We start from the raw sequence: 143,364 nt of genomic DNA on the forward strand, positions 1-143,364 counted from the left end.
AGTCCTAAAATATGAACAGTGGTTATCCTGGAGTCATGGGGTACAGACATTTTCATTCTAATTTGTCTGTATGTTCTCAATTTTCCACAATGGACATCTATAACTTTTGTGATTAAAAAAATGTATTTTCTTAAAAGGAAAGATTTGGCCCAAGGCTTTGCCTGCATTAAGTGTCTAAGTCACGGCAGCCTGCATTTTTAGCCTTTTTCTTGCCTCTACTTTCTCCTCCTTCTCTGTGTGCCTGTTTTCTCACCCACTTTTAATTGGTGCCATCTTGCTGTCCTTCCTGCGTCCTTGAAAGAGGTCTGAAGTCCTTGTTAAACCGAGGCTAGGGGGCTTCCCTGGTGGCGCAGTGGTTGGGAGTCCGCCTGCCAATGCAGGGGACACAGGTTCGAGCCCTGGGCCAGGAAGATTCCATATGCCGCAGAGCAACTGGGCCAGTGCACCACAACTGCTGAGCCTGCACTCTAGAACCATGAGCCACAACTACGGAAGCCCGCGTGCCTGGAGCTCGTGCTCTGCAACGGGGGAGGCCACCGCAATGAAAAGCCCGCACACCACCATGAAGAGTGGCCCCCACTCGCTGCAACTGGAGAAAGCCCGCGAGCAGCAACAAGGACCCTGGGCAGCCAAAAGTAAATAAATAAATAAATAAATAAATAAATAAATTTATTTAAAACAAAACAAAACCGAGGCTAGGCAGAAGCCAGGGCTCAGGTCCAGCCGATGGTTTCCCATCCAGTGGTCCCCCAACACCCCATGCCGCCTCCAGGAGTATTGTTCTAATTAGAGTGGGGATGCAAAGCAGACCCAAAGGCGGAACTATAAACACCAGAACTATAAACATCTGGGTAACTGACTGCAGCTGTGTAGATGGCCCTGGCCCTCGTGCACACTGGGAGCTGGATGGGGGCTGGGCTGACCATTGAGGACTTGCCTTGGCCTCACCTCCTTAGACCACAAGCTGCTATGAGCTGGGCAGTTAGAGAACTAGGTGCATCAATCGTGGGTGAGCTTACATCCAAGTGAGCTGGGGGTGTGGGGGCCAAGCATCCTCAAAGTCATTTGAATTCTATTATCTATGCCCCTTGGCCTCAATTTCCCCTTCTGTAAAATGGGGGAGAGAGGAACTAAGAGACTAGACGGGCCTTCTCAGCCCTACCACATCATGCTTGACTCATAAATCTAGGCACTGGGACTAAATGCCTGTAATTATCTGTCTGTAATATAATAAAAATATATACCATGTGATACTATAAACATGGTATAATAAATTATCTCTAGTATAACCCATACATTATATTATATATTACCATATCATACTCTTTAATATTATATTTCTATATTTTTAAAGTGTGAGTATCTGTGATCAGAGTATGTAGAGGCAAGTGAGGAAGCCTTCCTGTAGGAAGAGAGATTTAAGGGCTATAAATTTGACAGCAGAGGAAAGGAGAGCAGAAAGGGAAGAAAGAGACTTGAAAGAGAGATTTATGGGTATTTTTGCGGGTGGGGGGGTGGTCATCTGGGACAGGAATCCATGTCTATACTCCACCCCAGAAACACACAGCCTGGTATAGTGGAGGGCAGGAAGAAAGCACACTGGATTAAAATGATCAAGACTTGCCAGCCCCAGCAGCTCCCAAACCTGGCTGCATAACAGAAACCCTGGTGAACTTGGTAAAACACAGATTCCTGGGCCCTTCGCAGAGTTCCTGAATTAGAATCTGGAGCAGCAGCGCCAGGTATTTGAATTTTGGAAATTGCCCAATTGATTCTGAGGCCAGAAGTGTCTGTGTCTGGCACAGGTGGGTGTTTGGGAACCTTGGCCCAGAGTTCCCAGTGTCTGTGGATAGAACGTGGGGTGGGGAGTCACTCACAGTTCTCACATCCTCCTCTGTTCCTGGCTATCCACATGCAAAAGAATGAAACTGGACCGCAACCCTACACGATATATAAAAATCAACTCAAAATGGATCAGAGACATAAATGACCTATCTGTTAAGGGTCCAGTATCCAGAATATATAAAGAACTCTTACAATTCAAGAAAAAAGACAACCCAATTCAAAAACGGGCAAAGGGGGACTTCCCTGGTGGCGCAGTGGTTAAGAATCTGCCTGCCAATGCAGGAGACACGGGCTCGAGCCCTGGTCCAGGAAGATCCCACATGCTGCGGAGCATCTAAGCCCGTGCGCCACAACTACTGAAGCCCGCGTGCCTAGAGCCCGTTCTCCACAAGAGAAGCCACCGCAATGAGAAGCCCGTGCACCACAACAAAGAGTAGCCCCCGCTTACCACAGCTAGAGAAAGCCTGCGCGCAGCAACAAAGACCCCATGCAGCCAAAAATAAATATTAAAAAAATAAATGAATTTACATAAAAAAAAGAATGAATTAGAAAAACGGGAAAAGCTCTTGAATAGACCTTTCTCCAAAGACATACAAATGGCCAACGAACACATGAAAAGATGCTCAACACCATTAGTTATCAGGGAAATGCAAATCAAAAACCACTTTGCACCCACTAGGATAGATACAGTTTTTAAAAATGGAAAATAAGTTTGGGCAAGGATATGGAAAAACTGGAACACTTGTACATCGCTGGCAGGAATGCAAACTGGCTTGGCCACTGTGGAAAACAGTTTGAAGTACTGATTCATTCTACGACGTGGATGAACTTTGAAAACATTATGTTTTAGTGAAAGAAACCAGACACAAAAGGCCATAAATTGTAGGATTCCATTTATGTGAAATGTTCAGAATAAGCGACCCATAGAAACAAAGTAACTGAATGTTTGCCAGAGGCTGGGAAGAAGGAAGAATGGGGAATGGCTGCTAATGGATATGAGCTTTTTTTTTGAGGTGATTAAATGTTCTGGAATTCGATAGTGGTGATGGCCGCACATCTCTGTGAATACTAAAACCCACTGGTTGTACTCGTTCAAGGATTATTTTATGGCACGTGAATTTTATCTCAATTTTTAAAAATCAGAGCTGCCTTTAATGCTGTGTGTATCTTTATTGTGCTAAAAACTACATATCATAAAATTTCCCATTTTAACCACCTTTAAGCATTAATTACATTCCCAATGTTGTATAACCATCACTTTCTATTTCTAACATTTTCCATCACCCCAAGCAAGAACGCTGGATCCATTAAGCAACAATTCCCCATTCCCTCTCCCCTCAACCTCTGCTAACCTGTAATTTACTTTCTGTCCCTATGAATTTTCCCATTCTAGATATTTCATATAGGAGGAATCATACAATATTTGTCCTTTTGCGTGTCTGCCTGTAGGGTCAGGCCACTCAAGATGGCTGTTCTCTTGCTTTCTCTACATCCCCTGCTTGACCAGTCTCTGCTTCTCCTGCACCTACTCACGTGAACGTGCTTGCCCCCTGCTCTAGCTAGTGATTGTTCTAATCCTCAGGCCAGAGTGGCTCCACCTGCTAGTTTATTAAAGGGAAACGTCTGCCCTGGTGATGGTCATTAACCTGAGGGCTGTGAGGGAGTGCCCCAGCCGCTGGTTTCCTTGGTAACTGATGAGCCAACGTGACGTCACTTCCCCTATAAATGGCAGCCTCCATCTCCCCATAGCAGTGCAGATAGCTTGCAACGTCCTGCCTGCCGGCCGTCGTTCGCAGTGGGGGTGTTGCTCCAGGCCCCTTTGTTTTGGATGCGTAAGAGCCCCCGTCCAATAAACCATTGATGTCTCTGTTTCCAGGCCCTTTCTTCCGTCTCGAGGCTGAGCAACTACAACACTTGCTGGGGTGCAGCCCAACCATTGGCGAGCCAGACAAGGAAACTCCTGGGAGCATTGAGATGTCCGGAAATAAGCACGGGGAACGGAAGGTTGTGAGAGTGATCCCCGGGCTGGCCGTCCACTTGCATGTGGAGCCCTGTGGCAGCTGACTACCATGAGAAACGTCTTTCTCTTCCCTTACGTTGATGCTATCCTGTTAAACCTTCCCAGTTTCAAAGTAGCAGCCCTGTGCTCATGGCACTTCTGACTACATGAGGTTGGCTGGTGAATACAGACAAAACGTAAGGACCTGGATGATCTTGGATGTTAACTGGTTGGGTAAAACAAGCATACCCCCGACCTACCATCCCTAAACAATTGCAGACACAGACTTCAGGGATATTAACTCAGGGACAAGCGTGTGAATTGGACATGGCCAGTTAGCTGGGAGGATTTGGTTGCAGCCTGCGGCAGTGGCAAAATAATATGAGTACCCTTGGGCTTCTGGTCCCAGCTATGGAAGGGGGCAGAGCAGTGGTATCGTGTGATGGAACACTATATGCGGTCTACAGTGTGTTACAACAGGTGAAAGACATGACAAAAGTCAAACAGTGCAAAAAGCCACTATTTTGGATCTAGAACAGCTGTGCGTGACATACAGGACCTCCACGGACATTGACAGCGACCGAGGAACCCACTTTACCCGCCGTGAAGTTCAGGAATGGGCCGATGAAAACGACACACTGGCACGTCCACCTGCCTTACAAGCCCACTGCTGCCGGGCTATGAATGGACTGGAACAACTATAGAGATGGGAAACCCACTCTGTCAACACACGGACACATCGCAGGAGCAATCCTCCCAGTGCTCATGCCATGTGAACCCAGAGGCAACCAGTCAACACAATCAGAGTTCAACTGTTGACCACAAAAGGACCGTTGCCAACTATTCATCAGGACAACAACTAGCTTTTGCCCTTTGCCACAGCATCTGCCCCCAGAGGAACACGTTATAAAATGGCCCTGGAACTGGCAGGTAAGTGTCTGGTGGTTTGAGTTTGCTGCCTCGTGGGGAATAGGATTAGAAAGGGATTTACAGATTTCACCTGTGTTCTACCTGGCCCCACCTAAGACTACTAAGGTAATTAATCTGGGCCCCTCACCAGAGAAAGGCACCATTATATTAACCCTGTGGTCTGTTGTTAAACTACCTCCCCGGTATTCCGCACTGGCTGTGGGTACTGAGGGTGGATAGAGGGTATGGTAAGGCAGGCCGGGACAGAAACCACAGGCAGGACTGCTATTATCTCAGAATCCTCTTACTGCTTGTATTTTGCTTGATGGTCATGGTCGTCCCTGTGTTGTACCTGTTAAACAGCTTACATTTTGTCCTGTTACCAAACCAAACTTGGGTCCCCTCGCCCACCCTGCAGAAAAGCCAATCTACTGACACCAGGTTGTGATGAAGGAAAGTGCAGTGTTGATTGCAGGGCACCAAGCAAGGAGTCCAGCAGCTATGCTCAAAGGGCCCGAATTCCCCCAGGGCTTTCAGGGAAAGGTTTATTAAAGACAGGGTGAGGGAGAGGGTTACTGGGTATGCACATTCTTCTGACTGGTTGGTGGAGAGGTAATTGGGAGTCAACACCATCACCCTTCTGGTTCCACTGGGTCTGGGGTCTACATGCTTGTGGTCAGCATACAGTTAACTTTTCCACCTGGTTGGGATTTCAGTATCTGCAAAACAGCTTAAAGGACTTGGCTCGGAGTATTATCTATAGCCCTTGAGGAGGGGCTAAAGGTCCTTGACTTTGTTTAATAGCTAAATTATTATTTTGTCTTGCTTGACTGTTTTCCTTTTGTTTCTGCATTTTCTTACTTCTCTGAGTAAATTTATGCTATGGAACTTGGGGAAGGCCTAGGAGGCTCAAGTTTTTCTACAAAGAGGTAGGCGGAGGACGCGGAGGGGACTCTCTCCCAGGAAGGCCCCATTGGGTCCTGCTCACTTACAGTCCATAGTCTGAGGGGAGGGAATCTGTTGGCCAGCTGGGGGGCAACGGTGACCTCACTGCGAAAATACTCTGTTTGCTGGGTCTACAGTGAGATGCTGTTGTCGTCCTCCCCGAATTCCATGAAAAATTGACTCGATATGCCCCTGGCTCCAAAGTTTGCCCACCTCTTAGACTCTAGACACTCTCTAGCTGCTGGTGTCTGTATTGCATTTGTGGTATTTGGTTTCAGTGCACCTCTGCACACCTGACCTCATGGATAGAGTGGAAGACGGGCAGACTGAGACGGTAAGGGTCGTGCAGGGCATACAGGGGTGGAGTGTAGGGTCAGGCCACTCAAGATGGCTGTTCTCTTGCTCTCTGTACATCCCCTGCTCGACCAGTGCCCGCTTCTCCTGCACCTACTCACGTGAATGTGCTTGCCCCCTGCCCCAGCTGGTGATTGTTCTAATCCCCAGGCCAGAGACGCTCCACCTGCTAGTTTGTTAAAGGGAAACATCTGCCCTCGTGATGGTCATTAACCTGAGGGGCTATGAGGGAGGTGCCCAGGCTGCTGGTTTCCCTGGTAACTAGTGAGCCAACCTAGTGTCAATTCTCCCTGTAAATAGTGGCCTCCGCCCCCGAGTAGCAGATTGCTGCCATGGCCTGCCTGCCATCTGCCGTACTTGGTGGGCTATCCATCTAGGACCCTTAGTTTAGGAGGTGGAAGATCCCCTATCCACAAAATCTTTATCTCTGTCACCGTCTCAGGGCTCTTTCTTCTGTCTCGAGGCTAGGCAAATACAAGGCTTGCTGGCTGGTAGGGTACAGACCCACACTGCTACATTTCACTTAGTATAATGTTCTTAAGGTTAATTCACACTGTTAACATGTACCAGAAGGTCATTCCTTTTTTTTGACAGAAACGTTTCACTGTATGTATATACCACATTTTGACAGAAATGTTTCACTGTAAGTATATACCACATTTTGTTTATCTGTTCATCTATTGATGGATGCTTAGCTTGTTCCCATCTTAGGCTATTGTGAATAATGTTTAACTCTTTGAGGAACTGTTTGCCATAGCAGCTGTACCATTTTAGAGACACACCAGCAACGTTTGAGGGTTCAAATTTGTCAACATCCTCAGCAAAACTTTTCATTTAAAAAAAATTATAGTGATTCTAGCAAGTGTGAAGTGGTTTTAATTTGAATTCCCTTATGACTAATAATAAATTTCCTTGATATCTATGCTAATGCAGTACCACATTTTTTGCAAGATTATTTTGGCTCTTTGGCCTCCCTTGGAACTCCATATGAATATTAGCATCGTTTATCCCATTAAAAAAAAAACTCTGAGATTTAATAGGGATTGAATTGAATCTGTATATTGTTCTGGGTAGTTATTATTATTTGAACAATATTAAGCATTCTAATCTTTAAACATGGGTTATTTTCCATTTATTTAGGTCCTCTGTAAATTAAGCAATGTGTTGTAGTTTTAAGGGTACAAATCTTTCACCTCTTTGATTAAATTATGTAATATATTTTAAAAAATTTTTATTGGAGTATAGTTGATTTACAATGTTGTGTTAGTTTTAGGTGTACAGCAGAGTGATTCAGTTATACATATACATATATTCACTCATTTTTAGATTCTTTCCCCATATAGGTTATTCAAAAATATTGAGTAGGGCTTCCCTGGTGGCGCAGTGGTTGAGAGTCCGCCTGCCGATGCAGGGGACGCGGGTTCGTGCCCTGGTTGGGGAGGGTGCCGCATGCTGCGGAGCAGCTGGGCCCGTGGGCCATGGCTGCTGGGCCTGCGCGTCCGGAGCCTGTGCTCCGCAGCAGGAGAGGCCACAGCAGTGAGAGGCCCATGTACTGCAAAGGGAAAAAAAAAAAAAAAAATATATATATATATATATATATATATATATATATATAGCGTAGAGTTCCCTGTGCCACACAGTAGGTCCTTATTAGTTATCTATTACATATATATATATATATATATATATATATATATATATATATATATATAGTAGTGTGTATATGTTGATACCAGTCTCCTAACTGATCCCCCCCCGCCCCCTTCGGTAACAATAAGTTTGTTTTCTACATCTGTGACTCTATTTCTGTGTTGTAAATAAGTTCATTTGTACCATTTTTTTAAGATTCTGCATATAAGCGATAACATGTGACATTTGTCTCACTTAGTATGAGAATCTCTAGGTCAATCCATGTTGCTGCAAATGGCATTATTTTGTTCCTTTTTATGGCTGAGTAATATTCCATTGTATATATGTGCCACTTCTTTACCCATTGTCTGTTGATGGACACTTAGGTTGCTTCCATGTCTTGGCTATTGTCAGTAGTGCTGCAGTGAACACTGGGGTGCGTGTGTCTTTTTGAATTATAGTTTTCTCCAGATGTACGCCCAGGAGTAGGATTGCTGGATCATATTGTAGTTCTATATTTAGTTTTTTAAGGAACCTCCATACTGTTCTCCATAATGGGTATACCAATTCACATTCCCACCAACAGTGTAGGAGGGTTCCCTTTTTTCCACACCCCCTCCAGCATTTATTGTTTGTAGATTTTTTGGTGATGGCCATTCTGACTGGTGTGAGGTATCCTCAGTGTAGGCTTGATTGGCATTTCTCTAATAACAGCAATGGTGAGCATGATTTCAAGTGTTGTTGGCCATGTGTTTGTCTTCTTTGGAGAAATGTCTGTTCAGGTTTTTGGCCAATTTTTGAACTGAGTTGTTGGCATTCTTTACATATACTGGATATTAAACCCTTAGCAGACCTATCGTTTGCACACATTTTCTGTCATTCTGTAGGATGTCTTTTTGCTCTGTTGATAATGTCCTGTGATGCACGGAAGTTTTTAATTTTTATGAAGACCAATGTATCTATTTTTCATTGTTTTCTGTGCCTCTGGTGTCATATTTAAGAAACCATGGCCAAATCTAAGGTCATGGAGATGTGCACCTATGTTTTCTTCAATAGTTCTATAGCTTAGCTTTAAAATTTAGGCCTTTGGTTGATCTTGAGTTAAGTTTTATATATGGTATGAGGTAGGGTCCAACCTCAAGGTTCTGCATGTGAGATCCAGGTTTTTCAGTACCATTTGTTGAGTCTGTTCTTTGCCTAGTGAGCAGTCTTTGCACTCCTATCAAAAATCAAGTGAAAATCGATGTGAGGGTTAGTTTCTGGGGTCTCAAGTGTATTCCATGGTCTATACGTCTATGCTAATGCAGTACCACAATTCTGTAAGATTATTTTGGCTCTTCAGTCTCCCTTGGAACTCTATATGAATATTAGCATTGTTTTTCTCATTTCTTAAAAAAAAAAGAAAAAAGAAAACAACAACTCTGCGATTTAATAGAGACTGAATTGAATTTGTATATTGTTCTGGGTCGTAGTATTATTTGAACAATATTAAGCATTCTAATCTTTAAACATGGGTTGTTTCCATTTATTTAGGTCCTCTTTAAATTAAGCAATGTGTTGTAGTTTTCAGGGTACAAGTCTTTCACCTCTTTGGTTAAATTCTGTAATATTTTTATTTTATTTTTTAATTTTTATTGGAGTATAGTTGATTTACAATGTTGTGTTTCAGGTGTATAGCAGAGTGATTCAGTTATACATATACATATATTCACTCATTTTTAGATTCTTTCCCCATATAGGTTATTAAAAAGTATTGAGTAGAGTACCCTTTGCTACACAATAGGTCCTTATTAGTTATGTATTATGTATATAATAGTGTTTATATGTTGAACCCAATCTCCTAATTGACCCCTCCCCCCTTCCCTTTTGGTAACCATAAGTTTGTTTTCTACATCTGTGACTGTATTTCTTTTTTGTAAATAAGTTCATTTGTGCCATTTTTTTGATTCTGCATATAAGTGATATCATATAATGTTTGTCTTTCTCTGTCTGACCTACTTCACTTAGTATGAGAATCTCTAGATCCATCCATGTTGCTGCAAATGGCATTATTTCCTTCACTTTTATGGATGAGTAATATTCCACTGTATATAAGTACCACTTATTCTTCACCTGTTCGTCTGTTGATGGACATTTAGGTTGTTTCCATGTCTTGGCTATTGTAAATAGTGCTGCAATGAACATTGGGGTGCATGTATCTTTTCAAATTATGATTTTCTCCAGATGTATGCCCTGGAGTGAGATTGCTGGATCATATTGTAGTTCTATATTTAGTTTTTAAGGAACCTCCATACTGTTCTCCATAATGGGTGTACCAATTTACATTCCCACCAACACTGTAGGAGGGTTCCCTTTTCTCCACACTCTCTCCAGCATTTATCCTTTATAGATTTTTTGATGATGGCCATTCTGAGTGGTGTGAGGTTATATCTCATTGTAGTTTGGACTTGCATTTCTCTAATAATTAGCAATGTTGAGCATATTTTCATGTACTTTTTGGCCATCTGTATGTTCTTTGGAGAAATGTTTAGATCTTCTGCTCATTATGACTGGGTTGTTTTTGTTTTGTTTTTTTTTTTGATGTTGAGCTGCATGAGCTGTTTGTATATTTTGGAGATTAATCCCTTGTTGGTCACTTCATTTGCAAATATTTTCTCCCATTCTGTGGGTTGTCTTTTCATTTTGTTTATGGTTTCCTTTGCTGTGCAAAAGCTTTTAATTAGGTCCCATTTGTTTATTTCTGTTTTGATTTTCATTACCCTAGCAGGTGCATCAAAGCAGATATTTCTGCGATTTATGTCAGAGAGTGTTCTGCCTTTGTTTTCCTCTAAGAGTTTTATAGTATCTGGCCTTACATTTAGGTCTTCAATCCCTTTTGAGTTTATTTTTGTGTATGGTGTTAGATAGTGTTCTAATTTCATTCTTTACATGTAGCTGTCCAGTTTCCCAGCACCACTTATTGAACAGACTGTCATTCCTCCATTGTATATTCTTGCCTCCTTTTTCATAGGTTAGTTGACCATTGGTGTGTATGTTTATCTCTGGACATTCTATCCTGTTCCATTGATCTCTATTTCTGGTTTTGTACCAGTAGCATACTGTTTTGATGACTGTAGCTTTGTACTATAGTCTGAAGTCAGGGAGCCTGATTCCTCCAGCCTTGTTTTTCTTTCTCAAGTTTGCTTTAGCTATTCGGGGTGTTTTTTGTTTCCATACAAATTGTAAAAATTTTTGTTCTAATTCTGTGAAATGCATTGATAATTTGATAGGGATTGCATTGCACCTGTATTTTGCTTTGGGTAGTAGAGTCATTTTGACAATATTGATTCTTACAGTCCAAAATCATGGTATATCCTTCCATCTGTTTGTGTCATCTTTGATTACTTTCATCAGGAACTTATAGTTTTCTCAGTACAGGTCTTCTGCCTTCTTAGGTAGGTTTATTCCTAGGTATTCTTTTTGATGTGATGGTAAATGGGATTGTTTCCTTAATTTCTCCTTCTGATCCTTCATTGTTAGTGTATAGGAATGTAAGAGATTTCTGTGTATTAATTTTGTATCCTGCAACTTTACCAAATTCATTGAGCTCTAGTAGTTTTCTGGTAGCATATTTATGATTTTTTAATGTATAGTATCATGTCATCTGCAAACCTTGACAGTTTTACTTCTTTTCCAGTTTGGATTCCTTTTATTTCTTTTTTTTTCTCTGACTGCCGAGGCTAGGACTTCCAAAACTATGCTGAATAAAAGTGGCAAGAGTGGATGTCCTTTTCTTGTTCCTGAACTTAGAGAAAATACTTTCAGCTTTTCACCATTGAGAATGATGTTAGCTGTGGATTTGTCATATATGGCCATTATCATGTTGAGGTATGTTCCCTCTGTGCCCACTTTCTGGAGAGTTTTTATCATAAATGGGTGTTTCATTCTGTCAAGAGCTTTTTCTACATCTGTTGAGATGATCATTTGGTTTTAATGCAATTTGTTGATGTGATTATCACATTGATTGATGTGGTATATTGAAGAATCCTTGCATCCCTGGGATAATTCCCACTTGACCATGGTGTATGATCCTTTTAATGTACTGTTGGATTTGGTTTGCTAGTATTTTGTTGAGGATTCTTGTGGCTGTGTTCATCAGTGATATTGCTCTGTAATTTTCTGTTTTGTGGTATCTTTGTCTGGTTTTGGTATCAGGTTAATGGTGGCCTTGTAGAATGAGCTTCGGAGTGGTTTTTCCTCTGTAATTTTTTGAAATAGTTTCAGAAGTATAGGTATTAACTATTCTATAAATGTTTGATAGAATTTACCTGTGAAACCACCTGGTCCTGGACTTCTGTTTGTTGGAAATTTTTAAACCGCAGTTTCAATTTCAGTACTTGTGATTGGTCTGTTCATATTTTCTATTTCTTCCTGGTTCAGTCTTGGAAGGTTATATCTTGCTAAGAATTTCTCCATTTCTTCTAGGTTGTCCATTTTATTGGTGTATAGTTGTTTGTAGTAATGTCTTTTTTTTTTTTTGCGGTACGCGGGCCTCTCGCTGCTGTGGCCTCTCCCGTTGCGGAGCACAGGGTCTGGACGCGCAGGCTCAGCAGCCATGGCTCACGGGCCCAGCCGCTCCACAGCATGTGGGATCTTCCCAGACCGGGGCATGAACCCGTGTCCCCTGCATCGGCAGGCAGACTCTCAACCACTGCGCCACCGGGGAAGCCCCCTGTAGTAATGTCTTTTTAAAAAAAATTATTTTTTTAAACAGCAGGTTCTTATTAGTTATCCATTTTATACATATTAGTATATATATGTCAATCCCAATCTCCCCATTCATCACACCACCAGCCCCTCCCCCCGCCACTTTCCCCCCTTGGTGTTCATACATTTGTCCTCTACATCTGTGTCTCTATTTCTGCCCTGCAAACCAGTTCATCTGTACAATTTTTCTAGGTTCCACATATATGCGTTAATATACGATATTTGTTTTTCTCTTTCTGATTTACTTCACTCTGTATGACAGTCTCTAGATCCATCCACATCTCTACAAATTACCCAATTTCCTTCCTTTTATGGCTGAGTAATATTCCATTGTATATATGTACCATACCTTCTTTATCCATTCATCTGTCGATGGGCATTTAGGTTGCTTCCATGACCTAGCTATTGTAAATCGTGCTGCAATGAACATTGGGGTGCATGTGTCTTTTGGAATTATGGTTTTCTCTGGGTATATGCCCAGTAGTGGGATTGCTGGGTCATATGGTAATTCTATTTTTAGTTTTTTAAGGAACCTCCATACTGTTCTCCACAGTAGCTGTATCAATTTACATCCCACCAACAGTGCAAGAGGGTTGCCTTTTCTCCACACCCTCCCCAGCATTTGTTGTTTCTAGATTTTCTGATGATGCCCATTCTAACTGGTGTGAGGTGATACCTCATTGTACTTTTTTTTTTTACAACTTTATTGGAGTATAATTGCTTCACAATAGTGTGTTAGTTTCTGCTTTATAACAAAGTGAATCAGTTATACATATACATCTGTTCCCATATCCCTTCCCTCTTTCGTCTCCCTCCCTCCCACCCTCCCTATCCCACCCCTCCAGGCAGTCACAAAGCACCGATCTGATCTCCCTGTGCTATGCGGCTGCTTTCCACTAGCTATCTACCTTACGTTTGGTAGTGTATACATGTCCATGCCTCTCTCTCGCTTTGTCACAGCTTACCCTTCCCCCTCCCCATATCCTCAAGTCCATTCTCAAGTAGGTCTGTGTCTTTATTCCTGTTTTACCCCTAGGTTCTTCATGACATTTTTTTTCTTAAATTCCATATATATGTGTTAGCATACGGTATTTGTCTTTCTCTTTCTGACTTACTTCACTCTGTATGACAGTCTCTAGGTCTAGCCACCTCATTACAAATAGCTCAATTTTGTTTCTTTTTACGGCTGAGTAATATTCCATTGTATATATGTGCCACATCTTCTTTATCCATTCATCGGATGATGGACACTTAGGTTGTTTCCATCTCCAGGCTATTGTAAATAGAGCTGCAATGAACATTTTGGTACATGACTCTTTTTGAATTATGGTTTTCTCAGGGTATATGCCCAGTAGTGGGATTGCTGGGTCATATGGTAGTTCTATTTGTAGTTTTTAAAGGAACCTCCATTACTGTTCTCCATAGTGGCTGTACCAATTCACATTCCCACCAGCAGTGCAAGAGTGTTCCCTTTTCTCCACACCCTCTCCAGCATTTATTGTTTCTAGATTTTTTGATGATGGCCATTCTGACTGGTGTGAGATGATATCTCATTGTAGTTTTGATTTGCATTTCTCTAATGATTAATGATGTTGAGCATTCTTTCATGTGTTTGTTGGCAGTCTGTATATCTTCTTTGGAGAAATGTCCATTTAGGTCTTCTGCCCATTTTTGGATTGGGTTTTTTGGTTTTTTGCTATTGAGCTGCATGAGCTGCTTATAAATTTTGGAGATTAATCCTTTGTCAGTTGCTTCATTTGAAAATATTTTCTCCCATTCTGAGGGTTGTCTTTTGGTCTTGTTTATGGTTTCCTTTGCTGTGCAAAAGCTTTGAAGTTTCATTAGGTCCCATTTGCTTATTTTTGTTTTTATTTCCATTTCTCTAGGAGGTGGGTCAAAAAGGATCTTGCTGTGATTTATGTCATAGAGTGTTCTGCCTATGTTTTCCTCTAAGAGTTTGATAGTTTCTGGCCTTACATGTAGGTCTTCAATCTATTTTGAGCTTATTTTTGTGTATGGTGTTAGGGAGTGATCTAATCTCATACTTTTACATGTCCCTGTCCAGTTTTCCCAGCACCACTTATTGAAGAGGCTGTCCTTTCTCCACTGTACATTCCTGCCTGCTTTATCAAAGATAAGGTGACCATATGTGTGTGGGTTTATCTCTGGGCTTTCTATCCTGTTCCATTGATCTATCTTTCTGTTTTTGTGCCAGTACCATACTGTCTTGATTACTGTAGCTTTGTAGTATAGTCCGAAGTCAGGGAGCCTGATTCCTCCAGCTCCATTTTTCGTTCTCAAGATTGCTTTGGCTCTTCGCGGTCTTTTGTTTCCATACAAGTTGTGAAATTTTTTGTTCTAGTTCTGTGAAAAATGCAAGTGGTAGTTTGATAGGCATTGCATTGAATCTATAGATTGCTTTGGGTAGTGGAGTCATTTTCACAATGTTGATTCTTCCAATCCAAGAACATGGTATATCTCTCCATCTATTTGTATCATCTTTAATTTCTTTCATTATAGTCTTATAATTTTCTGCATACAGGTCTTTTGTCTCCTTAGGTAGGTTTATTCCTAGATATTTTATTCTTTTTGTTGCAGTGGTAAATGGGAGTGTTTTCTTGATTTCACTTTCAGATTTTTCATCATTAGTGTATAGGAATGCCAGAGATTTCTGTGCATTAATTTTGTATCCTGCTACTTTACCAAATTCATTGATTAGCTCTAATAGTTTTCTGGTAGCATCTTTAGGATTCTCTATGTATAGTATCATGTCATCTGGAAACAGTGACAGCTTTACTTCTTCTCTTCTGATTTGGATTCCTTTTATTTCCTTTTCTTCTCTGATTGCTGTGGCTAAAGCTTCCAAAACTATGTTGAATAAGAGTGGTGAGAGTGGGCAACCTTGTCTTGTTCCTGATCTTAGTGGAAATGGTTTCAGTTTTTCACCATTGAGAATGATGTTGGCTGTGGGTTTGTCATATATGGCCTTTATTATGTTGAGGAAAGTTCCCTCTATGCCTGATTTCTGGAGAGTTTTTATCATAAATGGGTGTTGAATTTTGTCGAAAGCTTTCTCTGCATCTATTGAGATGATCATATGGTTTTTCTCCTTCAATTTGTTAATATGGTGTATCACGTTGATTGATTTGCATATACTGAAGAATCCTTGCATTCCTGGAATAAACCCCACTTGATCATGGTGTATGATCCTTTTAATGTGCTGTTGGATTCTGTTTGCTAGTATTTTGTTGAGGATTTTTGCATCTATGTTCATCAGTGATATTGGCCTGTAGTTTTCTTTCTTTGTGACATCCTTGTCTGGTTTTGGTATCAAGGTGATGGTGGCCTTGTAGAATGAGTTTGGGAGTGTTCCTCCCTCTGCTATATTTTGGAAGAGTTTGAGAAGGATAGGTGTTAGCTCTTCTCTAAATGTTGGATAGAATTCACCTGTGAAGCCATCTGGTCCTGGGCTTTTGTTGGAAGATTTTAAAGCACAGTTTCAATTTCAGTGCTTGTGATTGGTCTGTTCATATTTTCTATTTCTTCCTGGTTCAGTCTTGGCAGGTTGTGCATTTCTAAGAATGTGTCCATTTCTTCCAGGTTGTCCATTTTATTGGCATAGAGTTGCTTGTAGTAATCTCTCATGATCTTTTGTATTTCTGCAGTGTCAGTTGTTACTTCTCCTTTTTCATTTCTAATTCTATTGATTTTGAGTCTTCTCCCTTTTTTTCTTGATGAGTCTGGCTAATGGTTTATCAATTTTTTTTTATCTTCTCAAAGAACCAGCTTTTAGTTTTATTGGTCTTTGCTATCGTTTCCTTCATTTCTTTTTCATTTATTTCTGATCTGATTTTTATGATTTCTTTCCTTCTGCTAACTTTGGGGTTTTTTTGTTCTTCTTTCTCTAATTGCTTTAGGTGCAAGGTCAGGTTGTTTATTCGAGATGTTTCCTGTTTCTTAAGGTGGGATTGTATTGCTATTAACTTCCCTCTTAGAACTGCCTTTGCTGCATCCCATAGGTTTTGGGTCGTTGTGTCTCCATTGTCATTTGTTTCTAGGTATTTTTTAATTTCCTCTTTGATTTCTTCAGTGATCACTTCGTTATTGAGTAGTGTATTGTTTAGCCTCCATGTGTTTGTATTTTTTACAGATCTTTTCCTGTAGTTGATGTCTGGTCTCATAGCATTGTGGTCGGAAAAGATACTTGATATGATTTCAGTTTTCTTAAATTTACCAAGGCTTGATTTGTGACCCAAGATATGATCTATCCTGGAGAATGTTCCATTAGCACTCGAGAAAAATGTGTATTCTGTTGTTTTTGGATGGAATGTCCTATAAATATCAATTAAGTCCATCTTGTTTAATGTATCATTTAAAGCTTGTGTTTCCTTATTTATTTTCATTTTGGATGATCTGTCCATTGGTGAAAGTGAGGTGTTAAAGTCCCCTACTATGAATGTGTTCCTGTCAATTTCTCCTTTTATGGCTGTTAGTATTTGCCTTATGTATTGAGGTGCTACTATGTTGGGTGCATAAATATTTACAATTGTTATATCTTCTTCTTGGATTGATCCCTTGATCATTATGTAGTGTCCTTCTTTTTCTCTTCTAATAGTTTGTATTTTTAAGTCTATTTTGTCTGATATGAGAATTGCTACTCCAGCTTTCTTTTGATTTCCATTTGCATGGAATATCTTTTTCCATCCCCTTACTTTCAGTCTGTATGTGTCTCTAGGTCTGAAGTGGGTCTCTTGTAGACAGTATATATATGGGTCTTGTTTTTGTATCCATTCAGCTAATCTGTGTCTTTTGGTGGGAGCATTTAGTCCATTTACATTTAAGGTAATTATCGATACGTATGTTCCTATTCCCATTTTCTTAATTGTTTTGGGTTCAGTATTGTAGGTCTTTTCCTTCTGTTGTGTTTCTTGCCTAGAGAAGTTCCTTTAGCATTTGTTGTAAAGCTGGTTTGGTGGTGCTGAACTCTCTCAGCTTTTGCTTGTCTGTAAACATTTTAATTTCTCCATCAAATCTGAATGAGATCCTTGCTGGGTAGAGTAATCTTGGTTGCAGGTTCTTCTCCTTCACTTTAAATATGTCCTGCCAGTCCCTTCTGGCTTGCAGAGTTTCTGCTGAAAGATCAGCTGTTAACCTTACAGGGATTCCCTTGTGTTTTATTTGTTGTTTTTCCCTTGCTGCTTTTAATATGTTTTCTTTGTATTTAATTTTTGACAGTTTGATTAATATGTGTCTTGGTGTATTTCTCCTTGGATTTATCCTGTATGGGACTCTCTGTGCCTCCTGGACTTGATTAACTATTTGCTTTCCCATATTAGGGAAGTTTTCAACTATAATCTCTTCAAATATTTTCTCAGTCCCTTTCTTTTTCTCTTCTTCCTCTGGAACCCCTATAATTCAAGTGTTGGTGCATGTAATGTTGTCCCAGAGTTCTCTGAGACTGTCCTCAGTTCTTTTCATTCTTTTTTCTTTATTCTGCTCTGCAGTAGTTATTTCCACTATTTTATCTTCCACGTCACTTATCCATTCTTCTGTCTCAGTTATTCTGCTATTGATCCCATCTGGAGTATATATATATATATATATATTTTTTTTTTTTTTGCGGTACACGGGCCTCTCACTGTTGTGGCCTCTCCCGTTGCGGAGCACAGACTCTGGACACACAGGCTCAGCAGCCATGGCTCACGGGCCCAGCCGCTCCACGGCATGTGGGATCCTCCCGGACTGGGGCACAAACCCATGTCCCCTACATTGTCAGGCGGACTCTCAACCACTGCGCCACCAGGGAAGCCCTATCTAGAGTATTTTTAATTTCATTTATTGTGTTGTTCATTGTTGCTTGTTTCATCTTTAGTTCTTCTAGGTCCTTGTTAAATGTTTCTTGCATTTTGTCTATTATATTTTCAAGATTTTGAATCATCTTTACTATCATTATTTTGAATTCTTTTTCAGGTAGACTGCCTATTTCCTCTTCATTTGTTAGGTCTGGTGGGTTTCTATCTTGCTCCTTCACCTGCTGTGTGGTGGGTTTCTATCTTGCTCCTTCACCTGCTGTGTGTTTTTCTGTCTTCTCATTTTGCTTATCTTACTGTGTTTGGGGTCTCCTTTTTGCAGGCTGCAGGTTCGTAGTTCCCATTGTTTTTGGTGTCTGTCCCCAGTGGCTAAGGTTGGTTCAGTGGGTTGTGTAGGCTTCCTGGTGGAGGGGGCTAGTGCCTGTGTTCTGCTGGATGAGGCTGGATCTTGTTTTTCTGGTGAGCAGGCCCATGTCTGTTGGTGTGTTTTGGGGTGTCTGTGGACTTATTATGATTTTAGGCAGCCTCTCTCCTAATGGGTGGGGTTGTGTTCCTGTCTTGCTAGTTGTTTGGCATAGGGTGTCCAGCACTGTAGCTTGCTCGTCGTTGAGTGAAGCTGGGTGCTGGTGTTGAGATGGAGATCTCTGGGAGATTTTCACCATTTGATATTATGAGGAGCTTGGAGGTCTCTTGTGGACCAGTGTCCTGAAGTTGGTTCTCCCACCTCAGAGGCACAGCACTGACTCCTGGCTGCAGCACCAAGAGCCTTTCATCCACACAGCTTTTGGGAGGTCTGAGGTCTTCTGCCAGCATTCAGTAAGTGTTCTGTAGGAGTTGTCCCACGTGTAGATGTATTTCTGGTGTATCTGTGGGGAGGAAGGTGATCTCCTCTGGTGTATCTGTGGGGAGGAAGGTGATCTCCGCATCTTACTCTTCTGCCATCTTCCCCGGAACCTCATTGTACTTTTGATTTGCATTTCTCTAATAATTAGTAATGTTGAGCAGCTTTTCATGTGCTTCTTTGCCATCTGTATGTCTTCTTTGGAGAAATGTCTCTTTAGGTCTTCTGCCCATTTTTTGATTGGCTTGTTTGTTTTTTTTAATATTGAGCTGCATGAGCTGTTTATGTATTTTGGAGATGAATCCTTTGTCTGTTGATTCGTTTGCAAATATTTTCTCCCATTCTGAGGGCTGTCTTTTCCTCTTGTTTGTAGTTGCCTTTGCTTTGCAAAAGCTTTTAAGTTTCCTTGGTCCCATTTGTTTATTTTTGTTTTTATTCCCATTACTCTAGGAGGTGGATCAAAAAAGAACTTGCTGTGATTTATGTCAAAGAGTGTTCTTATGTTTTCCTCTGAGTTTTATGGTGTCCAGTCATACATTTAGGTCTCTAATCCATTTTGAGTTTGCTTTTGTGTATGGTGTTAGGGAGTGTTCTAATTTCATTCTTTTACATGTAGCTGTCCAGTTTTCCCAGCACCACTTATTGAAGAGACTGTCTTTTCTCCATTGTATATCCTTGCCTCCTTTGTCATAGATTAGTTGACCATAGATGCATGGGTTTATCTCTGGGCTTTCTATCCTGTTCCATTGATCTATATTTCTGTTTTTGTGCCACTACCATATTGTCTTGATTACTGTAGCTTTGTAGCACAGTCAGAAGTCAGGGAGTCTGATTCCTCCAGCTCCGTTTTTTCCCCTCAATTTTGCTTTTGCTATTGCTTTTGTGTCTCCATACAGATTGTGAAATTTTTTGTTCTAGTTCTGTAAAACTTGCCATTGGTAATTTGATAGGGATTGCATTGAATCTGTAGACTGCTTTGAGTAGTATAGTCACTTTCACAATGTTGATCCTTCTAATCCAAGAACATGGTAAATCACTCCATCTCTTTGTATCATCTTTAATTTCTTTCATCAGTGTCTTATAGTTTTCTGCATACAGGTCTTTTGTCTCCCTAGGTAGGTTTATTCCTAGGTATTTTATTCTTTTTGTTGCAGTGGTAAATTGGAGTTTTCCTTAATTTCTCTTTCAGATTTTTCATCATTAATGTATAGGAATGCCAGAGATTTCTGTGCATTAATTTTGTATCCTGCAACTTTACCAAATTGATTGATTAGCTGTAGTAGTTTTCTGGTGGCATCTTTAGGATTCTCTGTGTATAGTATCATGTCATCTGCAAACAGTGACAGTTTTACTTCTTCTTTTTCACTTTGTATTCCTTTTATTTCCTTTTCTTCTCTGATTGCCGTGGCTAGGACTTCCAAAACTATGTTGAATAATAGTGACTAGAGTGGACATCCTGGTCTTGTTCCTGATCTTAGAGGAAATGCTTTCAGTTTTTCACCATTGAGAATGATGTTTGCTGTAGGTTTGTTATATATGGCCTTTATTACATTGAGGTAGGTTCCCTCTATGCCTGATTTCTGGAGAGTTTTTATCATAAATGGGTGTTGAATTTTGTCAAAAGATTTTTCTGCATCTATTGAGATGATCATGTGGTTTTTCTTCTTCAATTTGTTAATATGGTGTATCACGTTGATTGATTTGCATATATTGAAGAATTCTTGCATCCCTGGGATAAATCCCACTTGATTATGGTGTATGATCCTTTAAATGTGTTGTTGGATTCTGTTTGCTAGTATTTTGTTGAGGATTTTTGTATCTATTTTCATCAGTGATATTGGTCTGTAATTTTATTTTTTTGTAGTATCTTTGTCTGATTTTGGTATCAGGGTGATGGTAGCCTCATAGAATGAGTTTGAGAGTGTTCCTTCCTCTGCAATTTTTGGAAGAGTTTGAGAAGGATGGGTATTAGCTCTTCTCTAAATGTTTGATAGAATTCATCTGTGAATCTGTGCCATCTTGTCCTGGACTTTTGTTTGTTGGAAGATTTTTAATCACAGTTTCAGTTTCATTACTTGTGATTGGTCTGTTCATATTTTCTATTTTTTCCTGCTTCAGTCTTGGAAGGTTATAGCTTGCTAAGAATTTGTCCATTTCTTCCAGGTTGTCCATTTTATTGGCATAGTAGTCTCTTAGGATTTTTTTTTCTGCAGTGTCTGTTATAACTTCTTTTTCATTTCTAGTTTTATTGATTTGAGTCCTCTCCCTCTTTTTCTTGATGAGTGTGGCTAATGGTTATCAATGTTTTTTATCTTGTCAAAGAACCAGCTTTTAGTTTTATTGATCTTTGCTGTTGTTTTCTTTGTTTCTATTTCATTTATTTCCACTCTGGTCTTTATGATTTCTTTCCTTCTACTTACTTTGGGTTTTGTTTGCTCTTCTTTTTTCTAGTTCCTTTAGGTGTAAGTTTAAATTGTTTGGGATTTTTCTTGTTTCTTGAGGTAGGCTTGTATTGCTATAAACTTCCCTCTTAGAACTGCTTTTGCTGCATCCCACAGGTCTTGGATTGTCATGTTTTCTTGGTAATTTGTCTCTAGGTATTTTTAAATTTCCTCTTTGATTTCTTCACTGATCTCTTGGTTATTTAGTAACGTATTGTTTAGCCTCCACGTGTTTGTGTTTTTTACATTTTTCCCCCTGTAGTTGATTTCTAATCTCATAGCGTTGTGGTCAGAAAATATGCTTGATATGATTTCAATTTTCTTAAACTTACTGAGGCTTGATTTGTGACCCAAGATGTGATCTATCTGGAGAATGTTCCATGCGCACTTGAGAAGAAAGTGTAATCTTCAGTTTTTGTATGGAATGTCCTATAAATAGCAATTAAATCTATCTGGTCTATTGTGTCATTTAAAGCTTGTGTTTCCTTATTAATTTTCTGTTTGGATGATCTGTCCATTGGTGTTAAGTGAGGAGTTAAAGTCCTGCACTATTATTGTTTTACTGTTGATTTCCTCTTTTATAGCTGTTAGCAGTTGCCTTATGTATTGAGGTGCTCCTGTGTTGGGTGCATATATATTTACAATGGTTATATCTTCTTCTTGGATTGATCCCTTGATTATTATGTTGCTTCTTTCCTTGTTTCTTGTAACAGTCTTTATTTTAAAGTCTATTTTATCTGATATGAGTATTGCTACTCCAGCTTTCTTTTGATTTCCATTTGCATGGAATATCTTTTTCCATCCCCTCACTTTCAGTCTGTATGTGTCCCTAGGTCTGAAGTGGGTCTCTTGTAGACAGCATATATATGGGTCTTGTTTTTGTATCCATTCAGCAAGCCTGTGTCTTTTGGTTGGAGCATTTAATCCATTCACGTTTAAGGTAATTATCGATACATATGTTCCTATTACCATTTTCTTTTTTTCTTTTTCTTTTTCTTTTTTTTTTAAATTTTTTTTGTGGTACGCAGGCCTCTCACTGTTGTGGCCTCTCCCGTTGTGGAGCACAGGCTCCGGACACGCAGGCTCAGTGGCCATGGCTCACGGGCCCAGCTGCTCGGCGGCATGTGGGATCTTCCCAGACCGGGGCACAAACCCGTGTCCCCTGCATCGGCAGGCGGACTCTCAACCACTGCGCCACCAGGGAAGCCCCTTATTACCATTTTCTTAATTGTTATGGGTTTGTTTTTGTAGGTCCTTTTCTTCTCTTGTGTTTCCCACTTAGAGAAGTTCCTTTAGCATTTGTTGTAGAGCTGGTTTGGTGGTGCTGAATTCTCTTAGCTTTTGCTTGTCTGTAAAGCTTTTGATTTCTCCGTCAAATCTGAATGAGATCCTTGCTGGGTAGAGTAATCTTGGTTGTAGGGTCTTCCCTTTCATCACTTTAAATATATCATGCCACTCCCTTCTGGCTTGTAGAGTTTCTGCTGAGAAATCAGCTGTTAACCTTATGGGAATTCCCTTTTATGTTATTTCTCATTTTTCCCTTGTTGCTTTCAGTAATTTTCTTTGTCTTTAATTTTTGTCCATTTGATTACTATGTGTCTCAGCATGTTTCTCCTTGGGTTTATACTGTCTAGGACTCTCTGCACTTCCTGGACTTGGGTGGCTATTTCCTTTCCCATGTTAAGGAAGTTTTCAACTATAATCTCTTCAAATATTTTCTTGGGTCCCTTCTCTCTCTCTTCTCCTTCTGGGACCCCTATCATGCAAATGTTTTTGCTTTTAATGTTGTCCCAGAGGTCTCTTAGGCTGTCTTCATTTCTTTTCATTCTTTTTTCTTTATTCTGTTCTGAGGCAGTGAATTCCACTTTTCTGTCTTCCAGGTCACTTGTCTGTTCTTCTGCCTCAGTTACTCTGCTCTTCATTCCTTCTAGTGTATTTTTCCTTTCAGTTATTGTATTTTTCATCTCTGTTTGTTTGTTCTTTAATTCTTCTAGGTCTTTGTTAAACATTTCTTACACCTTCTCGATCTTTGCCTCCACTCTTTTTCCAAGGTCCTGGTTCATCTTCACTATCATTATTCTGAATTCTTTTTCTGGAAGGTTGCCTATCTCCACTTCATTTAGTTGTTTTTCTGGGGTTTTATCTTGTTCCTTCATCTGGTACATAGCCCTCTGCCTTTTCATCTTGTCTATCTTTCTGTGAATGTGGTTTTTGTTCCACAGGCTGCAGGATTGTAGTTCTTGCTTCTGCTGTCTGCCCTCTGGTGGATGAGGTTATCTAAGAGGCTTGTGCAAGTTTCTTGATGGGAGGGGCTGGTGGTGGGTAGAGCTGGTTGTTGCTCTCATGGGCAGAGCTCAGTAAAACTTTAATCTACTTGTCTGCTGATGGGTGGGGCTGGGTTCCCTCCCTGTTGGTTGTTTGGCCTGAGGCGACCCAGCACTGGAACCTACGCAGCTCTTTGGTGGGGCTAATGGCGGACTCTGGGAGAGCTCACACCAAGGAGTACTTCCCAGAATTTCTGCTGCCAGCGTCCTTGTCCTCATGGTGAGCCACCCCCACCTCTGCAGGAGACCCTCCAACACTAGCAGGTAGGTCTGGTTCAGTCTCCTATGGGGTCACTGCTCCTTCCCCTGGGTCCCGATGTGTGCACTACTTTGTGTGTGCCCTCCAAGAGTGGAGTCTCTGTTTACCCCAGTCCTGTCAAAGTCCTGCAATCAAATCCTGTTAGCCTTCAAAGTCTGATTCTCTAGGAATTCCTCCTCCCATTGCCAGACCCCCAGGTTGGGAAGCCTGACGTGGGCCTCAGAACCTTCACTCCAGTGGGTGGACTTGTGTGGTATAAGTGTTCTCCAGTTTGTGAGTCACCCACCCAGAAGTTATGGGATTTGATTTTATTGTGAGTGCGCCCCTCGTACCATCTCATTGTGGCTTCTCCTTTGTCTTTGGATGTGGGGTATCTTTTTTGGTGAGTTCCAGCGTCTTCCTGTCAATGACTGTTCAGCAGTTAGTTGTGATTCTGGTGCTCTCGCAAGAGGGAGTGAGCACACATCCTTCTACTCCGCCATCTTGAACCATCCTGTAGTAATGTCTTATGATCTGTGTATTTCTGTGGTGTCCATTGTAACTTCTCCTTTTTCATTTCTAATTTTATTGATTTGAGCCCTCTCCCTTTTTTTCCTGATAGTCTGGCTAAAGGGTTATCAATTTTTATTATCTTTTCAAAGAACCAGCTTTTAGTTTCATTGATCTTTTCTATCATTTTCTTCATCTCTATTTCATTTATTTCTGCTCTGATCTTTATGATTTCTTTCTTTCTAGTAACTTTGGGTTTTATTGTTCTTCTTTCTCTGGTTGCTTTAGGTGTAAGCTTAGGTTGTTTATTTGAGATTTTTCTTGTTTCCTGAGGTAAAATTGTATTGCTATAAACTTCCCTCTTAGAACTGCTTTTGCTGCATACCATAGGCTTTGGATTGTCATGTTTTCATTGTCATTTGTCTCTAGGTATTTTTTGACTTCCTCTTTGATTTCTTCAGTGATCCATTGGTTGTTTAGAAGCATATTGTTTAGCCTCCACATGTTTGTGTTTTTTACATTCCCCCCCCCCGTAGTTGATTTCTAATCTCATAGCTTTGTGGTCAGAAAAGATGCCTGATATGATTTCAATTTTTATTAAATTTACTGAGGCTTGATTTGTGGCCCATGATGTGACCTACACTGGAGAATCTTCCATGTGCACTCGAGAAGAAAGCGTATTCTGCTGCTTTTGGATGGAATGTCCTATAAATGTCAATTAAGTCCATCTGGTCTAATATGTCATTTAAAGCTTGTGTTTCCTTATTGATTTTCTGTCTGGATGATCTGTCCATTGGTGTTAGTGGGGTGTTAAAGTCCCCCAATATTATTGTGTTACTGTTGATATCCCCTTTTATGGCTGTTAGCATTTGCCTTATATACTGAAGTTCTCCTATGGTGGTTGCATATATATTTACAATTGTTATATCTTCTTCTTGGACTGAACCCTTGATCATTATGTTGTGTCCTTCCTTGTCTCTTTTAAGAGCTTTATTTTAAAGTCTATTTTGTCTACGTATGGCTACTTCAGCTTTTGTTTGATTTCCATTTGCATGTAATATCTTTTTCCATTCCCTCACTTTTAGTATGTATGTGTCCCTAGGCCTGAAGTGGGTCTCTTGTAGACAGCATATATACAGGTCTTGTTTTTGTACCCATTCAGCCAGTCTATGTCTTTTGGTTGGAACATTTAATCCATTTACATTTAAGGTAATTATCGATATGTATATTCCTATTGCCATTTTCTTGTTTTGGATTTATTTTTTTAGGTCTTTTTTCTTCTCTTCCTCTTTTGTTCTCCTCTCTTTTAGTTTGACGAGTATCTTTAGTGTCGTGTTTGGGTTGCTTTTTCTTTTTTGTGTGTGTATCTGTTGTAGTTTTTTAGTTTGCAGTTCCCATGGGGTTTTGATATAGCAGTCTATATATATATATACAAGGTTGTTTTAAGTTGTTGGTCTCTTAATTTCAAATGCAATTCCTATTTCTCACATTTGTACTCTCCTCTTCTCACGGTTGCTGGTTTTGATATATTTGTGTGTGGATGATTTCCTACTTGACGTATTTTATTTTTTGACAGTATTATAAACTGAATTGTCTTTTTAATTTCCTTTGGGTTATTGATAGTGTACAGAATTAAAATTGATTTGTGTGTTGATTTTGTCGCCTGCAACTTTCTGAATTGATTAATTCTAAGGGTGTTTGTGTGTAGATTCTTTAGGGTGTTGTAGATATAAGATCACGTCATTTCCAAGTAAAGATAGTTTTACTTCCTTTCCAGTTTAGGTGTCTTTTATTTCTTTTTCTTGCCTAATTGCTCTGGCTAGAAATTCCAGTACACTGGATAGAAATTCCTGATCTTAAATAGAAGGGGGAAAAAAGCAGTCTATCTTGTCTCTTTCCCTTCCTGATCCAAGGGAAAAAGTTTTCTATTTTATAACCATCAAAAATGATGCAAGCTGTTTCTCATATATGGCCTTTGTTGAGAAAGTTCCATTCCATTCCTAGTTTGAGTGTTTTTATCATGAAAGGGTGTTGGATTTTGCCAAAGGCTTTTTTCTGCATCAGTTGAGATGATCATGTGGTTTTTCCACCTTCATTCTATTAATGTGGTATATTACCTTGATTTTTATATTGAACCACCTTTGCATTCCTGAGATAAATCCCACTTGATACTGGCATATAATCCTTCTAGTTAGCTGCTGAGTTTTCTTTATTATTGTTTTGTTGAGAATTTTTTGCATCTGTTTTGATAAGGGATGTTGTAGCTTTATTTTCTTGTAGAGTCTGTGTCTAGTTCAGTATCAAGGTAATGCTAGACTTACAGAATGAGTTAGGAAGTGTTCCCACCACTTCAGTTTTTTTGGAAAGAGTTTGAGAAGTATAGGTGTTAATTCCCCTTTAAATACATGGTTAAACTCATCAGCAAGGCCATTTGATCCTAGGCTTTTCTTTGCTTGGATTTTTTTGATTAGTGATTCAATCTCCTGACTTGTTGTAGGTCTATTCAGATTTTCTATTTCTTCTTGAGTCACTTTTGTTAGCTTGGGTATTTCTAGGAATTTGCCCATTTCATCTAAGTTATCCTGTTTGTTGACATGCAGTTCATAGTGGTCTTTTATGATCCTCTGTATTTCTGTGAAGTTGGTAGTTGTATGTATATTTTGAGGGGTCATTCTCAGTGTCCTAGATCACCTAACCAATTTGATTTCAAGCGTCCCAGAAAGGACAATCATATACGATGAGTTTCCACTTTGGGTGTGCCTCTTGGCCCTTCAGCCCCATCTTCATCAGCCTCAGGACAAAGGTGGCAGTGCCACCCCCAGGCTGAGGCATGGGAGCTGCATGAGTCTGATGACAAGAACTGGATCAGGCTTTACTAAGCACTCAGCATGAAGCAGGTTCAGGTGAGGGCTTTCCAGGCACTGGAAAAGTAAGGCACCCCTTACTCTTCACAATAGCCCTGGCACCTGCCACCCATTACTATTTCCATTTCACCAATGAGAAGACAGCCTCAGAGACATGAGGTACTTGCTCAAGATCAGATAACCAATAGGAACCTATTTGACATCAGGTCTGCCTGTCTGTGCACATTTCGACAACTATGCTCTGCAGCCTCCTCCCTTCCCGAGGGACAACACCCTAGAATGGGGCAAAGGCTAGAGAATTTAAGCTCCAGCCTATCCCTCCCTCCCTCCCTAAAGGTTTGACAGAGTGGAGCCTCCCCAGGTACCTCTAGCGGAGGAGAACCTCCATCTGTTACTACAGAAAGCAGCAAATACCCTTCTACCCAGTTCCCAGTACCAGTGAAGAAGTGAAGTGCAGAATAGCATGAGCAGTACAAGCCAGCAGAGGATGTATGTGTACTTACTCATATTTGTAAAAAAAAAAAAAAAAAACTTCTGGAAAGATCCATAGAAACTGGTGGTAGTGGTTTCCCCTGAAGAGGTGAGGGTCAGGGGGGGTGGGTTAAAGGTGAGGGTCGGGGGTGTGGTGAGCTGTTTAGAGGTAGACTTAGATCTCACCGTAGGCAGTGTTGTGTTTGCTTTATCTTCGTGGATATATATATACACACACATACATACATACATACATACATACATACATACCTTTTAAATGTCCAGCCTGGAGAGGGACAGGGTCAGGCTCAGTGAGTTCTCCACACTCTGCCTCATGACAGGAGGCAGGACTACCCAGGGGGCTTAAGGCGGTGGAGTCTCACAGACCAAGGACTCGCAGCTCTGTGACCCTGGCAGAATCACTTAACCTCTCTGAATCTCAGACTCCTCATCTACATAATGGGAATGATGACAATCCCTACCTCAGAGTTGTGGCAAGGATGAAGAGAGACAGCACGTGACAAGCAGAAGGCCTTCCCCACAGAGTGAGAAATAGTTTTTATTATTCATGTCATTGAATTCTTTATGATATCATCACCTCAACACCATTAACTACCTGCCCAGTCTTTCCCGGGGAGGCTCACGCCGACTCTAGCCCATCAGAGACTGGGATGACAGTGTCCCCTGGTGGACATGTTATGAACTGCACCAGATAAGTCTGACCCATTAGAAAAAGAAATTCAGCTTTATTTTTCCCTTTTACCCATCAATATTTCAGCATGTACGACTTAAGAGCAATGACATACTCTAACAGAACAGTAATCAAAATCACATAATTTAACATTGATAAAGTACTATTATCCAATGTACACAGTCCATATTCACATTTTGCCGGTTGTCAATATAGTGTTCTTTATAGGTAACTCTTTCCTGGTCTAGGACCCCTCCAGGATCATAAATGACATTTGATTGCCAGGTCTCTTCAGTATCCTTTTGTCTTGAACCATTTCTCCGCCTTTCTTTATCTTCCATGACCCTGACAATTTTAGAGTTCAGGCCAGTTATTTTGCATAATGTCCCTCAACGTGGATGTGCCACTGTTTCTCCTTGGGTAGATTCATGTTGATGTGTTTGTCAGGAATTTCACAGGTGTTAGGCTGTGTCCTTCTCAGGCAAGCAATGTCGGTTTGTCCCAACACTGGTGTTCACTCTAACTCCCCCATTTGTGAGCATGTGGGAGCTGAGAGTCACCTATAGTCACATAGCGAGTCGGAATCCTCAGCTCAGGGGCTTGACAAGTGCTCAGGGTACCTGCAGCAAGGCAAGAACTTCCCCCCAACGGCCAGGGCCTCCTCAGGCCCTGCACTTTGGGTGCCTATGGGCTGGGGGAACAGCAGGGTTGCTTTCATGGTAGCATCCCACAGCAGTCCAGCTGCCTGGACCCCCTTTCTGCTTCACCCATTTCTAATTACTTTTAAGACTTTTTTCATTCCACAACTGATACATGCATTTTCATTGTCTTTAGTAAAATATTTCAGCCAAAGCTAAAGGCCCCTTTGAAATCTTCTCCCCTTTCCCTGCCCCCTCTTCCAGAACTAACCAGTTATCAGTTTGGCGTGAGAGCGAGCTAGCTAGCTACATTGCCAGGAAAAATAATACAGAATAGCATAAGCGGTGCGAGCCAGCAGAGTATGTATGTGTACTTAGTTATGTAGCATTCTCTTTCCACAAATGGTCACACTTAGGTCAGTCTCAGAGATATTTCCTGGTGGGACCTGGAGACTGAGCTGATTATTCTCTCCATCATCATGTTTCAGCATGTGGCCACACGAGTGGCTATTTAGCTGATCCCCTCTAGATGGACATCTAAGTTGTTTCTAGGGCTTTGCTATTATGGAACACACTGCCCTGTGCACCTGATCCAGGGCTTCTCTGAGGGAAATGCCCACTTCCAGGATCCAACACTGCTCCTGGGGCACCATGTCCCCTGAGTGGTCTCCTCACTTAGGGGATGAGGAGGGTTTGATGTGTCTTTGTTCACTCAACCTGTTAGAATTGCAGGACTCTCGGGACCTCTGAGAGCACCTGGGCTGGGCTTTCACAATGTGTTTCAAGGATTCCTAGGGTTCCAAGACAGTATGGTGACAGAGAGCAGTTGAACTGATGACAGTCCAGATACTCACCCCAAATCCAACCAGAAACACCCTTCCTGCCTCTACCTGGTTTTCAATTAAGTTTCTCTTTAAGAAACAAAAGGCTGTTTTCAAATTCAAAAATCTCTGATGTAGCCTGACCACCCACCCAGCACCGAATCCCACCTGTATCATGCAGATCGACTGCTCCCATTAATGCAGCCTCCACCCATGTTCTTGTTGCCCCACGACCCATACCAAGCTCCCAGCTGACAAACCGCAAACAGGTGTCTGCAAGTGCTGCCCTTGTACCACTGGGGTTGGTGTTTTGATGTGCTCCCAGCTGTGTCCCAGCACGCCCCAGGGCAGCCGTCCACAATTCTGTGGAGCTTCTCTGGCTCATCCTTCGTGGCCTGATTCAGTGTTCCCACACTTTCCTGTGCAGCAGGGAGTTTGTTTAAAAGCCACATTTCTGGGTCTCTCTGCCAGAGGTTCTGACTGAGTGGACGGGACTGGGGGAGCCTGGGAATGTGCATTTCATAAAGTTCCACGGAGGCTCCTGCCTCTGCCCCTCCCCCACAAATCTCAAGCTCAACCAGGCTGGGAGAGCTAGGAAGTCATTTGTTTTTACCCAAAGTTTTCATTCGTCGGACAGCAGGACTCTGAATTAATTAGAACCCGTAGAAGTCCTCTATCTGAGCCAGAGTTTCCCAGAGTGCTGGAGAGGTTGTTAAAATGCAGGTGCTCGGGCCGCACCCCACATCTGCCAGAGAGGAATCTCTGGGAGCACAGCCGAAGAATCTGCATTTTAAGCAAGTTCTCCAGAGTAGCCACTGAGTCCAACTCCGTCCACACCCCTAAGAGATGAGGGAAACCGAGGATCAAAGCCTAAGAGTGACTTGGCCCGGTCACATCACACACTGATAGCAGAACTAATTCTAGACTGAGGCTCTTCTCAGTGCAGTGCTCCATCCCCAGCACTTCTCAACCATCTAGCATGGCTGAGGGCTCTTTGTCACCTGAGACACCCCACTGGCTGTCCTGGGACAGGCCTCTGCTATCTAGAAAAGCTTCAGTTTACAATCCATTGAATTGATCTTTGGTTTGACAGTCACCTTGTGTGTACGGGGGCGGCCAGACTGGCCGTGCATGTGAACATCCTTTTCTCCACCCTCCCCTGCGGGCCTTGCAAAAACGTCAGACAGACGGACAGACATGACCAATGTGTACAAACAGAACCCCACTTTATTAGCAGTTAGTTCAAGATTGTACATTAATGGAGGGAAGGTTCCCACTTTTAACACAACCCAAAACGGCTGGTTTGAGAGCCCTGACCAGGTGAGCGGGGTAGCGCCCCCCTCTCTACTCCTCTCCCCACTCCCACAAGGGAAGGAAACCTCTGCCTGCTCCCCTCATGTGCCCCGCACCCTCTCCAGTCAGCCCTCTCCTCTCCCCAGGAAATGACATGAATTTCATGCACAAATTACAAAAGGAGCCCTCTTGCTGATAATAAAAGCTACTAGTACAGTCATAGAAAACCCTCTCCGCCCTCATTCTCCTCAAGGGCCACAGAGAGGAAGGAGAGAGGGAGGGGTGAACTTATTAGGATAAAACACAGCCAGAGTCTCCCCACAGGCCCTTGACATAGACCCCACACAAAGCCCATGCCTCTCCCTTGTGGGAACTAAAAAATGTCTCTGGCTGTCTGAGCTGGCGAGGGGAAGCCTCTGGGGGCAGGCAGCCCTGGGCGAGCAGCCTGGGGACCCAGCAGTGCCTCGTGGGCAGCGGTGAGGGGGGCCTGGGACCTCCATCCTCACTTCAACTAGAGCAGACCTGCTTCCTTCTTTGACGTCTGAAAATCCATGCTGTAGGCCCATCTGCTCATTCTAGATGGGGAAATTGAGTCCCTGGGAGGAAAACTGTCACTCAGCTACTCAGCGTACTCAACTGGGACACAATTTCACATCTCCTGCCTCCAGCCCAGCGCTCTCCTCCGCAACCGCAGCTCGGGTGGGGCAGCGCCCCCGCGGAGCCCTTCTTTGGTGCCTCCCAGGGGCTGGCTCTGCTCCGGTGCACACAGACCACGGGCCTCCGGGAAATGAACACCCAGAGATCACACAACAGAAAGAGAGATGCTCTGTGGTGCCCTGTGCTCCGTCACCAGGAGCAAAGCGGGCAGCACAGGATTTTCTGAGTCCGGGATGTCTCATTCCCAACAGGCCCACACCGCGTGGTCCAGCCTCCTTTCTAGACTCTCCCAGGCGCGGCTGTGATGCTTCCTCCCTCGCCCTCCCCAGCTCTGGCCGGCCCCTCTGCTGATTTGGCACTTGGTACAGGTGACAGCAGAAGGGCATCTTAGGGTGGACTGAAGTCTTCAAGTCAGCACAAAAGGTACCAATCCCCATAGCATAAATTACCCTTGCCAATACAGGGGTTAGAGGTGTTCTGTGACACCAGGAAGGAACAGACAAATCCAGCATGTGGGACTTCTATAAGACAGCAGCCTGCTAGCCTCCGAAATAATGTCATTCAAACAACCAGAGTGGGCAGAAGGGAAAGTTTACTGACTTGAAAGAGATTTTAGAAAACACAGTTCCAAGATGCAACATGTGTACCTTAACTAGTTCCCGATTCCAAAACCAGGTATAAGTTATTTGGGAGAACTGTGAATATGGATTGATCAGCAGATGTTGCTGGGAAATTACTGTTGTGATAGTGGGTGTGATACTGGGCCAATTGTAGGAGAATGTCCTAACTCTTAGGAGATGCAGGCTGAAGCATTTGGGGTAGAGTCTCCTTATATTTGCAACTTTTAAACTAGTTCAGAAAAAATATGCTTGTACAGAAGGAAAGATTAAAATGCGGCAAAACATTAATTTTAAGTCTGAATGGTGGGCAGTGGGAGTTCATTAAAAAATATTTGGTACAACATTTACTTGCTCTTTCTCCTAACAAACCTGTGGCGACAGCTCGATGTTGGGACCAGCAATCTCTGCAAGTCAACCTAGCAGTACTCTTCTACTGGGAACAGACCACTGCTCCCTCAGCTGGGCCCCAGAGGCACTGGCTGCTCCTACTTAGGGGCTCGAAAGAGACCAGTCTTTAAACCTCAGACTCCTTCTCCAGGCGCAAGATGCCCGCACTGTGGGCAGCTCCAGAGCCCCGAGTGACGGAGGCAGCTGCACATCCCACCTGCACCGAGCTTGAGGCACAGGTGTGTGGAGGAGATGGCAGAAGGGATGGTAGAGTTTTTTTCTTGTTTTTGGCCAGTGACTTAGTAAACATGGAAGATGCTCAGGATACTGCACCCACTGACCTCTGGTTTTCTCCTCTCGTGTGTGTGTGGGGGGGGGGGAATTCTGTGTGCTCAGCAGCTGAGAGAACCTAGAGGGACTTCTCTCCCCTCCCCAGTACCTACCGGTCCTGGAAGTGGGTTCTCGAGAGAGATTCGTTAGTGGGAAGGGAAAAAGTAGCAGTGACAATACAGACTGAGAACATGTGACAGGTCAAGTCTCCAGCCTCCCAGAAGGGCCTGGACAAACGTCTCCAGCATTTCCTCTGCTACCACAGGGCCTCAAACCTGCCTGTTTCTTCCTCAGGCCAGAGGACGAGGGGAGCGGACCTGCCCGCCCCACGAGGACAGGCTCCGGGCAGTCTGCCCAGGTGTCCAGGCCCAGAGGGAAGATCTCAGACGGTGGGAGCTGTGCCGTCCTCACGGGTCACGGAGCAGAGCCCCGCGCTGACAGATGGGAAGTGAGGCCCCGGTTTTGCACTATGGAAGCCGCTGCCCCCTCTGGGAGTCTGGTTCCTGGTGCAGGTAAGTCTTCACAAGCGTACACGCAGACATGCCACCCTGTCCTCAGACACTCCGCTTCTCATCCCCTGCAGGGTTAGCAGCAACCAGGGTTCCCAGGTTCTAAGGCCCCAGTGAGAAGCATGATGGAAACGCTTCACTCAGGAGGCCGTAGAGCCATATGCAGCTGGCCCCGCAGGACAGTCCACTCCTCCAGCCCAGTGGGGGCCCTGGGAACTAAGACCCAGGCTCCCAGGCTGGGAGAGGACCTTCTGAGGTGGGGAGAGCACGACAGGGATGCAAGTGCAGCTCTGGAACTGAGAAGGCTCAAAGGCACCCTGGCTGGGAAGGAGTGGTTTGTCCCCATATCCTGGAATGACCAAGGGCGTGACTAAAGGAGGGACAGCAACCTGGCACAGAGTAGGGTCCCAAGGATGGGCTCAGAGGCAGTGTGGCATTGGAAGAAGAGCACTGGGCTCGGAATTGGGAGCCTCGAGTTCAATGCTTGGCCCTGCTCCCGATCAGTTCTGTGACATCAGCCCCAGAGGCCACCTCCCATTTCTGGACCTGTGTCCACACCCGTTGAAGGACCCTTCACCCCAACATGGTAGAGTCTTCTGAACAAGACAAGGCTCTCCAGAAAGGATTTCCCAGGTGTCAGTTCAAAGCTGAACTGGCAGTGGGAGGGGCTGGGGAAAGGCACCCCAGCCTTAGTCACTTCACATTGTTAAAAGATGGGGGCGGGAGGGGTGGGTAGGAGCAGGCCCCAACCAGAAAATAGCCCAGAGATCCCCTTGTCGGCAGGGGGCCTAGAGACAGTTCTGTGGCTCCCAGGGCAGCTCCCAACCTAGCACCATGTGAGGGGAAGGGGAACAGGCCAGCCTTTAAGCCCCGGGGTCTCCTACCCCAGCCTGGCTGTTTCCTTTGGCCAAAAGTGCCCCAGGGTCACTGTGCTTCATGAAGCCAGATCTCCTGGAAAGAGTAGGTCTTCCTTATGTATCTCGCCACCTGTTCACCTGGGGCAGCCATGGCACTTGACCTCTCCCAGGGCACTTCCATACAGTGTCCTTGAGGCCTCCACACATGAACACGGCCCCCACCCCCCGCCCTTCCATCCCATTCTCTAGCACTGAGATATGACGCCCTTTGGGACTGGGGCGTGCCACCATTTTGTACGACTGAATTAAAAACAAACCCAACCAAAAAAAATATAATATATATATATACATGTTATATATATATATATATATATGTAACACAGTGCGACCCCAGCACCCAGGGTATAAACTCTGGCACCAAGAAAAAAAAATATTAAAATACTTTAGCTTCTTAGTATTTGGGAGGTTAAGGGGCTCTCTAGAAACCCTTGGCCACCGGCAGCTGGCGCAGAGCAGGGATGGCCGTCTCATCAAGTCTGCCCAGCATCTGCCAGAGGCCAAGGCCAGGTGGGCTTAGGGACAACATATGTACACTGGGACATGTATACGGCCGACTCCACGACCGCCTCAGTCCTTTACCACAGGAAACACCACACATGTCATATCCCAGGGGGAAGAACCGGGGTAGGGTTGAGGCCTGGGTCTCTGGGTCCAAATGCGTGGCAGTGCCCCAGGGCCCTGAAGGAGGCCTTTAGGACTGGGTGGGTACTGTAGGAACCAGCGATTCTTTCTCTAAAGAGGGAAGATGGGAAGGTATGAAGCAGAACGGGTGTGGAGGTCCAGCGTTCTCGAGCTGGACAAGCTCACGCCCAGCCTAGGGACCACCTCTGGGTTCCCAGCTGACCCCTCTGAAAAGCCTGGCTTGAACCATCAGGGAAACTTCCAATCTCTCCCCCTGGCTTGGCAAAAGCCCCAGCTGGGCTCTTCTCCTCGTTGTCTGGAGGACAGGGAAAATAGGGCAGCTAATACTGAGTGGACACCCTACTGGAGCAAGCAGGGAGTGATGGGATGGAGAGAGTAGGGTGGGTAGAACACAGGGACGGAAAACAGAGTCTTGTGGACTCCTTCCTACCAGCTTATGGTCTTCCACCAACAGGAAGTGGCCTCCCCATGAAAAACTATGAGCAGAATGGACCCCGGTTGGCGAAGGAGGTCCTAGAGGCCACCAACCCAGCACTGGACGCTCTGAGGCGTGTGTGGACCTGCCTGGACTCTTCTCCTGGCCCTACCTGGGCTGCAGCAGAGTATTGCTTGTAAGTGCTTGGCCAGCCCGGGCCCAGCTCCCCACTCTGCAGGTCAGTCTGGCTCAGCGTGTGGCGGGACGTCCCTGCCGTCACATTCAGTCTGGCTGTGGTGGCCGTGGCTACCTGGTGTTCTGGAGCTCCTCCCGTAGCCAGGTGGGCAGTGTCTGGCCCATCTTGTACAGCAGCTTGGAAAGCTCAATGTTGTGGTCCCGGTAATAGTCCTTCAGGAAGGCGCGGGACTGTAACAGGAAGGAAAGCTCAGATCTTGGTCATGTGCTGACTCAAGAGTGACCCCCCTCTTCTTTAAAACCACCATCCTGTTGGCATCATCCCACACTCCCATTATTTATTCACAATCTTCTTCAAAATCACAACCTTCAAAAGAAAACTCATATAATAGAAGCACCAAAATACAGCACACAAGGTCAAAATTCTTGTGATTGATAGGGAGAAGAGAGAGAGAATTAAAACCAGGAGCAAACAAGAAAAGGGAAACATAGTATTTTGTTGAGGATTTTTGCATCTATGTTCACTAGTGATACTGGCCTGTAATTTCCTTTTTTTGTGGTATCTTTGTCTGGTTTTGGTATCAGGGTGATGGTGGCCTCATAGAATGAGTTTGGGAGTGTTCCTATGTAATTTTTTGGAAGAGTTTCAGAAGGATAGGTGTTAACTCTTCTCTAAATGTTTGATAGAATTCACCTGTGAAGCCATCTGGTCCTGGACTTTTGTTTGTTGGAAGATTTTTAATCATAGTTTCAATTTCAGTATTTTTGATTGGGCTGATCATATTTTCTATTTCCTTCTGGTTCAGCCTTGGAAGATTGCACCTTGCTAAGAATTTGTCCATTTTTTCTAGGTTGTCCATTTTATTGGCTTATAGGTGCTTGTCATAGTCTCTTATGATCCTTTGTATTTCTGTGGTGTCAGTTGTTACATCTCCTTTTTCATTTCTAATTTTATTGATTTGAGTCCTCTCTCTTTTTTAAAAAAACTTATTTATTTTATTTTTTGTTTTTGGCTGTGTTGGGTCTTCGTTGCTGTGCGCGGGCTGTCTCTAGTTGTAGCGAGCCGGGGCTACTCTTCATTGTGCACGGGCTTCTCATTGCAGTGCCTTCTCTTGTTGTGGAGCACTAGCTCTAGGTGCCTGGGATTCAGTAGTTGCGGAGCATGGGCTTCGTTGGTCCACAGCATGTGGGATCTTCCCGGACCAGGGCTTGAACCCATGTCTCCTGCATTGGCAGGTGGATTCTTAACCACTGCGCCACCAGGGAAGCCCTCCTTTTTTTCTTGGTGAGTCTGGCTGACGGTTTATCAATTATCAATTTTGTGTATCTTCTCAAAGAACCAGCTTTTAGTTTTATTGATCTTTGCTATTGTTTTCATCTCTATTTATTTCTGCTCTGATCTTTATCCTCAACAAAATACCAGCAAACTGAATCCAACAATACATTAAAAGGAGCATACACCATGATCAAGTGGGATTTATCCCAGGGATGCAAGGATTTTTCAATATCTGCAAATCAATGTGATACACCATATTAACAACTTGAAGAATAAAAACCATGTGATCATCTCAATAGATGCAGAAAAAGCTTTTGACAAAATGCAACACCCATTTATGATTAAAAACTCTCCAGAAAGTGGGCATAGAAGGAACCTACCTTAACATAATAAAGTCCATATATGAAAAACCTACAGCTAACAAACATCATTCTCAATGGTGCAAAGCTGAAAGCATTTCCTCTAAGATCAGGAACAAGACAAGGATGTCCGCTCTCACCATTATTATTCAACATAGTTTTTAGAAGTCCTAGCCACGGCAATTAGAGAGAAAGAAGAAATAAAAGGAATCCACATTGGAAAAGAAGAAGTAAAACTGTTACTGTTTGCAGATGACATGATACTATACGCAGAAAATCCTAAAGATGCTGCCAGAAAACTACTAGACCTCATCAATGAATTCGATAAAGTTGCAGGATACAAAATTAATACACAGAAATCTCTTACATTCCTATAAACTAACAAACAATGAAAGATCAGAAAGAGAAATTAAAGAAACAATCCCATTTACCATCGCATCAAAAAGAATAAAATACCTAGATGTAAGGCCGGATACTATAAAACTCTTAGAGGAAAACATAGGCAGAACACTCTGACATAAATCGCGGCAAGATCTTTTTTGACCCACCTCCTACAGTAATGAAAATAAAACCAAAAATAAACAAATGGGAACCAATTAAACTCAAAAGCTTTTGCACAGCAAATGAAACCATAAACAAAAAGACAACCCTCAGAATGGGAGAAAATATTTGCAAATGAAGCAACCAACAAGGGATTAATCTCCAAAATATATAAACAGCCCATGCAGCTCAGTATCAAAACAACCCAATCAAAAACTGGGCAGAAGACGTAAATAGATGTTTCTCCAAAGAAGACATACAGATGGCCAGAGGCACATGAAAAGATGCTCAACATTGCTAATTATTAGAGAAATGCAAATCAAAACTACAATGAGATAGCCCCTCACACCAGTCAAAATGGCCATCATTAAAATATCTACAAATGACAAATGCTGGAAAGGGTGTGGAGAAAAGGGAACCCTCCTACACTACTGGTGGGAATGTAAATTGGTACAGCCACTGTGGAGAACAGTATGGCAGTTCCTTAAAAAACTAAAAATAGAACTACCATATGACCCAGCAATCCCACTCCTGGGCATATATTTGGAGAAAACCATGGTTCAAAAGGATACATGCACCCATGCACCCCAATGTTCACTGCAGCACTAATTTTTTTTTAATTTATTTATTTTTGGCTGTGTTGGGTCTTTGTTGCTGCACACGGGCTTTCTCTAGTTGCGGCCAGAGGGGGCTACTCTTTGTTGTGGTGCACAGGCTTCTCATTGCGGTGGCTTCTCTTGCTGTGGAGCATGGGCTCTAGGTGCGTGGGCTTCAGTAGTTGTGGCTCATGGGCTCTAGAGCACAGGCTCAGTAGTTGTGGCGCACGGGCTTAGTTGCTCCGCGGCATGTGGGATCTTCCCGGACCAGGGCTCTAACTCGTGTTCCCTGCATTGGCAGGCAAATTCTTAAGCACTGCGCCACCAGGGAAGTCCCTGCAGCACTATTTACAATAGCCAAGACATAGAAGTGACCTAAGTGTCCATCAATAGATGACTGGATAAAGAAGATGTGGTATATATGCACAATGGAATATTACTCAACCATAAAAAAGAATGAAACAATGCCATTTGCAGCACCATGGATGGACCTGGAGATTCTCATACTAAGTGAAGTAAGTCAGACAGAAAGACAAATATCATATCACTTATATGCAAAATCATCATAAAAATGAACTTATTTACAGAACAGAAACAGACTTACAGACTTAGAAAACAAACTTATGGTTACCAAAGGGGAAAGGTGGAGGGGGTGGGGAGGATAAATGGGGAGCTTGGGATTGACATATACACACTACTGTATTTAAAATAGATGACCAACAAGGACCTACTGTATATAGTACAGGTAACTATGCTCAATATTCTGTAATAACCTAAATGTGAAATGAATTTGAAAAAGAATAGATACGTGCATATGTATAACTGAATCACTTTGCTATACACCTGAAACTAACACAACATTGTTCATCAACTGTACTCCAATATAAAAGTTTTAAAAAAAGGGAAACATATTAGAACACTCTCTCATACCACATATAAAAACAAACTCAAAATGATATACAGACCTAAATGTAAGACATGACACCAAAAAACTCCCAGAAAAGTAACATAGGCAAAATATTCCCTGGCATAAATCATAGCAATGTTTTCTTCAGTCAGTCTCCCAAGGCAAAAGAAGAAATAAAAGCAAAAATAAACAAATAGGGCTTCCCTGGTGGCGCAGTGGTTAAGAGTATGCCTGCCAATGCAGGCAACGCGGGTTCATGCCCCAGTCCGGGGGGATCCCGCGTGCTGTGGAGCGGCTGGGCCCGTGGGCCATGGCCACTGGGCCTGTGCGTCCAGAGCCTGTGCTCCACAGTGGGAGAGGCTGCAGCAGTGAGAGGCCCACGTACCACACACACACACAAAAAAAATAGAACTTAGGAAAACTTAAAAGCTTTTGCACAGCAAAGAAAACCATCGACAAAATGAAAAAATATTTGCAAACGATGTGACCAACAGGGCGTAATTTCCAAAATATACAAACAGCTCATACAACTCAGTATCAAAAAAAAACAAACAATCCAATCAAAAAACGGGCAGAACGGGACTTCCCTGGTGGTCCAGTGGCTAAGACTCTGTGCTCCCAGTGCAGGAGGCCCCAGGTTCGATCCCCGGTCAGGAAACTAGATCCCACGTGCTACAGCTAAAAACAAAAAAAATCCCGCACGCTGCAACTAAAGATCCTGCGTGCTGCAACTAAGACCAGGCACAGCCAAATAAATAAAAATAAAATATTTTTTTAAAAAAGGAGTAGTGCAGAAGACCTAAAGAGACAGTTCTCCAAAGAGGACATACAGATGGCCAATAGGCACATGAAAAGACATTCAACATCACTAATTATTAGAGAAATGCAAATTAAAACTACAATGAGTACCACCTCACACTGGTCAGAATGGCCAAAATCAAAAATCTCCAGACCATAAATGCTGGAGAGGGTGTGGAGAAAAGGGAACCCTCCTACACTGTTGGTGGGAATGTAAATTGGTGCAACCACTATGGAAAACAGTATGGAAGTTCCTTAAAAAACTAAAACTAGATCTATACAATATGACCTAACAATCCTCCTCCTGGGCATATATCCAGAAAAGACAAAAACTCTATTTGAAAAGATACATGCACCCCAATTTCATAGCAGCACTCTTTACAATAGTCAAGATGTGGAAGCAATCTAAGTGTCCATCAACAGATGAACGGATAAAGAAGATGTGGTATATACACTATAAAATATTACTCAGCCATAAAGAAGAATGAAATATTGCCATTTGCAGCAATGTGGATGGACCTAGAGAATATCATACTAAGTGAAGTCAGACAGAGAAAGACACATACCGTATGATATCACTTATATGTGGAATCTAAAGAATAAATCTATTTACAAAACAGACGCAGAAAACAAACTTATGATTACCAAAGGGGAAAGGGAGAGGGGAGGGACAAAGTAGGAGTATGGGATTAACAGGTATACTGCTATATATAAAACAGATAAGCAACAAGAATTTACTGTATACCACAGGGAACAATATTCAGTACCTTGTAATAACCTATAATGGAAAATAATCTGAAAAAATATATATATCACTGAATCACTTTGCTGTGCACCTGAAACTACCACAATATTATAAATCAACTATACTTCAGTTTTTAAAAAATTATCAAGGGGTAATGGAAAAAAAAGGGAAATGTAACCAGTCACAGTGTGTGCCCTTTCCCCTATATCCTTATACATGCCATCCTCTCCTACAAGAATGCCTTATCCTTCCATGCCATAGGTCCAAATACTACCCCATCCTTCCAGGCCCAACTCGAGAGACACCCCTCCACCCCCCCCACCTCATCTGAGAAGGCTTCTTACCCATCCAACTTCAAGTGGCATGTCCTTGTTCTGAAGTCTCACAGCACTTGTTCATACCTAACTACACAAAACACTTCCTCCCTAGTATTCTACTTATTGGCACATGTGACTCATTTCCCTCCTAGACTAGGAGCTCCTTGAAGGCAAAGAACAGGTCTGATTCATTCTCAAAGCCCCATAGCATTCAGCCCTTGTAGAAGAAATACTCATTTGACTAAATCAATTCTGATCCACTGTATCCCCTAGCCCACATTTCCTCCTGTTAAGAACACCACCCAAGAAATGCCAAGGCCATTGAGTGCTGGGTGTCAGGTAAAGAGAAGACTCCCTCCAGTACAGGGACCCCCATCATTTATTCCCCTGCCGCAGGCAGCAGGTCTGCTACTTACATCCAAGTCCATCTCTGGGTATTTCCGGCCCTTGCTTTTGCCTAGACACTTGGTTTTTCCTCCTTCGAGCAGCTGGCACCAAAATCCTTTCTTTGGATCAAACCTGTGAAGGTGGGGAAAGGCTGTGGATGGGAGCTGGCCCGGCCCAGCCCAGCCCCTTCCCACTTCAGGCAATGTTCACAGACCTCAGGAATGGCAGAGCCTACTAGAAAATCACAGGATCCACTCCCATAGGCACACTCTGGTTTGTGGAACTGATATTTGCATCTGTTTGCCCAAGCTTTGGCTCTGGGCTCCACTAAACACACCTGCCCCCTCTTCCCAGCAGAAGGCAGGCCGCACGCTCTGAGATCTCTCTTCTCCTGACTGGGCAGGCTCAGTTCCTGCAGCAAGTCCCTAACATGAACACTTCTCATCCTTCCTTATTCTGGGGATCCTCTTAGCACTCTCCAATTCAGGGGTGAGAACCCAGTAGGGGGAAAAAAGTTTAGTGGAGGTTCTTTTGCTTTTTAATAAATTCAATCTTTATCAAGAAATGCTGTATCTACAGTTGCATTTAAGCATGTGTATCACTGGAAAGTTTTTTTTTTTTTAATAAATTTCAGAAATGATAGAGCAAGACTGCCTTCAGAATTGAAGTCATGCTGGACCTTCAAAGGTATTTCGGGGAGAGGAGATCTGATGCTGTCATGGGGAAGAGAGGCATAATGGCATCAGAATTCAGTCCCAGATCAGGAACCATTAGGAGGTTCTTGGGCATGAGGACAGAAGGAAAACAGAGTTCACATTTGGCAGGGGAGGGAGACAGGGGCTTTTGAATGGGTCCCAGGGTAGGCACATGTGATGGTAATGGTGGCGATGATGATGATGAGAGTAGCTATCATTTACTGAGATTAGTACATCCCGGGCACTGAGCCAAGAGCCCCACCCACATGCTTTCATTCAAGACAGTGATCCTCCGGAGGTAGGAATTATTACCTTTATCCCCAACTTACGGAGAAGGAAAGTGAGGCTTGAAGGAACTGAGACACATGTCCAAGGCCCACAGTTAAAGAAGATGTCTGGGATCCTAACCCAGGCATCTCTACTGCCACAGCCATACCCACAGCTGCTGCTCCTTTCTACCCTCAAAGGGAAGGACTGACTACCGTTTTCCACCTTCCGTTTTCAACTTCCAAAGTAAGGAGAAGGGAATATTCTTGCTGAAGGGCTTTCCTAAGAAGGTAGCTGGGGAAGGTGACTATTTCTCCTTCTCTTCAGACTCCCTCATTCAGATGAGTGTGTCACCTGTCCATGATACACCCTAGGAGACAGCCTCTCCCCAGCCCTGAGCCCCTCAACATAGGCTGGCACTTATCCATCTTGGGACAGCGTTCTCAGTGCACTTGCACTGGGTTTTGAGTGATGGGAATGATTAGTCAATGACAATATTTATAGTATCTTTTTCCTTAAATTATATTTAAGTCATAATCTAATGATAAGAAACCCTTGTGGGAATTGGAATTGCTCATTGCTGGTCTAACTTACTTAGGTAAAACACTCTGAAAATGTTCAGCCCAGAGTGAAAAGAACACCCCAGGTGTAGGACTGACCAGAGTCATCACCTCACTTTTTCTTGAGTCAATATCTTTATTAATATGACTCAAGTCCTATTAACTTTCCTGCTAAACTGCCATCAGGGACATGCGTACTTTCTCACATTTGCTGACTAATCTGTGTTTTTCTCCTAATCATTCAAGCCTTTGGCTTTTGGGCCCAGGTACCTGCTCAGGACATCCCCCTGTTGAAAGGCCAAGGTAACACTCACGCCAAGGTTTTGTGGTAGTCAATGGTGTTCGTCACCCCAAGGAACTTTTGCACTGTGTCCATCACTTTGGCAGGTTCCGTTCGCAGCAGTTTGCCATCCAAGACCAGAATCTGGAAGAAAAGAAAAAGGAGAGTGTGATCTGAACCTGTTTTCACTCCAGTGGCAAACAGGCCCCCAGTCTTCTGGGTCAGCAGGCATGGTTATAAATTGGGGACCCCACACTCTGTAGACTGCTTCTTCCTCCACCTGTGGATGGGAGGTGCTCCCATGCCTCAGTCCTGGGCAGTCTAACTCCCTGCTTTCTGCCAGCTTCCTCTGACCGATGCCATCCTTTCCTAGGGTTTAGGCTATCGGCAAAACCCTGCCTGCCCCTCATATCCCTATGACACCCCCTCTCTCTGCCTCTCTCCAGGTTTCTGGACCACATGTCACTCTCCTGCCTAAATCCTCCAAGGGTTTCCCTAAAATGCCTCAGCTATCTGGCCCCATCTACCTCTGCAACCAGGCTCTCCCTCTGTCACATACGCCTGTCTCCCTCACTCCCAGGGGCCTATCCCAGAGCTTTCTGGGTCCCCTTAGGGATAAAGAGCCTGTTGTGATGGGACAAGGGCTTGGGATAAACAAGACTGAAACCTTTGAAGACCCCAAAGATCTAACTCTCCAATGACACCACGTCTGGCCCTGTAACTGGTAAAAGAGATTTTGAGGCTTTCTGCTAACCACCCAGAGCCAGGGCTGTGATTGCCCTCCCGAGGGTCAGGGACAGGCAGCTACCTGGTTGGCATGAAAGGCGCTGAGCCAGCGCTCGATGTGGGTGGCATACCAGCCGGGGACCAGGCAGCGGTTCTGGAGGGCGCGCAGTTTCAAGGATGCATCGGGCGCAGCTGTGATCACCTCGTGGAAGGTGTACTTCAGGGCTACTGGGTCATCATGGGCTCGCTGGTGCTGCAGACAAGGGGAGAGAGAGGGTCAGCATGTCACGTGGAGGGACCAAAGGAAGAGGCTTTTGTGGGACAGAAACCAGGAGGCAGCCAGAAGACCCTGAGCTGGAACCAGGAGCCCTGGGTTCAAGTTCTGGTTCTACCTGTCATTACCCTTTGACTTCAGGGAAGTCATAGCCCCTGGAAGCCCTAGTTTCCCCATCTTTGAGAGATGGGAGTTGGACTAGATCAGAGCTTCCAAATGCTGGTTGCTTCACACCACCTCTGTGATTTCTGCCATATCCACAAACCACCTGTATGTGACAAGTCAACATAAGTTTCTTTACGTTGAATCATCTTTCTTATTCACGTAAATGTATTTCAAAATAAAACTCAATACTGCCTCCATAAATAGAAGACTAGAATCAGTTGTCATATATAAAGGTAATCATTCATAAATACAATAAAAATAAAGCAATGTTCTCAAACACCAGGCAGATACAAATGTCTGCTACAGGCCCTGATACAGGCAGGAGGGTGGGGCCCCTGTGATGGGATCGGTGCCCTTGTAAGAAGAGGCACCAAAGAGTTCGCTCGCTTGCTCTGCCATGTGAGGACACAGAAGGTGGATGTCTAAGAGCCAGGAAGAGAGCTCTCACCAGGAACCAAACCAACTGTCACCTTGATCTTGGACTTAGATTTCTAGGCTCCAGAACCGTGAGAAAAAAATTCTGTTGTTTAAGCCACCCAACCTATAATATTTTGCTATGGCAGTCCAAGCAGTCTAAGACAGAAGGATTGGGAAAGAATTGGAAAGGGGAAAACACCAGGTTTGAACCACTTAAAATAATGCCACGGGCAGTCGGCATCTGCATAATTCCCAAGTCCAGAGATCAGGAACCTGTCCACCAGGGGTAACCCTCATGAGCCCCTAACACCTCCACTGAGGATCACACAGAGCTCGGGTGGTGGAGGTGCAATAATGGTGCATAACAGCTCCCCCTCCTGACCTCCCCTCTGAGGCAGGCCACTGTCCTTCCTCTCCCTCCAGCACCTTCCTGGATCCTCCAGGTAGGAATTAGTCCCTCTTCTCCTTATCCCGCCTCGACCATGGACAGAAGAAAGAACAGGGTCTTAGACCTGGAGGAGCTGGGTTCAAAATGGCAGCACATGAACTTGAGCTAGTCACCTGGCTTGCTGAACCTTGGTCTTCTCATCTGTGAGAGGGGACATGCACAAAGCCCTCTACCCTCTAGAAAACTGCCGTGACGCTCCAATGAGGTGAAGATGTAGAGCAGGAGCATTAGAACAGAATGGGGACGGACTTCAGCCAGGGCCGCTTTCCCTCTACAGCCTTCTCCTTCCTCTTTCCTTCCCCCGATAAGAGCAGACAGCCAATCTCTGCTCATTGCCAGGAGGTGGGGAGGGCACTCGGCAGAGCAGAAAAGAGAAGTGGCCTTTATTCCCCCAAAGACAAAGCCCAGAGGGAAGGAGAATACTGAGGTATAGACAGAAAGTCCTAGAGAACCAAGTGGGAGCGAGAGACTGCCCACCAGATGAGGAGGGTCCCCAGGCTTGGGGAGTAAGAGGAGAGAGAGAGGTCTGTGGGAACAGGGAGCAAAGAGGGTCTGCACCTGCCTCCTGCCAGCCTGTGGCCACAATGAGGCCCCAGAGAGGAGGCTCAGAGGGTGGCCAGACCTAGAGGGGCCTTCCTGGATCAGCTCTAGACGAGGAAGCCCCACACCCTGGCACTGGCATAATCCCAGGAAGACTGGCAGGCAGGGGAGGAAACCCCCAAAAGGCCAACGTCTAAGCTTTCCTGTAAGCCCAGTGGAATGATGTTCAGAAAAAATTCAGTCAGGTCATTGAGATTAAAGAAACTTCTAGTTCTTACATAGTCAAGTAGGACCTAGGAGTCGCACTCTCTAGCACAAAGTGCAGTCCACGTAACTCCCTTGCCTGATCGGGCATTTGCACTCCCCACTAAGAATGGCAGGTCCTGTGTCTTGTCCTTCTCTGATTTCCCACCCCCCTCCCGCCCCGTGCCCAGCAAGGAGGCCACAGTTAGTGTGAGCCCAGATCACTGTTCACCAAATCTAGGCTTCATCAAGATGGAACCAGTCTCCACCTCTTGTTGGTGTCAGAGTCACAGGCAGGTCCCCAGACGAAGCTGGGAGGGTGAGCAGGTAACTTGGCTGGTATTCAACATGGAGTTCTGCCTGGCTTCTCCTCTGGGCTAGAGTGCAGTGGAGGTGGGACCATTCTTACCCACCACGGCATTCCAGGAGCCTACTGAGGGCTGGCACAAAGGAGGCGCATAATAAATATTTGCTGAGGGACTTCCCTGGTGGCCCAGGGGTTAAGAATCCGCCTGCCAATGCAGGGGACACGGGTTCGAGCCCTGGTCCGGGAAGATCCCACATGCCGCGGAGCAACTAAGCCCGTGCGCCACAACTACTGAGTCTGCGCGCCTAGAGCCTGTGCTCCGCAACAAGAGAAGCCACTGCAATGAGAAGCCCATGCACCACAATGAAGACCCAACACAGCCAAAAATAAATAAATAAAATTTAAATAAATAAATAAATATTTGCTGGTATTTATTGGTGGCTGAGCAGTAGACAGAGCCCGTACCCCCACCCAGGACCCCACCCCGGCTCACCTGGTACCAGGAATAGGCTCGGTCTGCTGGGTTGATGAGGATGGTCAAGACCTTGGCCTTGGGTAACAGGGCAGCCGCCCGCCGGGGAGCCACTTCTGAATCAAAGTAGTTGGCGCTTTTCTCAAAGTAGAAGTCAGAGGTGGTGTTGGAGGGGATAGGGAAGAACTCCATGTACCTGCAGGAAGCCCAGAGAGGAGGACTCACAGGCAAGACCCAGGATGAAGGGGCCTGAGGGATGCAGCTTGGAGGGCCGTGGTGGCTGGGGGTGGAACTTGAGAAAGCAAGCAGGCACATGGCTCTCAGTCAAACAAGGACTCACTTCTGGCAGGGGTCCTAGAAGGAGTGGTCACTTGGTAGTCTCCCTTTTATGAATTCATTCCTTTTTGGGGGAGACTCTGGGGTCAGGAGGATGTGAAGACTTGTGGGTGTGGTATGGGTGGCAGGGTATGGAAAGGGGGCTGCATCTTTCCATCCTAAATGGGATGGTCCCAGAGTGAAATAGGCAGGGCCCTAACTCTCACTGCCGCTAAGGGGCAAGCGGGGATGCCTCTGACCCGGGGACGCCAGCACTGAGGGGAGGGACGCCCTGTGCTGCCTCCAGACTGACCTCTGATGGTGCTTTCTAAGCTGCTACTGTGGACCAGGAGACAAGGCGGGGACAGGGTTCACCTCCTGCCACCCATACCCCCTCCCTGGCCTCATACGGGTGAACCTGATAGCTTCCCAGATGAACCTCCCACGTCCCACCCAGAGTGACTGCCCACACCAGCACTTTGAGATCACCTGCAGGTTGAGGGTCCCTCAGAAAACTAGGTGAACACTCAGACCCTCCCAGGAGCACCTACTGAGGCAAAATAGAGGTACAACTTCAGGGGTTTGTGGGAACCAAAACCCACAAAGCCTACCCTAGTTAAGGATGTAGGATCCCTACTCTATCCTGTGAGATATGGTTTCTCTTAGGTGATCCCAGGGGACCCCTTTATCAGGAATCAGAATCACCTGGGGGCTTGTGAGATTTCTGCATCCCTACAAACAAAATCAAAACCTTGAGAATGGAGCCGAGAAACTGCTAGCTCTCTCACATTTCTGAATTTTCTTTACAAAATAGCATTTTTACACCCACAATCCATTGTTTGTTACATCTAAATGGAGAAAGCTCCAAGAAAGAAGCTTTTTTCCTAAGTTTGTAGCAAAGACATTTGGCAGCAAAACCTGACTTATGAATCTTACTTGGCATAAATATTCACATACTTTGCTACAGATATATTAATGTATTTGCTAATGGGCACTGCCCCAGACCTTGGTGAAGGTGCTGTTAAATATACCGTGTCTCTCTAAATCTGGAAAGAGACGACATTCAATAATGCATCTGGCTACAGTGGGTTTTAGGTAAGAGATTGTGGCAATATTGGAGTGAGAAATAGACAGGAAGATTGGCAGACAGATGACTGGTTGATTGAAAGATAGACAGCTAGAAAGAGACTGATGGAAATACACACAGAAAAATACCACAACACAAACAGAAGAATGCCCATGATATCTCTACGAAGGTAAATCACTGACATAAAAATAATAAACAGGAGTAACACATGTGTTACAACCGCTGGTGACAGGTTCTGGTGAGAATCTGCAATTTCAACCACCTCCCCGGAAGACTCCCTGAAGGCTAGAGAGCCACCTCTGAAGGGCTCACAAGAATACCTCCTGCTCCACAGTCAGCCACCCACAGTGGGAAGGGCCAGCCTTCGGGTCAGAACCCTTAGATTTCAGCCCCAGCTCTCGGGACCTCGGGCATGTCCCTCTTCTCTTCTGGGACTCAGGGTGTTTCTGTGCAGGCAAGGGAGGGGCTGCACTCTGATTTCTAGTATTCTCAGAGCCCAGGCAATAATGTAAAGGGGCAAAGGGCTTCCTCATCAACTATCCCATCTGTGACCAGGCTCCAGAATCATGACTCAAGGGTCACCGTGTTTTGTCCCTGTTTACAGGAATTAGCTGTGTGTAAGCGAGGGCCAGCTGCTTCCTGCTGTGGCCACAGCAGACCTCCTCCTGGGCAGACTCCATGGCAACCATCCCATCCCACTGTTGACAGAAAGGCCCACTCACCAGTCGATGCCTTTGTGATAGTTGTGGCCATTAAAAAACTGGATCTCCTCAAAGGTCTCGGAGCTGGGGTAGTTGCTGCTGAGGTCGGGGTGCATGCCCAGGAACAGGTAGAGGGCCGTGGTGCCTGTGGAGGGGGAAGGTAGGTGAGACCTGGGCCCAGCACCCCAACACAAAGATGGAGTCTGAAATTCTGGGTTCTGGTCCTGGCTCTCCATTACTCACTGGGAGATACTGGAAAAGTCCCTTCCCTTCTCTGGGTTTAGTTTCCTCATCTCTACCATGAAGGAATCATACTAAACTCAGGATGGGCAAATACATGGCTTGCATGTGGGCACGCCAACTCCTGCATCCACTGCAGACATCACTAATCCATCACGACATTCTTCATCACTAAACAAAGACTTAGCCTCAGAATCCTCTCACCACCGTACTCTAGCAGTCATGTCCACTTGATTACTGTCTCCTCATAATCCAGGAATTAGACGGTTTCTGTTGGTCCCTCTGGCTCTGGGCCTCTGTGCTCTCTGGCACTTGGGAGGAACTCAAGGACAAGGGAGTTCCAGACTCTCCAGTGTGCTGATATAAAATTCTTGAAAGGCTAAGAAATCTGGCTCAGATGCCTCCTCTTTGGGTACCCTTCCTTCACTCATACTCCCTCCCCTAATTGACAGTACAGGACCGACCCCCTCCTTTAGAGATTTCATTCCTTTCCTACATGTGAGTCTACAGTTAATATGCCATAATGAGAGGTTCCAGAAGAGAAGGAGACTACAGAGTTTGGTGATCAAGAGTCTAAGTTTTGGGGTCACAGAGACCAGGGTTCCAGACCTGGATCTGCCATTTCCCAACTAAACGTGTGAGGGAAATCACTTAACCTCTCTGAGCCTTGAGTGCTTTGTCTGTAACATGGGAGCACCCGTCCGTGCCACACGGTGCGCACGGTAAACACTTAGCAACCTCTCTCCTCTGCTCCCTCCTGCACCTCTGGCAGACATGACTAATTGATCACAGTCTTCTTTGCTCTGAACCAGTTTTACCTGGCACTGCTCCAACATGCAGAGTAGCTGATATGGGCTTCTCTGATTTTACTCTGAGACTCGCAGCAGGACACAGGGAGAGCTCCCTGAGGCTGTGGTTCAGGACAGATGGGAGAATCCAATGCCCAACCTCTATCCTCTTCCCACCTCCACACTGATGGGCATTTCATGTTCACCCCAGCTTCACTCTCACTTCCTGGGAAAGAGGGGGCAGATTACTGGGGAGTGGGACTAGGGCATGGTGGCCCCCAGAATTCTGTGGCTGAGAGAGCAGGCACTGGGGGAGGCTGGTCAAGAATGGAGAGACCTGCCTGTTTTCTGGGGGCCAATGATGAGGAGCTTTGGGAAGCGGTCACATGTCTTCTCCTTGGACCAGATGTCTTTGTGGCGTTTGTCTTCACAGGGATCCTAAAACAACAAGGGAAGAGATGTCAGGGGTGCCCAAGAATGGACACTGGACTCCCACTGCACATGGATATGTGGCTCTCACAGCCCTGAATGACAAGTGTAACTGCATGTGCCCTTGTCACATCCCCATCTTGGGACACTGAACGACTGGTAGGCAGCGACCATTTCTAGTCAGTCTCACGCTCCCAGACATAGCCTAGTAAAATGCTCAGCACAACACTTGGCTCATGAGCTCCTATTGTTGAATTTAAAAGTTCAGCAAGAGGTCAGCAAACTTTCTCTATAAAGTTTAGTAAATCTTTTGAAATGTTTAGTAAATATTGTATTTTAGGCTTGGGTACTACCCGGTCTGTAGCAACTACTCAACTCTGCTGTTGTAGCTTGAAAGCAGCCACAGATGGTATGTACAAGAATGAGTGTGGCCATGTTCCAATAAAACTTTATTTACAAAAACAGACTGCAGGCCAGACTGGATCACAAGCCATGGTTTGTGGACCCCTGAGACCAGCAATTCCAGCTTCTGCTTCCAGTTTTTTACAGCGCCCTGGGGCAACTTCCCCAAGAACTGTCCTCCAAGCCCTCTGATCAGTCCCCTTTCCCATGTTCAGAGCCTGCTGGAGTGAGAAGGTACATGCCAGGCAGGGCAGCTGCTTTCCACACTTGTTTACACTGTGTTCACCTACAGTTCTGTGGTGCTGTTTTTCAGAGGCTGTGAGTATGTATGCACATAGGTCTGCGTGGAAGGTCTAGTGTGCACAAGAACAAGCAAGCATACCCGCTGGTGAGCAAGTGTGCACCTGAGTTTACACTTGAGAGAGCATGAGGGCCTGAGGACTGAGTCCCTGAGACCATACCTGGGGTGCATGCCCATGGGTGGTAGGCCTTCCATCCCTGCAATGAGGCACCCAGGCCACCCATCCCACCCACCTGCCAGAGCGGGTCCTTCTCCTCAGAGAAGATCTGGAAGTACTTCTGGGCCAGCTGCACTGGGGGCAGTGTCTGCAGCCGGAGGTTGGTCCAAGAGTGCAGGAAACGCACCAGGTGCTTGAAGGTGTACAGGCCCAGGCGGTCGTTCCCGTAGTTGGACAGGTGCGTCATGAAGATGCTAATCTGCTCCGGGGAGGGAAGATGCGAGGCAGGGCCAGTCAGCCTCTGAGCCCCTTTCACTACCTTCACCCCCACTTCTGACCCTCTGGTCTTGCTTGAGCTTGTAGGGCCGCGCTCAATGACCAGTCCAAGGTTCACCGGGGCCATCAATAAACTCACCGTGTGAGCTTGGGCTAGGTACAGCCAGGTGAATCTGGTCTGACACCTGAAAGGGGAAGCTGACCTCCTGTGCAGTCATATGGGTGCTCTTTTCTACCTTTTTGGCAGGAGGGTGAGGGGGTGCATGGAAGATAAGGGGTACACGGTTACCCCATAAAGCTGATAACACTACCACTTGATATCTATCTAATATTATTAAAGCATGGATGATTATTTCCATTTTACAGATAAGGAAAGAGAGACCCAGAAAGTTCAGCTGAACTTTCAGCTGAACTATATATATAGTGCATTTTAAACTATCTATCTATCTATCTATGTAGATATATAGTTTAATATATAGCTTAACAGATTCAGTTTACTATGTATATTTATACAATATTTATATATTTATACACACACTCAAAGACTGGAAAAAGAACACAGACAAAAACGCCAACACTAATGGACTTCCCTGGTGGTGCAGACTAATAAGAACCTGCTGTATAAAAAAAAATTAAATTCAAAAATTAAAAAAAATAAACAAACAAACAAAATAACAAGTTAAAAAAAAAGGGGGGCTTCCTTGGTGGCGCAGTGGTTGAGAGTCTGCCTGCCAATGCAGGGGACACGGGTTCGAGCCCTGGTCTGGGAAGATCCCACATGCCGCAGAGCAACTAAGCCCGTGCGCCACAACTACCGAGCCTGCACTCTAGAGCCCGTGAACCACAACTACTGAGCCTGCATGCTGCAACTACTGAAGCCCGTGTGCCTAGAGCCCGTGCTCCACAACAAGAGAAGCCACCACGATGAGAAGCCCACGCACCACAACGAAGAGTAGCCCCTGCTCACTGCAGAGAAAACCCGTGCGCAAAAACGAAGACCCAACGCAGCCAAAAATAAATAAATAAATAAATAAACAAATTTATTTTTTAAAAAAGTGCCAACACTATTTTATGGAAGTGCAAGATTATAAAAGGGACAAAAAGACTGCTAATGGGCTTCTGTGGTGGCGCAGCGGTGGAGAGTCCACCTGCTGATGCAGGGGACACTTCGTGCCCCGGTCCGGGAAGATCCCACATGCCGCAGAGCGGCTGGGCCCGTGAGACATGGCCACTGAGCCTGCGCATCCGGAGCCTGTGCTCCGCAACAGGAGAGGCCACAACAGTAAGAGGCCTGCGTACGGCAAGAAAAAAAAAAGACTGTTCAGATTCTCTACCAAGGTCATGCAGAGGAGCGGGGACGCAGCCAAGGCTAGAGTGTGGGTTTCCCAACTCCTGGCCGCATACTTGCTCCTGCCCCTCCCCCCAGGCCTGGGAAGGCCTGCCTCGGCTGCAGACGACTGTCCAGCAGCCCCTCCTCACCACCAGCCAAGGGCTGTGGAGCACTCACAGGGTTGAGGAGCACTGTGAGGAAGAGCTCGCCCCCGTTGATGATCTTGTCCAGCTCGCTGGAGCCGCCTGGATACTCGTTGTAGAAGATCGTGTGTGTGAAGAGGCCACAGGTCTGCCGCGGGAGGACCTGAGGATGGGGCGGGAGAGAGGAGCTATGGCTTCTCCAGGCACGGATGGTGACGAGCAGGGTCACCAGAAAGGTGACCTCAGAAAGGCAGCCTTTTGTGTGACCACACACACCCCAACCCTTGGGGGTCTTCTCCACCAAAGACCTGCAGCCTGTGACACTCCCCCAAGTGAGCCCAGGTGCCCTTGCAATTTTACATATGTAAACACTTTTCATACTTCTCTGTACAAAATGAGCAGACTCCGAAGTAACAGGGACAGGCAAGTGAGAATGTTTCTGGAAACTTGGACTGTGTGCCCAGCGAGGGTCCCTGCCCCTCTCCAGAGCAGCTCTCCCAGGCACACTCTGTGACTTCTCTCCTGGCTTTAGAACCTGCCTCGTAGGACTCTCGGTTGTATACTGGTTTAGCTGTTTAGTATGCGATCCAGGAGGGCAGAGAACTCACCCGTCTCATCACCGCCTCATCCCCAGAGTCAGTAGGAACGCCTGGGAGGTCAGTGGATAGATGGATGCAGGCATGAATCTGGCCTTCCCATAGCTGCCCATCTGGACTGATGAGAACCGTCTAGCCACTCCAGTGGCTGAGGCCAAAAACCTGGAGTCATCCTTGCCTTACCTCTCTCTCCCATACTCTATATCCAACACATCAGCAATTCCTGTTGGCTGTAACTTCTAAATATGTCCAGAATGTGATCACGTCCCAGCATTGCACCCTGGTCCAAGCCACTATGCCTCAACGGGAAGACTGCAGCGGCCTCCTAACTGGTCTCCCTGCTCCCCACTTGGCCCCCTACAGGCTTTGCAACTCATAGCAGCCAGAATGATGGAAATCCTCTTAAAATATGAGTTAGATCATAAGAGCACTCCATTCAAAACCCTCCCATCACAGACTAAAAGCTAAAGTCCATCCAGCGGCCTTATGTTGCCCTGCATGATCTGGTCCATCAATCACCCCTCTGACCTCATCTCCTACCACCTCCTCCCAACTTGCTCCCTTCCAGCCATACTTGTCTCTTAGTTGGTCCTCAAAACCACGCAGCACAAGCCTGCCTCAGGGCCTTTGCACTTGTTTTCTCTGCCACGCATGCTCTTCCTCATGTAGCAGCATGGCTCATTCCCAGGAAGGCTCTCCCTAACCATCCTGTTTAAGTTTCTCCTCTCCTCAGTACTCCCTGTCTCCATTCCCTGCTTGATTTTTCTCCACAGCATTTATGCCAACTGACCATTGTATACTTTACACAGTTATAAACGCACTGTCTCCTGCCACTAGAATGTCAGGTCTACAAAGGTGAGGACTTTTGATTTTGTGTACTTCAGTATTCCCAGAGTGTAGAAAAGGGACAGACATACATTTTACATAAGCCAACAAATGGATGAGACAGAGGCCTATCCCAGGGCCTCACTAGAGGCCCATTAAAGAATGCTCATCGGGCCTCCCTGGTGGTGCAGTGGTTGAGAGTCCGCCTGCCAATGCAGGGGATACGGGTTCGTGCCCCGGTCTGGGAGGATCCCATATGCCACGGAGCGGCTGGGCCCGTGAGCCATGGCCGCTGGGCCTGCGCATCCGGAGCCTGTGCTCCACAACGGGAGAGGCCACAACAGTGAGAGGCCCGCGTACCGCGAAAAAAAAAAAAAAAAAAAAAAAAAAGAATGCTCATCTCCTGATCCCCTGTCACAAAAGCATAGGAGTAGCTCATGAAAGAAGCAGACTGGTAGTCCTCCTTCCCTGGGATAGCCTCAGGTAACAGAGGGGACAGTAGAAAGTGGCCTGAAACCCCTAACCAGCTCCCCAGATTCATGCTTCCCAGGATAGCATGTGCATACCCGCCTCCCAGGCTCTGGGCCACACTCACCATGATGCCGTTGTGGATGAAGCCACGGCGGTAGCGGGCTGGCTTCAGGTGGGGGTACTCCTCTGTGCTGGTCACGCGGATGTTCCACACCTGCTTCCAGGCCTCGTACAGCTGCACGTGCACAGGGTACACACCCGAGTGGTGGGGCGCCACTGCGTACCCCATGTCTGTGGGAATGCCGTGCTCCTGGGGAGAGGAGGGCCAGGGCAGGGTGAGCACAGGATTTCTTCCCCTCAGGGCTTTATCTCCCCTTTGCAGAGAAAAATCAGAGGCTAGAATGGCAGAGCAGCGGGTCTGAGCCCTTGAGGTGCAGATGGGGAAGCTGAGGCTCAGGGCCCAGAGTCTCAGAAAGAGGCACCAGCCAAGCCGGGACTCCAATTCGGCCCAGCGTTCACTTCCGCCAGCACCAGGAGTGAGGAACAAGGATGGGTGCTGTTCCTGCCTCTCTTGGCCTCTGACTGGCTGGTGGCTCAGGCTGAGCCAGCAAGCAGGCCTCATCCCCTCCTTGTTGGGCATCTCCTCCAGCCTTCTGGGGTACCCACTCTAGCCTGAAGATGAGAGCTTGGGCTCAGGAAGCAAACAGGCCTGGGTTTAAGTCCTGCACGGACCTCTTATTAGCTGGTGTGGCCTTCCAGAGCTCCAGTTTCTCGTTTAAAATGAGGCTATTGAGATACCGGCCTCTTGGGATCCCTGTGAGGCTTCAATGAGACAGCAGCTATAAAGATGTTAATAAAAAGCTGTCAGACGAACTGCAAAAGCAGCACAAGGCCAGTAGTTCTGACCCCCAGCCCAGCCCTGAGCCCTCCCGGCTCTGCCCTGTAGGGAATCTTACTCACGACAGCGAACTTCTTGTTCAGGGCCATCTGCTCAGCTAGTACGGACTGGTTGTGGAAAAGGTGGGGCTGCATATGGCTCCACATGTGGGGGAACCACCAAAACTCCTTCACATACGACAGCAGCAGGTCGTCCCCAGCGTCCTCAGCATCGGTACCTACAGCCCGAGCACAGGCAGCTCAGCCCAGCCCACCAGCCATGAGGCCCGGGGATGGGTGTGCACGGCCACAGCCCACCTGAGAGCTGCTTAGAGCAGTTCTGTGAGCTACAGTGTGGGGCAGATAGAGCTCCAGTCCAGGGCCCTGGATTCAAATATGGCCTTGACTCAGTGGGTGACTTTGGCCAAGTACTCCCCATCTCTGGCCCTTGGGGCCTGTCTATGCAATATGCAGTTCAGAGGCAATGATTCTAATGTTTTCTTCTAGCTCTGACTTGCTTGCTCTGATCCTATTCCTATTTTTCTACTGGGTCATTTGTCTTTTACTTATTGACTTGTAGATGCTCTTTGTATATGTACAAGATGTTTAACCCTATCTTGTGTATATCACTACAACTACATCGAATATGTTAAGGGTTAAGAATATAAAAATACACACAGACAACCAAGTGTTGCTCTTATTTGGCTTTGGAACTATGCTGCAGACTTTCCTCCCAGAACTGCAGACTAATAAGGTTTGCCTAGAATTCAAGAGAGGCTGTCCTCACTGTGGCCCACGCAAAAGGCAGCTCAAGGGAACGCTCACTACAGATGACTACTCAGAGGCTGTTCCCTCCTGCCCAGTCCCAAGGGGCAGCTTGTGAGGACCTTGGGAAAGCCCCCAAGAGGAGGGCAAGTAAGAACAAAGCAATCCTGAGCCTTCAACCTCAACCCTTAAGACTCAAAAATAAAAAATAAACTCATTCCAGATGAAGGAACAAGATAAAAACCCACAAGAACAAATAAATGAAGTGGAGACAGGCAACCTACCTGAAGAAGAATTTAGAGTAATGATAGTAAAGATAATCCAAGATCTTGGAAAAAGAATAGAAGCACAGATTGTGAAGATACAAGAGATGTTTAACTAAGAGCTAGAGATTTAAAGAACAAACAGAGATGAAGAGTACAATAACTGGAATGAAAAATACACTAGAAGGAATCCACAGCAGAATAACTGAGGCAGAAGAATGAATAAGTGAGCTGGAAGACAGAATGGTGGAAATCACTGCCACAGAACAGAATAAAGAAAAAAGAATGAAAAGAAATGAGGACAGTCTCAGAGGCCTCTGGAACAACATTAAATGCACCAACATTTGCATTATAGGGGTCCCAGAAGGAGAAGAGAGAGAAAGGGCCTGAGAAAATATATGAAGATATTATAGCAGAAAACTTCCCTAACAGGAGAAGGAAACAGTCACTCAAGTCCAGGAAATGCGGAGAGCCCAATACAAGATAAACCCAAGGAGAAACATGCTGAGACACATATTAATCAAACTGACAAAAATTAAAGACAAAGAAAAAATATTAAAAGCAACAAGGGAAAAAGCAACAAATAACATACAAGGGAATCCCCAAAAGGTTATCGGCTGATTTTTCAGCAGAAACTCTGCAGGCCAGAAGGGAGTGGCATGACATATTTAAAGTGATAAAAGGGAAAAACCTACAACCAAGAATACCCAGCAAGGCTCTCATTCAGATTTGATGGAGAAATCAAAGCTTTACAGACGAGTAAAAGCGAAGCGAATTCAGCACCACCAAACTAGCCTCAGAACAAATCCTAAAGGAACTTTTCTAGGCAGAAAAGAAAAGGCCACAACTAGAATCAAGAGAATTACAAATAGGAAAACTCACCAGTAAAGGCATCATAAAATAAAGGTAGGAAATCATCCACACACAAGTATGATATCAAAACTAGCAATCGTGAGAAGAGGAGAGTACAAATGCAGGATATTGAAAATGCATTGGAAATTAAGAGACCAGCAACTTAAAACAATCTTGTACATATATAGACTGCTATATCAAAACCTCATGGGAACTTCAAACCAAAAGTCTACAATAGACACACACACACAAAAAGAAAAAGCAATCCAAACACAATACTGAAGATAGACATCAAATCACGAGAGAAGAGAACAAAAGAGGAAGGGAAGAAAAAAAGACCTCCAAAAACAAGTCCAAAACAATTAACAAAATGGCAATAGGAACATACATTTCAATAATTACCTTAAACTAAATGGATTAAATGCTTCAACCAAAAGACATGGGCTCACTGAATGGATACAAAAACAAGACCCATATATATGTCATCTACAAGAGACCCACTTCAGACACAGGGACACAGACAGGCTGAAAGTGAGGGGACAGAAAAAGATATTCCATGCAAATGCAAATCAAAAGAAAGCTGGAGTAGCAATACTCATATCAAACAAAATAGACTTTAAAATAAAGACTCTTACAAGAGACAAGGAAAGACACTACATAATGATCAAGGGATCAATCCAAGAAGAAGTTATAACGAGTGTAAATATTTATGCACCCAACATAGGAGCACCTCAATACATAAGGCAAATGCTAACAGCCATAAAAGGGGAAATGAACAGTAACACAATAATAGTAGGGGACTTAACACCCCACTAACACCAATGGACAGATCATCCAGATGGAAAATCTACAAGGAAACACAAGCCTTAGACCAGATGAACTTAACTGATATTTATAGGACATTCCATCTGAAAGCAGCAGAATACACTTTCTTCTCAAGTGCACATGGAACATTCTCCAGGACAGATCACATCTTGGGCCACAAATCAAGCCTTGGTAAATTTAAGAAAATTGAAATCATATCAAGCATCTTTTCTGACCACAACGCTATGAGATTAGAAATTCATAACAGGAATAAAAACTGTAAAAAACACAAACACAATGGAGGCTAAACAATATGTTACTAAACAACCAACAGATCACTGAATAAGTCAAAGAGGAAAGCAAAAAATACCTAGAGACAAGTGACTATGAAAATACAACAGTCCAAAACCTATGGGATGCAGCAAAAGCTGTTCTAAGAGGGACGTTTACAGCAATACAATCTTACCTCAGGAAACAAGAAAAATCTCTGAATAAAGGTTATTCAGAGATTAACAGGCTAATAAACAACCTAACCTTACACCTAAAGCAACTAGAGAAAGAAGAACAAAGAAAACCCAAAGTTAGTAGAAGAAAAGAAACCATAAAGATCAGAGCAGAAATAAATGAAATAGAGACAAAGAAAACAATAGAAAAGATCGATGAAACTAAAAGCTGGTTCTTTAAAAAGATAAACAAAATTGATAAACCTTTTGCCATACTCATCAGGAAAAAAAGGGAGAGAATTCAAATCAATAAAATTAGAAATGAAAAAGGATAAGTTACACTGGACACCACAGAAATACAAAGGATCGTAAGACAATGCTACAGGCAACTATGGGCCAATAAAATGGACAACCTAGAAGAAATGGACAAATTCTTAAAAAGCTACAACTTTCCAAGACTGAACCAGGAAGAAATAGAAAATATGAACATACCAATCACAAGTACTGAAATTGAAACAGTGATTAAAAAACTCCCAACCAAAGTCCATGACCAGATGGCTTCACAGGTGAATTCTATCAAACATTTAGAGAAGAGTTAACACCTATCCTTCTGAAACTCTTCCAAAAAATTACACAGGAAGGAATACTCCCAAGCTCATTCTATGAGGTCACCATCACCCTGATACCAACACATGGCAATGATACCACAAAAAAAGAAAATTAAAGGCCAATATCACTGATGAACATAGATGCAAAAATACTCAACAGAATACTAGCAAATCAAATCCAGCAACAGATTAAAAGGATCACACACCATGATCAAGAGGGATTTATCCCAGGGATGCAAGGATTCTTCAGTATCTGCAAATCAATGTGATACACCACATTAATAAACTGAAGAATAAAAATCATACGATCATCTCAATAGATGCAGAAAAAGTTTTTGACAAAATTCAACACCTATGTATGATAAAAACTCTCAAGAAAGTAAGCATAGAGGGAACTTACCCCAACATAATAAAGGCCATATATGACAAACCCCAGCTAACATCATTCTCAATGGTGAAAAGCTGAAAGCATTCCCTGTAAGATCAGGAACAAGGCAGGGATGTCCACCATCACCACTTTTATTCAACATGGTTTTCAAAGTCCTAGCTATGGCAATTAGAGAAGAAAAAGAAATAAAAGGAATCCAAATTGGAAAAGAAGAAGTAAACCTGTCACTGTTTGAAGATGACATTATACTATACATAGTGAATCCTAAAGATGCCACCAAAAAACTACTAGAGCTAATCAGTGAATTTGGTAAAGTTGCAGGATACAAAATTAATACAGAGAAATCTCTTACATTACTACACACTAACAACAAAAGATGAGAAAGAGAATTAATGGGACTTCCCTGGCAGTCCAGTGGTTAAGACTCCATGCTTCCAATGCAGGGGGCACAGGTTCAATCCCTGGTCAGGGAACTAAGATCCCACATGCCACATGGCGTGGCCAAAAAGAAAAAAAAAAGCAAGAGATATTAAGGAAACAATCCCATTTACCACCGCATCAAAAAGAATAAAATACCTAGGAATAAAAGTACCTAAGGAGACAAAAGACCTGTACTCTGAAAACTATAAGACACTGATGAAAGAAATTGAAAATGACACAAACAGATGGGAAGATATACCATGTTCTTGGACTGGAAGAATCAATATTGTCAAAATGACTATACTACCCAAGGCAATCTACAGATTCAATGCAATCCCTATCAAACTACCAATGGCATTTTTCACAGAACTAGAACAAAATTTTTTTAAATTTGTATGGAAAAACAGAAGACCCTAAATAGCCAAAGCAATCCTCAGAAAGAAAAATGGGGCTGGAGGCATCAAGCTCCCTGACTTCAGGCTATACTACAAAGCTACAGTAATCAAAACAGTATGCTACTGGTACAAAAACAGAAATACAGATCAATGGAACAGGACAGAAAGCCCAGAAGTAAACCCATGCATCTATGGTCAATTAATCTATAACAAAAGAGATAAGAATATACAATGGAGAAAAGACAGTCTCTTCAATAAGTGGTGCTGGGAAAACTGGATGGCTACATGTTAAAAAATGAAATTAGAACACTCCTTAACACCATACACAAAAATAAACTCAAAATGGATCAAATAATGTAAGGCCAGATACTATAGAACTCTAAGAGGAAAACATAGGCAGAACACTCTTTGACATAAATCAGAGCAATATCTTTTCTGATCCACCTCCTAGAGTAATGAAAATAAAAACAAAAATAAACAAATGTGACCTAATTAAACTTAAAAGCTCTGCACAGCAAAAGAAACTATAAACAAAATGAAAAGACAACCCACAGAATGGGAGAAAATATTTGCAAAGGAAGTGACTGACAAGGGATTAATCTCCAAAATATATAAAACAGCTCAGGCAGCTCTATGTGAAAAAAACAAACCACTCAATCAAAAAATGGGCAGAAAATTTAAATAGACATTTTTCCAAAGAAGATATACAGAAAGCCAAAAAGCACTTGAAAAGATGCTCAACATCACTAATTAGTAGAGAAATGCAAATCAAAACTACAATGAGGGCTTCCCTGGTGGCACAGTGGTTGAGAGTCCGCCTGCCGATGCAGGGGACACAGGTTTGTGCCCTGGTCCGGGAAGATCCCACATGCCACGGAGCGGCTGGGCCCATGAGCCATGGCCGCTGAGCCTGTGCGTCTGGAGCCTGTGCTCCGCAATGGGAGAGGCTACAACAGTGAGAGGCCTGCGTACTGCAAAAAACAAAAAAAAACCCAAAAAACTACAATAAGGTATCACCTCACACTGGTCAGAATGGCTGTCATCAAAAAGTCTACAAACAGGGACTTCCCTGGGGATCCAGCGGTTAAGACTCCGTGCTTCCAATGCAGGGGATGTGGATTCAATTTCTGATCAGGGAACCAAGATCCCACATGCCACGCAGTGCAACCAAAAAAAAGTCTACAAATAATAAATGCTGGAGAGGGTGCAGAGAAAAGGGAACCCTCCTATACTGTTGGTGGGAATGTAAATTGCTACAACCACTATGGAAAACAGTACGGAGGTTCCTTAAAAAACTAAAAATAGGACTTCCCTGGTGGCGCAGTGGTTGAGAGTCCGCCTGCCGATGCAGGGGTCACGGGTTTGTGCCCCGGTCTGGGAAGATCCCACATGCTGCGGAGCGGCTGGGCCCGTGGGCCGTGGCTGCTGAGCCTGTGCGTCCGGAGCCTGTGCTCCACAGAGGGAGAGGCCACAACAGTGAGAGGCACGCATACCACAAAAAAAAAAAAAAAAAAGCTGAAAACAGAACTACCATATGATCCAGCAATCCCAGTCCTGGGCATATATCCAGAGAAAACCATAATTTGAAAAGATACATGCACCCCAATGTTCACTGCAGCACTATTTACAATAGCCAAGACACGGAAGCCACCTAAATGTCCGTCAACAGACAAATGGGTAAAAAAGATGTGGTACATATATACAATGGAATATTACACAGCCATAAAAAAGAATGAAATAATGCCATTTGCAGCAACATGGATGGACCTAGAGATTATCATACTAACCAAGCCATACAAGAAAGGCAAATATCATATCACTCATATGTGGAAGCTAATTTTTTTAAAAATGATACAAATGAACTTATTTACAAAACAGAAACAGACTTAACAGATATCAAAAATGGTTACCTAATTTATGGTTACCTAACTTATGTTTACCTAAGGGGAAACATGGTGGGCAGGGATAAATCAGGAGCTTGGGATTAACATACACTACCATGTATAAAATAGATAACCAGGGCTTCCCTGGTGGCGCAGTGGTTGAGAGTCCGCCTGCCGATGCAGGGGACATGGGTTCGTGCCCCGGTCCGGGAAGATCCCACATGCCGCAGAGCGGCTAGGCCTATGAGCCATGGCCGCTGAGCCTGCGTGTCTGGAGCCTGTGCTCCGCAACGGGAGAGGCCACAACAGTGAGAGGCCCGTGTACCGAAAAAAAAAAAAAAAAAAAAAAAAAAACAGATAACCAACAAGGACCTACTGAATAGCACAGAGAACTCTACTCAATAGTCTGTGATGGGGGAATTCCCTGGTGGTGCAGTGTTTAGGACTCCACACTTTCACTGCTGAGGGACTGGGTTCAATCCCTGGTCAGGGAACTAAGATCCCACAAGCCAGGCAGCACAGCCAAAAAAAAAATAAAAATTCTGTGATAACCTATGTGAGGAAAGAATCCAGAAAAGAATAAATATATGTATAACTGAATGACTCTGCTGTACACCTGAAACTAACACAACATTGTAAATTAACTATACTCCAATAAAATTTAAAAAAAAAAAAGAAAAACTCGTGACAGTGCTCATCTCTGGGGTGGGTACATTTATAGGGCATTTTCATTTTCTCTGCTATATATTTCTGTAAAATTCTTAAAATTCAACCAATTTCTTTCTAAGGCTGAAGTAGTACAAAGAATATTAAAAGGTGGTGGTAAGAGGGAGACAAGAGGGAGAAGATGCCCACCCCCTGAACAGCAGAGCCTGAGGCCCAGGGACAGATGAGTGGGGGCCATCGTGTGTCACTGCTGTCTCCAAATGCCCTCTGCCTGGGGCTGTGACTGCTCTGTGGGCTGTCTGGCTCTGGGAGAGGCCACAGAGGTCAAATGTGGCCCTAAGTGGGCCCATCCGCCCACCTGCTGACCCCATGGCATAGCACTCTGAGGGTCTGGATGTTGAGGGCCCCTGGAAGTTGCTAGTGGGGGCAGAGCCAGGCCCACTTACCTGTGTGGAAGAATTTCCCTGAGTAGCCCAGGTTGAAAGTGAAGTTTGGGATGTGTGTCCGTAGTTCGTTCTGCGTATCAAATAGGGCCTAGGATAGGCAGAGTGGGGAGAAAGGGGTGAGGGGAAGCCAGAAGTTCCCCGCTCCTCCCATAAGGGTCCAGAAGGGTCCTGCTCCTGCAGGACCAACTACAAAGTTGGTAGGGCCCATAGAAAAATGAAAATAGGGACCCTTGCTCAAAGATTGTTAAAAATGTCAAGAAGGGGGCTTCCCTGGTGGCGCAGTGGTTGAGAGTCTGCCTGCCGATGCAGGGGACACAGGTGCGTGCCCTGATCTGGGAAGATCCCACATGCCGCGGAGCAGCTGGGCCCATGAGCCATGGCCGCTGAGCCTGCGCGTATGGAGCCTGTGCTCCGCAATGGGAGAGGCCACAACAGTGAGAGGCCCGCATACCGTAAAAAAAAAAAAAAAAAATGTCAAGAAGGAAATAGCAGAGCATTATCTTGAATGGGCCCCCTCCAAGCATGGGGCCCTGTGTGACTATACAGGTCCCATACCCATGAAGCCAGCCCTGTGCTGCCACCTCCACCAGGCCTCTGGCAAGACAAGACATAGACTCTAGCCTGGTTCTGCCATGCCCTTGAGGAAGCTATGCAACTTCTCCAGGCCCCAGTTTCCCCAGGTGTGAAATAGGGGTAATAATAGCTCCCTCATGGGGCTCTTGGGAGGATTAAATGAGATACTGCATGTAAAACGGCCTGGCATTTTGGTAAGTGATGAAAAATAGTGCCATTATCATGTCTGTGGTCACTGCCACTGTGAGCCTCATGTCTTCATCTGTCAAATGTGGGGGATTTCACCTCATTGGTGACTGCAAAGCTGATGTCAAAGGACCACGACTTTTCCAGATATGTACTGTGTGCCCAGCAATGCAGTGTTTCCATGCACAGTGCACCCAGTGCTTTGCAAGTCAATGAAGGGATGCTGACACTTGTGAAACAAACATACAGTTGTCCTCTGGAGTCAGGACTCAAAAAAATCCCTACCAGGTATGATGCACAAGGCTGCTAGGAAACCTGTAAGAAGAGCCCGCTATCAGAACACTCTGCAAACAAAAAGTCCTGGCCCTCCTTGGGGCCACCACCGGCATCTTACCAAGGCCATGCACTACCTGGTGGACATCCATGCTCTAGCTGTGTGGCCTTGGGCCAGTTACTTCACCTCTCTAAGTCTTAGTGTCCACCTCTGTAAAATGGGATTTAAAACAATACCCACCTCACAGAGCTGCTGTGAGGATCAGATGATGCAATGCACAGAAAGGGCTGAGCACAGAGCCTGGCACTTGCCAAGCCTTGAATGAGCACTGCTGTTGGTATCATTTAAGTTGCACTGTACAGCCCATACTGTACAAGTTAATGAGGCAACATTCAAGTCTCTGCAAGAAAAGCTCAGTTGTAGCCAGTCCTTGGGATTAAAGAAAAAAAAAAAAAAAAAAAACCTGTCCCTCTGACTCAAAAGGATGTTTAAAGCAAATGGGACCTGGCTGGCATAGAGCTCTACAGTCTGCACTGAGCTGAGTACACTGAAGAGGGCATCTCTTTTGGTATTCTTCTACAGAAAAGGCTCCAAACTGCTAGCATTCCTCTCATTCCAATAATGGGGAAAATAAGAACCAAGAAGGGCAAGCCCAGGGTTCACAGGAGACACAGTGAGCCTGGCAGCCTGATTTCCTCATGGGGTCGACCCTGGACCAGTCTCAAGGACTCATCCCGGATAGGAAGCAAAGACCTAGGTTACAGCAGGAGACAGCAAGGCTGGGCCACCTGAAGAACGCCCTAAGGAGAAAACAGAGTAATCTACTTTGCTAGAGGTGGGTCGTGGCATTGCATGAAGCCTCAGAGCTGGAAGGCTCAACAGGAGTCGTCTCAAAACTTTCTTTCAATAGGGGAGCCCCTGAGGAAGTGAAATCTCAGGAGCAAACGCAATGGGTAAAGCAGATCAAAGCAACACTGCTCTGTCCCGGAGGTAGAGCCGGGAGGGCTCAGAGCCTGGCATCTGCACGTGCCCCCTCACCCCAGCCATCCAGGTCCTTCCCATCCACCCCATCTTGTCATTTCACCGCTGAGGCTCAGACAGGGGAAGGGACCAGCCCAAGTCACCCAGTCAGTTAGGGGCAGATTGGGACTGGAACCCAGGTCTTGACTCCCCCGACAGTGCCTGCGCCTCAACAGCATCTGCTCTGGTGTACGGAGGAGCAGAGAGTTCACTCTAGACCGAGGCAGGAGGACGATGGACCCCGCACCCCGCCCCAGCCCAGGGCCTTCCTTCCAGGACCCACGGCCAATCCCAACACAGTACCCACACAGAGGAAAGCATTCCTCTTAATTAAGTCTCTTTTTCAATCCTCCTCCTATCGTCAAAAAGAAGTCTTGTTTGGTGCTAATACGTTTCTAACTCTCACTAATCTCGTATAAGAGAGGACAGGTCATCAGTAGGCAGCAGTACTTCGCTAGAATTTAATCCCGTTTCGTTTTCATTGGATCTATTGTTATGGTTGCCCTCTATTTATGGCAACTGATACTGATTTCCCCATTTACACTAGTGATGTTGTTCCTTTTGCATACAACTCTGAGTAAAGTAGTGAGTAGATGAAAATGGTCTTAATTTGCAGGCTTCTCTTTTATAGTGATACATGTGTAAAATTTCATGGTTTGCAAAATGCTTTTACATACAGTTAGTTTGGTAAACATTTTTTGAATTAAACACATGCCTTTCACTATCTATACAGACCGCAGTTAATATGCCTTGTATATGATTCACACTCTAATTCTTGTTTTATGAGTTTTGTAGGAGCTTTGGTACTGACACAAACATTTTTGAGAGTTAAAAATCATGTCTGGATTAAGAGGTAGGTACTCTCTGCACAGCTACCATCTCTCCATAGTTATATTCTTGAGCTCCATACAAGCAGATGCAAAATTCCTGTATATTCAATACTTCAAATAACTTTAAATGGCACTTGCTTCTAATAAGACAATAAAACCAAGTGGCCAAGGGAGGGGGACTGACAGCACAGGGGAGGTGCAGACAGCAAAGTCACGATGGAGACAGTAAGGTCTGAAGGTGGTGAGGCCCACCCTACATGGTCTGGCGCCCCCAGCCATACCTTCACATCCTCCACCTTCATGCGCGTGCCCTCCTTGCCCACAAAGATGTCATCAATGTCCACCAGGATGTAGCGGTCCAGAGGCAGCGAGAGGCGCTTGCCTGTGAGGAAGGCCACGGCGTCGACGAAGACAAGCTTGTGCAGCCAGAAGTTGAGGTTGTTGCCGAACAGCACGCGCTGGATTCCGTCGTGGAGGCCCAGGTCCTGGACCACAGTAGCATGCAGCGCGGCGTGAAGGCCGGCATCCGCGCCCAGGTGCGGGATGGACTCGGACGACCGCGTCTTGGCCAGGAGCACAGGCTCGTAGGTGGAGTGGTTCGACTGGAATACGGTCCAGTCCTCGCCAGGCAGCACGCCCTTCTCCACCTCGCTGGGCCGTGTCACGTACAGCAGCGGGGACTTGGGGTTGATGCTGCAGTCCTTCAGGCCCAGGTTGGAGTGCAGGAACAGGGGGAAACCTTTGAGCTGCGCGCTCAGCAGGCTGTTCTCGTTGGCCTGCAGCCGGTGGGGGGGGGGTGGAGGGGGGGGAAGAGAGCCGTCAGAACCACAGCCCCAAGGGACCACGGAGTATCAGTTGTGGACCCATAACAGTCATGTCAACAGTACTCAGTAACATTCACAGAGGGCTCGTCACATTCCTGATCCTGTGCTGACCTAGCGGCGCAAACCCCGCTCTGCCTGTCATCGTAATATACCAGCTAACACACATGCCGTGCTCACCAAAGCCAGGAACCAAGCTCGTGCACTCTACATGAAGGGGTGCCGTAATCCTCACAGTGACCCCACGACGGAAGCATCACTGCCATTCCCATTATACAGACAAGGAGACTAGGCTCAGAAAGGCTAAGTAACTTGTCCAAAATCACACACAGGAAAGTCTAGCAGTGGAGAGCACGGATTCTGCCACCAGACTGCGTGGCCTTGGGCAAGTCAGGTAACCTCCCCACGCCTCGGTTTCCTCTGCTGTAAAACATGGCCAAGAATGGTAAATCCCTCAAGGGGTGATGGAGGAGGTTGAGCGCTGACTCCCGCAAAGTGCTTAGAACAGGGCCAGCGGCATCGCCCATTGCTCATTCAGTCCTCACATCAGCCTCAGGAGGAGGGTTCCTCTGTCATCCCCGCTTCACAGACGAGGACACCCAGGCTCTGAGGGCGGTGCTGCCCTGAGTTGCACTGTGGTCAGGACGAGCCACACCTCACAGCCAGATGGCTGACCCCTGAGCCCACACACCTGACCACCAGGCTCCCCTGCCTGGGGTTTCCAAGCTGGCTTTTGTCACAGTCCTTTCTTCAGGAGAAATCCTGGGCAGATGCCAACAGAGAAGAGATCAAAGAGGAGGTATCTTCTGGGAGTGCAGGAGCAGACACTCTGCCCACAGTGCTCCCAACCCCCTTGTGCCCCCAGCACACCCAAGGCCACGCCCCAGAGGAGCCCAGCTCCCTGTGCCTCCCTCTCCTCCGAGGACCCGCTGCTGCCAGTTCTGGGAACCTGCAGGCAGTACCCACAGCACCCCCTTTTCCTCTTCCCTAGACTCAGCCCCTGCTCCTTATCCCTCACCCTCCCAGCCACCTGCCTCTGGATACAGTACAATTTGTCCTTGTCCCTGTGCCAACTCCTTTTGGTCTTCTTGGCCTGACAAACTGCTCATCCTTCAAAACCCCATGCATCAGGACTTCCCTGGTGGCACAGTGGTTAAGAATCCACCTGCCAATGCAGGGGACACAGGTTTGAGCCCTGGTCCGGGAAGATCCCACATGCCGCGGAGCAACTAAGCCCGTGCACCACAACTACCGAGCCTGCGCTCTAGAGCCTGCATGCCACAACTACTGAAGCTCGAGCACCTAGAGCCTATGCTCTGCAACAAGAGAAGCCACGGCAATGAGAAGCCCGCGCATCGCAATGCAGATTAGCCCCCACCCGCCGCAACTAGAGAAAGCTCACATGCAGCAACGAAGACCCAACGCAGCAAGGAAGGAAGGAAGGGAGGAAGGAAGGGAGGGAGGGAGGGAGGGAGGGAGGGAGGAAGGAAAGAAGAAAAAAAACATGCATCTACCCTCTTCTCTTCATTGGCCTCCCTGGGACATTAAAGCCTCAGCTGTAGCACTTCTCACCTTGGCTGCTGCACTATCTGTTCAGAGTCTCCCTCACCAGTCTGCACCTTCTCAAGGGCAAGTACTATGTCACTTCCACCTTGGATCCCTGGGCCAACACAGGCTTGACACCCAGTGGGAGCAAACGCATATTGGATGAGTAACTGGATTTTTAAAAAGAAAGAAGAACAGACAGATCCCAAATACCTGGCACATCACAGCTTTTCATTACAGGTTTCATTTGTTTATCCCACAATTATTCACTAAGCCAGGCACTGTGTTAAGTAACAGGGATACAGTGAGAAAAACAGACATGGCTCCTGCCCTTGTGAACTGTAAAGGTGAGCAGAGAAGAGAGAGAGTAATCAAAATAGCAGAAATATACGTAAACGTCAATGTGACACATGCTACACAGAGGAGGTTCATAGTCCTAGAAGAGCAGATAACTGGGCATCGTCAGCTGGCTCAAGAGAGGCTTCCTGGAGAAAGGGACTGAGTAAGCATCAAGTAGGGGAGAGGCGGGAGCCAAGTTCAAAGAACAGCAAGTGCAAAGGCCCTGAGGTTGGAGAGAGCTCAGCACAGTCAAGGAATATCAAGAGGCCAGCAAAGTGATCAAGAGGGAGGAGAGGAGATGAGGCAGAAAGGTCAGCTGGGACCAGACCTGCGGGACCCTAGAGGCTTGAAGTGGCAGTGGGAAGCCATCAAAGACTCCATCAAAGGGTTCTGAACAGAGGGATGACAGGTTCCAATTTGCATGTTAAAAAGATCCATCTGGCCACTGTGTGAAGAATGAGTGGGGTGGGATGAATCAAGAGTGGACAAAGGGCAGCAAATGAGGTTGGAGAGGCAGGCAGAGTGGTACACAGGGCCACCCTGGAGAGCTCACCACATGAGCGCTGAACAAGGACACTCAGCTGAGGGCTGAGCCCTGGGCCTCAAGTAGAGCGACATCTGCCCAGGGTGCCTTTTAGTAATAACCTTCACGCAGAAGTGCTTTTTTCTAATTCCCACGAAGGCTCTGCAGGGCCCTTGCCTTCGTAAACCGAGATAAGGGGCCTGCGTTTGACTCTCCACACACCAGGAGTACCTGCCAACTCCCACCCTGTCCTGAGCCAGCCTCTGGTGTTGACAGCCCCAAACTGAGAGGCCCCTCCCCCAGCCCCCGGCTCCCCAAGACCACTAAGCCAGCACTGGGGACAAAGGCGGTGGGGGCCAGCGACATTTCAGGCCCTGTCCATCACCTGCTGTGGCCTGGGAGGCCACACTGGATCACAGGCACCGAGGGATCCCATTTCAAAGCCCCGATTCTGAGCTGACTGCCAGGCGCTGGCAGCTCAGCCAGCTGCCCAGCTGGGAGGCATCAAGGAAGGGAGAAAGCCAAGTTGCCGACTGTCCACCCCAGTCTGCAGTGAAAGCAACCATCTGGGGAAGGGAATGGAGAGTAAGCCTAAGCATCGCAGAGACTGACCCCCACTGCGGGCCTCGGCCCGTGGGAGGGGAATCCCTCCTGTTCTTCAGCGCTGGGGACCCACGCAGGAGACACCAAATCTTCCAGTGGGGTCATCAGGCAGAGGAAGGAAGAGCCCTGATCAGGGAATGGGAGACCTAGTACAGACTTAGGTAGTAACTGGCTGCATGACCTTGGGAACCTTGGGGTCCCCAAGGTGCTACCTCTCAGGGCCTCACGTCCCACACCCGTAGGTCAGTTTGCTCCGACGCGCTCACCCGTGGTTGGCTTAGAGGGGCTGAGCGTGGTGGTCGAATCTTGGCTCTGACTTATTAGCTGTGTCGGTCTAGAGAGCCACATAACTTTTTGAGCCTTGATTCCTCACCTGAAAATAAAAGTGCCCACTTCACAGGGTAGCTGTGAGAATTACATACGATAAGGCCTGCAAAGCAATGAGCTCAGGGTCTGGCATGTAGCAAGTGTGCAATCAAGCATCAGTGGCCCTTGTCAGGGCTCTACCAGGATGTGCTCAACCCCGGGGGCACCTGGAGCTGCAAGGCTGAGCCAGGAAATGGGGCTACTGAGGAAGACCCGCTCCCACCCTCAGGGTCCTCAGGGGCACATGTCGGCCAAGCCACAAGACAGATAAAGAGCTACCACCAGCTGTGTGTGCTGAGGTGAGATGACAAGGCACGCCAGCGTCCATTTACTGGGTGGCTCTGGGTACCAGGCACTGTGCCAGTGCTTCCCATCCACTGTCCTATCTTCAACATGGCACAGTGAGGTGGTGCTGTGATTGACCCCCACTTCACAGATGGGTTGAATATCCTGCCCAAGGTCACTCTGCCTCTAAGTGACAGAACGAGTTGAACCAGAGTCTGGACTTTTCAGCCCCTGCTCTCCCACTGACCTGGGAATCCAGTGCCAGCGGGCATTGGAAAGTGAGTGTCTCCAGATCCCTGGAGTCCCAAGCCCGATGCACAGCATTGAAGCAGGCCTTGCAGAAGAGCAGAAGGATGCAGCTTGACCACCAGATGGCTCCCGTTAGAGCAGAAAGTCACAGGTCCCTGATCAAAACCAAGGAGGGGTCTTGTCTTACACAGCAGGGTAGGAAGAGCATGGAGACCTGGAATTGCCACTGACCCCACAGGGAGACTCTGAGCACCTCCCTGCCCCTCCTTGGGCCTCGTGTTCACCTTCTGTAGAGCAAGGAACTGGGGCCTGATAGGATCCAAGCTATGTTGTACCGACTGAGCCCAATGACCACAGCCCACTGCTTGGTCCCCACAGACTGTGGGAGCTCTGTGCACAGTTATGGCCTCTGATGCAAATTCTACTAAATAGCATAAATGGTATTTGAAGTTCCTGGACTGATCCCACAGTGTAGGAATAAAGCCTCTGGAGCCAGACCACCTGGGTTCAAATCCTAGGTCTGTGCTTATTAGAGGTGTGAGTGTGGGCACATTGCTTCATCCCTCTTTGCCTCAGTTTCCTTCTCTCTTAAATCAGATGACATCCACCTGGCTTGGAGGATGGTTTATGAGGGTCAAATGTGTTCATTCACATAAAGCACGTAGGACGTGCGTGGCGCTGGGTGAGCACTCGGCAAGTGTCAGCCATTGTGATGTTTTTCAGGCCTGGGGCTCTGAATCAAACCTAATGAAGTTCATGGCAGGAAAGGGAACAGAGCCCAGGAGCAAAGGGAGACAGACAATGAAGCTGTCTGACGCTATGCCACTGCCCAGCCATAAACCGGGCCAGCGTTTCCCAGACAGTGAGCCATGAAATAAAGGGTTTTGTCATTAAGCCAGCTGGGGAACAAATCTCACCAGGTTGCTCTACTGCAGGACTTCTAAGGGCCTTCAATTTCTTGGCCCACAAAACCTGTTTTAGTGGCAGAGCAACCCGATCCATTAGTGCATGAAAGAACACAGCCGTGAGAAACCCTCAGCTAGACCAGGCTCCTCCCAGCACGGAGCACGGGTCCAGGGCAAGGCTGTGCCGCCAACGCCTGGGGACGAATGAGCAGCCATCGGTGGACACGGCCCACTTCTGACCCATCTCCTGCTCCTCTCCCCACTCACGTCAAGCAAGAGCCGGCCTTGGGACCCGTGTGTTTACCACTCCCTCTGCCTGGAAGGCCCTTTGCACAGAGAGCCACGGGCTCCTCTCACTCCCTTCTGGTCACTTTATCAAAGATGACATCACTGGTAACGCATTCTATCAAAACCAGCACCAACTGCCCATATCCATCACCCACGTGCCCTTCCCCGCTTTCTTTTTTTTTCTGTACTTACCACCACCTGTCACATGGTATGTTTATTTGTTCACTGTCTAGTCACCCACCCCACCCACTGCACTGAAATGTCCACAGCACCACAGCTGGGACTTTGCATACTTCAATAACCACTGTGTCCCCAGTGCCTAGCGAAGGACCTGGAACATGTTAAGCACTCAGTAAGTATTTGCTGAATGATGGAACAAACACCCCCGAGCACCCAACTACAGTCCCAACCACCCAACTTGCACGTCAGAGTTCTCTGACCAGAGCCTCTGGATCCCCCATCCAGCTGTTCACAACCTCCTCCCCAAGGACAGCTTCTTCATGACACTTTCAGCAAGGACTGTGGTCCTAGCAGTTGCTCTGGGTACCCCGCGGAGCCCAGAGCAGCTCACCTGTCTGCTGGGATTTCTTTCTCCTCTTTCTTCCAATGCAAAATGGCTCTGGTTCAAGAGGTACATAAACTCCACACCCCCTCCACAGCCAAGAGGAAAGGGCACAGGACACAGAGCCCCCAGCTGTCTAAGACTGGGTTCAGACCCTGGCTCTCCCACTTACTGGCTACATGACCTCCTGTGACCTAACTTAATCCTCCTGAGCCTTGGTTTGCCCATCTGCAAAACAGGGACATGCCTCATCCATTGGGAGGACTGCCATGAAAGGTTCTGAGGGACCCAGCAGAGCATATGCTCTCCTCCCTTGCACCCATCCCTGGGGCCTCCCTTAGGCACACGCCTGCTGTGTGCCGGGTCCCATGCGTGGAAGGCAATGCCCCTGTCGTGTGCTCTCAATGAAAGCTAATACTTAAAAAGTACCTACTAGACACCAGGCGCTCCAAGTGCCTTACCTACACTCACCCACTTACCTTTCGTGACAACCTAGGAGGAGGCATTACCGTTAGACCCATTTTACAGGTGAGGAGAGTCAGACACCCAGTTAGCAAGTGTGGGGATAAGAATCCAACTCAGCTGGAGCTCTCCACAGCTCGGGGACCCGCTCCCCACGTACCTTGAAGAAGCCGATGATGCCCACGCCGTAGGCCACGCAATACTTGTCCAGCAGCTCCCGGTTCCAGGCATCCAGGTTGACGTACTTGAGGATGTTCTCATAGATGATGAGGGCGAAGCGGCCGCGGCCCTTGTCGGTGAGTGTGGGCATGTCACCCTTGCCCGGTGCAATCTCTGTGCGGTATTTGAAGCGGCTGGACTCCAGGATGGCCACCACCTCCTGGCCCAGCTGGGAGTAGAGGCTCTCCACGAACACCAGCACCAATGGGTCCGTGCGGGAAGGGGCGGCCACCTGTATGGGCTTGAGTGGCAGCAGGCGGCTGGGGGCCACGGGCGGCGGGTCCCCACAGTCAGGCTCGGGGGCGTCCACCGAGGGCTCCAGGCCCCGCTTCCAGCCATATAGGTAGTAGGCCGAGACAAAAACGCTGAACAGGCAGAAGGCGAACAGCAGGAAAAGTACAGCCTGCGGGGACATGTGCCGACACAGCCTGCGGAGGCGCGCCAGGGCAGGCATCCTGGCCCCCGAGACCTCGGCCACTGGGGGCCCGGCCACCCTGGCTGCCCCAAGGCCCCACGCAGGAGAAGACTCCCAAGTTGTCCACCGACCAACAACTTCACAGAGACTCAGCGAGCAAGGCCCCAAGTGGGCAGTGGCAGGGGCAGTGGAGGATCTGGGCCCTGGCCCTTCCTCCCAGCCAGAGGTGCAGTCCGCGGCTGGTTGCGCTCCTTCCTTCCTCCACGCCCTTTTATGTCACCATGGCAAACCCCCACGTGGTCCTGTGCACAGCAGAAGTGCCCCAGGGCGTTAGGGCCTCCTGGGGGGGCTGGACAGTGGGCTGAAGGATGCTGGGCATGCCTGGGGGTGCCGCATGCCGCTCGCTTGGTGGGGCCCCTGAGGCTAAGGCTGTGGAGAGAGGAGGAGAGTCAGAAGGCGGAAAGTCAGAGTGTGGGCTCCGGGGGTCCGCTGACTGTGGACCCACAGGTCCTGACCTCGCGGTGGGCCCAGATTCAACGACCGCTACGCAACCTGAGTTCATGATTTGGGGCAAGCTTATCAATTTCTCTGAGCCTCAGCCTCCCCATTTGTTGACAACAGTACCTGCCTCACAAGAGGCTGGGAGATTACATCCACTAATGTGTATAAATCACACTGGGCAGTACCTAGCAAATGATGTCTACAATGATAGTTGCTATTTATCATAATGATCAGTCCAAGACTAAACCAAGAAAACTCCAGAAGCAGGAAGGACAAAGTAAGACAATAAACATTTGCAAGGCCTAGGAGCTAGAGGTGGAATTCTAAATCACGACCCAACACCACGTTCTCACCATCTTCCCCTCACTTACCCACGTGCTTCCCCACCCATTTCTCTGAATGCACCCAGCAGCCCCATCTGACAGACGAAAAGACTAAGGCTCAGGCTAGGATTCAAACGCAGGGCTGTGAGGCATCAGCAGCTTGGCTGTGCTAGGAGCCCCTCTCAAACACCAGTGGTCTCATCTGGAAAGCACCACCCCTGCAGCATCGGGTTGGGGCCAAGGGATAAGTGAGTAAACCTGTCAGAGGAGCCCGGCATAAGCAACACTCAAGAAATCGCAGCTGTCAGTATCTGCCCCTTAATGCAACAGGCATCTCTCATCCTCAGGGTACCTGCCCACAGTGGCACAGGACAGCAGGCGACTGAACCCCCCAACGTGAGGATCCCAAGTGGCCCAACATCCTCACCCAAACAGCGCCCCCCCCATACCACAGCCCTCCAGTCTCCCTTTAACGTGAGTGGAGGCAGCTGCTGAAAGCTGGCAGAAGAGCTCCCCTGGAGATGGGAGATGGGGACAAGGACAGAAGGTGTGAGGGACTGGGCTGCTGCCAGGGAGGGAACGTGAGCCTCAGACCCAGAGTTGGGGGGCGGGGAAGATCTTCAAAATCCCTCCCGGCCCAAGACTATATGGTGTGCTTAGCGTGGATACAGTATACCAGAGACCCTACAATTGTACTCCTAGGAACTTATCCTAGAGGGAGTAATTGCAGAAGTGTGTCAAGATTTCCCCACAAGAATATGAATCCCAGTACTGTTTATAACAGCAAAGGATGTTGTTTATAATAGCAAATGACCAACCATAGGGGATTGTCTTTAGCAATTATAATGCAAGCATGTGATGGAATCCCAGGCAGCCATTTATAATATGTTGAAGGAGGACATTTACTGACATAGAAATATAATTACCAGGACTTCCCTGGTGGCGCAGTGGTTAAGAATCCGCCTGCCAACGCAGGGGACATGGGTTTGAGCCCTGGTCCAGGAAGATCCCACATGCCGCGCGGAGCAACTAAGCCCGTGCGCCACAGCTACTGAGCCCATGCGCCACAACTACTGAAGCCTGCACGCCTAGAGCCCACGCTCCGCAACAAGAGAAGCCACTGCAACGAGAAGCCCACGCACCGCAAAGAAGAGTAGCCCCCGCTCACCGCAACCAGAGAAAGCCTGCACAGAGCAACGAAGACCCAATGCAGCCAAAAATTTAAAAAAAAAAAAAGAAAGAAATATAATTACCATATATATTGCTAAAGTGGAAAACATTTATAAGACCGTATGCATGGTCATATTTTTGTGAAAAATTTTATGCATAAGCCAGAAACTGGTACTAATCCAAAAAACAAAACAAAAATGGTAACAATTATCTCTGATTTTTATTTGCCTTTGTTTCCTAAATTTTCTACAATAATCATTTATTATTTTTGTGAATATAAGAAAACAAATGTTTTTAAAAGATGTGCTCAGAAGCAAGAGGCAGGGGTGTGAAATGAGGACATGTCTTAGACATCGGGTCTGCTCCCAGTTCTGCCATAATGTGCTGTGTGACCCCAGGCACACCCTGCCCCTTTCTGGGCTTCTTGCCTGTTAGAGAGGGGCCTGGGCCAGATGGTGTCTGGGGGCTCTTCCACCTCTGATATTCTACAATTCAGTCTCTACTATGTGCCAGCAACACAGGGAAGCTGGGGCAGCCAAGAAAACAAGCACCTACAATGCAGGGAGTGTGACAGGGGAAGGGAGGGTATTTGAGAGAACTGAGGGGCACTTAATCCCCCTGCAGGAGGAAGGGGGCGGACCACGGAAGGCTTCTTGGAAGAAGTGGTAGCTGAACTGGCCAGAAGACCAAGTAAGGGTTGACCAGGGGTAGGAACAGTGAGGGACACATACACAGCTTGGAGATAAGGCAGCAGGCGGAGCTTTCCAGGGAGTCCCTGCAATTCCAGCTGAGAGCAGGGCCAGAAGGGTCAGGCTTCCTGGGTGGAGCCACAAGAGCTGAGGTGACTGGCCCTGCAATTATTCCCAAAGGGCACCCATGTCCCGCTTCCCATTGATAAGGGCAGCCCTCTGCCCTGCAGCCACAGCGAGCCCCACCCCTTGGCCCGGGGCCAGGGCAGGAGCACAGTGTGTGGGAAGGCAGAGCTGCCTCGAAGGTGCCCTGCCTGCTGCCTGGGGGGACCTGCCCACTCGGGCCACCTAACCCCACATCCCCTGCAGGCCTGGGCACTGCGGTCTATTGCATTAACAGCCTTTCAACGTGTGTGCTAATGACGACACAACCAGCAGTCTCAGGCATCTCGGGGTCACAGATCCCTGCGTGAATCTGACGACATTTCTCCAGAAAAAATATGCACGTATGGTAGAAAATGTTTTAACAATTTCAGAGTCCCCGTGTCCCCAACCCCATCCATGGACCTAAAGCTCTAGTTAGTAGAGCCTAAGGATTACATGGGGCAGACTAGAGCCAGGCAGCTTCGTTCAAACCCAAGCCCTACCACCCAGTAATTTTGTAATCTTGGGTAAGTTATCTAACTTCTCAGTGCCCCCAGCTTCCTAATCTGTAAAATGCGAAAACCTGACATACTTCTCAAAGTTGTGAAAATTAAATGAGTGGATACATAGGAGGTGCCATGCCTGGCACACAGTGCTGAGCAAGGGTCAGCCCCTGTTTTCATGCACTCCTGTTGCCTATTTAACATACTCACAATGTGGGTAACACCTGAGCGCACAAAGTACCATCAAGTTCCGTGCTCTCTCTCTCAAGTCTCTAACAGCCCTTGAAATCCCAAATCCCCATTTTGAGAAGCCGTGTCTTGCCTGGGAGCTGGATGGATGAGCAGAGGCCAGATAGAGGCCAGCAGGCTAGGGAGAAGGCCATGCAAAGCCCAGGCCCGAGAGAGGGCAAAGGGAGAAAGAGAGTGGGCCAACTAGCCCCCGTCCCCAGAGAAGGCCGAATACCCTGGCAAAGTGCTGACCACCAGTGAGCTGGCAACGGGGGCCTCCAGCACTGGCCCCACTGCAACCCCTCAAAGGCCTGGCACCAGCCATTCAAGGCCCTCCATGCCCGCCTGAATTCCTGCACCCCTGTGGCTCAAGGGATGGTAAACTGGGGGTTTCTAACCCCTCTGCAGCCACCCAGGCCTCAAGGACAGCTGGGGGGCTGAGGCCTCAACACCTCCCTCCCGCCCTGGGCCTGCCTGGGCCTTGCCGACATCACCAGCCGTTTTCCTGAACTCCAGCCTCGCCCAACCAGTCACCAATCTTGGTCATGCATCTAAGCCTTTGCTAATGAAGTTCCCATTGCTTGGAATGCCTCCTCCTACCCCTTGGGACACTTACTCATCCTTCAAGACCCCAGTTCCAATGTCATCACCTCTCTGAAGTCATCTCCACCCACCACCCCGTTTCCCGCCCCCATGTCCCATTCCTTAGGCTCCCACCCCATCCCTAAGCTATAGCATGGAAGTTGAAAACCAGGACCCTCAAGCTAAAACAGGATGCAGCATTCTTGTTCCTTGACAGCATTTTTCTTTGAGATTAGCTATCAACATCTTAAAATCAGGAGATGTCAGATAAAAGTCAGAACTTCCGACTTCTTTAAAAAGAGTACATTTTAGGGACTTCCCTGGCAGTCCAGTGGTTAAGACTCCGAGCTTCCACTGCAGGGGCACGGGTTCCATCCCTGGTCGGGGAACAAAGCTCCCGCATGCAGCACAGCACGGCCAAAAAAAAAAAAAAAAAACATAAAAGAATGAAATATAAAAAGAGCACATTTTGGTGACACGTGCCCACTGGCCACCATCAGCTGACGCTATAAAGCGCCGGCCTCAGATGGGTTAACACAGTCCCATAACCAACCTCCCTCTCTCATTTGGCTTCCTGCCCAGCCCCTGAGCACACCTGAGTGTGTGGTCCATGCAGAGCAGACTTGGGGCATTTCTACACACGGCTCTGTGCCCTTGAACCTGCAGATCACGGGGCAGGACCAGGATATACTGACCTGTGCATGGGCAGGCCCTGCCTGGTACCTGGCACACAGAGGCCTTCCCCACATGCCTGGGTGCCCCAAAGGGCAGGGACAAGTCTGATTCATTGTGGAAGCTCCCATCACTTTTCCCAGCAATGGTCCTTACTGAATATTCAGGATATAAATGATGAGCAGCTGTTATTATTCCCAGTTTACAGATAAGGAGACTGAGGCCCAAGGTGAAGTGACTTTCAGTCCTCCATGAAGCCCAGGTGTTTCTATATTAAAAATAATAGCAATAATACCATTATAATTATCATCATTGTTATTTTTAACTGCATTTACCCTGAGCCAGGCACTGTGCTAAGCACTTTTACATACTTTATCTCAATTAATCCTTTCAACTAGTACTGTCATTATTCACATTTACAGTTGCAGAAAATAAGGCTCAGAGATGTTAAGTCACTTGCCCAAAACCATACAGCTAGTCAGTGACAGAGCTGAAATTTGAACCCAGACCCCATGAAATGGTGATGGATCCAGAGCCCATAGGGGAATCTTGGCAGGGACAGGGGAGAGCATGAGGGGGCCTCAGCTACCAAGGCCTCCAGCCCTCAGCCAGGCTTCCACTGTGCTCTCCCAGCCCTAGGCCTAGCTTTCCCTGCCAAGGTGCTGGGGATAATGAATGAGATGCTCTGGTTGTCATGGAGATGCCATGGCAACACTGCACTTTCGGGAAATACCACGGTAACTGTGGCCACTGCTCTGGAGTTGAAAGTCACTCACAACCCCACCCCTCACTCCAAAATGCTCTGGTGCCCCCACAATCCTCTCTAGGACCCAAAGGAAAAGGAGGCAGAGGTACAAGGGACTTCTCGGAGACCAAGCTGTCTAGAGAGCAGGACTGGGGAGGAGGTCCAGCTCTGCCATGGATAGACAGGTGGGCTCCAGGAATGAGACCAAGAGCTCCCTGTGCCTTTTATGGTAAAATGCACTTAACAACCCAACTCCCATGTACTTGCTGCCTAACACGTGCAGCAGGCCTCCTGTGAAGGGCCAAATGCATCATGCTGTTTCACCCCAACCGTCTGAGGGGCAGTGATGCAGTGGCTGCTAGAATCTCTGTTAAAGGCTCAGACTGGAGCCAGCTTGCATGGTCTTGAATCTCGCCTCCATTATTTACCAGCCTGTGACCTTTGAGCAAATCTCTTGACCTCTCTGAGTCTCCATTTCCCCAAGTATAAAATAGGGTTTATACTACTTATCTATCTTGCAGGGCTGTTGCCAAGACTAAGAGAGATGATATGTGTAAAACTGCTCAGTGCCTGGCACACAGTGATACAGGCTAACAAAATGATTATCCATTTAATGGAGTTGGAAACTGAGGCTCAGGAAGGAACTGACCCAAGGCCACATATCAAATTGATAGTGGATCCAGAAAGAGGAAGAGATGTCAGGCTTGGGAGCACACTGGAAGTCGGGAACAAGCAGCGGATCCATTCCCTGTTCCCTCATTCTGTACCTGAGCACCGCCAGGTACCAAGCCTGGCACTGGGCACTGAAGATGCAGGCCTTTGGGCTCCAAGGTTTTATCTGGTGTGATGCTGCTGCCGGGTGAATGGAGCAGGTCCCCAGAGCCCCGCATGCTCACCCAGCCCATGCTCACCCTGCCTGGGTCACTCCTGACCATGCCCCCTAGTCCCTCCCCCATCACAGGCACACGAATGGACAGGCAAACTCACATGGTGCCGAGATGTTCAAATGGTGTCATCACGGGCATCTGGGTCACAGGCACGAGTATGGGGCGGGGAGCTGAGAGGAGTGCAGGGAGAGGCCTACAGCAGGCTCAAAATTATGTGAATGGGCACCCGGCCTCGGGGAGGAGGAGTGGCTGCCGGGCTGGGCACTGGTAGCCCCACATGCAGTCCCAGGGCCACTCCCCAGAGCTGACTTGGCCCCTCCCATCCTGTCACACCCCCAGCACAGTCACGCCACCACCCATTACCCAGCCATACCCCACAGCCACGCTGCTCCACCAGCTACCCCGCCCTAGCCTGCCCCACCCACCACGTACAGCAAAGAAAATCCTCCACATTTGCTTCCCAGCTGTGCAGGAGTTCCTCCAGCGCAATTACACCCTTGGGAGGCCGAGACCAGAAGCAAATCCCTTCCTCTGCTGTAATCTGCTGCACACCCCATCCCCCATAGCCCCGCAGTACCGCCCAGCTGGGGGCTAAGATGCCACCCATCAGTCACCCCAGAGTCCATGGTTGCCACCAAGGGACTGTCAGAAGTCTGGCTCAAGGGTCTCAGGGTTACAGAGTATACAGTTCATCTTGTGGTGAGCACATGGGGACACTGAGGCCCAGAGAGAGAAAAGGACCCCCCTCAGGGGGCGTTGCCAGGCCTGCCCCACCCCCACCTGCCTTGGCCCATTTTCTTACCCACTAAAACCCTGCACGTCCTCCTCCAAGGCCAGCCTCAGCCGAGAGCTGGACTCTGCCAGCTGTGGATTTCAGAAGTCCTAGATGAGCTCTCCTGCTCCATACCCCACCATGCAGTGCCGGATTTATGCTGCCAGATGTCGGCTGCAATTATAACTAGAACACTGGTCCCCAACTTCACCTAAAGCTTTCCAAGGCAGAAGCGGTCTCCCACCCACAGCAGGCACTTAAGAGCGAAGTGCCCTTGCCAATGACCTTTCCCTTTTTGAATGTGCTATGAGGAATCGCCAAGCTAAATGCATTAAAACATGAACTTCTATTTATTAGACATGATATGCCTGCACTACATGCTACTATTAATCCTTACGATAGCACCATGACCTACGTTCCCTTCATTTTACAGATGAGGAAACCAAGGCCCAGAGGGGGCCCGTGACTTGCCCAGCCACAGAGCTAACAAGCGGGTAACTGGGAATCTCAGCACAGAGGCGCCAGCTCATCAACCTTCAGCAACACGCGCCCTCCATGTTCACCTAGGACAGCTGACATAAGCCAGCGCCCACACACCCCATGCTCCACTCCCTTTGAAGACCACTTTCTGTTTTTATTTTCATGCATTTTACGTGTGTTTTAACATCAAAAGCAGCCTCTAACGATCCTTCTTGGAAGCAGACCCACAAATCACACATCAATTGACAAGCAAACAAAGCATAAAGCGCTGGTTCACTCCCAAGTTCTCAACCTGGGATTTGTTCTGGGTTCCCCGGAGGGGGATGCCCAATAAAAACCTCAAGAACTTATACCCACCACTTGTTGAGAATCTGTGTTTCTTCCAACAAGCCCTGAGTTGAGAGTTTATCTTTGCACCAGCTCTGAAAAAAAGAGTTTACTGAGCAAACAAACAAGACAGCTGGGGGCAAGGGCGTTTGCAGAGTCAGGAACAAGACAGGTCCGGACCAGCTGCCCTCTGGTCCCACTGAAGCTCTAGGGCAGACCAAGGTGGGCAGGACCCTCACAAGGCAAGCTCTTCGTTAGCCTACGGAACTCCCCAAAATAGGACTCTCTCCACCCAACCCCCAAATCCATCTACGCAGTCAAATCCATTCCTAGCTATTTTTCTTAAGCTCAGATCACAGGCACTTGAAAAAAACAGAAAGATATTTCTTTGCAAATATCATAACCTCCCTCGCTGACAGCAGCCAGCACTGACTGAGCTCCTGGTAACTTGCCAGCCCCACACCAGCTTTCCCTGACTTATCACACCCAATCCTCATGCTTAGAGCTGGTGTCACTGATAGGTGCACTCACAGACAGGAAACCTAGGCTCAGAGAGGGTATGAAGCAACTGACTCAAGGTCACACAGCTGGGCAGGGGGAGAATTAGGATAACCCCAAGCCGGCCCACCTCGGAGCCCCTGCTTGTAACCTCCGGGCAGCTGCCCAGCATTCCACACCATTCCTGAACCAGGTCGGCGGCCCAGAACGTACCCAGCGACAGGCTTCCTGCAGGTAACCAGCCTCAGCTGCCTCAGTGCAGGCTGATCGGCTCCTCTGGCAATGGGAAAGCCTTCCTTCACGGGCAGACAGGGACACCACAGATCCCCCAGAGGCAGGACCTCAGCCAGAGGGTCTTCACCTTCCCCCGCCCCAGGGGCCTGTGTCATCCCCAGATAGGCAGAGACCGCACATGAGTAAGGGAGGCTGCCTCTATGCCCCAGGCAGAGGCCTCATGCTGAGGAATGGGAGAGAGAGGTGGTGAGGCTCAGAAGCAGGAGATCTCAGCTAAAAGGGCCAACTCAAAGGACAGCGGTGACTGGACAGCCTCACAGGTCTGCTGCACGCCAGGTACAAGCACTTCCCAATCGTGACCTCAGTTATTCGTCATCTTCTCTCAAAGAAGTACAAACAAGTTTACCATTATTCATTCCCCCGTCTGCCACCCCTGCAGAGGAGCCAGGAAATGCTGGTCAGCCCCAGCCCCTGCCCTCCCACTTGCCCACTCCAGGTTGCCGTATGATCCCTGACAGATTCTGAGAAACAGGTGTATGGGGGGTGGGGGAGCCCTCCATCTCTAGGATGCGGAAGCAAACTCCACGTGGGCCTGGAGTCCACATCAGCATTCCAGCGCTTCCACTGGCTCCCTCTGGGCAATACCCTTCCCTTCTCTGAGCCTGTTTCCTTACCTGGACAGCAAGGGGTAGAGATTAGATCAGAAGTTTGTGACCTCCTGGGGTTACAGAACCCTTTGAGAGGACTTCCCTAACCAGCGCAGTGGTTAAGAATCCGCCTGCCAATGCAGGGGATCCGGGTTCAAGCCCTGGTCCGGGAAGATCCCACATGCCGCGAAGCAAGTAAGCCCGTGCGCCAAAACTACTGAGCCTGCGCTCTAGAGCCCGTGAGCCACAACTACTGAAGTCCACGTGCCAAGAGTCCGTGCTCCGCAACAAGAGAAGCCACCGCAATGAGAAGCCCGCACACCACAATGAAGAGTAGCCCCCACTTGCCACAACTAAAGCCCATGCGCAGCAACGAAGACCCAATGCAAAAAAACCAAAGAAATAAAAAATAAATAAAATTAAAAAAAAAAAGAACCCTTTGAGAGTATCATGAAGGCTGTTAGTGGACTCTCCCCAGACAGATGCCATACTCCATACAAATTCAGGGAGGTTGTGACCGCTCCCCTCTCCAAAAGCCAAGTTAAGAACATGGAAACTCTGTAGCAGCCCCTCTGACTTAGACAAGCCATAGCCTCACCGTCAAGATAGGACTGAAGCCATTAATGTAACATCTGAGCCCCTGGGACCTCGTCATTCCAGCTCCCCCCATGGCCTTGCAGTAAATCTTTAACTCCCAGACCTGCTGGCTTCAGGTGGATTTGTGAACTTGCTGAGCTGTCAGGAGAAGCTCAAAGATAAGCTAAGCCCTTCCTTCCCACCCCTCAGCCATAGTCTCCTTTTCCATCAGGAATCTGCCAGGTCAGCCCTGGCCCATCTCCCTGGGGCAGTGCTGGGGGCTGGGACACTTGAGGAACCCACTTCTGGTCCTGAATGCAGATGGGACCCAGTGCCAGGCTTAGGGGCCGGCTCACCCTAACCCCTGCACCGCCTGGCCCCCTCCTGCATTGGTATGAACACGTACACACGGCGGGTACACACACATCAGACAGACCTGGGAGGACTGGACAGGAGGGAGGGGACACGGGGCTGTGGTCAGAGGGTACAGGGAGGCCGGGGAGAAAATGACAGGACCCACCTGAGCTCCAGGCAGTAGCCGCTCAGCTCCACTCCACTTCACGTCACCACATCCTCTTAATGGCTCCATACTCCTCACGTAACACAGTCACAACTAATCCCAGAACCAGGACAAATGGCATGACTGTCCACCCAATTCCCTCTCTGGGAGGGAGCGGGTGGCCCTAGGGCACCCTGAGCCACCAACCACGTTCCCAGAAGCCTCCAGGCCTCCCCATGTCCCTTGCCAGAGGCCACCATGTCCCTTGCCAGAGGCCACTGACCCCTACCTCCTGAACCTCAGGAAGAGGATGTCTTGTCTGACTCTGCCCCATGCCCAGGGGACTCCTCAGCAGGCAGGGATCCCGCTCGCTCACCCCTGCCCTGCCAGAGGTGCCTTCCATGGAAGAGGAGAAAGCATGTCCCTGACCCTGATGCCAATGGGCCCTAGGCTTCCTCTCAAGAAAGGTGGCAGCCAGGAGCAGCTGAGCCCTCACTGTCAGCAAGGGTAACTGGGCTCTGGCTGCAGCCCTGCCTGACTGCCTATGCGATCCAAGCAGGGCCCTTCCCCAACCCCAGACCTCAGTTTCCCCGCCGGTCCTGAGAAGAAGAGGAAGAAGGACTGATAGCTCCTATCAGGCCAGCAGGTGGTCAAAGCGCCTGTGATGGTGGCTTTTGGTCCCTGACCCAACCCCGCTCAGCGGCCAGGCCCTTCCATTGCCCTCCCTGCCTTGTCCCCTAACCCCCGCAAAGAAAGAAGGGTAACTGCCAGAGTGCGGAGGTGCTAGGGCTGAAGAGGGCCTTACAAAGCCCAGAGAGTAGAAGCAACTCGGCCGTGATCACACAGGCAGCTGGATGAGGGCCAGGCTAGCCTGGGTTTGCTCTTCAGCAGCAAACATGAAAGTGTCCACCTGCGAGGGTATTTGCCTTTTCTTTTTTTTTTAGATGTTGGGGGTAGGAGTTTAGTAACTTATTTATTTATTTTTTCTGTGTTGAGTCTTCATTTCAGCGCGAGGGCTTTCTCTAGTTGTGGCAAGCGGGGGCCACTCTTCATCGCGGTGCGCGGGCCTCTCACTATCGCGGCCTCCCTTGTTGCGGAGCACAGGCTCCAGACACGCAGGCTCAGTAGTTGTGGCTCACAGGCCTAGTTGCTCCGCGGCATGTGGGATCCTCCCAGACCAGGGTTCGAACCCGTGTCCCCTGCACTAGCAGGCAGATTCTCAACCACTGCGCCACCAGGGAAGCCCTGCCTTCTTATTTATTTAAATTTTTTTTAATTTATTTATTTTTGGCTGCATTGGGTCTTCATTGCTGCGCGGGCTTTCTCTAGTTACGGCAAGCAGGGCCTACTCTTTGTTGCGGTGTGTGGGCTTCTCATTGCAGTGGCTTCTCTTGTTGCGGAGCACGGGCTGTAGGCGCATGGGCTTCAGTAGTTGTGGCTCACAGGCTCTAGAGCGCAGGCTCAGTAGTTGTGGCACATGGGCTTAGTTGCTCTGCAGCATGTGGGATCTTCCTAGACCAGGGCTCAAACCCATGTCCCTTGCATTGGCAGGTGGATTCTTAACCACTGCACCACCAGGGAAGCCCTGGTATTTGCCTTTTTAGAGGACACCAAGGAGAGCACAAGGAAACTTACTAAGTAGCAGAATTTCAGGTCCCAAGAGCAGCAGTGGGGAAAATAATGGCATGTCTGTAAGTGTAGGACCTGGGGATGGAGATTGCCGACTGTCCAAGGCCCCTCACATCAAACCACAAGGGTGACCTAGGCTCCTGCCAGCCTGGGGTGATCCCAGGAACCCCTGCAGGGATTAGCAACTGTGGCCACCTCTTCACAAGTCACCTGAGGCCCAGCCTGCAGGCCCGGAGGTGGTGATGGGGAGATTGGCCCAGATGGACACCCCAAGACCAGGCTTCCCAGAAGCCTTGGGGAAACTGAAAAGGCTCCAGGCCCTGTGGCCAGAGTGGAGGGAAGCCAGGTGCACCGGGGGCAACAAAGATGAAGGGAAAGGCTTGAGGCACTTGGAGCCACAGAAGGCCCCTAATCTCCTGGAGGCCTGGTGGGCACAACCCAGGCCTGCTGAGACCAGGGGAGCTTCATCAGGGCCTGCATGAAAGCAGCCTCGTCCCTCCAGGCTCGCTGGGGCTTGTTGCCATGACAGGAGCCCGCCGCTAACATGCCTCCCCTCCAGGGTGAGGGGTTCAAATGCTTACATGGAGGCGCAGCTGGCAGGGGAAGGGGCGGCAGGTGGGGAGAGGGGGCGGGAGGACCTCGCTTTCTCTGGATCACAGACTGCTAGAGAGCAGAGACAGAGTAAAAAGCCCCGGCAGGTGACCTACTTATCGAAGGTCCTTTTTAAAGGGGCCGGGGGACCTTGGTGAGACTCTACAAGATAGCTGACAGGTGTCCCCAGACCCCCAAGGTTCGGGGACCAGTTCCTGGGGTCAGGAGACTGGCGCTCTAGTCCTAGACTGGGCTAGGGTGAGGCATCCAGGCAGCAGGCACAAACATGAAGGAGGCGCCCACTCCCAGGCGCTGGCATGCACCTGCATGACGCTGGTGAGAGTCGCACCGCGGCCCCTGAGTGGCCCTCACAGTCTGCCTCTAAGTGCCTCCCTTGCCTCGCGCTAGGCCCAGCCTTGCACTAACCTGCCAATGACCCCACCAAGCACCCGCTCCTGTCAGGCCTTGCTTTGTTCACCAGGAAAATGGAATGGTGCCAGATGACTCCAGGGGCCCTTCTAACTCGAAGGTGGGCAATTCTGCAGGGAGTGTAACTGACCTCCACTGCTCATCCCCAGAAATGGGCACAATGGCCCCCACTCCCGCCACCCATAAGCCCATCAGGCACCATGCTCTACCATGATACAACCTCTCCCTATAACCGTGTGCTATGCCCTTTGCTAAACACTTGGCCTCTGCTTCATCAAGGCCTCATTTTACAAATGTGGAAACAGGCTCATGGAAGTTAAGCATCTGGCTCGAGCTTCCAGTTGGGAAGGGCTGAGCTGAGATTTGAACCAGTGCCTGGCTGTAATCCTACATTCCATGGGATCTGCCACAGATAACCCAAAACTCACTATGGCTCAGAAGATGCCATCGGGTCTTTGCACCTCCTACATCTTCGAGTGTGCAATGCTGAGGCTAATGCTAAAGGCGGGCTGCTGGAGGCGGGAGCAGACAGGCAGGAATGGGAAGCCTGTGTGGGTGCTGAGCATTTGCAGACTGACCAGCCTCCACCCCAGCCAGTTGTCCACTGCTGTGGCTACAATGTCCTTGTCACCATCAGCACACCACAGCCACCACTGTGCCATTTTTAAATCATTACACAGATGCAAAGCTTTTTCACAGATGCTGCTCTGGCATCACATGACAAGCTTCTAAGATCATGGCAGAGATTTCTTCCCTCTTTCTCAAATGAGGAAAGTGGGGTTCCTGGAGGAAGAGTGACTTCCCAAAAGTACACGGTGAGGCAACGTTTGGCAATGAACTTGGAGCCCACATCTTCTTCCGCCAGGTCCAGAGCTTTGTCTACTCTTCCATGCCCTCCTTTTCAGTTCAACCAGCATTGATGGGTCTTTGTAACAATGACTTTTTTTTTTTTTTTTTTTTTGGCTGCGTGATCTCAGTTCCCCGACCAGGGATTGAACCCAGGCCACAGCAATGAAAGTGTCAAATCCTAACCACTAGACCACCAGGTAACTCCCAACAATGACCATTTTTGAGAGCTCATTCTGGGCAGGTATTATACACAGCACTTCACATATTATCTCATTTAGCCATCAAGACAACCTCATAAACTAAGTACTGCTACTGTTTTCATTTCGTAGACAGAGACACTGAGGCTCAGAAATGTGGAGTATCTTGCCCAGTTCACCATGTTAGGAGGGGGCAGAGCTGGGATTCAAACTGAGGTCAGTCTGGCTCTGGGGCCTGCGCTCAGAGCCTCCGTGCTTTGTCTAGGACCAGAGGGGAAAGGAGAGCAGACACACTTGAACAGCATGTGTGCCTGGCAGGTTATGGCAAGATTAGGATAATAGGAAGACAAACAAAGCTCTTAGAGAGCCCAGAAGATGGAGGTTGTTTCAAACGTCCGGGCAGGAGGCCAGGAGTCTGAGCAAGGGACACGGGAACAGAGGGAGGTGACAGATAGGAGGGAGGCGGCCTTGTGAGACCTTGGTCAAGTGCCTTGCTCTCTCTGGATCTCAATTTACCCAGCTGTTAAGAAAAGTTCCTGGAATATCTCCAGAGCCCTCTCCATCCCAAAAAGCCCTTGGACCCTGGGAAAACAAGCAATGCCTGGTGACAGCCTGGCTGCCAGCCCTGGGGGAATCTGAAATGTCCTTGGCCGTCCTGGCACGATTCAACTGCTGGGTAACAGGCTTGCAAAAGCGCAGGGCTCGGCCAGCATGCCTGGGCACCACTGAAGTGTGGGTCCTAAGGGGGCCACATTCCGCCCATTGTCAACCTCTCCATGGCCCCACTGGAGCAAGCACCACCCAGCCGGGACCCAGACCAGCAACCAAGGTCATATCCAAGTGCCCAGTGGAATGTCACTCCAGGCCTGCCCTGCCCCTGCTGATCCTGTCCAGACAACTCGAATACATTCAATATCACCCACCCTCAGAGCCCCACACTCACATTCCCTAAGGTCAGCCATTGGGACGTAGAGACAAAGGGTTCTGTAGGAGATCTTCGGGAAAATGACCACCCCCATCCCCAAGGGACCTGTTCAAGTCAGAGGTTGCTGGGGCTTCCCCTGGTGGCGCAGTGGTTGAGAGTCCGCCTGCTGATGCAGGGGACGCAGGTTTGTGCCCCGGTCCGGGAGGATCCCACAGGCCGCGGAGCAGCTGGGCCCATGAGCCATGGCCGCTGAACCCGCACGTCCGGAGCCTGTGCTCCGCAACGGGAGAGGCCACAACAGTGAGAGGCCTGCGTACTGCAAAAAAAAAAAAAAAAAAAAAAAAGACAGAGGGTGCCCATGCCAAGTCAGTGAAGACCCACAGTTAAAGGAAGGGCAGGAGAGTCCATCAGGGCTGGCCCCCAGTTCTCACTCCAGCAGGTGGAAGGGGCTCAGCCCAAGTCTCCGAACTCACAGCAGCCTCCTCAGACCACATGAGTACCAGGTTCCTACTCGATAGCCTTCCATGGCCCCCACCACCTACCAAGCAAAACCCCTTAACCTGACCGACTGCACAGTCACTAACAGCCCCTGTTAACTGGGTGTGGTATATGCCAGGGCACTGGCTAAGTGCTTCGTGTGCATTTTCTCATTTAACTCTCACAGCGACTCTGTGATGCAGGTACTATCGTTGGCCCCTTTTCACCGATGAGAAAATTGAGGCTCGGAGAGGTTACGTCACTGGCCCAGAGTCTCACAGCCAGGCGGCCAAGCAAGGCTTCGCACCCACACTGGACTTCAAGCCAGGTTCTTCACCTCTGTGCATCCAGCCCCCTCAAGAGCTCCCTGCCACCCTCAGAACCCAGGGGCCAGCTTAACACGTCTGTGTGCAGGAGAGGAAACCAAGGCACAGAGAGAAACCTCTCTCTGTTGGCAGCCGAGCCAGGGAAAGGCCTGAGGCCTCTGGCCGCCCCTTCCAGGGCTCCCCCTAGCCCCCCACCCAAGAAGCATGGCAGGCAGAAAGGCCAGGGCCACCACCAAGACAGTGAGTCCTCAGAATCTGCCTTTTTCCTCTGTCCAGGAGGAAGGGAAAAGCAGGAGGAGGTTTACAAAGAAAGAAAAACAACACAAAAGGCCCAGGAAATACTTATTCTTACAGACAGATTCTCAGAGTTCAGCAGGTCCTACAGGGCACCCCTCACACCCCTTCAACGACAGGAACGTGCAGGCCCAGGACCAACCTCTACCCATGTGTCTCCCCTCCCACCAGGTATGCTCCAACCTAAAACATCTGACCTGAAATCTCCATTTCTCTCCCCAAACCTACTGTCCTGCAGCCTTCCAGTCCCTCAGGCCAGAAACCTTGCCGTTGACACCTTCTTCCTCTCACAGCCCACACCTAATCCATCGGCACATCCAGTGAAACCAATTCAGAATCTGACCCCGGGCCGCCTCCCCACATCCCCACGCTGAGCCGTCCTCCCTCACCTGTGGCACCCACTGGCTGGCGGGCATCCCGCTTCCAGCCTCCAGGCTTCTCTCCACGCAGCAGCCCACAGGATCCCTCTCAAACATGTGTCAAAACAAGGCAGCCCTCAGCCCCAGCCGCTCAGCAGCTTTTCTTTACTTTACCCTTTACTCAGACCAAACAGCGAAGTCCTCTCGAAGGGCAGGAGGCCCTAGGCAATCCCCTCCGCCCCTGGGCAGACTCCCTCTGGCCACATCTCCTCCCAGCACGGCTCTTATTCTTCCGCCCCTGCCACACCAGCCTCCTTGCTGCTGCTCCTCGAGCACACCCTGCACCCTCTTGCCTCAAAGCCTTGCGTTGCTGTTCCCTCTGCCTGGAATGCTCTTCCCCACATACCCCGTGGCTCCCTAGCTCCCCTCCTGGAGTCTCCTGTCCCCTTACCAGAGACTTTCCATGACCCCCAACACAGCAGAGCCACTCCCTTAAGTCACACTGTCCACCCCCAACCCAGCTTTATTTTTGTGGCAGGCACTTCTTGCCAGCTGACAAATAGCTAGTATTCATTGGTTTGTTGACTCTCTCCCACTACGAGTGTCACCCCCAAGTCCAAAACAGGGACTGGGCTGTTTTGTTCACTGCTGTGCCCAGAAAAGCACCTGGAACAAAGTAGATGCTCAATAAAAATGTGTTGGATGAGGGACTATGGCTGCCCTCATCTGAGCATCTTTTAGTTTCTGCAGTCCCCTAGGAGACCAGGGTTGCCTGGAGGCGGAAATGAAACTCCACCTGTGCCAGCTGGAATCTTGATGGCTGTCACATGAACAGTCCTGGGACAAGTAACTGCTTGGACCAGAACAGGACTTACGCCAGTCCCTGTCCGGTACCTTTGCCCACCATCTTGGCCATTTTTGGGTCTGACAGCTGGGCCCACAGGGCGGCTCCAGCCCCAGCGGGAACATGGACTGGGCTGCAGCTGGGCTCCCTCCCAGCCCACCAGTGCTGCTGGGGTCCAGCATCTGACAAAGGCTGGCCCATGCTCCCAGCTAGAGGAGGCGGAGGAGGGAGGCCCAGTGCCATGCCTGCCCTTTTCCCGTTGTCGGCAGGAGGACTGTCAGAAGGAAGCTTTGTTCTCAGAATAAAGAGCATGAAGCCCAGTGCCAGGCGGAAACGGGCACAGAGGCAGCCGGCCCATCAGAGACAGTTTAAGGAAAAAAAAAAAATGGGATGGAGGATGTTTGAGAGGTAATTTGCACACCCAACCGGTTTCATGCCTCCAGGGTGGCTGTGACGATGGTGGCTTCACTTTTCCAGACCCAAGCCTCAAGGCTGTCACAGACAAGCAGACTGTCCCATCTGGGTGATCTGGCACCGACCCTGCAGAGTGAGGTGAGGACAGAGGAGTGAGTTCTTGCCCGGGAGTCAGAAGATCTGGGGTCCAAGCCTGGCTTTCCACACACTCATGTGTGACACGGGGGGAGTCCCTCCCTCCATGTACCTCAGTTTACCCTTCTGTAAATGGCTTGTATAGGCTTGTGCTTGGAGCCTCAGCCTGCCTGCCACAGGATCACACAGCAAGGTGCCCCTCAGCCTGTGGCCAGGTCACCGGGCAGCCCAGGCCAGTCCTCCAACCTCCTTGGGCACAGCTCCTGCCCACTCAGACCGGGGCTTCCAGCCTGCCTCCTGCCCTGACATCAGGGCATTCCTCTTCTGAGCTGTTAGCTGAACAATGTGAAATCTCTGTGGGCCCTGCCCAGACACTGGCACCTGCCCGGATCCCCCGTCATCCTCTCCAAGGATGGCTCATCAGACGCTTTCAGCCACAACCAACAGGAGGAGCCCAGTGTATGAGTGCACCCAGGGTAAGAGAGAAGCCCGGAGAGGGAAAGGGGTATGCGATGTCACACAGCTGCCACTCAGGGGTCCTCCCTACCAGCCCTGGCCTCCCTGAGCTAAGGCAGGGTCCTCAAAGCGTGTCCACAGACCCTCACGTCTGAATCTTCTAGGGAGGGGGACACTGTACCCTGGACTGAAGGAATCAAAGATGGGGGCCAGAAACTTGCATGCTTTTTTTTTTTTTTCTACAAGCTTCCCAGGTTTTTCTTGTCCCCAGCACAATTGTGACCTCTCAGCTAAGACCTCTTCAAGGAGGAGATAGCTTAGCCGGCCTCCAGGGAAGGTTCGGATTTCAATTAAAAGAGTGAAATACGTCTTGGACAGACAGATAGCTGGACAAAGAAGCTGGTGGCTAAAGCGCACACTCTAGGAGGAGAATAAAGCAGAGAAAGGCCTGAAGGAGGGGAAGCCTAGTCCACGAAACACCTGAACTGATCCTTCCCCCCATCCCGCTGTCTCCCTAGGATGCCGAGGTCTGTACTCGATGCCATCTGAAGGCTGCCGATCCCAGCCTCCCTCTCCCCGCAAGCTCCTTCAAGCCCCCTGGGAGAGTGAAATGTGGGGACAGCTTCAGGAGAAATGCCCCTCTCCTTATTTACACTGCACCGTGGGGACAACCCTCTGAGTGACTGTTTATCCGCAGCTTAAGAAGCTGCCTGGGTCAGTGGCTAAGCAGCCACAGCTTATCTGGGAGGAGGATTCTCTGGCCATGGGGCAGGCTGATCCAGAGGCTTCCATTAAATGGAATCTTCACAGCTGGTGAAGAGCAGCAATGCCCCGCCTTCATTCATAAAGGAAGCGCTTATTATGCTCCTGCTGAGTACGCAGCCCTGAGCCTGAGCACAATGCTTCGAGGGACACAGAGATGAGTCAGACCCCCACCCCCACCACCAAAGAGCCCACAGAGCAGACAGATGGGGGACCACACCACAGCGCAGGAGAGAAAGCCGGCCGTGCCTACAGGACGGGGTCAAAATTCAGACACCTGGGGGCTAGAAAGACTGTATAAGTGTGCGAAGTGGGTGGGGGAATGGGGCAAAGAGGAGCTTGCGTGCTTCATCTCCAGTAGTGGCCACTGGAGAACTACACTCAGAGTTGTATGATCTTCTCATTTTTGAAGCCAGAAGTTGAGATTCTTACGTAAAACCTCCTGTTAGCAACTAGCTCAAGATTTGGCACGGGCCAAGTAAAAGCTGCCCATGGGGCGGATGCGGCCTGCCAGTTTGTGGCCTTTGTTTTCTTAAAGAGAATAGAATGCAAAGCTCGGTAGATGAGACTTCCCTGCAGCCAAGGTATCAGGGGAGGCTTTCTGGGAGAGGAGGCTTGGCGCTGGGCTGCAAGGATGGGTAGGTCACTCGTAGGGAGGGAGTCATGGCGGGGGAGTGTACCCGTTCAAGCCATAGGGGCCATGGGTCAAGGGTGCCACCCCCCAGCCTATAGCCTGCCTAACCCCCTAAAAAGGGGTTCCTGTCTCCACCCTCAAAGCAGGCACAGAGGCATCAGCTCTGTCTGTCCCCAGGTAGCCAGGGGAGGGGCCGCTTGCCCAGCAAACCTCCAGACTAAATCAATTGGTAGCAGAATAGCACGGGTTCGATTTCATCCCCGGAGCTTGGGGAACAGGTCAGCTAATGCAATAGCCCTGTGGGGGGAAGGGAGAGGAAGAGACAATGGAGGACAAAATGAGGTTGAGAATCATGTCCTGCCTGGCCGGGCCCCACTGGTTACATAATCTTGCCTTAGGACAAAGCTACGTTCAAGTGAGGGCCTGGGCTGGGGAGCCCGGGGATGAGGAAGGTTCCTCCTCCCTCCCCTATTCTCCAACCTCGCCCTGCAGCTCCTGAAAAGCCCAACAGAGCTGCAGGTGGAGACTAAGACCCCAAGATAAGGCACTTAACAGGATCACACAGCAAATTAGCAGCAAAGCTGAAACTGATAATAATAGCAAACGTTAACCAAGTGGTTACTTTGTACCAGGCACCAGGATAAATTCTTTACACACATTATCTTGTTTGAAAGCCTATAACACTGTGAGATAACTATTCTTATTTTTCCCGTTTTACAGATGGGGAAATTGAAGCACAGACACAGTAACTTATCCAAGGTCACACAGGAGCTGGCTTAGAGGAGGAGCCAGTTTAGAGAAGCCAACAGTGGCCTCCAAGACCGTACTCTGAACCACGACACTACACTGCCACCATGCTACTTTCGACTAGAACCATACTGCCTCTCCAGCAACCTTCTCTCAAGCCTGTAGAGCATGCGTTCGGCCCCCTGCCCTCCCATCAGCACTTTGGGTGACACCAAGCCCTCTGACAACCTGATGAGACCTACAGATTCTCTCTGCAGAAAAAGAATCCACGGAAATGCCCACAAAATGTTGCACAAGATTTTAGGGGCTTACATACCCTTGCACTGGTGAGAATAGATGGATCCAGATCATGGAATACTCCAGAGGTAGGAGGTAGCAGAGGAAGAGGACTCCCCCAGGTTCTCTGGTCCCCTCATGTCTGAACTTGGAGCCCAAACGGTTGACCACTTTAGTCCACAGGCATGGGCACTTATCAGGGCTCAGGGCCTAGTCATCCCTTCAGGAGAACAGAATGAATCACGATATACAATAGCCCCCGCCTCTACACCCACTGGGTGTGACTCCCAGCTCCCAGCTGCCGGGCAGACAGTGCACAGCTGGGCCCCAGCATCTGGACGGGGGTGGCATCACCAAGCATACCACCATGCTTCCCCACCATGCAGGTCACCATCCAATGGGCACACCTCACTGCAGACTGGACCTGGCCTTGTCCTGACTCTAGCAGCTCTGAGTGTTTCCAAGAGGGGACCCTCCACGGTCCCCGCGAGCCTCCAGGCCAGTCAAGGCCACGGGAGCAGTAAGTCGAGACAACCGCCCCTTAAAAGGCGCCGCAAGACCCAGGCTCCCATCCCAAGTCTTCTGTGCCTCACTGTGCAGCCTCAGGCAGCAGCCCCCTCACCGCACCTCTGAGAGCCTCAGTTTCACCAACTGTAAAGTGGGAAGACTACGCTATCAAGTCCTTCCCAGCTCCACAGCCCTGAGTCTATAAACAACAGCATCTGAGAAACTTCACAGAGCCCTGGGACCCTGCTTTCAGGAAGTTACATAAACATCCTTCAGAGAAACAAAAGTCAAACCTAAAGACTCTACTTTCTTTTTCTGTAAGGATATCAAGAAGCCCTTTTTATAGTCTGACTTCCCCCATTCTACTTCCATTGTTCCAGATATCCTCTCAGGACCTAGAAAATACATTTGGTTTCCGTCTGGGGTCTGGGCTTCTTGGTGTTCTTTCTCTTGGATGCTGCCCCACCCTCCTTGGCAGCTTTCTCCCCCAGACACACCCACCTCTACCCCCAGCATTGGTCTGGGCCACTCTGAGGGCTACCGCTACCCAGCCTGCCAAAGGAGGGGTGGGGGGCAGGGACAGTTTTCAGGAAACAAACCCTTCCCTGATCTGAACAGAGACAGCTCTGTGCCTGGTCCCAATCGTGACACCACGGTGTGTGGCCCTGTGTGAGTCCCTGCTCCTCTCCGGGCCTCTGTTCCCCACTGAGAGATGAAGGGGTTCCTGCACTGTGTCAGGAAAGCCCTTGGGCTCCTGGACCGTACCCTGGGGACACTGAGGTAGAAGAGAAGAGCAGGGTGGACACTGGGCACTGATCTTGACACCCCACCTCTCCTGCTAGAACCAGAGAAGACCCTGGTTTTTTCTCTCCGATTCTATCTCTTGCCCTATAGCTGTGGGACCTTGAAGTCAGCACTGTCCTTCTTTGTACCTCAAATGGCCCATCCATAAGAGGAGAATGACAGTGTCTGCAGTGGAGGCCCCAACTTGGAGGCTTGAGCCCTAACCATCCCAACGCAATCCCATTACCGCCCCCCACGGTAAAGCCCAATTTACTCGTTTGATAGAATATATATTTCTGCAGCTTTATAAAGCCTGCTACCCAAACACTCCAAGACAACCCTCCACCGCCCTTCTTCCAATGAGATGTTTCCAAGCACCCCTAAAGGATTTCTAGATTCTACCTCCTTATGACTGTGTGCCCTCAGTATTTTCATCTATAAAATGGGGCCAATAATGATGTTGACCTTATAAGATTACTTTGGGGATTACTCAAGATTACATGGAAGTGCTTATCAAGCACCTACAAGCTCTCCACAAATGTGAGCAGCAATTATATGATCACCATTATTAAATTACTGAGATGCTTAAAACCACTGGACTGGTGACAGCTAAGGCCCCTTGGCCCTCTTGGACCACATCTGGTCACTGTAATCACACATGCATGCACATACCCCTGGCCCCAGCACACACCCTTCTCTGAGGCGGGACCCACTCTCTGAGCCCAGCCCTGGCCCCAGCCCTAGAACACAGCCAGCTTGTTCCCGGCACCCATCCTTGCCACCCACAAAGCCTCCCACCTTCGAGTCCCCCAATTCCACCTTCTTTAAGTGGCCCCAGCACTGTCTCCTGTAATCATGTTGGGGTTCTGTTCAACAGAACCCCATCACTGTGGCACAAGATTGTTTCCTGGGCAGGAGAAGCTGTTATAAGATGGTGGCTCTTTGAAGACAGGGTAGAGAGAAACTGGGCTTTCCTTTGGGTCCCCGACCTTTGCTGGTGTCTGAATACGTTAAGAGCCCAAAGAAAGAAGCATCAATTTTTTTTTTTTTTAATATTACCTAACCAAGTGTTTGTGGATGTTTAGCATGCACTGGAATCACCTGAAGAACTTAAACAGCTTGTTGGGTCCCCCTCCTCACCCCTGCCACCCCGCCCAGTTTCTGATTCAGTAGGTCTGGGGTGGGGCTAGATAATCTGCATTTCTAATAAGTTCCCAGGTAATGCCGATGTTACTAGTCCAGAGACCAACCTTGAGAACCACTGACTTAACCTGCAGGTGAATCAGGGAGCGCTTCTGTGAACAGGTGATGCTAATAGTCCTGTAAACACACAAGCAGGAGCTGCCTGGTGTGAGGAGAGGAGGAAGGGGACCTGGGCAGAGGGTGCAGCCTGAGTGAAGGCCCTGCGATGATGACACTCATTTCTCCTCACCCGGCCTCTGCCTGGGCACGTAGCATAAACCAGCAGTGGCTGCACAATAACCACAGCAAACCTCCACCGACCGACAGTCCGGACCTGCCCAGACAGGCTGAGCCTTGGTCAGCCCGCAGGTGAGGAGAATCCAAGCTACGCCCCATGGACCAGACCTCGGCTCCCCACCACTTCTCAACCATATGAGCACCAGGATTCTGCTCCACACCTCCAGACACAATCCCTTCCATCCTGGCCAGCCCTGTTTCCTCGTTCCCAGTGCCTCACATTATAAGTCAGTTTCATCCGACCAGAGCAGACTCTCGAAATCACCAGACCCCGATGGCAGTCCCCCGAGTCTGAACCTCTCCAGGCCGAGCCATCCACCTTGCCGGGACTTAGTCACCGTATCTGCTAAAAGCGGGTGGTAACACTGCCCGTCTCCTACTGCTGTTGGGAGGATTAAAATAAGCTTCTTAGTCATTAACTACATCATCAACTACAACAATAACCATAACTAACATGGACTAGGCTTGTAGTTAAGCACCTTCCCTGTATTTTCTTTCTAAATGCTGTGAGATGGGGACAATTATTATCCCCCTTGTACAGATGAAGAAACTAAAAACAGCTTGCCCAAGGTCCCATAAGTACGAAGTGGCCCATCAGAGATTTGAACCCAGATCATCCTGCTCCAGATCCTAGTCCCCAGCCTCTCCTCTATCTGTGTCCTAGTCACCCACCTTGAGTGAGATCTAGCCCAGGTCACCTCTCCCTGCCACTGTCCTCTCCCCCTTCCTGGGGCACAGGGAGGCTGGGCAGGAGGCCTCTGGAGGTTGCAGCCTCCACAGTGTCCACAGTCTAGGGTATGGGTCCCTGGTCTCAAGGGCAGTCATAAGGCCTGCCAGCCAGGCCAACTTATCTGGCACAAGTTTTAGATACCACTCAACGTGGCCACCAAGGAGGAGGCTGGGACTACAGAACTTGAGTACCTTAACCTTGATGAAAGAAGAGAAGAGGAAAAACAGGTGTAACCGAGAGAGGAAATCCTGCCAGCCTTCCAGGATAAGAGGGCAGGTCCCACACCCTAGGCAAATTGCCCTTTCTCTCCAGGCCTCAGTTTCCTCATCCATACAAGCCTCAAGTCATTAGACAGAAAGTTTAGAAACTCAAACTCCAGAGATTCTTCCCTCTATCTCTAAAAGGATAGATCATCTCCTAGGTATAAACAGTAATTATGATAACCATTGTTAGCTTTGAAAAGCTCCCACTTACTGGGTTCTTACAATGGGTCAGGCACTGATCTGCTCAATCTCCCTAGCAAAACAGGACTGTTACTATCCTCATTTTGCAGCTGAGGAAAACGATGCCCAGAGAGATTTAGGTACTTTGATCAGGATCCCACAGTTAATGGTGGCAGAGCTGAGATGTGAAGCCAGGACTTCTGACTCTGCTCTGCAATGCTGCCCGCACCCAGTGGGGCAGGAATGGGCTGCCCACAGCCACTGCCTCCAGAGCACAGAGCCTGGAGGAGATGAGACGTGTCCTGAAGGAACCGGAATTCAAAGCCAGGTGTGTGAAGGGCCCTGTAGAGGCCCAGATAACAGACTGTGCACATGCAAAGCAGGGAGCAGGCGGCGCGAGCTCTGCAGAATTAGGAAGAGGTCACACTGGAGCTGGGCACTGGCTGGGGGGGGATTTTGGGGTGGGTGAGGGGAAGTGACTGGGGTGCAGCACCCTCACTGTGAGCAGAAATGTGGAGGCAGGAAGGGATAGTGCGCACACAGGGAGGGAAAAGTGGCAGGTACTCTTTGAGGGTTGAGGGGGACTGGGAGGTGAGGCACTGTGGTCACATAGCAGGTCACTTCCCAGGCCTTGGCCTCCAATAAATAAATGCTCATTTGCAATGCACATTTTAAAATTAGACTAATCCAATCTGTATCAACAAATAAAACAGGTAGGAATAAAAAGGGCCAGGAGGCAACTTGACACAAAGCCTCCTTCATCTAGATAAGAGCTTCAGGCCCCTCTGTAACTCCTTTGGTGACAGACTGGCTTTAGCCCTGAGGCCACACAGTCCAAGCCATCCACATCCACCCCTTCCTCTAAATTCCCAACCTCCAAGCTGAAGCTGATGGACAGAGCTTTGTGCCAGCCCCACAGGCAGGAGAAAGCACCTTGGCTTGTGACCCCTCAGGCCGGGAGCCCCGGCTTTACCCTCTAATGAGGGGAAGGAGGGGTACAGCCCTGTCCCCCAGCCCATGCACCCCACCCCTCCCACTCCTCACTTTCAAATCCATCAGCCCTTTCCTCCAGCCCCTACTGATTCAGCCTGACTCGTGATTCAGCCTTGTCTCCTCACATTTGAGGAACGAGAGACTGAACCCATTTCACAGACTGGGAAACGAAAGCAGAAGGTTCCAATCCTCTGTGAAACCACAGTCCCTGGCAACCCAGATTTTGGTGGCTGATCCAGAAATTGAGGGGCCCCTCAAAGGTCAGCTGGGCTGAGTGTTTTCCATGGGGCAAGGGCTCTCCCAGGCAGCGCGCTGCAGGGGAACTTCCGGAAGGGGCAGCTATGAAAAGCTATGAGAAAAACGGAGTACAAGTGGGCCGAGCACCACCCCAAGATTCTCGGGTGAAAAGGGAACTGAGAGAGGTCACCCAGGCATGACCCTCCCGGTACATGCCTCCGGCACCCTCTCCAACTCTCTGGCCTCTTTGCATATACTGTCAGCAACGGGGACCTTGCTGCCTCCCCAGGCAGTTAATTCCCGTTAGCTTCATTGTCACCCTTAGTGCTGTCTCTGCCCTTGAGAGCCACACAGGACAACACTATGCCCTCTTCCAGTAGACAGCCCTGCAGGAAACTGAAAGCAGTGACACTGCCACTTAAGGGTCCTTCCCCAAACCCTAGACCACCTGTGATGACCCTATCCCCAAGATACCTACAAAGTCCTGAAGCCTCCCTCTCCTTCCCTCTCAGTCCCATGGCCTGAGTCAGACCTTTGGTCAACTTTCTGCCAGACCACAATTAGCATCATCTCTGAGCTGGTCTCAACCCTGCCAGTCTTGGCACCATCTTTGACCAAATGACCCCTGAGAGGAGCAGCAAAACAGGGCAGAAACTGTTCAAGCCTGGGTTCAAACACAGTTCTGTAAGTGAGTCGACCCCTCAGAGCCTCCACTTCCTCATCTGAAAATGGGGTGGGGCTGGGGGTGGCCAGCAGCAGCTACTTCGCAGGGGTATTGTGAAATCTCAATGGAGCGTCTGTAAGGAGCCTGGCACAAGACACAGTAACAGGCATCGACTCAACGAGCTGCTTACAACCCTGTCCTCTCCACCAGCCACAGAATGAAATCCAAACCCCCAAGGAGGACACTGCAAGCTCCCCACGACCCCATCTTGCCTCCCACAGCCCCCTTTCCCACTGCCTGCACCCTCACAAACACTTCCTCCCCCAGGAAGCCCTGTCGACATTAACAACCAGAAGAGCTTTTCCCCCCCACTGACCTTCCAAAGCCCATCTATCACTGATCACATCCTGCCTCTTCGCCATCACTTGATCCTTGCCTTCCCTCCCCTGTCAGATTAGCGGCCTCTCCAGCCAGAAAGCAGGACAATCTCACCTCATTTCATTTCCCAGTCACCCCCATCCACAGACATTTTCCATACATATTTAACAATTACCCCAATGTTCCATTTCAAGTAAAGAATGTCCAAGTCCTCCAAACAGTCCAGATATTTCAAGCCATACCCAAAACCAAATTCCAAGCCAGCAGAAGTCTGCCCAGTCTCTAGGGACTCGCAGGCCTGTCTTTGACCCCGAAGTACAGAAGACGGGTCAAGCAGGCCCAAAGCCCAGGACAGAGAAAGCCCTGGGCTGCTAAGACCAGAGTCCATTTCTAAGTGTCTCACATGCAGGGTCTCTCAGTTGGCCCCTAGGTCAACGCCCAGCCTATGATTTCATACTCTTAACCACATCCTCAACTTGTGATTGTAAAACTGTTCTTTGTATACCCCTTGTGATAGGAGACTCACTATCCATCTTTTCATTCTTGCTGGCTCCTCCTCCCTTCACCTGTTGATTCTCTTGCTCTGATCTCAAGGAGAGTCTGACCACCGCCTAGGGTCATCCCCATCCCTCAGGAATCTTTTCAGCCCCTCCACTTAATCCCTCAATTTCTGAGCCCCCTTAAAGTCTAGGTAAGTAGTGGAATTTCCACTCTTGTTCCTACCAGCTGGCAGTGAACTGTCAGCCCAGGAGGACCCCCTATTCTCAGGGCCCAGGAAAAGCCTATGGACACTGCAAATTCCAGAAGCAGTGCTGGCACAGCCCTCGGAGAAGTTTGAATAGTAATGCACAAACTTTCCTTTCGCCAGGACTTTTTTTCACTATCTGCTCCTTTTTTTTTTTTTTTTTTTTTGTGGTACGCGGGCCTCTCACTGTTGTGGCCTCTCCCGTTGCGGAGCACAGGCTCCAGACGCACAGGCTCAGCAGCCATGGCTCACGGGCCCAGCCGCTCCACGGCATGTGGGATCTTCCCGGACCGGGGCACAAACCCGTGTCCCCTGCATCGGCAGGCGGACTCTCAACCACTGCGCCACCAGGGAAAAGGCTAGGCCAGCACAGGGCACTAAGGTGAGTGTAAGTCTGGGCCACCCCACATTTACTCCTGGGCTATTAACATGGAAAATGCATGCCCTAGGCTCAGAAACCCATACACGCATGCATTTTCCATGAGGATTCTGAAATCAAGACATGTGCTCAAAGTCCACCCTTCATTACTGTTCTCAAGGACCCTTGGGGCTGGGGCATTATTTTTGCAATGAGACCCTGCTGATGAGTCACACAAGAGGACACCTGCAATATAAATCCCATCACCCCAAGGGCTCCACTCCTGGCCCTACCTCTGCCCCCTGTTGAACTGAAAGTGACCTGGTCTGGATGGAGTAGAAAGGCCCTTTGGTCCCCTGGGTGCTGGGGAGAGGCATGTTGACAAAGACACCAGCTGTCCCCAGCCAGAGCCAGGGAGCACTCCTCCCTGCACCACCCATACTATGAAAGCGTTTCTACCACGGACCCAGCCAGCAACAGAACTTGGACCCTTAACGGAGCTCCAGGCCCGGGCTCCAGCTGCGCACAATAACAAGAGCCAGGGCACAAGACCTCAGCCCACACCAGTACCAGACAGAAGGAGCATCACCTGGGGGTAAGGGTAAAGGGAAGAGCGGCCTGTGTCCTCATGATTTCAATGGAAAATGAGCTCGGTCACAGCAGGATCTTATAAAGCCTTGTAGTTGAGACTCAGACTGGGGGAGGGGCGTCAAATCCAAGTTCCACCACATCACAGCTGTGCGACCTTTACGATTCTGTGCCTCAGTTTGCCCCGCTGTAAAATGCTTTTAATAGTAACATGGGAGAATTAAATGAGATAATGTATCTAAAGCAATTAGCCCAGGGCCTGACATATAGTACACATACAACAAATACTTGTTGAATATAAACATGCCACCGTTTACTAAGGTACCACAGGTTCTCATTTCATCCTTATTCTGGCAGATTCTATACTTTGCCCATTTTACAGGTGAGGAAACTGAGGCTAGGGGAAGGTAAGGAACCAGCCCAAGGCTACAGAGCTGGAAGTGACAGGCACCCAGGTCAGTCTGAACCTCAAACCGGGGACAATAATGCCGCAGGCCATTCCAAATGCTCTGGGGCTGGGGGTGGGGGGCGGTTTTACAGCACCCGGGTGTGATGGTGGGATTCTGTATCCCCTGGGCCTGGCATGGCTCCTAGCTGACCCGCGTGCTTAAATCTGGGAAAGAGCCTATTTCCCAGTCTGTCCCAGAGCCCACGCGTCCACGTACGCCCCCTCCTACCCCGTCCCAGGGTGTTAAAGGGCAGCGTTCAAAGCGGGGGTATAGTTGCTCCCGAGAACCTGAAGGAGGAGGGGAGTTAGAGACCAGGCCGATCACAGCCCACAGAAAACCGGTCCGGCTGCCTTACCCTTTCCGAAGCGGGGACCTAGCCTCTAACCCCGTCCCTCGCCAGACAAAAGTTTCCCCTGTTCGGGAGTAGAGGAGGGGGAGGGGGCATTCCTCGTGAGTGACATTATCCGTGACCTACAGCTGCCGCGCTGCCCTCACCGGCACCCCGGCCTGCCCCCGGCCCCCGCCCGCTCCCCCACCCCTTTGTCCTCCCACCCGGGTGCGCGGGGCCCGGCAGACTCTACGAGCCCGCCCGGCGCCCGCCCGCACCAAACTTGCGCCGGCGCCCGCTTGGGCCCCGCGCGGCCTGCACGCCCAGCTCGGCTCGGGCCCCGCAGGCTCGGCGACAGGGGACTGGCCCGCCCCGGCCCTCCCAGCCTCTTACCTGCCACGGCTGGGGCGCCACCCGGGGAAGGGGGCGCTCCCGGCGAGCCGCCGGACGCCTGGGTCCCCTGGGCCGTGTGTGCGCTGCCGGGCAGCGGCCCGGCCCGGGCTTAACCCCTTCGCGTCCGCCTCCCGCAGCTCCCACCCCCGCTCCACGCCGCAGCCGCCGCTGCCGCCGCCCGCCCCGCCTCCCGCCCGCTCGCCTCCCCCTCCCCCTCCCTCTCGGTGCCCAGCCCCCAGTCCAGGTCCCCGGCACTGCGCTGAGGCAGCGTGCAGCCTACCCTCCTCATCCCGCGGTGGGAGGTGGGGGTCTCCCTGAAGACTGGAAGTTGGGGCGCGCCGCCTCGCTCACCGCGGGCCCGCGGAGCACAGAGGAGCGAACCCGCGCGCCAAGGGGCCCCCAGCCTGTCTCCCCTTACCCCCTCCGTCCCCGGCGCCTACCTCCCCGAATGTCGGCGGAGGGAGCGGGGTTCGATCCGGCGATGGAGCGTGGGTGCCGTCCGGAGATCTGCTCCAGAGGCCCGAGCGGCCGGCTGGCGTGCGGCGCGCACCCCGGGGCGGGGGCCGGGGCGGGACCGGCGCTGCTATCGGAGCTGGATTTCTCGGCTTCCACCCGGATTCTCCCTCGGCTCTCCCGGCCGATTCGGTGCTGCTCGGCGACCACGTGACGCAGGCTGCCTTTGACCCCAGTCTCAGAGCGGGTAGGGGGTGGGGGCCGGAGGGGGTGTCAGATGCGGGACCCACCAGGGCCCGAGGCGGCTCCCGGGAGTCCGGGAGGCGGTGACCCTGGGGAAACAAAGCCCGAGGGAAGCCAACAAGTTATTCGGGGGGTCAAAGAGGGAATAGCACTGGGGGTCGGAGGCTGCAGAGAGACCGAGAGAGACAAAGACCCGCGCCCGCCGTGCCTCCGAGGGTCCTGGGAGCGCCCTGGCTGGCCCGCGGGGGTTTCCTGGCTCTACCAACACTGGGCTGATGACAACCCTCCAGGGCCTCCTCAGACGGCTCCCCACCAGCCAGGTCTCTGCTGGAGTGACCCCTCCAGGGCAGTCCTACCCAGCCCCACCTACCCCTTTGCCCTTACTCCCGAAAACCCCTTTATTTCCTTTTCCGTGATTATCTGGTTCACTTACTGGTTGCATTGTTTACTAGAATGTCATCTCCCCCAACAAGTTGTTCCCAGCTGAATTCCCAGCGCCTGGCACATAACAGGCAGATGAAGAGGTGGATGACATTGTGCAAATCTCTTCTCCCACTGCGCCTCAGTTTCCCACCCCCAGTGCAACCATCTCAAGGACCCTGCAAATTAGGCAAGATTACACTGGTCATCCTCATTACACAGATGAGAACAGCGAGGCCCAGAAACACAAAATGATTTCTGGGAGTCTCTGAAGTGGCTGAGAGCCCCAGCCTGCACTCAGATCTGACTGTTCCAGGTGGGGCTTTTTACCATCCATGAGCCTGCCTGTAATGAGGGACTGGGTCATTAGTTGATTGGTTGATTAGAGCCATAAGGAGCTTGCTAATGATGTAGATCACCAGGCCACCCTAGAGATCCTGACTCTGTGGGCCTGGGGTGAGGCTAGCAAATTTGGAAAACAATGGATTGGTGGTTTCCTAAGGACCTTCAGAGGCTTGAGATTACCTAATTGTAGGAGCAAAGCTTAAAAAACATATGAGCAACCAAAGCAGAGCCAACAGAGGTAGAAAAGCCAAGCTTGACATACGAGAATAGGACAGAATCATCCCAATTCCCCTAAAGGGTAACCTCCTGTGCTGGGGGGAGGAGGGGAAGAGGTTTCAGCCAGCCCACTCATGTCTCAGAGGAGGAAAGACGCTGAGGCCTGAGCAAGGCTGATGCTGGGGAATGGGACCAGGCTCTGGACTCCCAGTCATGCCCATGTGACAGCTTTGCATGGAGTGTAGTCAGAAGGACTAAGCCTAAGGGTGGTGATCACAGACCCAAACTGCAGGCCATGTTCAAAGATAGGCTTGTGACTTCCTAGTGCATACTCCAGCCATGCCACCAATTTAGCCAGGGAAATCAACATCCACTAGCAAATTCTCTTTTATAATCTATGTTCCTGTGGTCAATGATCTAAAGTTCTTGAATACTGTCTGGGTCTTGGGCAGGTTAAACAAGCCCCTAGAATCTTATTTTCATCCACATTTGGTCCTGTAGCGTCTTCCCTGTGCCAGGCACTGTGTTCTCGGTAACAGAGATACAGGGTTGAAAGAGACATGGGTCTGCACTCTCAAAAAGTGTCGGGGTGTGTTTGGAGGTGGTCTGCATGTCCCTCCCTGTGTCCGGAGGCTGGCTGAGCTGAGGGCCTGCTGGGGAGGCCCAGGGCAAGTGCTATGGCCCACAATAAGAGGGGAGCAGAACAAGGGAACTTTGCGGGGAGGCAGCCTCTGAGCAGGATCTGGAGGGACCGGAGGGGATCAGGGCGGGGATATGGACACTCCCGGTACAAGGAACAACCTGTTACAGGCCACATGGAAAGCGTTCAGGAAAAGCTGAGTGTTGCATGGAGGGGGGTGGGGGGAAGGGTAGAGGAAGCAGGAAGGAAAGAATGAGCAAGAAAACTGGAGAGGTGGGTTAGGAGCAGTTTATGGGTGACCTTCTCTGAGGGGCCCAAAGGAAAGGACATTATCCTGAGGGCCAGGTGGAGTGAGAAGGCTATAAGCAGGTGAAGGAGGTAATAAGAGCGATGCTATGGGAGGGTAGAGGGGAATGGAGACCAGTCAGGTCACGGAGCTATTCTCCTGCCCAAGCTGAGCGAGAGCCAGCATCTCACCAATGGAGCTGCAGGTCCCGAGCACTGGCAGGGGGGAGGGGGGACAGCTGTGAGCTGGGGTGACTCCACATCACCAACAGCTCTTCCTACTCTTTTTCAAGTCTTCAGTTACCATTCACCAAGTTGGGCCCAAGGCCCTCCAGCTCACTGTTACCCAGAAAGCCTGCAAAAAGGCAAGGCCCAGGCTCCACCCTGGGCATTGGCCTCCATGGGTCTAGGTGAGGCTGAGGACTCGCGTTTCTAACCATACCCTGGGAGGTTCTGAGGAAGACTGTCGAGGTGCCCTGCTCCTCCACCCCCTCAGGACCCACCCACACCTCCCAGAGCTTTGGGGACCTTCTTTGTGCTGGTACCTTCCCCTGCCCACACCCCCTCCTCAGTCCAGTGTCCTCCCCACTGGCCACTTGAGATGCTCCTTGGCTGCCCCAAGGTCCCCTTTATCCAACTCCGTAAACCAAAGGCTGAACTTCCAAACCTGCATCCACCCAAACCTGCTTCTCTCCTTCCTCCTATGTGTCCAGTTCACATGTCCAGTCCAGAAATCTGTCACCAGCCCCTGTCCCCACATCCCATCCATGTGCCAGGGCCATTGGTTCTGCCTCCAGTTTTCTTCTCTAACCCAACCCCATCCCTTCCTCTTCATCACTACCACCCTAGTCCAATCCAACATCTTGTCTCTGCCTTGGCCCATGTTAACAACCCCTTCACTGCTCTCCCTCCCCCCAACTTTGCCTCCTCTAATGCAATCTAATCATGCCCATTTCTTACTTAAAGCCACCAATGCCTTCCCATTGCTCTCAGGATAAATTCCCCACCTTGTTGTCCAGCCTTACCTCTTGTCCTAAGTGGTATGCCTGGCCTTCCCCTTTACCTGACTAATTCCTCGTTCAGAGTGTGGACTACCTGGGTTTGAAAGCTGGCTCTGCCACTTACAAGCTGTGTGACCGTGGGCCAGTTTTTATTTTTTAAAAAATAAATTTATTTATCTTTTTTTTTTTTTTGGCTCTTTGGGTCTTTGTGGCTGCAGGCAGGCTTTCTCTAGTTGTGGCGAGTGGGGCCTACTCTTTGTTGCGGTGCGTGGGCCTCTCATTGTGGTGGCTTCCCTTGTTGCGGAGTACGGGCTCTAGGTGTGCAGGCTTCATTAGTTGTGGCACGTGGGCTCAGTAGTCATGGCTTGCAGGCTCTAGAGTGCAGGCTCAACAGTTGTGGCACACGGGCTTAGTTGCCCTGCGGAATGTGGGATCTTCCTGGACCAGGGCTCGAACCCATGTCCCCTGCATTAGCAGGTGGATTCTTAACCACTTTGCCACCAGGGAAGTCCCTGTGGGCCAGTTTTTCAAACTTTCTGTGTTCATCTCTAAAATGGGATAATAGTCTGTACTTCCTAGGACAATTGTGAGAATTAAATGAGTTAAACATGTAAAGCCCTCAGAGTGGTGTCTGTCACATGATAAGCACTATTAAAATGTTAGCTAAATGGTTAATTTTTTTTTTTTTTTGCGGTACGCGGGCCTCTCACTGCTGTGGCCTCTCCCGTTGCAGAGCACAGGCTCCGGACGCGCAGGCTCAGCGGCCATGGCGCACGGGCCCAGCCGCTCTGCGGCATGTGGGATCCTCCTAGACCGGGGCACGAACCCGCGCCCCCCGCAACGGCAGGCGGACTCCCAACCACTGCACCACCAAGGAAGCCCTAAATGGTTAATTTTTATTTTGGGGGTATCAGGTTAAATTTCATTTCCTCCTGGGGCTTTTCCTGTGTCCCTAACCCAGACCACTTCCTGGTCTACATGTCACAATCCCTCTTCATCATCCTTGTAGTTACTTGTCGGCTGCCTCTCTCTAGAGTGTAAGCTGTGTGTGAGCAGGACCACATTTGTCTCAGACACAGCTGAGCTCTGGAACCCCACACAGAGCTAGGCACAGGGCAGGCAACCAGCACATATTTGCTAACTAAACAGATAAAATGAAAGTCAACAGATTCATCACAAAACAAAGAACACTGCCTCCCTACAACATGCCCATCCATGGTACTTCATTCATTTAGTCATTTGACATTGATTAGTACCTCTCCTATAGTCTTCCTCACACCATCCTGGTGGGGGAGGAGAAGTAGAGGGACATAGAGATGAACATGACAGATGTGGCCCCTGTCCTCAAGGAATGTATGGTCTACTGCAGAGACAAACATGTAAATGCACCAGAAGATATGACACAATGTAACCATGTTGTTATACTGGCCTGAAACAATTCTGCTTCCCAGGAGGTCTTTGGAACAGGAAAGTGAAAAGTAAATGAAAACAGACACTGTTGCCTACTTTAGCCCCTACCCCCAGGTCCTAGCAGGGTTGTCTATAACAGAGCAGGAAGGGTAGGTCCTGTCCCAAGGGCATTAAGATCACCCCCCTCTTTCCCTGCCTGGAGACCTCCTATTCAGCCTTCAAGGCCCCACTTAAGCAGCATTTCCTCTGGAAAGTCTTCCTGTTCCTGCCAGGGCTCTCTATGGGACTTGGTCACGGCTCTAGTGATTTCCTGGGACTATGGTGGGATTTGTCACAGAGAATCCAAATTTCATGTCATTTGCTTCTTAAAAAAGTAAAAGGTGATTCAATGAATGTGTAACTACATGTGATTTCACGTTTGGACTTCAGTGGAGGCAGAAAATAGCCTCTGTCAGACCATGTGACCTGATTTGTGGTTTGGAGAACATGGTCACCATAATTACAGCATTGACCACATGGTGTAACAGTTTCCTCTCTCCTCTCTCTCTCTCTCTCTCTCTCTCTCTCCCCCCCCACCCCCCCCCACACACACACACACGCACACGCAGGCAGTTCCTCAAGGAAAGGGACTATTTGCTTCCTGGCAGACCTTGATATCTGTTAAGCAAATGAAGGAGAAAAATCTGTGAAATGGGCAGGTTATCCATGCTTCAGATGGACAATGGATATAAACTGTTCTGAAAAGCAACCAAAGACTGTCTGAGGTGGGGGATGGGAGTAATTAACAGCAATTAATTGCTTACTCTGGTGCATGCTACCTGCTTTCCACCATTTGTTATTGAGCAGCCCAGAGACTTGTAGCTCAGAGAGGTGAAGCAACTTTCCCAAGGTCACCCAGACAGGCATGGCAGAGGAGGTTTCGAATCCAGGCCCACCTAACTCGAAGGTTAAGTTCTTAGAACTATTACCCCACATCCCAGTGCCTGGGGGCAGTGAGTCTCCAAACTGTGCAGGACCACCTGGGTTCTGTGCCCTATTCCCCCACTTCCACAGGGTTCGCCCACCCTTCCCTGTTGCACCCCCACTTTCATCTACGCTGCTGCTGTCTGAAGAGCACTTGCAGCTGGTTTCCAAAGCAGTCCCGTCTCTGGGGCCAGGTTTCCTGTTTCAGGCAGAACCCACCCAAGGATGTGTGTCCCGCCTTCCCCAGCCCATTCCTCACTCCCAGGAGCTGCCTGGGCCAAGGACTCAGCTAGCACAATCCCTTGCACGTGCAGCACTCTTCCTGTGTTTTCTAAAGCATTTCCCAATTCTGTAAACCAATTCCTGGGGACTCCACAGCAGTCCTGAGGATTTTTCACAGTGGAGGCTTTCTCACCCCCAGTTGATGATGATGAGGCTTTTCCACCCCCAAAGATGAGAAAATGGAGGTTTGGCCAAACCGTGGGAGATCCCCTCAGCTGATCAGAGAGCCGAGCTGCAACTAAACACCATTTCAGACCACCGCCGCATTCTTCCAAGTCCCTGGAAGGTTCAACTTGACCAAGAGAACAGAGATGAAGGGTGACAGATCTTCAGAATCCTCACACAGAGAAGATAATAGCTTCTGCAAACAAATGTAAATCGGTTAATTTCCCTTTTTACTGTGTTGATTGTGATGCACTAATTACAACCTGGCAAAAGAACAATACAAGCGCGTGTGGTCTCTAAATGACGCTACCGCAATAGGCTCAAAGTCCTCTGAGGGCAAGGAAGGGTCCGGGGCTCAGTTCCAGCCTGCTAATCTGGGAGCAGAGCCCTCCTAATGTGAGGGCAGAAGCTAAGGGCGGCGGCAGAACTGTTCTTTCCCAAACCTCTCCAGAGGGGCTCAGCACTGGCCTTGCCCTCACCCCCAGGCCATTTCTCATCCACTCCTCCACTATCTGGCCTCCTCACTCTTCAGTTCTCTTCACTTGACCACCAGGAGCTAACTCCTTTTTTAAAAAATTGAAGTAAAGTTGATTCATAATATTGTGTTAGTTTCAGGTGTATAGCAAAGTGATTCCGTTATATATAATTTTTCACATTATATTCCACTGTAGGTTATTATAAGAATAATATTGAATATGGTTCCCTGAGCTATACAGTAAATTCTTGCTTACATATTTTATGTATAGTGGTGTGTATGTGTTAATCCTATACTCCTAATTTATCCTTCCCCCACCTTCTCCTTTGGTAACCATAAATTTGTTTTCTATGTCTGTGAGTCTGTTTCTGTTTTGTATACAGATTCATTTGTATTATTTTTTTAGATTCTACATATAAGTGATATCATATGGTATTTGTCTTTCTCTTTCTGACTTACTTCCCTTAGTATGATAATCTCTAGGTCCATCCATGTTGCTGCAAATGGCATTATTTCATTCTTTTTTATGGCTGAGTAATATTCCATTGTGCATATATACCACATCTTCTTTATCCAGTCCTCTGTTGATGGACACTTAGGTTGCTTCCATGTCTTGGCTATTGTAAATAGTGCTGCTATGAACATTGGTGTGCATGTATCTTTTTTAATTTAGAGTTTTCATTTTTTCCAGATATATACCCAGGAGTGAGATTGCTGGATTATATGGTAACTTTTTTTTTAGTTTTTTTAAGGAACCTCTATACTGTTTTCCATAGTGGCTTCACCAATTTACATTCCCACCAACAGTGTAGGAGTGTTCCCTTTTCTCCACACCCTCTGCAGCATTTATTATTTGTAGACTTTTTGATGATGGCCATTCTGACCGGTGTGAGGTGATCCTTCACTGTGGCTTTGATTTGCATTTCTCTAATGATTAGTATAATTAGTGATGATGAGCATCTTTTCATGTGCCTGTTGACCATCTGTATGTCATCTTTGGAGAAATGCCTATTTAGGTCTTCTGCCCATTTTTAAATTGGATTGTTTGTTTTTTTTGATATTGAGCTGTATGAGCTTGGAGCTAAATCCTTTTAACATGACTCAGATCAAAAGATTACATTCATCAAAGGCAGGGGGGACATTTTCCCTCAAGATTCCCATCAATTATTCCAGTTAATTCTCACCACTCCCATGGGGTAGGGGGTGGGCACCACAAGCCCCACTTTCTAGTTAAAGAAAGTGTGGCTCAAGGTCCCAGCACCTCTGGCAAGTGAAGCAGGGAAGCTGGGCCAGGCCACCTGGTCTGGAGGTTGCTGTCCATTTCTCCTGGGTCCCCGCACTCCTTACACATACCCAGCCCACCTCATTCGTTTGCATTCTCCTCCTGGGCTACCTGGTCATCTTTGTTTATGATTCCTGAACTAATCCAAACTGCCTTTTTACAGAAATGGAGACACTGAGGCCCAGAGAGGAACAGGGGTCTGCCCCCATCACCAGTGATGCAGCCGAGCTACGATGACCCTTCCCCATTGCCCGGCTGTGTGTGCATCAGAAGCTGAGAAGAAGGGGGCACCAGTAAGGCAAGGACTCCCAGGGTCAAGTCTAGACACCATTCCTGGGCCCTTGGAGATGTGCCAGCGTATGGGGGGAAGGGCAGTGTTGATCCCAGTGGGAAGTTGGCTCTGGAACTGGCATGGTGGCCAGACTCTTGTCTGGGGCTATCTGCTCCAACAGGCATGGAACTTCTTATCATTCCAAGGCTTCCTCTTCACACAGACCTGTCTGGGCTGGGTCTGTCCTGAGATGGAGCTGGGGTTGGGGGAGGGAGCAGGAGGGAAATGGCAGGGATACCGCCCCCCATCACACACAACATGGTCACACTCATTCACTCATCCGCTGCACACACCACTCATCCCACCCACCTCCCTTTCCCCCAACCTGCCCTCCTTCCAGTGCTTAAGAGCTCTGGAGCCAGACTATTCTGTGTGGAAGTCCAAGGTCAGCCTTCACTTACTGTCACTGAACGTGGCTTCAATTGTTTTTTTGTAGAATGGGGATAACAGTACTTACATCATAGGGTTATTGAGAAGATTAAAGGAAATATTAGGAAGCCACTTAGCACCATGCCTGTCATAGCTATAATTGTTACTGTTGTTTTATCCAGCACTCCCTTATAGCTCACTGGGGTTCCCCCTCTACTGTACATACACCCCCCCCCAGAGGCCAACTCCCAGGCTGCCCTTGGCCAGCTGAGCCCACCATCACAGCCCCACCGCCCACCCTCTTACCCCTCTACTCCAGGCAGCCTGGGACCCTCAAGGCCTGGGCACCGGCCATGTGTACCCAGCATCCCTTCTGCCCAGAATGCCCTCCTCTCCACCTCTTCACAACTCTAACTACCCTCTCCTTTCCTTCAAGTCCCAGCTCCAGTCCCACTTCCTCCAGGACGCCCTCCCTGACTGACCTCTGATCTTCCTCCTCTGAATGGCTGAGGTGCTCTGAGTGAGTCATTGCCACTTAATACTGCCTTGGAATTCCTGACTCTGTCAGTAAGAAAGCCTCTTCCTTCTACCTCCCCCAATCTCTTAAAACTGAAAACAGCATTCTACAGGCAGATTTGAAGCACCCTAAATCAACCTGCTGATCCCTGTGTCACCCCACATCCTAGCACCTGCAGTCACCCATCACACATCTTCCTAGAGCTGGGAACACGGTGGGGCTCAGAGACCACGCAGTGCAGGCCAGTTACCCAGACAGACAAACAGAATACTCTACAAACTGGGAGAGGCTGGAAGGATCCTCACCCTGTCATTGGGGTCCGTCCCAGGAACAGTTCTGCTGAGGGATGGGGAAGCAGAGAGGGGCATCTGGAGCAGAGGCTCCCTGAAGCTCACCTGTAGGAACAGGTGTTGAGGTAGACCCTGCAGCCTGTAGAACAGTGGCCTGGGGGGAGGGGAGGGAGGGGCAGGACTCAGACTCCACACCTTTCATGGGGAGAAGGATGCAGACCTGTTCTGGGAGGCCCTGGAAGATGCTCTGGGAACCAACCATGAGGGTGGAAGAAGCTGCAGGAAGCAGATCCCACCCGACACCCAGAAACTCTAACCATTCCAAAAGCCCAGCAGCCATGGCGGCAGTGAGTTCTCCACTGGGAAGGTGGGGGGAAGGGGTAGGCAGAGGCTGGTCAGTGCTGGTCAGGGTGGGCTAGAGGATCCCTGCACTGGGTGGGAGAAGGATCAGGATTCTTCTCAGATTCTTTTAGGCTCTGAGAGTTAGTGTCTAAGACTCAAAGTCAGCTAGCAATATAAAGATCTGGAAATCTGGTTCTAAGATTCTATTTAAAATTCTGAAATGAAATACATGAAATTAAAAATTTTCCAGTAGCCATGTTTTAAAAGCAAAAAACAAAAGGTGAGATTCATTTTAGTAATACATTGTATTTAACCCAATATATTTAAAATATTATCATTTTGACATGTAATTAATATAAAGAAATTATTAATGAGATGTTTAAAATTCTTTCTTTTATACCAGGTCTTCAAAATCCACTGTCCACTTTATATTTTACACTGTCTGCTGTGTAATTAATATAAAGAAATTATTAATCAGATGTTTAAAATTCTTTCTTTTGTACCAAGTCTTCAAAATCCACTCTCCACTGTGTGTTTTACATGTATGGCTCATCCCATTCAGACTAGTCACATATCAAGGGCTCAATAACCACATGTGGCCAGTGGTTACAGTGTTGGATGGCACAGTTTGGAAACCTAAAATCTATGACTCACTTTTCTGAAATTCTGGGATGCTGTGCCTCTGAGATTCTAGAATTCTGCAGCGTACTCATGTTCTATAATGCTACAACTGTGATTCCACCAGATTAAAATGTTGCCCCAAGTCTGCGTATGGATAAGGCTTCTCCCCACATGTCTTTTGTGTGGAAAGAAATCTAGGCCCCTTCAAAGCCCCTGGGTCGGGGGAGAGGGGAGCAAGGAACCCTCCCCTCAGCTGCCCCCACCATCTGGCCCAGCCGGTGGAAGAGAGGTGGGCGTGCCCATGTGCCCAGGGCGCTGGCCTCTCCACGTGGAGCTGCCTCTCCCACCATCCCTCCGGCTCGTCATTTCTCCATCCGTGCACACAAGCCTGGCAGTGGGACTCCTGCCTTTGAGTCCTCCTGGGGAGGGGGCGTGACCCAGCCCCCCAGCCTTGGTTTCTGTCCACTCTGGAGAGCATCTGGGGGCTCTGCTGGAGCAGATGGAGCCGGGGAGTGTGGTTCAAATCCCAGATGGAAGCCCCTGAGGATGGAACTGGTCTCCATCTGCTCGAGCCTAGGGCCCAGAGACCCACCCATTGTACCTCAGAAGACTCACTGCGAGGTCCTGTGATATAGCCTGAACAATGCAGATAGGGAAAGTGAGGCCCAAAAGCAGAAGGGATTTCCCCCCCCCCAGGCATAAGTTGAGTGTTGTGATCTGCCAGAAGGATGCCTCCTGCTTAGCCACGGGCCTCCTCTTCCTACTCTCAAACTCCCTGTTCCATCTCTGCCTGTGGGGAAAGTCAAGGTGCAAACCTGGAATGGCAGGGTGCTAGCGAGGCTGTTGGAAGGCCCCACAGTGGTTGTATCCAGGCAGGTGACTTCTTGGCTTCGGGATGCTTGTGCAAGGCCCGGAGTGTCCTGCTTCCAACCAGGCTCTTCCCAGGCTCCCCCTGCAGCAGGCCCATAGGCCCTACAAAGGGTCCGGAGAATGGGCACTGGGGCACAGGCAGGAGTCTGGGTGAGGCAGAAGCTGGAGCTGGGTGGGGAGGGTCTCAGTTGACATCAATCAGCTTCTGCATCTGCTGGTATCCAGTTCTGTCCTCTATTTCAAAGTCCTTTCACAGCCACAGTCCCATTTATCCTCATGAGAGTCCAGGAGGAAAGGTGGGAGGGAGGATGTGCCATCAGCCCATCAACTCCCAGCACAAAGGCCATGCAGAGGGCCTGGTGCTGGAGCTTTATTACTGTCCCACTTTTCACAGGTGGGGAAACTGAGGCCCAGAGTGGGGCTATGACCTGTCTCGGACTATAGAGCCAGAGGGAGGCTGGGTCTATGCCCCTGGGGAATCATTGGCTCAGCACCCATTCAGGGAGTACACCCCCCCCGCCCCCCCCCATCCTGTTCCACTCCCAGGCACCCAGACGCTCTGCAGCTGAGGAGACAAAGATCAGGAGTTACCCATAGCCATAGTTTCCAGGCTGGGCTGCTTCCAGGCTGGGCTTCCCCTCAGAGGAAAGCCCCAAGATTGTTCTGCGTGGTCAGGAGAACCAGAGAGGAAATGACAAAAATCCTGCTACAAAGGGCCGCAGAAAACAGTCCGACCTTTGGCCTCTAGGGATCTGGCTCTGCCAACATGGAGGCGCAGAGGTGGGGGGTAGGGGCATGCTGCAGGAAGGTAGCCCTGGAATCCTGATTTGGAAAGGCATCAGCTTTGGAGTGAGGTGGGCCTGGGTTGAGACCCAGCACTGCTAGTTAGTAGCTCTGTGATCTTGTGTCTGTGACTTCAGCTGAGCTCTCTCCACGGTGAACTGGCTGATACCCATCTCCAGGGCAGTGGGCGTCTGAGTGTACATAAACTAAGCCCATAGTTAGTTCTTGCTCAAATGCCCTTCCAAGAACTGATCAGTTTTGGGGGCCCCCATCTGCCATACTTCGCTGTCATAAAAATGCTCCATAAATATTTTTTGAATAAGCAAATGAATGAATGATTTTTGCCAGCCAAGAATACAGCAAAATATAGGGGAAGGCTTTGAACTAGTCTCTGGAGATTTGACAGATTCTGTCACAGCTCACAGGGTAGCCTCATTTTTTAAAGCCCTTAATAATAACTAACCTTTCTGAAGCATTCACTATGTGTCACGCTTTGTTAAGAACCTTAAGAGCACCTAGTTCTCCCAGCAACACTCTGAGAAGGTGTGACTATTATCCCCATGTTTCAGATGAGGAAACTGAGGCACAGAGAGGCTAAGTAACCCCGTGATCACATTGCTGGTTTGCCGTAGCACCTAGACGTGGACCCAGCCTTCCTGCCCCCAGACCCCATAGTCTCCACTTGCGGATGGCCGAGGACCCCTTTAGCTCTCCCTTCCAGGTTCCTCTGGCCAGGACTCCCGTCACGGAGGGCGCTCCCCTTCCCAGGCTAGTGCTGGTGCTGTTCAGGGCTCCCCATGGGTTTTGGAAGCTCCCGCAAATCAGCCTTTGGGGGTGTATGTGGGAGATGAAGAGGGAGCTCTACCCACTCCAAGACTGTCACCTCGGTCCTTTGTCAGAGATTAATTCTCACAGCTTTCTGGCTACTTCCTGCCCAGAGGGAGGCAGGAAGTAAGGCCACCTGGTACTTGGGCTCCAGCTCCTTTGTTTTCCTTTAGCTTATCCTCCCCCTCCCCTGCCCCAGCTGTGGACCTTCCTCTTCCTTGCCCAACCTCAGACCTTGACCCTGAGGTTCACTCCCAGGCAGACTTTCCAGTGTGAGGACAACAACTCAGGGCTGAGAATCCAGGGACTGGGTTCTATGTGCTGCCAAGAATGGGGGAGGGGGGGCCTATTTTCTCTCCGTGGAGGGAGCATATTTGGAGAAAACCTGCCCCAAGATGGGGGAGGTGGGGGTCGGGAATGTGCCAACAACTCACATGGGCACATCAGTTCTCAAAGAAGCTCCACAGTGAATGTGTGGGATCACCCTGACCACCCTGGTTAGAGATGAGTAGTTTTATTATCACCCCAATTTAACAGAAGAGGAAGCTGTGGCCCAGAAGGATTTAAGAGACTTGTTCATGATTATGCAGACATTTAGGGGCAGGAGCAAAAGTTTACCCAAGTCTCCAGAGATTGTATGATTATAATAACTATTAATATTATTGCAAATATTTACCAAGCTCTGACTCTGCCAAGAACTTCCCTCTCATTACCTCATTTAATCCTCTCAGAAATTCTAAGTAGTGATCCCCATTTTACAGATGAGGAAACTTGAGGATCAGAGAAGCAAATCACATGCCCGAAGTCCAGTTATTTGCATCCACTAGTCAGGGTGTGAAGGAGATCTGAACTCAAATCTGTCTGGCTCCAAAGTCTCAGGTCTTACAGGAAAGACAGGGCCACCTCCACCTAATTTCCCAAAACAGGGCCTGGAGCAAGCCTGGCTTCACCATCCCCTGTTTAGGGTGCTGCTTTGGGCCTGGTATACATAGCCCCTGGGAGCCCCTCCGGCAACGGGCCCTGGGAAATGTAGCAGGTACTGCCGGACTCTGGGACATGTTGGGGCCATGTCTGTGTGTGAGCAGCATACCTGGTCTAGGCCTACGTGACCCTGTGACACCCTCACAGATGAGCTTGCACATGTGTGCACACAAATTCCTTCCTTCCTTCATTCATTTACCAAATGCCAGCGCACCAGTCTTCATACCTTCATACTTCTACACACAGACATTCCTGTTTTTTGTTTTTTTTTAGACATTCACTTCATTTGCTGACCTCCCCAAGTAGGGACAGCTACATAATTGATGGGGCCCAGTACAAAATGGAAATGCAGAACCCCTTGCTCAAAAATTAAGAATTCAAAGACAGGGACAGCAGAGCATTCAATGATGCATGAGACCCGGGTGAGTGCACAGGGGGCCTGCATACCCCAGCTCACCTTGGCCTCTCCCTCTAGACCTCCCCTCCTGCCACCCCATCCTCCTTTCACATCCTCATAAGGTCCATGATCTTCTCCACCTCAGGGCTTTTGCAAAGGCTGTTCTCCCTGCTCTGAACACTTTTCTCAATCATTCTCTCATGAGGTCCTTCTCATTATTCAGCTCTCAGCCCAAACACCACCTCCTCAGGGTATGCCTCCCTGGTCCTCCAGCCTCAAGTGGCCACCCACTTAACTCTTCATCATATCTGCTGTTTATCCCTTCCTAGTGGGCATCAATCTGTGACCTCAAGTGTACTTGTCAGTTTACTGTTTATTATCCATCTTCCCCGGTAGAATGTCAGCTCCCCAGCACAGGGCTGTGTCTGTCCTGGTCAGCACTGAATCCCAGGGGCCCAAGCCAGTGCTTGGCACATAGTAGATGTTCAATAACTATTTGTAAAACAGTGAATGAATGAATGAATGAATGGACACAGACACCCTTCCACCCCCCTCTCCCCGCAACATTGCCCCACACCCTCCCTGTGCACCCCAGATAAGCACAGGGGTTCTCCCTGAATGTCCTGGTGCTCCAGACATCCCAACACAGAAAGCTGATGAGACCCAGACGGGCAGGCGGATCCTGAGGCCTTGAAATGAGGACAGACGGAAGAGGCAAGGCCTGGAGAAAAAGAAAAGAAGATAAAGGGAGGGAGGAGAGGGGAAAAAGGAGGAAAAGTGGAAAGAGAAAGGAAATGGAGCCAGAGGAAGGACAGAAGAGGTAGACAAAGAGGGGAGAATGCGTTGGGCTTGGTGATAATCCCGTTTCTCCTCTTTATTAGTGAAACTAATAATTACTATTAATACCTGGCCCCTCCCTGGTCCCTTCATCCAGGCTGGTGGGGAAGTTTTGAAGATGAAAGTCTGGGGGCACCTCTCAGATGCAGGTTTCAGGGCTTCACAACCACTAATTAAACTTGGCAGCCCCTTCCAATTACCACCCCACACCCCCTCCCCTGGGACGCTCTGTCACCTGACTCAATGTCTTCCAGGTGGGAACGCTACCTGGGCCTTGAGGGAGGCTCAGTAGCTGCAGCTGGGGAGTGCAGGGTGGGGATGTCAGCAGAGACAGTCATGGGGGAGGTGCTAGAAAGAGGAACCTCACACCAGGTGGCACTGAAACCCAGGATCCCTGCTCCCATCTGAAATTACAGCCCCATCCCAGAGGCTGCCCTCCCCCCAGTCCCACCCCAGGGTCTGTGTCTCTGGGCCCTGCCAGATGGCAGTGGGGGAAGTGCTACTGGGAAAGAAGATCGCACCAGGCAAAGAGGCAGAGTGGGCATATCCAGCTCCTCCACGCAGCCCCAGGGCCACCCGGAGTCCTGGTCTCTCGTATCTTCAGGGGCCATTTCATTGCACCTCCCTCAAAGAGGCCCCCCCCGATCTCTAGCAGTCATGAGAGACATCAGCCCGGCTCCCCCGCACACCTGCAGCAATGGGACCCTCACTACCTCCCGTTATTAAGCTGCCTGGACTTTGGGCTCAGTGAGCTCATCCAATCCCTTGATATTAAATACAATCTAGAGGCTCCTGAAGTTACATCAGCAGCTTCCGACCTTTCCAACGAGCCCCAACTGCCTGCCCCATCTTTCTACTAGGATGTCACATTGGTGGCTTCAAAAATAACAGGGACTGAGCTTGGTTCCCTCCCTCCACCCATGTCACGACCTCCCCAGGCTCTTCCATCTTGGGAAATGGCCCCACTGTCCACCCATTGCTCAAGCTTGGTACCCGGAATCATCCTCACCCCTGCATCCAATCCATCTGAAAATCCTACTGATTCTACTTCCAAAGTCGCTCTCAAATCTAGATATCGTCCTTCACCTTCACAGCTGCCATCGTGCTCCGAGCCATCAACGTCTCTCACCTGCGTGATCATCTTCACCTGAATCTCTAAACAAAGCCAGAGCGGACTTTGAAATACACAAATCACAACATGCCGTGCCCTGCTTAAAGCTCCTCTCCCTTCTCACGGTATGTAGATTATAACACACACTCCTCATTCGCCAGGCTCCCGGCCTCCTGGATGATCTCACTTCTTTTCCCTCTCCTCGACAGCCCCCCACCTCCATGCGGTCCGTCAGCTCTTTTCCACCTTGGCAGCTTTTGCACTAGCTTTCACCTCTGCCCGAATGCTGTTTCTTCTGCCGGCCTCATGTCTGCACCTTCTCACACTCAAAGTCCTGTCCCTGCCCCTCTAAGTGTGAGCCCAGCCCGTAACCTTCTCGGGTCCGCCTGTTTCCACAGCACTTACCATAATCTGTAATGTTGTCGGCTGGCTTACTTGTATGATGTCTGGCTGTCTCCCGCACTAGACTGTGCCTTCATGTCTATGCTACTCATTGCTTTATCACTCACCAATGCCTAGCACAGTGCCTGGCACATAGTAGGTGCTCAACAAATATGCTAAATGGATAAATGCCCAGGATTTGTAACCTGGTACCACCAGCCCATTGGGTCCTGTTCTTCCATTTGGGGTGACTCAGAGCAGGTCCTTCACAAGTAGGTCCTGCCATGTGGCAAAGAGCACAGGGGCACAGATACGTCCTAGGAGGCCTGGTGGCAATCTCTGTACACTTACTCCACTCTGCACCAGCCGAGTGACCTTGGGCTCATCCCCAACCTTCTTCTGCCCCAGCTTCCCACTCGAAAATGAGAATAATAATCTGAGCTCCTGGGGGTGTGATGAGGCACTAAGGGAGAATGTACACCAAGGCCACATCACAACCACGTCCCGGGTGGACGTCCTGAAAGAAGTGAAGATTTACACACACACACTCACTCACTTACACTTACAGTCCCTCTAACCAACCTTGGGGCTCAGAAACTACAAAGCTAACTCCCCGGCCCTCCTCACCCCAGTGTACCAGCCCCAGCCAAGGCCTGTCCTTCCCCCAGGAGCGTGGTGATCAGGCGCCATCTAGCGGGCATCTAGGCGAGAGCCAGCATTCCAGCCTTCCCTTCCACTCCTCAGGGTGGGTAGGGCAGCTCCCTGGGACCCTGCCCTGACCGTCCTCACCAGGCAGAACCAGGCCTAGGAACAGAGGCGCTGCCCATCAGGGCCCTCGGCCTCTCCCCAACTGCATAAAGTGCTAACCCTGAACCGCTGAAGGCCCACCTCCCCAGTCTTCGAGCTCACCTCCCACCATTCCTTCCCCTCCAGCCATACAGAACCTTCCCACAAAAGATCCTGAATAATCCAAGTTTTCCTCTTATCTCAGCCTGGGAGTTCTCCCCACCCTCTTCTCCCTGTCCTGGCTGACCCCTACTACCACTCTGCACCTCTACTTGAATGGCACCTGCCTAGAGGCCCCTGACCAAGCTAAATCTGCCCTCGGTTGCCCCATGGGCCTCCTCACCCCCTGTTGCTAAACTAGATCCACACACTGTGTTTCTTGCCCTCATTCGTCCTTAGACAAAGACATTGATAGCAGACCCTGTAACGCTCCCCTCTGCATGCTAAGTGCTGAGAGAGTCTGGGGCCCATAAGCTCAGACTGCGGGTGAGTTCTGTAAAAATCTGAAGCAGGGGAATCCCCTGGTGGTCCAGCGGTTAGGACTCTGGGCTCTCACTGCCGAAGGCCTGGGTTCAATCCCTGATTGGGGAACTAAAATTCCACAAGCCCTGTGGCATGGGAAAAAAAAAAAAAAAAAAATCTGAAGCAGGCAGGTCACAGCCTGTGGAAGATGGAAACTGAGGGGTTTCAGGAAGGATTAAGGGTGCTGCTTCAGGCTGGGCCCCATCTTCAAGCCCCAGAACCCACTAAGCTGCCGTTAGTCTCTGACCTCTGGCTGTGTTTCTCTGGTGAGCTAACTCACCCTCTCTGGGCCACAGCTTCTTCTCCCCACTCTCCCCTTGCTCCCTCTTGCAGAACTTCCTTCCAAGGGATGGAGCCCATGGGCAAATTAAAATATGAGTTGTTGCTAAGAATGGGAAGTATGGGGCCTTCCAGGTTGTCCTTGAGGGTGCAGGAAAGGGTCTGTATTTCTCAAGGCCAATTCTCTGTTCTCCCTTCATCCACTCAACAAATACGTAAAAAATGCCTGGATCCGAGATTAAAAGTATTGGGGCTCTGGAGTCAGATTGTCTGGGCTCCGATCCTGGCACCACTGCTGATGGCTGTTGGCTGCTTGTTTCCTTAGCTGTAAAATGAGGGGGATAAAAATTTCTGTCTTACATGGTTACTGAGAGGATTCAATGAGAGGATATACACAACTCAGTACGGGCTCTGGTCTGTCGTAAGGGTTCAATGTGAGGGCTATTGCTGCTACCACTATTCATGGAGCAACTTCGGTGTGTCGGGTCACTGATCTCACACTGCATCTCTCCTCCACGCCACACCTAGTGCCTCCCTTGTCTCCTGCACTCCGGTCCCTATGGGCCCTGGGAAGCCCCTCCCCAGTTCCCCGTTGGACTCCTCAACACCTTAAGGCCTTCTGCTGCCCTCAGGAATTCCAGAACACCTGCAGTGGAACCTCCTCTCTCCCAGTCTTTTCTCTGAACGCTTCTGTCTTGCCCTAGGACACCAGCTCTCCCCTGAGGATGCTGCGTTCCCCTGCAGGCCTCCCAGTGGCTTCTCCTTTCTCTTCCATAGTCCATGGACAGGAGAAAAAATGGAGAGAGCGGAGGGAGAAACCACAGGCATGTTGTCCTCCTTGCCCCTCACTGTCCCTTTCAGGCTGTCTGCGTTCCCACCTCCCTAAAGGATGCCCATTTTTAATCTCGTCTCCACCCTGCAGCACCCACGCCTTCACCTGGGCGCAGATGTCTACCAGCCTCTGGGGCACAGCCCCCCATCTTTGAGGGCTTGCCCTTGGCCTCAGTGTCGCTCTCAGTCAGTTTGTTCCTGTTGTAGTTCGTGGTCATTCCAGTATTCACAGAGATGCTGCCATCACCTTGGCCTCTGGTCCCTTGACCTGTTCCTAATGATCTTGTCCCCCCACCCAGCCCCCACCCATGTCAGCCACTCACTGCCATGGTCTGAAACTCCTCCCCAAACCATTATCTCAATCTCACGCCCCCTGTCCCTGATCGCCAGCTCAAAGTATCAGCTGGTACCTGGACTTCAGCCATCCCTTACCCCAATGGGACCTCGAATCCATTGTTCCCGCCACCTTTCTGCTCCCCCTCACCCCCTTGATGCTCTCACTACCCCAATTACCCCAGCTTCAGTGCCTGCTCAGTGGCGATAATCATTCCTGTACATTCAGCCTCCAATCCCTTGTTCTTCTCTCCAGTTGTCTTCTCTTGGCAAAAACCACAACCCTGCTTAAATCCAGCCCCCTGCCTACTCCATGCCTGCGTCCATGCAGCAGAACATGGCTGAAGAAAACGTCCAGTGGACCCTTAATGCTGCCCTGGAATCACTCCCTAGTCCCCTAGCTCTTGGTGAGGTTTCAAACCTTCTCTCCACCTTCAATCTTCAATATCCACCCACCCCCAGCCTCACAGCTGTTCGCTTCCTACTTCCCTGACGAGAATGTTCTCAAGCTCCCACTCCCAAGCGTGCTTACCCTCCAGCATCTCCCTACTCCCCGTTTGCACAGATGTGCTATCCACACTCCTATCTAAAGCTGCTACCTCCATCTGTGCACTAGAGTGGGTCACCTCTTCCTGCTCAAGGACACGGCACCATCATCAACTTTTTTCAGTCTCTACTAGACCATTCCGACTGGTATACAAATATCTGTTACTGATGCAATCTTAAAACAGAAAACAGAAAAGAGCCTCTTGGTCCTGCTTCCTCATTCTTCTGCCCTTTTGCACACCTTCGCAGCAAAACTCAGGTGCTGTCTATACGTCCCTTTCTCTCTTGAATCTGCTCCATTCAAGCTTTTGCATTCCCCTCCCCCGACCCCTGCCACACACACCTTGACCTCTTGCCAAGGTCCCCAGTGGCCTCCAAGCTGCTACATCAGTGGTCATTCTCTGCCCTCATCTTACTTTACCTTTCAGCATGCGGACACAGCTGCCTGCTCCCTTCTCCTTGATTCCCTTTCTTCCCCTGGCTTCCTGGACACTCCCTCTCTTGGTTTTCCTCCCATCTCACTGCTCCCCGCTGCTTTCTCCTTGGTTATCTCCTTCTTGTCCCCACGCTTTAAAGCTCCGTCCTTGTACCTCTCCTCTATCTGTACTCAGCCCCTGGGTGGTCACAAGCAGTCTCATACCATCTAGATGCTGAAGACTCCCAAATTTACACCTCCAGCCAAGACCCTCTCCTCAATTCCAAACTCATCTTCCCCCAAAACCTTGTTGACACCTCCACTTAGATATACAATAGACATCTCAAACTCAGGCCTAAGACTGAACACCTAATCTCCGCCCCCCTCGCCCCAAATTTACTCCACCCTTGGCCTCCCCACCCCAGCTCATGGTGACTCTGGAATTAATTTTTTTAAAAAATGTATATTGAAACTTCTGTCGTCATTGGGCACTTACTCAGTGCCAAGCTCTGAGATACAATAATAATGGCACAAAGCTAAGACTTGAAAACAACGTAGGAATTACCTAAACAAAGGCAAAACGAATGGTCTGGGTGGGGAACATGTATACACAAAGGTCCTGGGGTGGGAAGGCACTTGGAGAGTTGAAGGAATTAAAAACAGCTGGGGGGCTTCCCTGGTGGCGCAGTGGTTGAGAGTCCGCCTGCCGAGGCAGGGGATACGGGTTCGTGCCTCGGTCCGGGAAGATCCCATATGCCGCGGAGCGGCTGGGCCCGTGAGCCATGGCCACTGAGCCTGCACGTCCGGAGCCTGTGCTCCGCAATGGGAGAGGCCACAACAGTGAGAGGCCCGCGTATGGGGGGGGGGACGACAAAAAAACAGCTGGGGCGTTGTACGTGAGGGAGGAGGGATGGGAGATCAGGCTGGAGGAATTGCAGGAGCCACTTTCTGCGGGCTCTTACTTCGCAGTTGCCTTGTCTGTTTTTCCCATCCCACCCAACCCCATGCGCTATCAATACTGTGAGCACAAGAAACATATCTACCACCACCCCTCATAGGTGATTCATTCATTCAGTAAATACTTACTGATCACCTACTAGGTATCTGGCACTGTTCTAGATACTTGGGATACATCGATGACCAGAACAGATAATGATCCCTACCAACTTGGAGTTTATATTCTGGCAGGAAAGGCAGACGTAGTACCTAAGTAAATGTCCTATTATGTTAGAAGATGACCAGTACTATGAAAGAAGAAGAAGTCAAGCAAGGTAAAGGGTATAGGGGTCTGAGGAAAGGGGTGGGGCAAGTGCAGAATTAAATAGAGAGGGCAGGGTAGCCTTGTTGAGGAGAGATTTGAGCAGAGGCATGAAGGAGGAAAGGGAGCAAGCCTTTCCATTATTAGCGATAATCTAAGGGAACATTATTACTGGAAGAGGGAACAGCATGTGCAAAGGCCCAAAGGTGGAAACACTACTGACATATTCTAGGAAGAGCAAGGAGGCTGGTATGACTGGAGTAGAGTTAGGGAGGGGAGACGGGTGGGTGACAAGGGGATGTAACGATGAGAGAAAACGGGTGGTGGGGGCAGATTATATAGGCCTTTAGGTCATTGTAAGGATTTTGGCTTTTGCTTTGACTGAAGCCATTTGGAGGGTCTTGAGGAGAGGACTGACAGAATCTGACTCATGTTTTAATAGAGTCAGTATGGATGCTCTGTGGAGGATAGTCTCTCAATGGTGGTGGCATGAGGGACTAAAGTAGAAGCAGGGGTCACAGTTAAGAGGTGAAGGATAACTGGTACCTGAGACCAAGGTGGCATTAGTTGGGAGAGAAGGAAGTGCTCAAAATTTGGTTATATTTTGAAGGTAGATCCAACAGGATTTCTTGGTAGATTAAACATGGGACATGAGAGAAAGGGCTGTCAAAGAAGACTCCTCTAATCCAAAGCAGGAACTTACTCCACACTGCTCTAGTCTCAGCTAACAAACCTCCTTTACTGGGGAACTCAGTGTTCGAGAACAAAAAAGTTTTTTCTTTCAAAGAATATAAACAGACAATTCACAAGAGAGATGCAAACGTGCAAAACAATCCATAAAGAGGTGTCTGACCTTATTAATTATGGAATAAATACAATACAGCAAGGAGATAGATTTAGTTTCTCAGTTTAGCAGAAGTGAAAATTGGTATCAACTTTCTGGAGGGCAGTTTAGCAACAAATATCAAAACTTAAAACATATGTTCCTTTTGACTGCTGGCAGTTTACCCAAGGAAGGAATAGCACAAGTGTGTTTCGGACACTTTTGTTTATATTTGAAAATTCTGGAAATAACTTAAATGTCCTACAATAGAGAACTGACTAAATAAACAATGGTACAGCTATAGAGAGGAATATCATATAGTAATAAAAAATAATGCAATACAGGTATTCCTAGTTACTTGCAAAGAAGAGGACTGAGTTGCTGGGGACAGAAATGACAGAAGTAGGGTTTTTGTTTTTTTGTTTTTTTTTTCTTGGAGTAGGGTTTTTTTAAACATACTTTTTGATAACTGCAATTTTTAATTTGTGTGAATACATGTAATATTCAAAATAATAAATGAAATTTTAAATATCTAAAAAAAATGTTGTAGATCTCTATTAGTTGTTACGGGAGGATGTCCACAATGTTGAGTGAGAAAAAAAGTTACCAAATGGCATATAGAATACAATTTCATTTACATGAGATTGTATATTATATACTAAAAATATAGGTATAGATATAAGTATAGAAAGTTATTTCTGGAATGATGCTCCAATTTGATAATAGTGGCATCTCTAGAAGAAAAAATTTAGAGATGATTTTTACTTTTTTGCTATATACTTTTCTGTATTGTGTGAATTGTTTATAATGAGCATGGATTTTTTTTTATACTATCAGGGAAAAATATTGTAAGGTTATTTTCTTTTAAAAAGGAAGTGCCTCAGACTTCCCTGGTGGTGCAGTGGTTAAGAATCTGCCTGCCAATGCAGGGGACACGGGTTCGAGCCCTGGTCCGGGAAGATCCCACATGCCACAAAGCAACTAGGCCCGTGTGCCACAACTACTGAGCCCACAGGCCACAACTACTGAAGCCCGTGCACCTAGAGCCCGTGCTCCACAATGAGAGAAGCCATTGCAATGAGAAGCCCACGCACTGCAACGAAGACCCAACACAGCCAAAAATAAATAAATAAAATAAATAAATTTATTTAAAAAAAACAAAACTAGAAACAGAACTACCATATGATCCAGCAATCCCACTCCTGGTCATATATATCTGGAGAAAACCATAATTCGAAAAGATACCTGAACCCCTATGTTCATAGCAGCACTATTTACAATAACCAAGACATGGAAGCCACCTTCGACAGAGGAATGGATAAAGAAGAAGTGGTACGTGCATACAATGGAGTATTACTCAGTCATTAAAAAAAGAACGAAATAATGCCATGTGCATCAACGTGGATGACCTAGAGATTATCATAGTAAGTGAAGTAAGTCATACAGAGAAAGACAAATATCATATGCTATCACTCATATGTGGAAACTAATTTTTTAAAAAATGATACAAATGAACTTATTTACAAAACAGAAACAGACTTACAGACATCGAAAACAAACTTATGGTAACCAAAGGGGAAACGTGGTGGTGTAGGGATAAATCAGGAGTTTGGGATTAACATACACACACTACTATATATAAGATGGATAAGCAACACGGGCCTACTGTATAGCCCAGGGAACTCAGTATTATGTGATAACCTATATGAGAAAAGAATCTGAAAAAGAATGAATATATGTATATGTATAACTGAATGACTTTGCTGTACACCTGAAACTAACACAACATTGTAAATCAACTATACTCCAATAAAATTTTTAAAAACAAAATAAAATCGCTTTCTTTAAAAGGGAAGTCAAAACAGTATCTATTTGATAATGTGGTGAGGATTAAATGAGGCAATGCATATGAATCGCTTATCCCAGGCTGGTATACAATGGTAAGTACTGAATAATTTATTCTTATTTTTCCAAGTACACAGAAGTTGAAAGTCTACGATCACCGTGGTTTTGTTGTTGTTGTTCGCCTCCACACCACGAGGGACGCTGCCGCCTCCAGGCTAACCCGGCTCAGGGTCAGGGAAGTCTGTCTAGCCGCGGTCGCCGCCATCTTAGGATACAGGCCTTCCTCACCCAACGTGTGTGGCTGCTTCGTACAGTCTTAGAAGCAGACCCGCTCGCCAAAACACCCAGCCTCTTACCTCCTTAGGCGCTCCTTTAAGTAAGCCGTATTCTCGAGGGCGTTTTAATCTCCTTGGAAACGCTAAAATCGGCGCCTTCCGGGAGCCGGACTCGCCCCGTGACCGCAGACGTACACTTCCGGGGACACGGGCGTGACCCGTCGCCCCGCCCTCTCCCTCTTTCTCTTTCTGGTGGCTGATTCTGGAGAAGACGAGTAGGTAGGATTGCTGGGCGAGGAAAATCGGGTGGCATCCTGCGGCACGGGGGCCCGCCGGGGCCGGGGGCGCGGGGCTGGGGTCTTTCCGTGGAAGACAAAGCAAGCGCCGGGCGAAAGGAGCTCGGCGGGCCGACCCAGACTCTGGTTCGCGCCCTGTCTCGGGAGGCGGCCGTATTGCTTCAGGGAAAAGCCGGTAAAGCAGGGGTGAGTTTGGGTCTAGACTCGAAGGCATAGGTCCCGCGCCACGACCACACCTGCGCTTAAGCGGCAGCACAGCGTGGTTGATTGGGAAAGGAGAGGGAAACTTAGTCTGTTGTGACCTCCCACCTTTACCCCACCAGCTTTTTCGTGGGCGGTCGCAGGCCGGTCCCCTGATTTCTAGTATGTTTTCGATCTGGAAAGTAGGAATGGTCGTACGAATCCCGTGGGGATGTAGTGAGGATTCCAGAGGGGAATGCAGAAAAAATGGCCCTTCGTTAGGTGTTTCCTAAATCTGAGTGACTGCTAAGTCGGGCATGTTTTAATTTCTGGGCGCTCAGGGCAGGTTTCTCAAAGCCAGAAATTAGGGGAAGGCTTAATTTCCCCTATCATCAGTGTTTGCTGAGCATTTACCGTGCGCCTGTTGTCGTTGAAGGCCGAGACGAGGGGCGCTCAAGTCTTGCCAGGGTGGGGTGGGAGGTGCAGGGCAGGGTTAGCCTCCAGCAAGCGACACCTGGAAATCCTGGGCGCTGGCGTGTTCGCGGCGTGGGGCGGGAGAGCAAGTGCCCGCGCACCTTTCTCGGGGGAGCAGTTGTTCCCAGAGAAGTAAACCTTGGGGTTTTCTGTCGTTAACACTGGATTCTTTTTTCTTTCCGTAAGAAATGGCACCTCGCAAGGGGAAAGAAAAGAAGGAAGAACAGGTTATCAGCCTTGGCCCTCAGGTGGCCGAAGGAGAAAATGTATTTGGTGTGTGCCACATTTTTGCATCCTTCAATGACACTTTCGTCCATGTCACCGATCTTTCTGGCAAGTGAGTACCTAGGTGGAGAGGCCAAGGACCCAATTAACAAGGGTTGGGGTTAGAAACAACCCTGGAACTGGGTGGCAGTTTAAGGGGATCTCTTGAAATAAATGTTGTTAAAATGTTCAAATAAGGATATGTGCTTGGTTGATGAGTCCACACAGATGGTGTGATTCTCCTAGGAATTCTAAGAGAGAAGGAGACATTTTGTGCCCTTACGGGCTTACAGCATGGGGACCTCGTATGTAACATGAGGAGGAATTACTTACGGAGTAAAAGGAGGATTAAATGTAAAAGTACATGTAAATCGTCGATACAGAGTTTAGTTATCTAGGATCTGAACCCCATCAAGGCAGAGCCCATGGCAGTCTTGTCAGATCAGGATGCATGTTCAATTGACCTTCATTCTCTGCCCTACCTGAGCAGTAGTGCTTTTTACTCATTAGGATGTGGTATGCACTCTGAATCTTTGTTGGGTAGGAAAGAAAGGACCCTGTGCTTTTGTCCCCAGGGAAACCATCTGCCGTGTAACTGGTGGCATGAAGGTGAAGGCTGACCGAGATGAGTCATCTCCATATGCTGCCATGTTGGCTGCCCAGGATGTAGCCCAGAGGTGCAAGGAGCTGGGCATCACTGCCCTCCACATCAAACTCCGGGCCACAGGAGGAAATAGGTAAGGCTGGGACTGGGTAGTGAGGTCACTGGGCTTGGGCAGGACATCCTAGGTGTGTACATAATTAATACAGGCATACCTCAGAGGTGCTGTGGGTTTGGTTTCAGACCACTGTATTAAAGCAAATATATCAGTAAAGCAAGTCATGTGAATTTTTTGTTTTCCCAGCACGTATAAAAGTTACGTTTACACTGTACTGTATGTAGCCTACTGAGTGTGCAGTAGCATCATGTCTTTTTAAAAAAAAAAACAACCCAGTGTACATAACCTTAAGTTAAAAATACTTTACAGCTAAAAAAAAGTTTCTAACCATCTGACAATGAAGGGTTGCCATAAGCCTTCAATTTGTTTCTTTAAAAAAGGCATTATCTGTGAAGTGCAGTAAAATGAGATATGCCTGTAACTGGTTCCCTCACCCTCCCCTTCTCCAATTTACTGTGTTAATTGAGCACTCAGAGCATACGAGGTGCTATGTTCTAAGTACTAGAAGAGAGTGATGGGGGAAAATAGATATGGTCTCCATCCTCCTCCGTGGCTCTTAGGCTGGTGGAGAGTCAGGCTTTGAGCAGTATAGAGCAGGGGAGCATGTGGTTTCTTTTTGCAGCAAGTGCTGGGAAGCAAAAATGTGTCAAGGATGGGTTGGTAATAAAGTTTAAACTAAGACCTAATGTTGTGGTGTTAGAAGTCGGTCCAGTGAAGGAAGGACAGGGGAGAGTGAGTATTCCAGCCAGGAACAACTGGAAGGAAAAGGTCTTGGGGTGGAAGTGAGCTTCATCTGTGGGAAAGAGTGGCATGAGGTGTGAACAGATAGGAGCGGGTGACGTCCTGCTGGGTCTTGAACAACCTGGTTAAGATTTGGACTTGGGCTGGGTGGTGGGGGCATGAAAACTTGTTAACAGTAATGATCTGTTGAGGTTGGGTTGTATGGTATTTCTTTTGTTGTTGTTGTTTGTCTTTTAAGATGACTGCTGTGTTGGGAACAGACCAGATAGGAAGTTGTTAAAGTGGTCCAGTGGACCGATGATAGTGTCGTGGTCTTGGGAGGATGGAAAAGGATAGATCACCAGAAAGACTTAGAATCACAGCATGTGACCAAAATGGGTACTTCCTTAAACAGGGTGCAGGCAGAGCAGGTACAAACTGTGACCCATGGTGGGGGGGGGGAGTGTGTGACAAAAAGTAAGTGGATGCTAAGCCTGAAGTATTTACGGTCTGGCCCTTTGCAGAAAGAAAGTTTGTAGAGCCCTGAACTAGAGGGTTGTGGGATCTTCTAATGACTTGGCCAAAGGCTTTTCTTAATTTAGATATTCATTTCCTAGGACCAAGACTCCTGGACCAGGGGCCCAGTCAGCCCTCAGAGCCCTCGCCCGCTCAGGAATGAAGATTGGGCGGATTGGTGAGTGCCCCTCTTTGGCTTATGCTTGGATTTGCTTTGAAGCACTGACCCCGGAAAGCATGTGGTCTGCGCAGTGGATACAGGGCCTAGTCTGGTAGCTTTTGGCAGTTAGGTTTGTTAATAGGGAGTGCAAGAGGCACCATGTGACATAAACTCTCTCCCTGAACACCCTTGTTGCCTTGATGTGAATGTCCTGCATTGGGACAGCGCCGTCTCATTTCTGAACTTCTGTGCCTGATGGTGACTGGTGGAACTGATGAGATGAATTATCCTTTCCAGTGTTCTCATGGGGGTTGCTATTGGTATTTTGGGGGGGTGTCTCCTGCGTGATCATAGACTACTCAATATCAGTAGGGCAGGCCAGGCGTTGTGACAAGAGTGTATGGAGGGGGCAGTAGCTCCCATGGTTGAGAATCACAGCAGTTCCCTACACTTGCGTAGCATGTATACCCCCATGTCTGATCTGGTCATTTATAGGTCTTAGGAAGGAGATGTTAGCCCTTCCCTATTGTTTCTGTGGCAACGTGTACTGATCCCTCAGTCTACTGGTCTAGCCCTCTCAAGATTTTTTCAGAACATTTTCAACCTCTTAGCTATTAAAAAGGAGATATTCTTCAGTTTATGAGGATTTTTCCACTAGAGTCAGTGTACTAGGTGTCAGAAACCTGGACTTATCACCTGCCTCTGACATCCTGTGCAAGTTACCTACTTTCTCTGAGCCTCAGTTTCCCCTTCCGGTAAGTTGAGTTCAAACCACATCAGAAATGTTGAGGAAGCAGCAGATGGGGCAGCTCCACATCTATCTGTTAAATACTGAGGACTTGTGAAGCAGCAAGATCCACTGCTGATCCGTTAGACCGTTGGCCTAGGGAGGCCTGGACCCCTTCCCATCCAGCTCCAGGCAATGATGTTTTCTCTTCCTCCCCACAGAGGATGTCACCCCCATCCCCTCCGACAGCACCCGCAGGAAGGGGGGTCGCCGTGGTCGCCGTCTGTGAACAGGACTGCTCAAATTATTGTTTTCTGTTAATAAATTGCCTTGATGTAAGCTCTTTTCCGACTCTGGTCTTTTCTCCTTTGTGTAGGCCACCCTCGGGGATATTTTGATTCCTTCCTCCTGTATTTAACCAGGGTGTGGGACTGTCTTGAGGTCATGGGTGCATTGATAAACCAGCAGCCATTTAATAGATACATTGCTTCAGAGAATGTATATAGCCTGTCCAAGAGGAACACAAGAGGTACTGATTCAGCCCCTACCGTGGGACAGGGTGAGCCTATGTTCTGTGAACTGGTTTCCTGGGAGGAGGAGCCCAAGGAAAGGTGAGATAATGGTGGCTGCCGTTGGGTCTTTTCTACACTGCTTGTTGTGGTGTTAAGTTACCTCAGTCATCTAAAGCCGACCAAGGCCTTAAAGACCTTGTTTTGAAAGTGAAGATGTTGATTCCAAAAAGGGACCAGTTCTTAAAGAGCGGGAGTGGAGTGGAAACTGTTGAGCTAAGTGTATGTAGCCTGAGCAGAAGAGCCTTCCAGACAGCCATATATAAACACGTGTGGGTGTGTACTCGCCCCCCACACCTTCTGTGCAAAAAAGGGATCGCACTCTTGCATCTTGCTTTTTCTCACTTGGCAGATCTTGGAGGTTGTTCCACATCAGTACATAAAGTACATAAAGATTCGGTCACCCACAAATACACACCAAGCCCTATTTTCGTCGGAGATGAAAAAGAAAGTTTCTGCTTTCCGGAAGCATGCATCCAGCTCCAAGGACCCAGTGGCACCATATGGTACTGAGTGTTCTGCAGAGGCTTAGCATAGGGCTGTGTGACAGTGACTGCTACCCCAAGGCAAGATAATGGCATAATGTTTTCAGGGTTCATCACAGCATGTTTCAGAACTTCATTCCTTTTTATTGCTGATTAACGATCCATTACCTTGATACACAGATCTCTTCACAGTTCTCTTACCACTCAGGAAGAACCTTGGACAGGTGGGTCTTGCCATGGCTCCTACCAACTTACCCTGTGTGATGGACAAGCCATCTTTTTTGAGTCTCTTTGTTTCTTCATCTTAAAAATGAGTGATTACAACCCAAAGTATAAAATGAGTCCATGCTGTTGCAGGTGATTTGAATAAATTAAGCCGTAAGTCTTAAAAAAGATTCCTAATAAAAGTAGATGCTCCCCCTTCCAGTAAGTGGAACTTACTGTGGGCTAGACTTAGTGACTCACTTTCCAAAGAATAGAACATGGAAGAGGGAAAATGTTAACTTTGTTCTGGAGAGACCTTAACCAAACTATTAAGGTTGCTTAACACTTCTGATATATCATGTTGATAGTACTCTGATTTGACAAGATGAGCACTTCACCTCAATTCTCTCTGAAAACCCATAGTCCAGTTAGAGGACATTCTACAGCGTTATCAACATTTAAATTGTCAAAAGTTACGATAAACAAGGACTTAAGACCAGAGGAGGGACTTCCCTGGTGGCGCAGTGGTTAAGAATCTGCCTGCCGGGCTTCTCTGGTGGCGCAGTGGTTGAGTCCGCCTGCTGATGCAGGAGACACAGGTTCATGCCCCAGTCTGGGAGGATCCCACATGCCGCGGAGTGGCTGGGCCCGTGAGCCATGGCCGCTGAGCCTGTGCGTCCGGAACCTGTTCTCTGCAAAGGGAGAGACCACAACAGTGAGAGGCCTGCATACCGCAAAAAAAAAAAAAAAAAGAATCTGCCTGCCAATGCAGGGGACACGGGTTTGATCCCTGGTCCAGGAAGATCCCACATGCCACGGAGCAACTGAGCCCGTGCTCTAGAGCCCGTGCTCTGCAACAAGGGAAGCCACTGCAATGAGAAGCCCGTGCACCACAAAGAAGAGTAGCCCCCGCTCGTCGCAATTAGAGAAAGCCTGCACGCAGCAACAAAGACCCAACGCAGCCAAAAATAAATAAATGTATTTAAAAAAAAAAAAGACCAAAGGAGCTGAAGGAGATGTGATATAATGCATAGGATCCTGGACCAGAAGAGGCATTAGTGTAAAAGCTAATAATATCTAATCTGGAGTCCAATTAGTAGTAATGTACCTATGCTCATTAGTTTTGACATGTATTGTTACAATGTAAGATGTTAACATGAGAGGAAACCAAATGAATGTTAAACAGAAACACCATATGTTTGCAACTTTTTGGTAAATCTTAAAGGATTCCAAAATAAACATTAGGGGGAAAAATGAGGGTACTTTTCTACTGTCATTCTGGTTTCTAAGGCAGGACGTGGTGCACAGACCCTCAAGTGGTAGGCATTCCAGGATGAAAATCCCAGTTCCCCAGATTTGGACTCTAACCTCAGGCAAATTATTTAACCCCTCAGCCATTTAGTGAAAATTCCTGTGATAAGGGCAGCCTCATAGGGCATCACAAAACTAAGATTAAAGCGTTTAGCACAGTGCCTGGCGCTGAAGAAGCTGCCGCTATTCTTAATGCCTGTTCAGTTCTGCCAAGCAGCATGAATGACAGCTGGCTGGAATCCTGGTGGGAAAATGCTGGCGCTTGCTGGAGCGTTCTCTTTATTTCCTGTGATGGGACTTTGCAACCTGTCCTGCTGTTTCCTGGTAACCAGGGGTGCAGTCAGCCAGGTCTTTGAAAGCAGTTCACTTCTAGGTTTTGTTTGCAAGTTACAAGGAGAGCTAATTGGTGCAGCCCAGGTTGGAACATAAGCAGCCTCCTGGCCACTGAGGTGGACAGGGCAGGACTTGAGATGTTGCCCCCGCTGAGACTGCAGACCATGGAAGCCCAGCTGCTGGCTGTAAGTGCAGCCTCAACCAGGGCCATGGACATGGTCCCTACTTCTCGCTCCTTTCTCTTACCTGAGCTTCTGCAACAGTCTCTCCAAGTCTCCCTGTCTTCCCTCAGGCCCCTGCCTATCCCTAGGCCACACTGCAGCTGTGTGATCTAAAATTAATTGGATTCTATCACTATCCTGCTATTTTATCCCTGCCCCACTCTTCAGCCTAGAAGCCAATCTCCACGAATCTCCAGTGTTTTATCTAACCCTGCCATACCCTTCACCCTCTCTGCCCATGCCAAACCTGGTTCCTTTCAGTTTTCCAATTCTCCATGCCTTCAGGCTTTTGCTCATGCTTCCCCCTCCCAGCCTGGCTCCTTCAGTATCTCCTCTCCCCAACTTGGCCTCACTACCTTCTGTTCACCTGTTGCAATCAGTTTTTCATCACTCGCAAAGTTATCTTCCTGGATGCCCCTCAAGATGCTTCTCCACTCAGCTCCCCCAACACCCTTACTCTCCTTGTGGTACCACTAGTCTCCCTCTGTTCTAATAGCCTATTTCCCCACTAATCTGTGAGCTCTGAGTGGGCAGAGAGATGTCTTGTTCAGTGTCTGCCAGCCTAGTCTGCAAAAGTAGGGGCTCTATAAAGATTCGTTTGATGAATCATTGAAAGAATGGGCTTCACCTTCTGTATAGTCAATTAGATAGTTGAAGGACTTTTCTAGATCCTGGATACATTAAAACAAACATGCATTCTTGGGCTCTCTTCCCAGGAGAGTTAAAGAAATGAGAAAGAAAAGGACATTAAGATGAAATGCATTAGGGAGCAGAGAGCTGTAGGCAAAGAAAGTTGGGGTAGCCCTCAGGGCACATACTGGAGTCGGTGCCCAGAGATTAAGTTTAGGCTCTGCCCTCAGCCCCACCCACAGCTCCAAGGTGAGAGAACTGAACTTGACCTTCATATTAAGCCAGAAATCCTCAGATTTCAGAGCTAATGTGGTCCCAGGTGGGAGTGTCTTTGGGCTCTTTGTAGAAAAGCAAGTCCTCTTTGGAGAAAACCATCTATATTTGAGGTCTTGCCAGTTGTTTCTTCTTCCGGTTCGCTTCATTGACCTGGGTGATGGTGTCATGACTCCCTTTTGCCCAGGAGAATACTATCAAGGCCATCCTCAGTCTCTTAATGAAGGATCTGGAAAACCTTTCCCAAAACGTGGCCTCAGGGGAGCATTGCTGACCTTAAATGGTCCAAAGAGAAGATGTATAAGGGACTTAAAATAAGTAAAGTTCTGTCTTGGGGAAGAGGGAGCAAGCAGTCTTGTTGCTTGTAGTCCTAAGGTGGTAGAACTTGGCCAGTGGGTGGGTAGGAGTTGTAGAGAGATTTAAGCATCAGATAAAGAAGAGTTTTCTAAAAGAGAGCTGCTGAGAGGAAATAAAACTGCTTCATGAAGAGTGGATCTCCTAATCATTGGAGGCATACAAGTGTAAGCCAGACCCCCAAAGGCTAGTTACATCAGAATCACTTAGTGTGGCAGAGACAGTTGTTCCCTAAAGTGCTTCTTTTTTCATTGTGAATAGCAGTCTCAATTTTTAGCTGGATGTATGGTTGATCAGAATAGAGATTACAGTTCCTACCTATAGTCACCATGCTGTATATTACATGGACTTATTTTATAAATAAAGGAAACATCTTAAAGGGAACATTCCCTTTCCTCTAGATAATTGCTTTCAGATCTTTGCTGGAACTTGTTACCTTATCAAACAGCCCTTCCTTGATCATCACAGATCAGTTAATGCTTCTGCCCCCTGCCCCACCTCTAGCCATCGTTCTTAAGCACTGCCACATTCATAGCACTTAACCCCAACTGATAGTCCGGAGTCTGTGCCTCTTGAGTCCAGTGGTTCTCAACCTGGAGCGTGCATCAGATTCAGTAGATCTGGGATGGAGGCCTGAGAATTTCTATTTCTAACAAGTCCCCAGGTAGTGCTGATGTCAGTGGTCTGGAGACCACACTTTGAGAACCATTGGACTTGTCTGTTTAGGTCACTGCTGTATCCCAGCACCAGGAACAGTGCGTTGTGTTCTCTAAATGTTGACTCAAATTGCAGATATTATCTCATTCAGTAGCTTTAAGGCAAGTACTGTTATCCACATTTTACATATGGGGAAACTGAGGGTCAGAGTAAGTGAGTTGTCCAGGGGCACATAGCTAGAAAGGGTCAGAGCAGAGATTCAAACCTGCGCTTGTCGGTAACCGTGGAGCGTGCCCTCCTCAGTCACTATGCTGTCATACCTTTGTCAGGCTGGGGCTCAGTACAGTCTGGTTGAGGAGCAGGAAGAGGAGGACCCTCCCTGTCCTTGCAGAGGATTGGGAAGTAGATGGCAGCAGAGTGCCTCCTCCTGAAGGGAGCCCAGTGGCTGTTGAGTTTGCAGCCGTCATATATGGGTGGCCACCAGGTGGCAGCATTGTACAGATAGGAAGCCACCTCCTGGGATGGGGGGAGGTGTCTGGGTTCTACCACCATTAACTTCTGTGGCCCTAGGCATACCCCATTTCTTATGGGCTTTAGTTTCCCCATATTCACAGACAGAAGACTGGATCTCTATAATACATAAAGAAAACTTGCAGCTCAAATACCACCTATAAGAGACAGGTGCAGCTACTGAAAATCAAATGCCCCCAAACCAATTATACTGTTTCTCTTCTCCCACACTGAAAAAAAAAACCAAAAAACCCACCACCAACAACCCCCCCCCACATAATACTCCACTGTACTATCACTGTCCAAAACAAATATGCAAACCACAAAACCAAGCCACATGTAATTTCAAATTCTCTAGTAGCTATATTAATAAACTATAGAAAGTGACATTAATTGTAATAATACATTTTATCTAACCCAGTATATCCAAAATATTTTCACTTCAATGTATAATCGGTATAGAAATTATTACCAAGATATTTTACATTTTCTTTCTCTACTAAATCTTTGAAACCCGGTGTGTGTTTTACACTTAACAGCACATCTCAATTCAGACTAGCCATGTTTCAAGGCTTCAACTGCCACAAGTGGCTAGTGGCTGCCCTGTTAGACAGCACAGCCCTAGGATATTAATCGCAAATGTTTATTGAGGTAGGCACTGTACTGTTTTATATACATTATCTTAATCAGTCCCCATAATACCCTATAAATCAGGCAAGATTATTATCAGTCAAATTTTGCAGATAGGGACTTCCCTGGTGCTCCCATGACCCTTGGGGAGTTCGTCTGGGCTGGGGCAGATGGAGAAGGCTTTGGATGGGAGAAAAGTGAGGGGGATTACCTGGCTTGGGCCAGGAAAGCTGTTTGAACAAAGCAGTGGAGTGAGACTTTGTGGATGATGGGGAATTGGTGGCTGGCTTCATGAGAGGTGGGGCTGAGGGTCCTGAATCCAAGATCTCACTTTGATGTGGCAGGGTCCAAGGCAGGCAGGTGAGGGTTTCTGAACAGGGGGTCAGTTGAGCCAGGATCAGGTATCTGGGATTTGGAAGGTGAATCCAGCAGCCACAGGAGATCAGAGGAGAGACTTGGGCAGGGAGACGGGAAGGTAGCAGAGACTCTAGGAGGCAATAGGGATTTCTGGTTTATCCTCTGGGATCAGCTCCAGGAAGTTCTGTTTCTGAAATGAAAGCAATCTCATCTAGCCCAGGCATGGGGACTGAAGCTTTTTGCCTGTCCCTGGAGGCAAATGACTGTCACTGGACCTTGGAATCCAATAGCTCTAGACATTACCAGCTCCTCCAGGAAGACTCCCCTGACTTCCCAAGGAGCAAGTCCACCCCGGAGCCATGTTCTCTTACGTCAGAACCAGGCCCACCTCCGGCTCAGCCCAGCTTCCTCAGAGCTTTGACAATACTTCCTCATTCAATTGACCCAATTCCATCAGCCCAGAGAAGGCAAGGAAAGTGTATGTGGTCCCCTTCCCTGGGCAGATCTCAGTGTAGCTTAGGGGACCAGCCTCAGTGACTGAAAGCAGCCAGAGAGCAAGAGGGGAGCACCTGTAAGCGATACCCTGCATCTCCTATGAGCTTGGGGCGGGCCCACCGCACCTGAGACTGAGGCTGAAGTCTGTCCCAGGTCAGCCCGGTCACCTCAAGGCTGAGAGCCAGAGGCTCTGACTGTTCCTTCCAGGAAGGCCTTATTCCTCTCCTCTCCCTCCTGTTCAAGGTCTCCATTTCCCTGCTTACTTACTTCCCCAGAGCACGATCCAGGGGCCTGGGCCCCCACCTCGACTCCGTAGCAGCGGGCTGTACAGACGTCTTTCTAAACCAGCTGTTTTGTGACCTTTTGTGCTTAGAGGTCATGCCAGCCTGTGGCAAAACCACTGTGTACTGTATTTATTTATTCTGTTAGTTGAAAAAACAAGACTCAAATGCCCCTCCCCTGCTCGGTCCCCTGTGTAGTTCAGCATGACACTCTGTCTCGTGTATCCCTCTGTCTGACTTCCTGTGACATTGTGACCTGTTCTTTGTCCTACTTGGCTAATAAAAGAGAACCTGGCAGCACCAAAAAAAAAAAAAAAAAAAAAAAAAATGCTTCCACTGCAGGGGACCCAGGTTCGATCCCTGGTCCGGGAAGATCCCACATGCCGTGAAGCAACTAAGCCCATGAGCCACAACTACTGAGCCCGCGTGTCACAGCTACTGAAGCCTGTGCGCCTAGACCCTGTGCTCCGCAACAAGAGAAGCCACCACAATGCAAAGCCCACGCACCACAACAAAGAGTAGCCCCGGCTCGCCACCACTAGAGAAAGCCCACGCGCAGCAATGAAGACCCAATGCAGCCAAAAATAAATAAAATTAAAAAAAAAAAAAAAAGATCCCACATGACATGCGGTGTGACGAAAAAAATTAAAATTTTTTAAATTTTAAAATTCATTTTGCAGATAACGAAACTGAGATTCAGGGAGGCTTCTTGGCCAAGATCACACAGCAGGTAAGCAGAAGATTCTGGATATGAACTTGGCTCTGTCTGGCTCCAGAGTGTGTACCCGTCACCTTGACATAATCCTGCCCTGATAGATGTTAAGGATATGCAGTCAATGAGGCCCACTGATTGGGATTCCAAAGTCAGGGAATGCAGAAGCCCAAGAGCCAACAAGGCCTGTGAGGGCAGGAGGAGAGAGACCTTGAAGCTACCATTCTCCCACCCCTCTCAATGTTTGGCAGAGTTGAGCTTGCCTAGCAAACAGCCAGTGACTCTGTCAAGAAGAAATCATGATCTTAGGAAAATCATGTTAGCATGATGAGTAACTGAGCTTGCAAAAAAAAAAAAAAATTGGTGTCAGGAGAAAATGAAAATTGAGAAATGCAGGACAATAGGAATAACCTGCAGAGAGTACAGAAGAGGGCAGAATTCCAAGGGAGAGGGCTAGGCCCAAAGTGTGGAAGTCGTAGAGAGCAAGTCGTAGCTCTACCTCAGGAAAAATAGCAATAATGACAGTGTCAGTAGCTAAAATTTATTAAGCACTTACCAAGCAACTTAAATGTAGCGTCTTATTTCATCCTCATTATCATACTAGGAAGTAGGTACTATTACTACGATTTTACAGATGAGGAAACTGAGGCACAGGATGCTAGTAGGAAGCAGAGTTGCGATTCAACCAACTGGAGTCCACACTCTGGATTGCCACACTCCTGCCTAGAATGAGCTGCTTGTGGAGGTACTGAGCTCTGTGCTCTGGAGGCATGTAAGCAGAGCGCCAGAGATGTGAGGAAATGCTCCAAAAGGACCATTCCCGAGAAGGACAGAACTAGTGAACTGACAATTAAGCTTGTCTGGAGAGTAATGAAGGTAGACACTGCCCACAAGGATTGGGAAGGAATCCTATCTGCCTTTTGAATCCAACCCCTTGGGAATAGGGGCTGTAGGCGGCATGGCCTTCACTAAGACTGGTCAAAGTGAGTTAAGGGCTCTATGGGAGGCAAGGTACTTAAGAGAATGGGCTCTGCGGACAGGTCAGACCTGGGCTCAAATCCTGGGTTTGCCACTTGCTGGCACTTGGCTAGTGTTTGTACATCTCATTTAATCTCCCTGAGGCTCACAGGGCTATTGTGACAATAAAATGAGAAAACACAAGGAATAATTTATACTCAATTAGAGATGAGACAGATATCCACCAAGTCAGGAAAGTCAGGAGCCAAGGCCTTGGTGTAATTCAGAAAGCTTCACTTTTTCCCCAAACCCAGTGGATGGGCTGTTGGTGGTAGCAATTGGGAAATGAGCTGCCAGGCTGAGGAGGCAGGTCTGAGAGCCAGAGAGCAGGAAAAGAGAGGCGTCAGGGATTTGGTCTGGTGCCTTCGCAGAGAGGCACTCCAGGACCGCTCTTGCCTGGGGAGGAGGCTGGTCAGCCACACGACCCTGCGGTTCAGGGGCGGCTCTGTGGAAGTACCAGGGACTCACTGCGCAGGAGCTCGGCAGAACCCCTCCTCTTCAGCACCATCAGTCCCTCCCTCCCTCCCGCCCTCCCTCCTGAGGTGTTCCCATCTGGACAAACATGTTCAAACACCGTGACCTGTGTTCTCTTCCAGGGGCTACCCTCACCTCTCTGCTCCCCCTCCCATGCTGGCTTCACTTCTTCCCTCCCAATCACCTCCCAACCCAATTCTCAGACCTGCTTTTGTCAAGATCTCCCGTGACCTCCATGTGGCCCAGACCAGTGGGCATTTCCCTCAGTGATATTTGACACAGCTGACACTCCTTCACTCCTTTATTGGGATCTGTGATCACACCCTCTCCCCATTTTCCTTCTGATCCCTGACCACTCCTCTGCACCGCTCAGAGCTGCTCCTCGTCCGATCTCTACACATTGAGGGTCCCCAGAGCTCAGCCCTGATCCCATGGTTGAAAATACTGTCTGCAATT

The 143,364-nt window shown here is 48.4% G+C and overlaps 2 protein-coding genes across 9 annotated transcripts; one reads left to right on the forward strand and one right to left on the reverse strand.

Annotated features, from left to right (window-relative positions):
- Positions 1–31,285: 31,285 nt before the first annotated feature.
- NDST1 (N-deacetylase and N-sulfotransferase 1) lies at positions 31,286–105,250 on the reverse strand. Of its 7 annotated transcripts, none has more exons than XM_082622534.1 (15): positions 105,032–105,250; positions 74,222–75,124; positions 67,395–67,889; positions 64,231–64,318; positions 56,382–56,536; positions 55,546–55,731; positions 53,564–53,692; positions 51,857–52,039; positions 50,833–50,929; positions 49,485–49,608; positions 47,382–47,556; positions 44,577–44,747; positions 43,803–43,912; positions 41,996–42,098; positions 31,286–36,272 (listed from the first exon to the last, which is right to left on the reverse strand). In XM_082622534.1, exons 2-15 carry the CDS (start codon positions 74,732–74,734, stop codon positions 36,153–36,155), a joined length of 2,649 nt encoding a protein of 882 aa, XP_082478660.1. In that variant the 5' UTR covers positions 74,735–75,124; positions 105,032–105,250; the 3' UTR covers positions 31,286–36,152. The 7 variants fall into 7 exon arrangements, with proteins under 7 accessions (XP_082478660.1, XP_082478663.1, XP_082478659.1 ...); XM_082622537.1 differs by having other exon boundaries at positions 105,010–105,250; XM_082622533.1 differs by lacking the exon at positions 105,032–105,250 and adding an exon at positions 104,592–104,757.
- Positions 105,251–129,461: 24,211 nt separating this feature from the next.
- RPS14 (ribosomal protein S14) lies at positions 129,462–133,739 on the forward strand. 2 transcript variants are annotated; one of them, XM_082620904.1, is made up of 5 exons: positions 129,462–129,618; positions 130,476–130,626; positions 131,129–131,290; positions 132,610–132,686; positions 133,617–133,739. In XM_082620904.1, the coding sequence occupies exons 2-5, from the start codon at positions 130,478–130,480 to the stop codon at positions 133,682–133,684; spliced, it is 456 nt and encodes a 151-aa protein (XP_082477030.1). In that variant the 5' UTR covers positions 129,462–129,618; positions 130,476–130,477; the 3' UTR covers positions 133,685–133,739. The 2 variants fall into 2 exon arrangements, with proteins under 2 accessions (XP_082477030.1, XP_082477031.1); XM_082620905.1 differs by lacking the exon at positions 129,462–129,618 and adding an exon at positions 129,634–129,821.
- The last annotated feature ends 9,625 nt before the right edge of the window (positions 133,740–143,364 follow it).

Source organism: Mesoplodon mirus, assembly GCF_964341445.2.
Source record: "Mesoplodon mirus genome assembly, chromosome: 5".
NCBI classification, from domain to species: domain Eukaryota; kingdom Metazoa; phylum Chordata; class Mammalia; order Artiodactyla; family Ziphiidae; genus Mesoplodon; species Mesoplodon mirus.

Coding starts and splice junctions, on each gene's coding strand:
- NDST1 (XM_082622534.1), bottom strand. CDS start 74,734: ATGCCTGCCCTGGCGCGCCTCCGCAGGCTGTGTCGGCACATGTCCCCG. Junction 50,930..51,856: donor AGAAGGACCCGCTCTGGCAG/GTGGGTGGGATG, acceptor TTGTTGTTTTAG/GATCCCTGTGAAGACAAACG. Junction 49,609..50,832: donor CATTGGCCCCCAGAAAACAG/GCAGGTCTCTCC, acceptor CCCCCTCCACAG/GCACCACGGCCCTCTACCTG.
- RPS14 (XM_082620904.1), top strand. CDS start 130,478: ATGGCACCTCGCAAGGGGAAAGAAAAGAAGGAAGAACAGGTTATCAGC. Junction 130,627..131,128: donor GTCACCGATCTTTCTGGCAA/GTGAGTACCTAG, acceptor TTTTGTCCCCAG/GGAAACCATCTGCCGTGTAA. Junction 131,291..132,609: donor CGGGCCACAGGAGGAAATAG/GTAAGGCTGGGA, acceptor TTCATTTCCTAG/GACCAAGACTCCTGGACCAG.